Below are 144,179 nucleotides of genomic sequence, written 5' to 3' on the forward strand. Positions count from 1 at the left end.
CTTGCATATGTTTGGTGTCGTAACCTTATTTTAGATCATCGGTATGCATTTTCTGATGTTATTAATGTTTTTTAAGAAACCTTTATATTTTGCTCCGGAAAGGTAATGGGCCTTTAACTTCATCAGGTTATGAAATAAATTTCGTTTGCAAACTTTTGTGAGAATCAGCTACGCGGATTCATACAGTTTGCAATCAAAATTTTAAAAGAAAATATTAAAATGCTTTAATACATTTAAATATGTCTAAGTTACATAAGTATGCCCCAACTTGTAATATGGCCAATTAAAAGGCAATGCTTTTGTGTCGATATATTCAAACAGATTATTATCGGGTAACGACATGAAAAATCCTGAATTTGAATGTTATATATTTAAATGTCGTATTATTAAGAACACTAGTTGTGAAATTAAAAGACGATTTTTTCAAGATGAGAATGAACATGACTGTGTAGAATGTTGTTTTTCCCAAATCTATAACCATCCCTTTGTAATTACAATGATAGTCTTACTCCTTGCACAGAGTGATTCACTAGCCTTAATTATGTAATATACTTTTCAAATAACTTTTTCAACCCACAATTATATGTGGAAATATATATGAAAAAAACATAGAAAGAAAACTAAGTTAATCCAGACAAACTTGACCATCATATCTTCACAAAATAATACCATTGACAATGACAGTCTTACATATAACGCACCGAATATTTTAGCATATTATATAATTCATTTGCAAAATATTTTAATATTTACTCGACTTGCGTGAAAGTTATACGCATATTGAACATTAAAGACAGTTTAACCTACATGCGTCAACATGTAAAAACTTGTGTGTTTTAGAAATAATATCAATTCAGTTCTTCCAAATTCAAAAAATGTACTGCTACTTATAACAGTAAAATATCAAGATCATATTAATACAAGATAAACACATTATTAGAATTAAGAACAGTAGGTTAAAAATAATACTAAAATTAGGGCAAGTGGGATAGATACATAAGTAACGTAACAACTGGTAATGAGTGATAGTGATAGAATGGGAATTAATCTAGATTTGGCAAAAATTTAGATAAATTAATTCCATAAGATACAAAAATATTAGTTAACTTTACATTGGTAGCATGTACAAATGATATAGATAAGCGCATTAAAGACAAAGAACATGAAGCATATATATCCAAAAAAAATTTTGTTGATAAACGAGCAAACGAATTTAAAGACAGACAAAGGAAACTTTTTATTCACACTCGAGATCGCCTTATTTGTGTTTGACCTGCTTGTTCATAGTAATATTTTTTTTATTTTTGCTTCTAGTTTCTTGTGTTTGTCTTTAAGTTCATTTGATCGCTTATCAATAAAACCCTTTTTAGAATAAATGTTATACTTCTTATTGCATGTAGAAAGCTGTTCCACTCAAGTGATGCCTTCAAGCCAGACGGATGGTGTCCCTATGTTTCATTGTTGATCTGCTGACCTCTGTTTCCCCCTCTTTTCTGAAATTGTATAAAGAATACTGTTTTATTTTTTTTCAAATCCTGTGTCATAGAGAATCTCTCTACTATAGTCTCCTGATACGTACAAGTCATCCCAATGGCGGTTACGATTGCAAGTAAAAGATGGGGCGCAATCTTTGTAATTAAATAAATTCTACGACATCATCCATAGTGTGCAGCTTATGGATAATTTTAATATCCAATGATGGTCAGTGAATAGTTCAAATATGTATCATTTGTGAGCATTGGGATCAATAAAAGACTATCAGATTTCAAACTTCATTTTACTGGTAGACATAAATATACAATACTTGCATGTTTTTATATAATATGTCAAGAAAAAGAGAACCGCAAAAATAACGTTTGTAAAAAAATAATGCCAAAACATGTATGGTAACCCGAGAACAATTTATTTTCATACTGAACATACATGTGTACAAGAACGTACTAAATTGATGCTATATTAACTTAATAAAATAGTAAATGTCCCTCGGTCTCGCATACGTATTCTTAATGACCGTGGCACAATTAACACTTAGTACAATTCCGAAATATTTATTAGTTTGTGTTTATGAATCATCAACGATTTCAATATGAACTGGATTGTCAAGGTGTCGAATTATATATCCCATTTATTATCTTTTTGTTATCTTTTGCAAATCTTTCTAAAGGTGTGTTTTGTTCCACATCTTGAATTTGATTCCAAGATCACTTTTGGTCCTTTCGAATTTATTATTCCCTCATCGGCAATATCACTGAACATTGAGCATTTCAAGATTAACCTTCATTTGATATCCACAACAAGAAGATTCAGGGAAACTTTTGGGATGTTTGTGTGTAACTTATGAATAATTATCACTATAACTGCAGGTTAAATTCATTTTGATCCGATGTCCATGTAACTTAATATGGCAAACGAAATGCACGTGTACCGATCTACATGTACATATATAGACCTTACCTGTGTTAGTTAGACCATAAAATAAGCGTGATTTACCTGTGTAACAAATGAAGTTCTATTCAACTATCCAACAGTTGGATAATTGAATTGTTGCAATGTTTGATGGGGTTGAAAAGTGGAGGAGTATTTTTAAGTTGAATAAACATTTAGTTGGTGTAGAATAGGCCAGAGAAAACACACTTTATCTCTTACTAACTAGGTGGTTTATCCTATATTTAAAGTTATATGTGCCGTATTTTCCATCCTCACGAATCAAGATGAGCTTTTGATATGTTATTCAGCACCAAAAATTACCAACTTTTTGAAAATCACAGATGCTTTCAAAGCAAAGATTTTAATTTTACATGTACAAATAAGCGCTGAAAATATTTTTTGCAGGACTGCCAAAAATCATTTATTTACATCAATAAAGAAGTGAAATGAGTACATACGGTGAGACTATGAAGCCAAATTGTGGTCTACAATTTAATTACACATTTTTACAATGTTTTTAGTAATTGTAAAGTGACTTCTGCAGGTATGTTTTTATTTAAACATATTTAAGGCATAAAAACAACAATTTTACAGTACAAAATTTCTGTGTTATTACTAACGTTTATAAGTCATCTGAAGCCATTTGAATGATTTTTCCAGTTTTATTCATCAAGCTTTATGGTTTTTAATAAATTAATGATGAAAAAATAGCATGTCAAAAGTATCGCCCAGTTACGGCACATATAACTTTAAGCCTTTGTGTAGGACTCTGTTTAAAGTACAGTGATAGAGATAGTAAAGGAACGGTAACTGACTATACTATCCAGTCTCTCAATGTCAAGAAAATGTCAACGTGTTTCAAAACCAATAACTCCTCCTTCCGATACTACAAAAATATATAACTAAAATTAACTCCTTTAAACATTTCATCAGATTTTATAATCGCATTGCCAATGTAATGTTTTCAGCTCTGTTCTGTTTCTTTAATTCATATTAACGGGTTTTTTGTCATAGATAAAATAAACTTGTGATACCATTTATGTGAATTATAGCCCTTTGTCATCGGTTATTTATTATGTATCTATGAATTATTAAGATGATTGTAGATAGTTCGATAAATTGTGATAAAAAAAGCCATTGTCATCTATATATATGAGCAATGAGTATTCTCAGATCATGTCACATTGACTGATATTTCATTATTTTGCATCATAGAATGTTAGTTATCCTACATTAAAAAACATCAATTTCGAATGCATGTCTTATTCTATTGTTTTTTACATCATTGTTTTTTTTTTTTTTTTTTTTTACATCATCGGGGCCGCGGTGGCCGAGTGGTAAGATGTCCCGACATATTACCACAAGCCCTCCACCTCTGGGAAGCGGGTTCGAATCCCATGTGGGGCAGTTGCCAGGTACTGACCGTTGGCCGGTGGTTTTTCTCCGGGTACTCCGGCTTTCCTCCACTAACAAACCTGGCACGTCCTTACATGACCCTGGCTGTTAATAGGACGTAAAAATAAACAAACCAATTTACATCATCATCAGTAACGTATACACGTGAATTATCGCTATTTTAATTTAAACACATCCCACATTTGGGTGATCTCACTCAAAGAATCACAAAAACAACAAACGTAAACACATGATAGGATTATTCTATTGGATGCACGATTGTATCCATATACAAGCTAATACAATTCATAATTAACCATTAGTATTTATATATATCCGTTTATTAACCTAATTAACGTGTGATCTATTTACTCCGTTTTGCGTCGCAGTAACATGTTATCTTGTAGGATGACAAGTAGGAAACCTAACGCCGATCTGAGTTGTAACATAGGGTATTATGAGGACACAATCCTGCGTATTATAACCGTGTCATCAAGTTACCATATCATCACCCATAGATACCACCTATAAAGGATTCCAACATGATATAGATAGCTAGGGCATATGTACTTATCGATCGTGACTATACTAAGGTCCCCGTATTCCAGCTCCATATCTAGTCGGCTTCAATATGAATGGCGAGAAAGCGCAGTATGACAATCGACAGTTAAATTTATTTATTCAGTTATATTTGCCATAATTGAACGATTATTTTGTCATGCTGTTTTTCTTTACTTATCTATTGAAATCCTTCACATTTGATGATTTAAGATGTGAAAATCATTCGAATGTTGACAGACAAACATTTATGAATGACGCCTTATATGTGTTAAGTTATAAAACATAATTTATGCACCGTAAAATTCTTTTTTAATGCCTTATGTATGTTTAGATGAAAACATAAATGTAGACATCACTTTAAATCAACAATAACACTGTAAAATGTGAAACGATATTGTAAACCACAACTTGACTTCATGGTCTGACCGTATTTACTCAATTAAAACGCAGGCATTGAAGTATTGTAATTTTCAAAATGCTGCTATTTTTTTTACGTTGAATGAAATATCAATTGTTCTTCTTGATTCATGAGTATGAAGATAACGGAAAGATAAGATATTAACAAATCTATCAAATACCATTATAGACTATCGGCTTCAGAGCAGAATGCAGGTGATTGACAGCAGTGAGAGGTGCTCTCGTCACATTCTGTACGAGTTAATTCCCTTGTTTCCATGCACGCAATAGTTTTACACCATGGCTATTGCTTATTTTAAATTTATCAATCTAGATCTCGTTTTGTGAACAAAATCATTAAAGATATATATCAAATTGTTAACTGAAAATGTATCTTTATTATTACTCGTATTTTATATTTGAAAGATATTGAATTTTTTTGTATGAAGAAAAAAGAAAGACAAATAACGGACGAAATATTTGATTACATAATTATCAGATTTAACGTTAGAGATCGTACATAGGAATATGTATGTTGTATGTAAAATTATATAAAACAATGGCGTATGAGGTGATAATGTTAAAAAAAATAAGAGATCGTGTTTAATAATGCAGCGGAAACCTTTGTGTGTCAGCTTACTTTAGAGACAACCATAAAAATATATTTTTATCGTTGAATAATTTGAAGCTCAATATTAATGTGTAGATGACAAACATTTGGAAAATGAAAAAGAAATCTGAGCTAGCAGATAGAAAAGGAATCTGACACAAGCTATAACAATTTATCGATGTCTATTCTAAATACTGGTAATTGGAATAAACATTGTACTAAAACAACAGTATATACATACATTTAACAATTAAAGGATTGTTAGATTGCATTTATTGGAGATGTAAATGCAATCTGGGTGGCAGATAAATAGAATTGCGCCCGTTAAGGTTCAATCTAGCAATCCATTAATAGTCATATTTACATTTTACTTTCTAGTTCAAAGTAAAACATAATTTAGATGCAAGTGAACATTTGAATTTTCCGCTTCAGCCATTAATGTTTTACAAGTCTATTATAGTTTTTCAGTTTACTTTCAATTATCCAGATATTTAAAAGATTTTTATAAGTTTCATAACCAAACTGGTTCATTCAACTTCAATGTCAAATTTTCCGCGCGGACTAACATGGTGTCAGTAAATAAGACTCACATCCATTGATGTAGATATTACTACACCAAGTCTAGGCTGCATTTATTGGCTCATAATGCAGATCACGATTATCTTTAGAGTAATGAGAGTCGCAGTGGCAAAATGTAAATATTTCACAATATAACTTGACCAACAAATTCTAATATTTTACACGAATAAAAAATACTAAAATTAACAACTTTTTTTTATCGTATGCTACCATATAAATGGTTTTTTATATAACATTTTTCATTTGTGTAAAAGTCGACGACAGTGAAGTTTCCTTCCTCTTGAATCATGAAATATAATTCTCACATTGAAATTCGTTATATTAATGATATTTTGACAGTTCAATCTATCCGTAGAATGTATGCCTCACAGATATATCAAAATTACCACACTAATCAAATAAAGGTATTCCTGAATGATGACATTTAAAAAATGAACATTAGATCAATTCAATATATACCGAATTTCTTGCAGTGAAAAAGACGTTGTAGGAGTTGTATCCCCTTAATCTAACATGACCATTCCTTTATAAATACTAAAACATAATTCCTAAAATGTGTGAAACAGCGTATGAAAATATAGATGAAAAACAGTTATCTGTAAGAATAAAAATTGTCAGTGTTATAATTCTCAATAAAACAATGATTATGCTACATACATAACACATACATGCATTCTACTCTGCATTGAAATCTTAACAAAAACAACTGTTTCAACTCTAACAAGACAAATTACAGCGACACATGTTCAACAACTATGACGACAAAAAAAAGTTTAAAAAGAACAATCTTTTTATATGACTTTTTCACATTTTTTTCTCGGATTATGTTCAGCAATATATCATGATTTGATGACTTTTCATTGGCAGCTAAAAAGGCGGTAGTAATACAGAAAAGTAATAGACTGAAAGTTAAACACCACTAATAATACAACCATTCATTAAGCAATGATATAGTCACTATTTTTTAACTTCATCGCGGTATGAAAACAAATGCAAACTATGTGAATCCGCATAGCGGATTCTCACACATGTTTGTAAACAAAATTTATTTCATATCCCGATGAAGTTAAAAATAGTGACATCAATGCTTATAATTAATTTTTAAGACTACTTGATAATATGAATTAATTACGTTGAAACGTACGATTCCATTGATTTTCCGATGGACAACTTTTTCAAATCAATAAAAAATTAAATCAATACGCAACGTCGACGTCTCTATTGTGACGTCATAATTTTCGCGCTATTCTCGGATTTTTAAACTTTTACCATTTTTTACAAATAAAAATTTATTGATATTGGTTTGATTAATATCTTTTTTTTAGCTATTGTATTTTATTATAACTCATTTTTATTTGTTTTCATACTAAATTCGACTTTCTGACTTGGCTGATACGTTTTCTATACTATGAAGAAAAAATCCGAGAATAGCGCGAAAACCCGACGTTATCATGACATGACAATAGAGATGTCGACGTTGCGTATTGATTTAGAAAAAAATAATCCATTGAAAAATCAATGGAATCGTACGTTTAAACAAATTCTATATCATTAAGTAGTCTGCAAAATTAATTACTGTATTATAAGCATAAGTGTCACTGTTTGTAAACTTAATCGGGTTATGGAATAAATTTTGTTGGCAAACTTTTGTGAGAATCCGCTACGCGGATTCACACAGTTTGCCAACAAAATGTCTTTCATACCCCGATGAAGTTCACAAATAGTGACATTAATGCTTAAATAAAGGATAAGAATAAACAAGCCTCGGGTTTTGCAGCAGTGTGTGGATATCTAATCGACCCTATCCGTCATATCCATGAAAGACAAAGACTTATATCAATTTAACATTCTATCGTTTCATTATCATTGTGTTTTCTCGTATATTTTAACCAAAACTATTTTATCTCCAACAATATTTTATCCAATCAAAATGTATAATATGTGTTTTTATTCATATTCGCCCATTTTTAACCTGGTCTTTTAGATGCAATTGCTAGATATCTTTTATTTTGCATGACTTGTAGTTTGGCCCTTAATGAACTCAGTTGTCGATGGATCGTAAAACTGAAACAAACAAACAAACAAACAAAAAGTATAGCATCAATAGTATTACCAATAGTTTGTTATAAGAGAATGGGGTATAATATCATCAGGGTGTTTAGGAAAGGAGTAGAACTATTCACTGCATATACGACTGTTTACAAGGTATAGAGATTTTACCCAGTGTAGTAAAACCCGAGACTTGCCGAGGATATACCACGAAGGTAGAATATCCCTACCCTTCATATTCATACATGAAAGACTATTTTTCTCTCATACCTCGGTGTTTTGTTACAGTTTTACAATTATATGATACCCTGCCATTTGAAGAAATAAGTAACTGCAGGGTAATTCTCCATAGAGTTGTTGGCATTATTCATTGTAAAACCAGTCTAGTGTCTGAAAATGACATTGGAATTGTACCGAGAAATTAGAAAATTTGTTGCAGCGACTCAGGAGTTTGTATTACATGAATATGGGTAACGATGTAATACAATCGGCATAAGCCATTATTACAGCCGTAGGTATGAGAGCTAATATTTTAAAACCAGTACTACACCCGTAGGTATGAGAGATGAACAAGTATTACACCCGGAGTTAATACTTATGAGAGATAAACCAGTATTACACCTGTAGGTATGAGAGATAAACCAGTATTACACTCGTAGGTATGAGAGATAAACCAGTATTACACTCTTAGGTATGAGAGATAAACAAGTATTACACCCGTAGGTATGAGAGATAAACAAGTATTACACCCGGAGTTAATACTTATGAGAGATAAACCAGTATTACACCGATAGGTATGAGAGATAAACCAGTATTACACCGATAGGTATGAGAGATAAACCAGTATTACACCCGTAGGTATGAGAGATAAACCAGTATTACACCTGGAGTTAATACTTATGAGAGATAAACCAGTATTACACTCGTAGGTATGAGAGATAAACCAGTATTACACTCGTAGGTATGAGCGATATTCCAGTATTACACCCGTAATATGAGAGATAAACCAGTATTACACTCGTAGGTATGAGAGATAAACCAGTATTACACCCGTAGGTATGAGAGATAAACCAGTATTACACTCGTAGGTATGAGAGATAAACCAGTATTACACCGATAGGTATGAGAGATAAACCAGTATTACACCGATAGGTATGAGAGATAAACCAGTATTACACCCGTATGTACGAGAGCTAATTCAGTATTACACCCGGAGTTATGAGAGATAAATCAGTATTACACCCGTAGGTATGAGAGATAAACAAGTATTACAACCGGAGTTATGAGAGATAAACCAGTATTACACTCGTAGGTACGAGCGATATTCCAGTATTACACCCGTATGTACGAGAGATAAACCAGTATCATAGCAATAGATATGAGAGATAAATCAGTATTACACCCATAGCTATAAGAGAAAGTTGTATAAAGAATATATGTGGGATCACAGCCTGTATCATCAAAATCATCATTACAGAGATCCCACTCACACTCTGAATCGTAATGGTATTTGTTCTATACATATAAGTTTAAATGTAAAGATACTTATATTCACAGATAAATAATTCAAAATGGTGATGTATGGACACACCAATGAATTACAACCAGCAATACAATTTACATGCTGGTGTCCCATTCTATTATTACAATTTATAACGCGTTCAAATTTTAAAAATTAAAAAAATTATTTCGTACACTTTAACATTGAAAAACACTAGGAAACAAAAAAAGGTCAAACTGTATGACAAAATATTTCATTAGTTTTCTTCTATTTTGACATTTTTTATAGATAGGTGTAAATGTTTTCTCTTTCGTGTCGATCAAACGAAGTAAATCTCCCTGTACAAAAAAACCCACGTAAATCTACATGTACAAAATTGTAAACACTTTTTAACAATGTTTTCTTATAAAATGTTTTTGAATATCTGTAATAAAATTAACGGTTATTGAAGAAAATAACAGAAAACAAAAATACAATCAATCTTTCTCATTAAAAGCTTTGAACTAAAAACATCATTATTTTACATTATTTATGCTAGTATAAAAAATATAACCTTTCTATGTAAAGCCGTACAATAAGGGCGGAGAAGGTAAGCCCGACAATATTCTACAGTACAAATATAATCCTTTTTTACAAAGGCACTTGATTTCCATAAGTTTGAGAGTGGTTTTGTATTACACTTAAATTTTAACCTTTGACAAACTTGATATTTAATTTTCTACCTGAAATGTCGTTATAAAATCCTGCACCTATCGTTCGACATTTATTTTCAGATTTTTGTCAAACGCCCAACCTCTGCTCTATTGAACGGGATATAACGATTTCCATAATTGCTATTGTTATAAACAAGTTATGGCAAGTGTTACCAACTGTTCACAATTCGACTTTGATCAATATGTGGAAAATATGACAAAAGAGTTCTAGTGAACCGTGAAGACAGCTGACAAATGTTTACAGAAACGTGCCATTGACTCTGAACGGCACTGTCCTCAAAGATGGCCATAGTTCAGCCAGGATTAATTTTAAAGTGAAAAAACTCAAACAAATGATCAAAAGTACAGGAGATCGTACATGCGATGTTCTAATATGTACACAAAGTGTGTTAAACAAAATTTGGGGAAATATTTTACAAATCAATAAACAGAGAAATAATCATGACACACCGATGGATTGTCGTTTGTGCTCAAGAGTTTTAGCATATCATGAATGGTAATGGTGATATATATTAATATGTAAAAATAACTATAAATACTGGTATTTAAAATATTATTGTAAGTATTAATATTCATGACAGTTAGTAAACACACTAGGTGTATTCAAATGAGTATATTAGTCTAATGTTAAAAGCTATACATTGTGATGCAATAGTTCACCTATATATTTTTACATTCGCTGCAGTGTTATGTTATGGGCATACATCGTATGTCTCATTGTCCATTTTATTTCCCTTATTTGTTCGTTCTCTTCACATACATGTTTGATATGACAATGGTCATTAAAAGGTGTGCATATCAAAAATTGGTTTGTGCCATGAGATTTTTATTATCAATTATTCAAGCTCTCTCAATTCATCGTTCAGTGATATGCAGTTTCTGTAATTCAATTAACATTACTGATATATATTGAAAAGTAATAAAATGTACTAAATGGACCTTAAAACACAATTCAATATAATATTAAACAGTAACAACAATAAATAATGTATAGATAATTCCACTGGCATAATACGACAACATTGTTATAAAAACACATTTCACAAAGTGTGAGGAGACCCCTACCTATGTAACACTGATTGTTGTGTATTCCCTTTACAATACCATCAGTTTTTCATGACATTACACTAAGGGTTGATTGATTAGAATTGAATTATGAATTTCTATGATGATGATATGCCATTGGGTTGGTATTTATGGAATGTTTTTTGGGACTTTATAATCCCATCAGAAAATCATCAGCGATCACAACGAATTTAGAACCTACTACCCTTGAAAATTGTCGTTAATTCAGGTACAAAACGTTAGGTTTACCTTGTACAAAAAAAATAACGAGTTAAGTTCACACAACATAACCATAATCTAAACTCAATAAGAAAATATTTAATAACCTGAGATATATTAGAATATAGAAGATTTTTATTACAAAATGTACAGCCATAGTTCCGGAGGATAATCGTGCTCCACTCCGTCGACGACAAACACATTTCACAAACGTCGTTGTGTTAATGAATGTTCCAAAACCGTCCAGTTGATATCTGGCGTCAAAACCGTCCAGTTTGATCTGGCGTCAAAACCGTCCACTTGATATCTGACGTCGGAACCGTCAGTTGATATCTGGCGTCATGTCTTTGCAAATATACTTTAATCCTGAACTGGCATGATAAAAACGTTTTAAAGCTGCTGAAAATGCATTCATAATACAACAGTTCAAGATCGCCTAGTATGTAATCTAACATTCTTCCACTTTATCCGTGTATATAACTTAAATAACATTGTATTCTATATGTAAAATAATAGTCTGGCTTACCACCGAATAAAACTAACAGTGAAAATATCACCTTCAAAACATGTATGCATTATGATAGAACATGTAAATGGCGTTATTATATGTAAGTCAGAGTGGTTGATCAGGATCCTGAAATCTCTTTGTTTGACTAACAAATTAAAAATTAACAAAGAAGATATGAAGTAATTAATTAAATCAAAATTTAAGATGATTATAGTCTATGACTCTTACATTATCATGCCGGATTCGCCCCACGTTTACGGAGGAAGTGTGTCCGATACAACTGCGGAATTCTCTGGAATGTCTAGTCCTTTTCTTCCTTTTTAATTGTCTTCACGATATTTTTTTCAATGTAATTTTATAACAATCTTACTAAAAAACGTACTCAGCAAGTGTGATATATCAGTTCTTTGATATTCATTACTTCTTACAGCAAACAGGGACACACTAATGTCTATAAAAGGAAGAAAAAGCAAAAATATTAAAATTAAAAAAATTAAAAACAAAGTATACGAAAACATCGGAAAGTGACAGTTGTCAGCGAAACAATTTAATTATAAATGTACTATGATATGACAGAGGAAGCTTTATTTGATAAATAGAGAGATAACAATGACACAGAATACATCATTAATGGTCATCGTACCAGATTATTTCGTCATCATGTCGTGATAGATTTAAAATTAATATTTTAGATTAAGGTTGCCTTATCGTGGCAGTAATATTTACACGCATCACCATAGGAAATAAGATTTTGTCTTATGGATGGGTAGTACGTGATGTCATGTAGCTTAGCTCGCTCTGGTCGATAGTTCGTATTGTTAGCGTAATGGGTACCAATAAAACAGCTTATTCGATACTACTCAGCTACAAATGGTCGGTGGCAGCTTTTACAAATATTTAAGTGATCTGCTCAGTCATGCGTAAGAAACTATTTCTAATTGAACCGAAATTAAGACATATTATATTGCCTGAAGAGAAACAGAGAATAAAGCAGTGAGCGGGTATTATGACCCGGTACCTGTAAATAATGTTTTTCATACACCTGAGGCCTACATTGTTTACTCCTGTTATGCCTTACATTTGCGATAGGTCTTGTTTATTAAAGGTGCGTGTCCCTCTGCAGCATTCAGAGTGCGCGCACTGCCACACCTGGGCGGACATTACCAGACAGAGTTCCAATGGTGAGTAGCGATACACCTTAGGTACCGCTATATTTGTGATCCCGACAAACTTAACAATGAATTTCACTGTGTCAATATTGATAGTTGTTAGCAATTCTATCGAACGCTACATACGGTAAGGTGGACAGTCTGCTTACCCTATAGGGAGCAGTGACGCTCAACACTACTATTGAATTCAAACCGTTTTTGTTATTCTGTCGATGAAGTGGATTTCTCAATTGAGTAACGAAATCCTGCGTGACAATACAAGAGGAACTTATACTAAAGTATCTTTGACACGTGGTAACGATAAGTTGTTATGAGTGCGGTTAGATACATATTCCTTCATCCATGGATTTGGCAAAGCTGGTTATTGGTAACAAAAAGGACGGTATGAAGAACACCGTGATGTTGAATAATTTTATGAAGGAGGGAAACCCTAACGACAATGCTTGCCCTTCCTCCCCACTATCAAAAGGAAATATTGAAGCAAATGGGGAATCGGCAAAAAATCTTACCAATTCATTATTGGATACCTTCAAGTCTGGCTTGTCGGCACCAAACAACAATAAGAAAACGCCGGTACCCACAGAAAATGGAATACTATCTCAACTTAGATCTTCTAGTGCCAAAACGTCGAATGAAACGACAAATGAACACGACAACAGGAAAAAGTCTTTCCCGAAGGAAAATGGAATATTATCACAATTGAAATCTTCTAGTGCCAAAGCATCGAATGATATGACATGTGAACCGACAAATGACAATAAGAAAAACGCAATATCTAAGGAGAATAGAATATTGTCACAGTTGAAATCTTCTTTCGCAAAAACTGCAAGTGAACCGGTAAGTGAAGCGGAAGACAATAGGAAAAAGTCAGTACCTAAGGAAAATAGAATAATGTCTCAATTTAAGTCTCCTCGTGCGAAAACAGCTACGGAACCAACAAGTGATCGAGATGTTCTTTCTTTATCGCAGTCATCGAAAAAGTCGAATTCTAGTAAAGTTAAAGGTTTAGTTGGTAGAGAGAGTGTGAGTTCTAGGGGTAAACCGAGACAAAGTTTGGAGGATTCCATCGACGATGAACTCGAAGATTTGGATTCGGACTCAGAGCCCGGTACCCCTGAACCACCGGCTCCGTCGTTCTGGTCAACGTTCGAGGATTCTATACTGAAAATAAATGACCAGACAGACCATATGTCGTTAAAACCAAGGCCAAATTTCGACGCTAGTGACGATTTCAAGGGCGTGATGACCGCGATGTTCGGTAATACAGAATATGGACGGGCAAAGAGTTATACATTACTTAAAGAGAAAATTAACCGACTTACAAATGTGTCCGGTATGGCCTCGAGGCTGTTCCGTAGTGCGGCGAAGGACGCGAACAAGGAGGAGGAGGAAGAGGATCAAGAGGAGACGGAGGAAGAGAGGGAGGCTGCCAAAGCCAACGAAATGGAGAACATTAGGTCAGAATTAAAGGGAGCTAAACGGGGCTGGAAACTTCTCCGGAGAAACGTTAATGAAACAGCTCTTGCCGAAAATACCAAAGAATCTAAACTGAAATGGACGATGGTCAGTCACCATGTGACCCGACTGACGGACTTAGATAAGGCCCGACAGGACTTATACGAGAGGTATGGGATAGTGCCGGTCACACAGGAGGACGGAACAATGCAGTGTAAAAATGTTATGTGGAGCAAGAGAGCTATCTCGTTAAATATGACACATCCCAGCTTTTACAAAATGCCCTCATCGCCAGACGATAAGAAGAAGAAAAAGAAAAATCGTGCACAGAGCGCGCATGTGCCTTCGAACAATTCTAGACCTCTCACTGCCGGTAGGCGAGTAAACATTAAAACAATACCTAATCGACCCGCTTCGGAAAGTAGGATATTAAGGTGACAAGTTTGTAAAGTCAAATAATTTATTATCGTGTTGGCGACAACCCAAACATCTGGTGGGATTATTGAACTACAACGATGGGGGACAATTGTTAGTCTTAACTGGTAATCTTCCGGAATTTCCATTTAATCTTAACAGAAAAGGTGAGCTAGTCTCTAGACAAACATTAATGTTACTGAATTATTATAGAAAATGCTTCCACGAAACATTAATTAACAAATATCATTGACATGGGTATTTATTTTATATACATGTACATGTAATTAATAACATTTAATTAGGTATTGTCGGTGTTAAGCAAACAGGCGATTTAATTACCTTATTTTATGGTTTATAAATCCCAATATTAACCGACATCATGAGTCAGTAATAGTTTATTACACGAACTATCAATAAATAACGGTATATAATGGCATATTGTGGATACTCCTAGTTTGTTCTTTTTTTATTTCGCGGTTTTATGATAACAGATAGTTTCCTGTGTTTGTTTCTATTTTAGGGAACAAAACAACAGAAATAAACCACAATCCTTACCGCACACGGATTATTGTGTGGTAGATATTGGATCAACCGATCAATACTTATTAATTATGTTAAATATACGACGCTGGAACTTTTCAGCTTAGGGCTATTCCTCTAAATACAAACTGTTAGGTGGTAAATTATATAGCGCTTTAAGTATACCTATCAATATTTCTAATTATTGTCATGCAGTTCTGATACACATCTTTATAAAATATGCATTAAATATAATCCCTGGGCGATTCAACAGATATTGAACACAAAGTTGAATTGTTATAATGGTTTAAATTTCTGTATACATTTCTACTTATAATGGTTATGAGTGTGCACGGCTAACAACCTATGAAAAAAATAACAATGAAGGATAAACACACAGACTACTTCTTAAAGTGAATGGTGTGTGCTCAGCTTAAATGACTTACAATAACACACCACCCAATATGACCTTTGAATATCAATTTGTTATAGATAGTGAATAAGCCAAACTGTCAACATGAACAAGTCACAATACCAAAACACTACCAACTACAAAGAGGAGAGTAAGACTGTGAAATATCGAGGAGATGTTTGAATATTAAAAACAAAACACACTAAAGCACATCAAATGACTGTTTGACACGCTAGAACAATACTTAAATATAATTCATTTTATTCATTGTATATATCGTCCCACGTTAAATAGACAAATACTTACATAAAATTCGCCTTATGCCGTGTGTGTATAAGTCATTGTGAAGTTCTTAATAAAGCCAACAGTTCAGTATGTAACAACTATTGATTTAATAGATCAAACAATGTAATATACCATACACAGTATCTGTTTCATTCTTCTTTCTAGTCAATAAGAACAGACATGAATAATACGGAGGAAATAAATATATATCGTATTGCCCAAGAGGATCATTGTCATTAAGGTGGCCTTGAAGAGAACTACCAATAAAAACAGAAATATTTATCATTCTTCTTCAGAGTTCTAGGAGTCGATATGTTTCACAGATCTTATTGAGCACGAGAATGATTGTCCTTAGTTGTGACCTTGAAGACTAACAACTGTCTTGATTCCATACAAACAAGTCGATAACAACAAGAACCAGACGTGTTTACATCAGTGTTCAGTACAGAGGGGTACGCAAGGCGTAAGAATATTAAGTGTATGGGCATCATAGATGTACATGAAATGCAATATTTGCATTTATTTGTCACTTCAACTATATAAAGTAACCTAGGCAAAGTGAAGTATATGTCGGTATAACTGACCCCCAAAACGTGACCATTATGACGTCACTATTGTTGACGTGGTGACGTCAACTGATCACCGTCAAAATGGCTGTTTCATCTCGTGGATGAAATCGTCGCTGACAAACGGTTTTCCTGGTCTAGGTTAAACAATATTAATGCAGAAACCCTAATATAAGTTGATAATGCAAATATAAACATTAAACTATCTTCCTATGGCATCTATATAGACCATAGATGTCATAGGAAGATAGTTTAATGCTTAAATAAACAACTCTAAATAGTTATTTGAGGGAACAGAAAAAACGATAACTATTGTCAATGTACCAACATATTCTTCTTTTCAGATCTAAGATATTTTCAGTACTGGAGACAATAAAATCTTATTGTCCATGAGAGTAATTATCATTACATATGACCTGGAAAAAAAGACCAAATCCATATAAATATCACTAGAAACGTACTAAAACGTTTGTCCTCATATCAAACATGTTGACATCTCGGGTCAGACACACTTTCAAGTTTATCATGTCCCAGGAATACTGAGACATTATGATTGTGCATATGAAACTAAAATGGATGAAAACAACCTGAAATAATTTGTGACGAAACAAACTTTAACTAGGGTTTATGTTTCTCTATATATGTATCATTGTATTCTGGGGTTCTGTGAGTCGATATAGTCAACAGAGGAACCGAGGACATTTCATTTCTCATTATGGGAGTCAACGTGTGGCCTTGAAGAGACGAACTGTCAATAAAAATAGAATCAACCTCTTGATTTGATACAAATATGTTGAACACAGCATGGGTCATAGTCTTCCATGTACAAATTGTGTTTTAAGCATTGGGATACCTAATGCAGGGACATCATGGTTGTACATAAGCCATAATAAATAAACACAAATCTAAATGACTATTTGATGCAATTGTTAGAACAAACTTTCAGAGGTTGCCTTAGTTAACAGAAGTATCGTTTTTTTCTCTGTTTTGCCAGTCGATATTATCAGTAGAGAAAATTATAAAACTAAAAATAAAATTATGATTTAGAAATTAAATTTATAATTTTGTTTATTAATTTATAAATTAAATTATATGTTCTATTGCTCATTATGGTTATCAAAATGTGACCTTGAAGAGATCAATTGTCGATATAAATAGAAACATACCACAGCAAGTGTCTCGATTGCATACATATAGGAGGAGCATCGACCATAGTGTCTGAGTACAGCAGTACAAGGAAGCGTTGGAATATAATATACGGGAATATCATGGTTGTACAACATAAATTATACTAAACAAAAACAACTCGGAATGACGATACGATGCAACATAACAAAATTCAATTATCAGTGTTTACCTCAGTCAGTATATTTATTATTCGTCATTTGAGATATTCCGTCTTTGCATATTATAGAGTTAGCTTATCGATTGTTACGTCATGCAAACGTATGACGTCACAATCAATACCTACCCGCAAGAGTGGATAATTCTGTAATATGCAAATACGGAATAACATCAACAGAGGAACCAATTTAAGGCCCAATATCCGTATCTTTCTTATTTTTTTCATGATTTAAAAGAATGTTGAAAAAAAATCCTGTTGTAAGTCATGCAGAGATAGGACTAAATCGAAGTCAAGATGAGCGATTATGATTCGGAATATTTTGATAAATATCAAATAAATATTAATCATCGCTAGGTGGGTCTCACTTATAGTCAAACAAGTTAGCCGACATTGCAACGTCGTTGCCGAGAACGTATTGTGACAACTGTAACTACGTAACGTCTGTCCGAACTCTTCCGAAAACGGGTCATGAACTTTCCGACTTCCGTTCGGCAATAATCGTAACTTCTATGGCGACCAGTTTAAAATGAAGGCATGTTTACATATATCGACTTTCAACAACTGCTGTACCAAAGTTATTAAAAAACATTATAAATATTCTTTAATATATCTTAATTTCAACTACATCTCCAAATACTAACAACATCGGAGTCGAATTTAACTTGAATTTTTATTGATAGTTACGTATAGTGTGGCTTTAAATATTGCCTATGAAAATAATTGTCTTTAAAGTTGACCTTGAAGATAGACAATATCAAATAAAACTAGAAACACACCAAATCAACTGCCTTACATTCATACAAATATATTGAATACAGCATGGACCAGACGCACTTCCAATATTCTCTCAAGTACATACGGGTACTCAATTTGTTCCTAACTGAAGAATATTTTACACTCAACACGTTTTAAATATTTACGTTAAATATCAAAGGTTGTAAGCTATGGTTATTTTGCATTGACAAATGAAAGACAATTGTTCTTACCTTTTCTGTCGATGGACTGTAAAACTAACACACGGCAGTGTAATATCAACTGTAGGGACACCATGTGGTTGTACATAACGAAACGAAAGGAAAACAATTCTATCTAGAACAAATGTTAATGAGTGTGTACGTGGACAATGTACGATTATTCTTCCTTTGATGTTTAAGATATTTTCAGTATAGAAGTCAATTGTGTATCGCTTTGTATGAGAATAATTGCCTAAAAGTTGGTCTTGAAGAGATTAGTTATTCATTAAAATTAGAAACGTACCTAAACAGCACTGTCTTCATTTCATACAAATATGTTAACTACATGTACTTGGCGAGCTTATATATTATCGGCATTCCATGGGTTACTATCACTGTCGTAATATCAAATCCTGGACTATGTCATAGGAACATTGAAGGCTCTGTGAGCACAACAGTTATGGCTTTGAAGTTGACTGTCGCTATCGACAAAATCTCTTTGTAGGCATGTGATTGGTCAATTTTGCTTTCTCCTGAGACGCCTTTATGTAAGTTAAACATAATCCAGGGGTGGATATAACGACAGTGGTAGTAACCCTCACAATATCGAGGGTGAAGTGCTGCAGATACATTTACAAAAGTCTTCAAGATGCTACACCGCTGGCAAATGGTATTTTTTCTCTATCAAAAACAGGAGCAGACGAATTATATGACTCTTTCATATGTACATATGTAGGATAGAACTATTCCACCCTCGGGTACAGAATTTTGGGTCAGAACCGAGGCTTGCCGAGGTTTCTGACCCAAAATTCTGTACCCGAGGGTGGAATAGTTCTATCCTACATAATATACATATGAAAGGGTTATTTTCTCACATTGCTTGTCGAGTTACTTGCACGAAAGGCGAGGCAGCCATTTTGTGACAAAATCTTAACTTTTCAAATAATTGATCGATTTTAAAAATAAGAACGCCATTCGAAAGAGCTCATCAAAGTTTGGTTTATATTGATAAATATAAACAAGAAATCTTAGGTAAAACGGTTTGAAATGCAAATTAAACAAATGAAATGGTAAATAAATCCGGCAAATCAATCGAAATAGAAGAAAAATGACGTCAACTGTGGCTGATATGACGTCATCTGATTGTTCGGCAATTGTGACGTCACAGCTATGTAAGATAGATTTATCTTACATAGCTGTCTTTCATGGGACAACTCTATCTTACATGGCTAGCAATGTGAGAAAAGTATTTCTCTTCGGTTGCAAAAGATACTTACTTTACACCATTACCACCATCGAAAAGTTTGAGCTTCTTATTTTATTTCACGATGAAAATATTAAAAATAATCAATTGTGTCCCAAAAAACTATGCCCTAAAAGAAAATAGGTACTTATTGTGCATGCACCAAAACCAATATAATTGATTTTATATGCATTTTTGTGTTAGTTAGACTCATAGACACGATTATAGATAAGTTATTGTTCAAATGATGGGTATCGTTTATATATAAATGCTATATCAGCGGTGGAGCATCTTCAGTACGGTGGACATTTTGGCTGTATCTAACCTGTTATAAAAGAAAATACCTCTATCTATCAAGCTGATGCAATGAAATACAAAAAACAATGATCAGGGTTTACCCATAATCAGTATATTTATCGTGTGTTTGCATGAGTTCTAAGAGTCGATTAGATCAACAGAGGAACAACCAATTACTTATAGGGTAACCTTGGAAAGATCGATTATCAATAAAACTCGAAAGATACCAAAACAACTGTCTTTATTTCATACAAATATTTTAATGTAATATTCGCATGCATTAAAGGAATCAACAATTGATCAAAACAACTGTCTTTATTTCATACAAATATTTTAATATAATATTCGCATGCATTAAAGGAATCAACAACTGATCAAAACAACGGTCTTTATTTCATACAGACATTAAAACTACGGCATTTACCTGTGTTGCAGGAAGGAATGTCTCCATTTCAAACATTCATTGTACGTATTGTAATTAAATTATTTACATGCCTTATAAAGAATATGAGCTTACAGTGTTGTACTTTAAGGAAATGCAACACAATCAAGGACACATACAGAGCTATTTCGAAGAGTTATAAGTTACATATTAAAGACAAATACCACTGAGTCTATGTTAAAGAGCTAATTAACAGTTTGAAGACAATTACCAGTCTATGAAGAGTTATTTACGTTTATGCTTCTTTGTTTTTATAACGGGTAAAATTTTATGTATTTACGTCAACAATGTTCAGGTCGGATTCTCCTATACAGTAACGTTTGTTCTGTTCAACCTCGATGGTATAAGCTTTCCAGGCCATGTCTGAAGGCACGGTTTTATCCACACGCCATTGTGTAGCGGATTACGTTACGATGAGGTGGGACCGTGGACAGCCAGTTTGTTAGCGGTTTATGGGACTTAGTGTGTTCACTATATACTATGGGTAAGTTTCTATTTACCGCTCGTAAACTGGATCAAACTGACTTTAAAAGGGACCAATCATAGTTACATCATCGGCCTAAAACCTAAACACACGGAATATAACCTGGCTCGTTGATCTTTGATCTTATCGTCGATGGTCGTTTATTTAATTCTCGACATGGTCTCGTCACTTTTATTTGATAGAGATTGTACATGTTTAAGGAGTGATTCCAGACCACAATGGACAACACACAGACTTAGATTTCAATAACATGACCGCTATACGCAATGCTTTAGAAATAACAAACTAGAATTCTCTGTGCCACATAATCAACACGAACAATGATTTCTAAAATAAAATGAAAGTTGCAAAATGCGTATGATGAGCTCTTTTGTCAGTGATGATTACAGTTTACATTATATGTATGTAGGTGCGTCATCAAGGGTGCATTATTGTGATTCATGTCACGACATTGATGCTATATACCACACAATATGTGATTATAACTTTTTATCAGATCGATACACGTGTTTAACATGATAAAACCGTCGACCTTGATCACATTAGTCATATAAACAATTCTATCTTAATGTATTCCTTTCGAACCAGCGATAGTACACACCGGCAAATTCATTATGTATTATGTATGTGATATTGCATATTTCTACATTGATAGAGTCTCTCAAGGACAACACAACTGTTTATCGTCTCCAGGAAGCAGTGTCACAAACATCACCGACGAGTCCTGTGAGGACAGAATATTGCATGGTGTCACTAACATCACCGACGAGTCCTGTGAGGACAGAATATTGCATGGTGTCCCTAACATCACTGAATTTACATTATTAAACAGATATTGAAAAGTAATCAAGTTTTGATTCCTTTTATCAATATGTCCTAGCAAGACCTTATGTCATGAATGGTATCATGTGCATGTCTACTTTGGTTTTGTGCACAATGTATAATGTTTCGTTCAATTCCTTATTTCTTTAAAGCGTATGGCTCATCAGCATCAACATACAAGTTTAACATACAAAATACTTTAAATATATAATTCAAACAATTAAAGACGCACGCACCTATCCATCCGCTACCTGACTTTAGGAAATCGTAACCTTAACCATTTACAAATAATGAGCCCAGTTTCATCAATATTCCTTGATTTTAAGTAATTTCATAACTTAAATTCTCCATAGAAAAGCATTATCATTTACAGATGTACATGTAAAAGAAACAGGGAATTTTCTTTAACCTCTGCAATGCTTTCCTATGGAAAAGTTTAACTTGAAGAATTCTTTAAAATTAAGGAAACTTACTCTGTTGCTTGTGTTGAGTGTGTGTTTTGGGAGACTGCGGTATGCTCATGTTGTGTCTTCTTGTACCAGACTAATGCGGATTTCATCGTGTCATCTTACCGAAGTATACCGCCAATGACATCAATCAACACATCATGCCGCCTACATTTTAGTAACAATGGCGAACGATCTCAAGGGAGAGGGACATGGATGATGATAAATTTTGTGTCTCAGTCAGCGGTTTATTTAGAGTACACTCAGATTTTTGTGTTATATCTCCATAACATAAAAAATCTATTCAAGTTAATCCTTAAATACTGTAGAAATGCAACTTTATTTTGAGTTCCTTTTGCCCTTTGTCAGCTAGAAAATATGAACCCTAAAAACATACGTTAGTTGAGATAACGCGCCATTAGAGAGGTTCACTGAGATCCTGCCTCTCTGCTGCTGTACTCTTACGAGGGGATACCATTATAGCCGTGACCTTCATATGAACCCTGCTTTATGATACGGTTATTGAATGATTTCTGATGATGCTTTTTTTCATCGATCGAAGAGTTGCTCTTGTCGATTGTGACAGAGGCGAAATTACGGTCGTCGTATGGCTTCAAAGTTACTATTGTATTCCACGGGCAGTCGAACGCGATCGACTTTGTAATAAAAGTGAAGGAGAGATAGTTGTTTACTTCGTATAGTCCCGCTCTTTGTGAGCTATGTAAGTGACAAATTGATTTAATTTGGAGAAGCCATGCGATGCCCGAGATGTCCTCCCGAATCAGGACATTGAACTGTGGAGGGAAAACAAGGCGTTCGTTTAAAATTAGGTCATCATAATTTAAATTATAATGGTCATCGACTTTGACATTCGGAACAATATTGCATATGTGTTGACTGGGTAGAAGGCCGACTATAGGTTTTGAAATACGACAGACTCTAAATTGTAATTTCTACGCATTTAAGATTTTCATCAAATAAACACAAAATTAAAAACTCAAATTAAGAAAAGTATTATCAAGGATTATATTCATATATAAATAATTATATTGAAAGTTGTTGAAAGAGAGAGGAAAAATTAGAGAAATATGGAAATCTGTATGAAAGGTCTTCTGTTGAAGGGACACTATTATATTCAACATACAATATTGAATAGAAAAAAAAAAGATTTTATTACAAGAGCCTTTGTTTCTTCTAGCACAGTCTGGCGCGCAAACAAGCAAATACGTGTATTTAAACTTTGATACGAGTTTTAATTTCAATTGATATGACAACCTCGAGATATTTTACTTTTAAGTAGTTTATTTACTTACAACTGAATAAACGAACAGACTTTTCGACTCGTTGTTTTCTACTTTCGAAATCACGTCATACTCGATATTACATGTATGACATCACAAAGGAAACGCATATAGGGTCACAAAAAACTATATGATCGCTTTCAGATTTACTGTATAACATGCAGCTTATCTGATAATACAGGTAGTGGGTTTTAAATACTAGCTCCAAATCTGATCTTTGATTTGTTATTCTATCGGCTTAAGAATATACAACAGACCGAGTGAAAGAAAAAGCAGGTCCCAGAGGAAAACATTACGTGTATTGCCAGTGGACCTCACCTAATTAGATCCTGTTGGTATCCGCTTAGCCGCGCCTCTAATCCATCGGAAATAGGATTTAAACAGATTTAAACACACCTAAAGGCCTTTGTAAGGCACAGGCATTATAAGCATATATCAATGTATTGTTTAAAAGTTAAGTCTCTTTAATCATTACGTAACGTTTATTCATTCTCTCTGACCTTGCAATCTTAGGGAACCTAATCTTCTCTAGGTCAATTGCTATAAATCTTTCTATCCCCCAAAACCGTTAATCTAGTCAATGACGTTCCCTTTAACACGTTGTTTATAACGAAAACATGTTTTGATTAAAACATTCGTTCACGTAAATAAGTTATTTGTACCTGTATAAGGTTTAAGGTATCGCCGAGGATAACTTTTATATAGATTGGTTTGTACCATCGGGAAGGAGCGGGTTAATATGAAAACATGCATAGCAAGCGTTAATTTAAGAAACTAATTGTTTACTGTGCCTTATTATATAATAACATGCTGGAAATGTTTGGCAAATTGATGCTTGTTTTTCATTAAATATACCCTGCAAGCACACTTTGTTGGCGCCCATGCAGACTACATCGTTCTCAATTACCACGCGCGACAAATGCTCCACCGCTGACAAATGGTATTTTTTCACTATCAAAAACATGGGCAAACGATTTAGTATTTTTCTTCAGTTAGAAAAGTTACTTACTTTACATCATTACCACCAAAGAAAAGTTTGAGCTTCTAATTTTAAGTTAAAAATACAAAGATATAGTTAATTGCATCCCGAAAAAAATCCGTGTCACTATATCCTATATAGAATGAAATTTTGTCGTGAGATGGCTAAGTGTTCCAGATAAAGGAGATCATCCATTCCCCAGTAAACTAAACATAATACATGGTGTACAGTGACGCAAAAGAAAATCATATAGAAGCTTGATTACATAACTTCTATCTACTTTTAGTTAAGATACATTAGCCCCAAAAAATAATATGTCTGTTTAAGGTTAAAGACCGACCCTAATTTTTTTCCCACTTTTCTACGAAAAAAAAAAAAAAATTAAAAGTCGGGATTTCGATCTCAGACTCCGGTTCCGGCCATTATTTTAGAGTGAAAGAAAAAAAATTCCTCCCGATGAACCGACCCTATTTTTTGCTAATAGAACCCTAAACAGACATTTTTTGGCCTTATAAGTATTTTTTTAATGGTCATGACACGATGAGACCGAAGGACCTATTGATAAAAGTGATAAAAAGCCAAAAGTTTGAAATACTATATTGATAACAACAGACCGAGAGAAACAGGAGACACAAGGCCTATACCATGTTTGTGTTTTAAAACTCTAATGGCTGTGTTGGCTGGTTTCATTTTCTATTTTTCTTATCGAGTGGTACATCGTTGATACACTTTAGAATTTGGAAGTTCTACAATAATCAAAATAATTTTATATACATGTAATTGCATGCCATGTAATAAGAAACATGCCATGTGTTTATACTTACCCGTGATAGCTAGGCAAACTCCAATTAGAATATCTGTCTACTAAAACTTTTGGACATGGCATTCCTACTGTATTATTATGATTATCAAACTTGGATTTTATGAAACATAATTAATACATGTATGTGACTGTCTTTGTGTCCCCCAGAAAACTGTTCACCTTCAATAGTTCTAGTCCTTAGTTTCTCTCCTTATGCATTGCCTTCTCTGGATTTGTTCTGATATATCAGAGTTACTCCCCTTTGTTTCACTTGTTGGTACGTTAATTATGCGACTTACATGTACAAGCTGTCATAAATTCATAATACAACCACATGTTAATGAATAAGAATTCTGACATTACCCTTTGACCTTTTAGAAGAATTCTGACCTTGCCCTTTGACCTTTAAGAGTCAAAAAAATATCTAGCAATTCTTTACATCTTTCAGATCTTTGGATATCTGTACAATTCTATTGCCAATGGAGTTTCAAAACAAAGTCTTGTGGTTTAAATTGAGCAAAAGGCAGTTTTTTACCAATGAATAAACTAACATCTCCTTGGGTATAAGACACAAGTGGCACAAATCATGACAACACATCACAACTATTAGTACTGGTGTAATCATTTATTTATGACACTCCAGGTAAATATAAAATTTACCCTATAACAAAGGTCCAGAGATCAAATTCAAACACTAAATAGAACTTCATTCATATTTAAATGAACTAATTTATTCATTCATAGCAGTTCATAATATAATATGCACTAACCCTAAATCACTAGCCAGTACATGTATTGAGATATTATCTAAAATTCAAAAGTCCAAACCATCAGTTGTAATGTTAGGATTTTTTGCGTGTACAATACACTGTTTGTAACTGCTTTCAGCAAGTTTCTTTTGAAACATAAACATGATCTTGATCTAGGAATAATACCCTATAAGTCAAAATCTGTTAATTATTCATGTTTGTAGATATTTGAAAGGTAATAGCTTGGTGAACTAATTCACCCATAAAGACACATTTAGACTCTTCTAAATCAAAGACTAGATCAGATCATTGTGAGATTACAGGGGTGAATTAGTTATTAATATGATCAATTTTGTTTCCTTCTGTTCAGATTGTTATCTTCACAAGATTAACTTGTTGTCAGTGGAGATTTGAGTTGTTTTTTATTAGCACTTTCCTGACATTTTACTGAGTTTTCCTGAGTTACTAAATAAAATCTGGGTGATGTTAACTGAACAGATGTGAGACAACCTGTAGCACTTTCTGGAATTTAAAGATTGGATTATTTTTTGATCATGTCGTTGACATCATATTTAGGAATTCCTGTAGCATTATTTTGAAGTTCTTTGATTGTTCAGATCAACTTGTTGTCTGTACCGACTTGAGAAGTCCTTTAGCACTATCTTGAAGTTCTGGGTTGGATTCTCCTGCCGCCATGACAGTTAGACATTCTGTCAACTGATGCTGAGTCGTGTTTGATAATATCGCTAATTGATTGCATTCTGAAAAAAAAGGATCACCTAAAATTGAAGCTTTGCTTTATAAGCTCATTTGTAATCATAATAGCACAATTTCTGAGATAATTTTTTTAAAGATGTTAAATTAGTGAACTTTGACATCAAATTATCTAGTAATAGGAATTACCCTTAGGTGATTAAAATATTTGCAACAATTTTGGCTCATTTGACCTCGAAGAACTCTTATCAGAATTATGCATGAAATGTTACACCTCTGCTTTGAACTACGTTTACTAAACACAAAAAGTGAACGGGAATTTACCCCTTGTCAAGTTATGACATGTAAACTGTTACTTGTGGTCCCTGTGTGTTACCTTGGAGTCTCGTCACAGTAAGTTTGATCACATTTAGAGCTTCAGTTCGTATCACAGTGTATTTCAAATTTTCTGAAAAAGAAAAAAAAGTCATATCAATATTGTATCTTGTGTTTAATTGTATTATTTCACAGTTTAAGTTGGCTTTTAATACAAATATATCCTCCTTATTTGAGAAAAACAGGTAAGAAGAACAGACCAAGAAAATGTTTGTGCTAACTTTACATGTTTACAGCTAAAACAATCTTTAATCTGGATTTATCAGGTATTTATGTTGATAGATGTTTTTGTCAATGGCCAGACAGACAGACAGAGAGACGAAAAGACAAGCTGATTGAAGTATAGACAGCCTCTCCTAGACTCAATATTCAGAATAATCCTTCTTACCCATACAGGGAATGACCACCTCCAGAGTTTTCTCCACCAGGGCTCGGCTATGTGTAGGATTCTCTGATATAGACTTCACACAGAAACAACAGTGTCTGCAAAATCAAGTAACACTGGCCGTCATTAAAATGTAGGTGCCTTCTCAAAAACATTGTTTTAATCACTGGTACTGTACTGTAATTATTTTAAATCTTAAAAGATAAATAAAGCAAATACAGAGAATTCACATAACTGTTACTCAAATGATTTGGCTATTTGCATAAAGTTCTGCCATCCTGATTTTTCCTTCTTTGTCTTTGTATTTCAATTCCATGTATTTGCATCAATTTTTACATAACCTCTGCTTACTTGAATAAAAAATCTCGAATTTCCTGAAAAAAATCTCTGGTATTTTACAGTTTTGCAAGGTATTTACATGCTTAAAGGGATTTACATAAATTAGAAGCTATAATAACAGCAATTTTGGATTCTGCACCGGGAAATAACACGAATCAGATGCATTATGAGTGTGGGGAGATTTGAATATGTAGTGTTCCTCGCTTAGCAACCAAAATGAGTTTAACTCTACTCCTCAAGGAATAGGATTGAAACCTTCCTCTCTTATTACAAAGTAAGCCACAAATACGAAAAAAGATTGTAAAATAAGCTGTCACTGGTCTTATAAGATAGGCAGAAAATGGAAGGTTCTTTTTTATGTATTCGTTACAAGTAAAATAATTTATTTACCTGTCTAAAAACTTGTGTGTAGTTTTTAATAAACTAGTCTGGATCTTCCATGTGTTTCTGGGAAGTGATGAACATAGCAGTTCATGGAATCTTTGTGAGTATTCATCTGAAACAGGCAAAAGCTTATTAGTAACTTATAATTATAATAAACGGCATAATTAAGATTCGAGACTTCAACTTATTTAAAAGTAAAAAGAGAATACACCTGGTTCACCAAAACAGACAAACTACTCTTGATACTGTATATAAAAACACTTTAATTTATAACTATCTCTCACCTTCACTTCTGTAATCATCATACACATCATGCATACACATAAACTCAGATACCAATTCACATACTTGATAAAAAGTCCAAGAAATATAATTAAATAATAAATAAATTATTTAAAAAGAATTTCATATTATTCATTTAAATAACTCAACAAGAATACATACTGAGAGTCTAAATCCTAGACAGCAAGCCTTTTTGTCTATAACTTTATTCCTTATGTGAGTTGAGAGTCTATAACTGTAGAAGTTAAACCTTGTGTGAGTTGAGAGTCTATAACTGTAGAAGTTATACCTTGTGTGAGTTGAGAGCATTTGTCTATAACTGAAGAAGTTATACCTTGTGTGAGTTGAGGGATTTTTGTCTCTAACTGTAGAAGTTATACCTTGTGTGAGTTGAGAGCTTTTTGTCTATAACTGTAGAAGTTATACCTTGTGTGGGTTGAGAGCTTTTTGTCTATAACTGTAGAAGTTATACCTTGTGTGGGTTGAGAGCTTTTTGTCTATAACTGTAGAAGTTATACCTTGTGTGAGTTGAGAGCATTTGTCTATAACTGAAGAAGTTATACCTTGTGTGAGTTGAGAGCTTTTTGTCTATAACTGTAGAAGTTATACCTTGTGTGGGTTGAGAGCTTTTTGTCTATAACTGTAGAAGTTATACCTTGTGTGGGTTGAGAGCTTTTTGTCTATAACTGTAGAAGTTATACCTTGTGTGGGTTGAGAGCTTTTTGTCTATAACTGTAGAAGTTATACCTTGTGTGGATTGAAAGCTTTTTGTCTATAACTGTAGAAGTTTATACCTTGTGTGGGTTGAGAGCTTTTTGTCTATAACTGTAGAAGTTATACCTTGTGTGGGTTGAGAGCTTTTTGTCTATAACTGTAGAAGTTATACCTTGTGTGGGTTGAGAGCTTTTTGTCTATAACTGTAGAAGTTATACCTTGTGTGGATTGAAAGCTTTTTGTCTATAACTGTAGAAGTTATACCTTGTGTGGGTCGTGAGCAGGGCCAGGCCTGTCCCAGTACATCGTAGTAACATAACAACTGATTCTGTTTCTGTTCTGGTTTTATATCATCGTCCTCGTCTTCCTTATCATCTTTGTCCTTCTGCAGACAAATAGTTAAAATGAAAATACTGATGGGAAGCTAGCAATCTGATTAAAACCATCATTTTTCGAATTCAAATTCAATATGCCACATTGTTATTTGACTGAAGCAAAGACTATTATTAAGTAAAGTGGAATCAAAATGTTAAAAACAAACTGTGGTATCTAGTATAGAGAAAGGTTAAGCCTCATATCTACTTCATAACGATTTTCACTAAATTAAATGTAACATATATACTGTACTTTGCAGTTCTAGTGCTGAGGATCATCACTTTATTTGTTATCAATTTGATTCTCCTTGAAAACCAAATGAAGATATTAGTCCATTATGCCAATATGAATGTTTATGATGCTTACTTTGAGCAGGGTAGGCGTAAGGATGTCCCACATTTCTCTGAAGTGGTCTAGCTTGTACTCCTCTAGTATGCTCCCCATACATTGTAAGGCTTCAAGTTTATAGGCCAGTCTCTCCTTCCTACATTCCTTCATCACAGCCTCGACAACCTAACATAGGACAAAATTGGATCACAAAAAAGTTCATTATGGTTCTAAATAACTATATCATGATATTAAGTTTTTACTTACCTGTGATATAGAAGGTTGAAAGAATGTTAATTATGTTTCTGAATATCATTTATCACATAACAGGCTCGTCCAGCCATGTCAGATTTCTAATGTTTTATAAAGAGACGAGAAGCCAAATGGCTCATGGCATATCAAATAATTGTACTCGTTTGATAAATTTCATATCACATAGCCACTCTAACATTTACAAGTCTCTTCTTACCTGTGAGATAGACGGTTGTCCTTCTGTTTCCTCTTTCTCTATAGATTTTCTGACAAAAAAGAAATTATTTTTCATACAGGATAAGTCCTCTCTTGATCAAAACATTCTTTCTGTAAGCAATCATTGCTATTGAACCATATTCATAATTACATTCATGATTATTTAGTAATTAATATTTCATTTTCACTTCTGTTTCAATATTATATAGTAATTAATATTTCATTTCAACATCGGTTTCAATATTCATTTGGATAAGTGGTACCAATTCCACGAGAAAGTACTTCCCAGTCACATAACAATTAAGTGAACAGTCGGGCAAGGATGGCTAAAGTCGGTAAAAATGGTGTGAATGTATCCAGTATAATTTCTTATGAAATAGAAAAATAAAAATCTCTCGCCAAAATCTTTCTGCGTACGAAGAAATTAATTTAAAGTATAGTAATCCTAAAATGTCCTCCCGGCTGACTATGTCCGTGGTTACATTTCCACGCAGCCTCGCTTTCAATGCTTTCAACTTTCCTTTACTTTAATGGTCAGAACTGGGAAACGTAAGCAGAACTTGGCCGTCGTATTAAAATGTGAGAACGTTTGGAAGGCCAATGAACGCATTTAGACTTGTTTTCTTTGCCCGACTATTCACTTTAAGATTTTGGGTCACCTGCTGAACATTGATGAATTTCTCCATTTCTTCAATAGTTAGGCATTCCAAAATTTCCATAACGGACAACCAATGATATAATAATTACTGTAATACTGACATGACCAATTTCAACTGCTTAACAAATATTAGTCAATCAAATCATATTATCAGTATAACATACCTGCAAGATGTACAAACAGTCTGTACAGCTTGTAGCAGCGCCTCCTGAAATAAATAATTTTAAAAGTGTGAAGTGAATTCCTGATCCCCTGAATATTAAGTACTGCAAAAACTAAGTAGTCAATTAATAAAATGTAAATTCTTTTGATGTTTTCAATCTCTGATACCATTTTCAAAAAACAAGTGTCTTTACCATCTACAACAACCATCAATAACGTACAAACAAAAATCGATTGGGGGGAAAATATGTTTAAAATTTTAATTAGAGAAAGCTAGTTAACAGGCTGTCACCAAAAGTATGTTTAACTGTAAATCATAGAGTAAATCCGAGACGTTAAGCATACTGTCTTACCTATATCTATCATGTACATGAACATTTGATAAGGACCAACAAAATATTTCAAATTTCACAAGATGTAACACGATATAAACAATTTAATAACTTGAAGGTGAAACATTAAATAGTAATGACTACAATTTAACTTGAACCTACCTTCCCTGTCCATGTTTTGCCCTGTAGACCGACCAGGAGAGCAGATAACAGGTTACCTAGATGAGGTGGCCCTAACTGGGCCTGGAGTTTAGAGGCCACTGTAGCCATGGCCAGAGCTGCCTGTGCTTTGGTTTTCCAGGACTGTGACTCTATGCTCTCACGGAGAATCTGGACAATTTCCTGGATGTACAGTCGAATTCCAGCTTCAGTACCTGTCATACAATCATGATAACTGGTTATTACTACTATTTTGTAAATACCTTGTAGATGCTTTCAGACAAAACTAAAACTATATATTTAGCAAAAAGTAATTTGTACTACTTTATTGACTTATTTAAAGATGAATCAAACAGAATACATAGAGAAATTTGTATGTTGTTCTATGATATGCAGTACTGTCCCTATACCAGATCCCACATCTGACGATAATCTCCAGTCACTAGTTATAACAATATCTATTATGGCCTAGTTGAGAGGACACTATTGCCTCATAGTATTATCGAGGGAGAGAATAGTGTCCGAGCCGAAGGCCATATCCTATCACGAGACAATACTATGAGGCAATAGTGCCCTCTCAAACAGTCCATAATGGGTTTAGTACATCACCCTTACATGAGACCCTTTTTCATGTCATCATAACAGAAGCATGTCAAGTGACACCTCGCAACGATATCTTTATTTCCACACCACGTTGTTACATTAAAAGTACAGCATAAGAATTTTCACAGAAATCTGTGTTTTTATAAAATCGGATTTAGCTTCATGAAGATTTAAGCTGATCAATATAGAACATGAGTGAACTGTCTTCTGTAACAAGAGATCCCAGAGGGATCTTGGCGCCCACCAAAGAATGATCTATGTCTGATAACAGAAAGAGGGATCTTTTCCCTGCTTTTCAAGCTTTTACTACATGCTATATATGAAACTTGAGAAAGATCCTTTCAGTACTTTCTGAGATATGTAACAGTAATAAACTTCAATTATTAAAATCAAAGATGGCTACTAGTCGATCATCTTGCTGACCGATAAGTCCGAAAATGCACTAGACCCCTTCAGGAACCTGCACATGAAATTTGAGAAAGATCCCTTCAGTACTTTCTGAGAAATAGCGGTAACAAACTTTAACTATCAAAATCCAAGATGGCCGCCGGTCGGCTATCTTGTTGACCGATCGCTCCCAAAATGCAATATGCACAACTAGGGTTCAAGGGGGAACATGCATATGAAATTTGAGAGAGATCCCTTCAGTACTTTCTGAGAAATAGCGGTAACAAACTTTAACTATCAAAATCCAAGATGGCCGTCGGTCAGCTATCTTGTTGACCGATCGCTCCCAAAATGCAATATGCACAACTAGGGTTCAAGAGGAACATGCATATGAAATTTGAGAGAGATCCCTTCAGTACTTTCTGAGAAATAGCGGTAACAAACTTTAAATATCAAAATCCAAGATGGCCGTCAGTCAGTCGGCCATCTTGTTGACTGATTGGTCCCAAAATGCAATATGCACAACTAGGGCCCTAGGGGAACCTACATATGAAATTTGAGAAAGATCCCTTCAGTGCTTTCTGGGAAATAGCGGTAACAAACTTTAACTATCAAAATCCAAGATGGCCGCCGGTCGGCCATCTTGTTGACCGATTGGTCCCAAAATGCAATATGCACAACTAGGGCCCTAGGGAAACCTACATATGAAATTTGAGAAAGATCCCTTCAGTACTTTCTGAGAAATAGCGGTAACAAACTTTAACTATCAAAATCCAAGATGGCCGTCGGTCGGCTATCTTGTTGACCGATCGCTCCCAAAATGCAATATGCACAACTAGGGTTCAAGGGGAACATGCATATGAAATTTGAGAGAGATCCCTTCAGTACTTTCTGAGAAATAGCGGTAACAAACTTTAACTATCAAAATCCAAGATGGCCGTCGGTCAGCTATCTTGTTGACCGATCGCTCCCAAAATGCAATATGCACAACTAGGGTTCAAGGGGAACATGCATATGAAATTTGAGAGAGATCCCTTCAGTACTTTCTGAGAAATAGCGGTAACAAACTTTAACTATCAAAATCCAAGATGGCCGTCAGTCAGTCGGCCATCTTGTTGACTGATTGGTCCCAAAATGCAATATGCACAACTAGGGCCCTAGGGGAACCTACATATGAAATTTGAGAAAGATCCCTTCAGTGCTTTCTGGGAAATAGTGGTAACAAACTTTAACTATCAAAATCCAAGATGGCCGCCGGTCGGCCATCTTGTTGACCGATTGGTCCCAAAATGCAATATGCACAACTAGGGCCCTAGGGAAACCTACATATGAAATTTGAGAAAGATCCCTTCAGTACTTTCTGAGAAATAGCGGTAACTAACTTTAACTATAAAAATCCAAGATGGCCGTCAGTCGGCCATCTTGTTGTTCGATTGGTCCCAAAATACAATATGCACAACTAGGGCCCTAGGAGAACCTACAGATGAAATTTGAGAAAGATCCATTCAGTACTTTCTGAGAAATAGCGGTAACAAACTTTAACTATCAAAATCCAAGATGGCCGCCAGTTGGCCATCTTGTTGACCGATTGGTCCCAAAATGCAATATGCACAACAAGGGCCCTAGGGGAACCTACATATGAAATTTGAGAAAGATCCCTTCAGTACTTTCTGAGAAATAGCGGTAACAAACTTTAACTATCAAAATCCAAGATGGCCGTCAGTCAGTCTGCCATCTTGTTGACTGATTGGTCCCAAAATGCAATATGCTCAACTAGGGCCCTAGGGGAACCTACATATGAAATTTGAGAAAGATCCCTTCAGTACTTTCTGGGAAATAGCGGTAACAAACTTTAACTATCAAAATCCAAGATGGCCGCCGGTCGGCCATCTTGTTGACCGATTGGTCCCAAAATGCAATATGCACAACTAGGGCCCTAGGGAAACCTACATATGAAATTTGAGAAAGATCCCTTCAGTACTTTCTGAGAAATAGCGGTAACAAACTTTAACTATCAAAATCCAAGATGGCAGTCAGTCGGCCATCTTGTTGACCGATTGGTCCCAAAATGCAATATGCACAACTAGGGCCCTAGGGAAACCTACATATGAAATTTGAGAAAGATCCCTTCAGTACTTTCTGAGAAATAGCGGTAACAAACTTTAACTATCAAAATCCAAGATGGCCGCCGGTCGGCCATCTTGTTGACCGATTGGTCCCAAAATGCAATATGCACAACTAGGGCCCTAGGGGAACCTACATATGAAATTTGAGAAAGATCCCTTCAGTACTTTCTGAGAAATAGCGGTAACAAACTTTAACTATCAAAATCCAAGATGGCCGTCAGTCGGCCATCTTGTTGATCGATTGGTCCCAAAATGCAATATGCACAACTAGGGCTCTAGGAGAACCTACATATGAAATTTGAGAAAGATCCCTTCATTACTTTCTGAGAAATAGTGGTAACACACTTTAACTATCAAAATCCAAGATGTCCGCCAGTTGGCCATCTTGTTGACCGATTGGTCCCAAAATGCAATATGCACAACTAGGGCCCTAGGGGAACCTACATATGAAATTTGAGAAAGATCCCTTCAGTACTTTCTGGGAAATAGCAGTAACAAACTTTAACTATCAAAATCCAAGATGGCCGCCAGTCGGCCATCTTGTTGACCGTTTGGTCCCAAAATGCAATATGCACAACTAGGGCCCTAGGGGAACCTACATGTGAAATTTGAGAAAGATCCCTTCAGTACTTTCTGAGAAATAGCGGTAACAAGAATTGTTAACGGACGGACGGACGGAAGGACGGACGGACAGACGACGGACCACGGACGAAAGGCGATTTGAATAGCCCACCATCTGATGATGGTGGGCTAAAAAAGCAACATTTACTTCCATCCCAGCACATAACAGTCTGTCCGCCATCGTGATGTCTTGGTCGAAGCGCAATGTTATAATGACGTCATGTAATGGTGAAGTCACAATACATTCAATTTCAATTTCGCGCCACTTCAATAGTGCCCGCTTGCCCGGGCACTATTGTAAATAGTACCCATGTGTGTAGCCAATCATAATCCAGTATTCTGTCACGTGATGCATGTACTATCCACCTTTATTACACATTTTTCCTACCTGGTGTCACCTCCAGCCAGACCTCGTCCCATATAGACAGGCTGTCCTCTGGACTCTTAGACTTTTCTTCTTCTGTAACATACACAACTCTCAGCTATCATTGACCTAATAAACAGCTAATAATAATAATTCATATTGTAGAAAATGAAATGCAAACTATAAAGATGCCGTCAACCATATTTTTCTCAATGTCAGCATAAAAGAAATTATTCGGATCTTAGAAAAGCTGCTGCATGTTCATTTTTGTCCATTATCATAAGGAAGACTTGCCTGGTACTTGTTCATGCATGGCGAAGAAGGCGAGAGGCATGGCCTGGGTGGCATGTCGCTTTAGGATGTCAGGGCTGTGTAGACTCATGGAATGGAGAGTTAATCCACACGCCAACCTCGCCGTTTCCTCTGGAATACAAATGTTTGTCTTTTTTAGTTTTTAACTTGTTTGTTAATAGTTGATGCTAGGCCACTGACATAGTAGGCCCTATCAAGTAATTATTTAAAGATATGTTTCACCAAACATGATGATTTTTTTGTAAAACCCAACAAACAGAAGGAAAGATGAAAAAAACATATTAAAAAAACCTCAATTTAATTTCCTAATGCGTATGAGATTGCATGCAAAATTGCAAAGGAAGCTGCGATGGTTTGGATTGTTGAAGTTTCTTACATGCGTACTTAAGTAAACAAAACGAAATGACTGAACAAAAGCATGTGAAAGAAAAAATTATGCACCATTGTAACTATGTACTCACCTTCTTTGTCTACCATCGTAACTATGCACTCACCTTCTTTGTCTAAGTACCAGGAGCGTAGTCTAGAAATTAGCTTCTCTACACTGCTGTCTTTGGCTACCTACAGAACATGTATAAACAGAATTATAGTGTAATGAACACATACAGTAGAGAAAAAGTGTGAACATGACTTTTAATATAAATACTTATAGAGAAGTGAAGAATTCCGATACATCCTCAATTAAAATGGCAGTTATCTCGAAATGATGCATTCTGAAGAATTTAAATGTTTGACATTTATAATGTCTGAGGTCCTTACAAAGTTTTTTTAAGATTTAACAACAGCAGTTGGAATTGATGATATGCTCTTATTAAATTATGTATTTTTCCCTTATACATTAATAAATTATAACTAGAACTAGAGCCAGAGTGGCCGAATAATACCCTGCTGCATAAATTTTGTAATAACTCTATTAATAGGGGACAAAATTTACTCAACTCCCCTTTACGTCAGGATTCTGTGTACCAAATTTTACAAAAATCTGTCAAGTAGTTTAGGAGGAGTTCACCGGACAAAGTTGTGTCTGCAGACAGACAGACGTACAGACAGACAACCCAATTCCAGTATACCCCCTCCCTCCGTTAACATCGTTGTGGGGAGTAGAATTAAGTTTTTCTGTGTTTTCATTTTAAATCCAACTTCTTAATTGGCCAATTTTTTATATCCCTATCTCGACAAATAATAATTTTTAATTAATTAGATTAATTACAAACATCAATATTTTAGCATAGTGCCATACTTTATGCTATGAAATTGCTAGTACACCTTTATAGACAATAATTTTCAATTAATTAGATTAATTACAAACGTCAATGTTTTAGTATAGTGCCATACTTTATGCTATGACAATGCTAGTACACCTTTATAGACAATAATTTTCAATTAATTAGATTAATTACATACATCAACGTTTTAGTATAGTGCCATACCTTATGCTATGCTATGCTACACCTTTATAGACAATGTGTTTACCTTGACCAGGTATCCTAATGCTGATGCGTAGGCTTTCTTCACAGATAAATTACGGTCATTTATTCCCGTCAAAAAAGCACCCATTAGTTTGCCTGTAAAAGTCATGTACAGTGTTGATGTCAATTTTGTCACAATAATGATAAATCGCACGATAAAAATTATATCAAAGATCACAATAAGTTTGAAAAATGTCCGTTAAACTTATATTACATGTCAATGATCATACTGAATATGAATTATTTACCTGCATGTGGAGCAAGGTCTTTAGGACAGTGATGAACCAGTGAAACAACAAAACTCGAACAGCCTGCCTGGAAAATAGTATTTGGTTTTATTAGTTTAACATCTTGTTAACAAGCCAGGGACATTGAAGAATGTGCCATTTTGTTGGTGAAGGAATGCCGGAGTACCCGGAGAAAAACTACCGACCAGAGGACAGTTGCTGGCAGCTGCCCTACATGGAATTCAAACTCGCCACCCAGAGGTGGAGGGCTTGTGGTAATATGTCAGGACATCTTAACCACTAGGCCACCACGGCACCAATGGAAAATGGTAAGACAATGCAAGAAAATATATATATTGTCTGTGATCAGAGCGACATATTTGAGCATTCATTCTAAGATAATAATACCAGCTATAATATACACCTTCAAAGCAAATTGTATATAGAAGGTTAATGAAACTTCATGATTAACATCCTAATTAGTGTCACTGGCCTTTCAGAACATTGATTGTACCTTTGTTCCAATTCCGATACCACTTTTAATGAGATCTGTGATACGGGGAACTAACTCTGTCAGAACTTCTTCATCTACGTACTGGACACACTGAAATACATACACACAAGTCAGATGATAAAACGTAACTTCATAGTACATGATGCAGAATTATAAGAATTATACTAAGAAATACAGACTATATAGGTGCATTCCAATAAGTATAACCTTCGTAATATTAAGAAATACAGAACAGTGTATCTAAAAATTATTCAATACATCTATAAATGTACATATTTTAACACTAATTCATATTTTTGAGTTTTTCTTGCAAGAATCAATCACTGCACTAAACTCTTTGATTATGATAATTCAAATTATCACAAGAAATAACTTAAGCACTATCCTTTATCTATACATATTTTCCCTTGTTAATTATAATTACTGTTAACTTAAAAATTGACAGACAAACAGACACACAAAAGAATCAAGACAAACTATTGGTAAAATCTTTTTTTGTCAAAATTATTTCTCTTTAGTATTGACTTTTAGTTAAATCTGTAGATATATTTAAAAGGGATCCGTTGAGATTTCCTTCATTGTCCCCTAAACATATTGTATGTATTCTGTATGCTAACCAAATTCACTGTTTCCATCATAGGGGACATCTTAGAAGCAGCAATCCTTGCACTATCCAGCTGGAATGTAAATACATATTATCATCTCATTTGTTGAGAATAAGGTAACAGGTATTTGCTTATTTATAGCTTTTGTTTTTAAATTGATATACAAGGGCCCAGTTGTTCAAAATTTGATTAGGCTAATCAAAGTTTAACCACAATTTCTAAATCAAGGAGAAATAATTTCTGATAAAGCTAATTTGCTAACTTGACAAAAATTCTGTTTTATCTGCAGTATTCCATTCTTTACTTACTTGCTGACTTTTGAGAAGATAAAGTCACAGTTTTTGCAGCAAATTAGAAATGCAAATTTCACTATAATCATGTAAATTAAGCTAGTCACCTTTTGAACAACCCGGTCCTGGACATTGTCGAGTGTACTCCAACAATGTTAGAGGTATAGCATGACAAGACACTTTTGAAACATTACTTCTTGTCTAACCTCTAACTTCTGATAGGCCATTTACCCAATGCTGAGGGTTACATTTTCAAAGTTAGGATTGTGACAATATAAAACGCTTAAATTACATTTAAATAGTCATCAATTTCAAATGCCTACCTCTTTTTTATAAGTAAACAAACATTTTGACAAAATCAGCCGTTAAATTCATCTAAAACAAATATTTACATCTCCTAACGTAAACTATTATGACCCAGACAAAACTTCATGGTGATAGTCGGTTAGTAGAAAAACGAAATGTAAAGTCACCAAAACGCTTGATCTGCCTTAATTTTTACTTGCATTCTGCCCGCTTGAATTTGCATTTCGCTTTTTAAAGTAACTAAGCCACCATATTCAAAACTAGGTTAAAAATGTTATTGAATGAATGCATCATTCTTAATCCTTAATCCACTAAAATACCTTTTTATGAGGCCTCCGTCCGGGTTATGGTTTTACTAGATAAATGGGATTATTAATACCTAAACTGTAAGTACACATCAATCTTATCTCTGTTAGAGCTATAAATATTGATATTATTGTATTTTCCCATCTGCCTTCATTTGACATCTGAAAGCGCATCAGAGAAATACGACTTTCGAAATGAGAGTCGACAGACAGCAAAATAATGTCCGATAAAAAAAACTGCTGACCAGTCTACTCTCATGTTATGGGAGTATGGCGAGTGCAACTTATATTGTCAAGGGAGACTACTATGATGATATTAAAAATATGGCTCAACTGGTTATACACATAAATACAGAAATTAATCTCATGACTCATTGACTATTTGTCTACTTAGATCCTGAATACTATAGCCATCAGAAGACTATTCAGTGAATTAGAATCATCCCCATTAAGCACGGAGAAGGTATCCACATCATCTAGCTAGTTTTATTGCCACCTACGTAGGAGAGAGGCCAGACACATTTTGTCTGGAATGTAGGTCAAAGGTATATATAGGTCTCAATGACCTGGTACCCCCTTATTTAGTAAAGATGGACTCATATAACAAGTGTCAAAGTACAGTGCCACATGGTAAAGGAGACAAGAAAAGGAGTGGAAAGACCGAAGGACAGAGAGACAGATTGAAAGAAAGCGAATCGGGAATCAACTGGCCGGGAGTCTTATACCTGATCTTGGGCTGTCTGACTGTCAGCCACACGGAGACTGTAATAGTTGAGGACTTGAGGCTCAAGGCCACTCACGGCCTCTAACAGTGCCCTCACCAGGATAGGAATATGTGGTTTTAATAAGGATCCAGCATTCTTACTGATCTTCAGCAAAGTCGACAACCTGCAAAGATGTGAAACAAGCAGAGATGTTTCAACATAGGTTGAAAGGACCTACGTTCTTAATGATATGTAGCAGATCAACCAGTGCTACAGAATTACACAGATATATTTACAAAATGTACAAGGGGCCTAGCTCTAATTGTTAACATGGGAAAAATGTAAAAAAAAATATTTAATAATTCTTAATTTCATAAAGATTTGACAAAAAATAGTTTTGAACGAACAGAAAACTACCAGTAACCTTAATTTCACAAAGATTCAGGCCTAAAAGGTCAACATTCAGTTTCAATAATCAAAGTCAGTTTGTTAATAATAGAGCCTGACAGTTTACTATTTTAAGTGGATTTGTAGCTCACCCTATGGCTCTGACGGCGGATACAGAACTCTGGATACTGTTTTTTAGTAGACAAGGAAGGACAGCTTTGGTTGCCTCCTCCCCTATCTTGCCGTAGTTGACGTCACATATCTTGACTGACGCCTGAAATAATTACATCAGCCAATAATCAGAAGTTACATGTTTTTCATTTCATAATAAGCACAGATGTATAGATATTAAACATATAAATATAAAACAAGAATTCCATGGAAGTGGACGTGTCGCCTGCACAGCATCACAAAAATAGTTATTTACAGTTGAAATATTGTTGATAATTAGGTGAAATAATCAAGTCCCCTAACTCTTGCAAATATTGACGGATTTTGACCAGTATCGAACCCATCTAAGGAGATCTCATTGATATAAAGCAATATTTCAAATTTGGTTGAAATCGGACAATAAATACTAAAGTTATTGAGGGAAAACCATGGATGTATCTGTTTTAACGATTTTAAAGTCCCATTACTCTTGCAAATATTGACCGATTTTGAGCATTATTAAACTCATATGAGATCTCATTGATATAAAGCAATATCCCAAATTTGGTTGAAATCGGAAAATAAATACTAAAGTTATCGCACGGAAACCGTTTCCCTGACGCCTCCGACACCAACCCCGCCGACAACAACGCCAAAACCGATGCCTACATAATGATACCTATGTGTTGCCCTTGCATTGCAGGCGACACAATTATTATATCTAAAATATTGACTTTGAATTTTTGACACCCTGGGATTTATGTTTGGAGTCGATGCATTTATACTGGGTGATGTCAAATTCAACATTCAGAGAATACAAATTATATTTTCTTTGGACGAGACCAAGAGACAACAATGTTATACTCACTCGACTCAGGGCTCTACATGCCACATCAGCTGCATTCCGGACCGACTCCTACAAAATACATTTAGGACTTAAAAAATGAGCTTAATTAGGAAAAGTACTGCCTAATTGCAAATAATTCAGCATAATATAATTACACTCCAGACACTTTTTAATTAAACATTAATGAAGTCTTCCATCCAGAGGACAGATAAGAGAAATAAGTTGTAAATATATAACAGAAATGGAAAATACAGCACTCATTAGGACTATTAAGCTAATATAAGGTTCAATTCCAGGAAAGTTTTTACTCAAGGAGCATATTTAGGATCTAATTGATACAGAAAACTCTACAATATTATATAATATATATCAATACAACTACATCATAGAGGTTAAACACTAGTCAAAGAGCATAAATCTTATAAATAGCATCTAAACCATACAGGAAACTCTACCTTGATATCGTCTCTGACTCTAAGACAAGACTCCCACAAGTCTGGTAGGATGTGTACAATATCGTCTATAGGGCGTCCTCGTAAGAGGTCGTTCACAGCCAGACAGCTGTATAAAGGAAACACAACCGGATCATTAGGACTGGATAGTTTTCTTGGAGATATCATATTGGTAACAGTTTGTTTCATTAGTTACTGATCAAGATCAAAATAATTATCACGTTTTTTGGTCTTTGTTTATGGCAAAGAATTTGTTTAACGGTTTCTGTATGAATTCTACACATATTCCCCATTCACAGTACAATCGGGAACTAGGAAGGGAGACTGAAATCTACCAACTTCTTATATTGAACCAAAAAAGCTGGAAAATAAAAAAATAAAAAATAGATAATGAGGGATCAATTTGATTTTATCAGAATGTACAGGATATCTAACTGGATAAAATAATCCATAAATAAATAATTTTTTTAAATTAATAAAAGGTTGGGGTATTACTCACCTTGATTCTCTCACTCTCCACTGATTATTGGTGAGGTTTTTAACTAAATCTGTTGCTATCTCCTTCATGTATTTATCAACCTATTAAGAGAAATAAATGTTAAAATTAACATTCCTTGCTGAACACATTCTGTTGATTGTTTTTTATATTCATACCTGTATTCAGTTATGTAATCTATATGAAAGCCGTAATTAAGCTTTAATGATTATGAATTACTTGGTTGTTGATGAACATAAACACAATGTAAAATCACCAAACATAGAATTTGAATTTTTAAAAAATATTAAAGGAATGAATATTTTTATTTTAGCATTCTGAGAATACTTTGGTATCACTGACAGTAAGTTTCACAAATGTGCTGAAATCGATATAACTTTCTGACTTACAGTGTTGGTATTGTCGTGGACCACTGCTTGCCAGATACTCGTCATGGCCTGCTGGATTTTGGGGTTAGGATCAAACTGGTACCTGTAAAGTCTAGGTACCAGCTTATATAGATATGGAGCTAACTGCTCACCAGCCTGGGCTGCTATAGTGCTGAATCCAAACGCTGCTCCCTAAAAATATCATATAACATCTTGAAACATTTATACTTATTAAAATATAACCTTACAAATCATCACATTATTTACTGTTACTAAATGCAGTTACTTAAAAATAATATCATGACTTTTGTGCAAATTAATGCTACTATCTAAACTGTAGGAAATGTTTCTTATATCATTATCCATCCTCAGTAACCTAGGCGATATATACACTAACGTTAATATCGTAGTGTAGTGTGATCACTAGTGGGTCTCCTACGATGATCATTATCATATTCATCAATTACTTTTACATTAATTCATTAAGTATATATTTTATATACCAACTTCTTTAAGGTGAATGGTCGGACAAAGAAAACCTGTGAGTCTAAATGCATTCACTGGCCTTCCAAAAGTCCTTACACATCAAAACGACGATTAAATTTGGCTTATGTTGTCCAGTTTTAACCAATCAAATTATGGAAAAGTCCCATGTAAATTTAGCACAGTTCCAAAAATAACTCTTTGTAATTGACATAGCCAGTCCGGAGGATGTTTTAGGATATTATATTATAAATTAATTTCTTCAAATGCAGAGCGATTTTGAAAGGAATTTTATTTTTCTATTTCATAAGAAATTATACTGAATATATTAAAACCATTTTACCGACTTCAGCCTTTCTTTGCCAGACTATTCACTTTAAAAAAGGCCTTTTATTTTAATATTTGTAAAACTTAAGATTTCAAAATTAAAAACAAAATTGAATAACAATTCATTTTTTAAAATCTATATCATAAGATTCCTAGATATTCTGTGTCATCAGTTTTGATTGGCTACCAAGATTCCTAGATATTCTGTGTCATCAGTTTTGATTGGCTACCATTTTGGCGAACCTTTTTGGAGTTCCACATGGCGTTGTGGTTGGCTAGGTGCATGAACTTGTAGATGAGATCAGGCTGGTTGAGGTCGTTAGCCATTGAACAAAGCTCCTTGTATGTCGACAGACCTCCACTGTAAGGACAACAAGAGGTAAGTATGGTCATGAAATTAATTATGAACACCTGTCAAAATTTTCGAAATTTTACCTTAACATGAGAAAACTAAATTTGAGCAGTTTTAAATTTTCACAATCTGGCTTTCAAATTATATATGACTCATTTATTTCTCCATATTTCACAGAAAACTTTTCGCAATCAAAGCAATGTCCAGAACAATTGCAAAAAAAAAGCAAAAAAAAAAGATCATCCCTATGGAAAAATATTAGAACCAGCTATACAGCCTCAGTACTGTAAAGGAGAACACATTTACCCATCTGGAGTCTTCCCGATAGATCCCTGCTCAAAGATCTTACTGTCACCAGTTACCTCTTGCTTTGCTCTGAAAAAGGTTGTTTTTAGTACATTACAATAGGTGTACAATCAGTCTGTATTCTCTACTTAGAATAACAAACCTTCTCAACGATATGCAACATTTTTTTTGTAATTTTCTTATTTTTAAATCTCCAATATTAATCTTAAATTGAACTAATAGCATAATGTTGCAGAATATTGTGCAATTATATGTTACAAATCAATAAAGTGATTTTTTTTCTATTAGCTAAAATAGAAAATAAAATCCAAGAGCTTGGCATAATATCTCACTACATACTGATGTATTGGTATTCATTTCTGATCAACAAATTTTATTGACACATCATATAGTCAAAATGATTGTATAACAGGGAACCCTTCATATTTTTTTTTTCAATATAAAAATATCATTACATTACTACACATTTGTATTACCTACATTGGTGCCTTAGTTATTGGTATATTTTGGAGTTTTACGTGACAGATAACTCACCTTTTACCCGTCATAAGTGTGTCCACTAACTCGGCTACCAGTTCATCCTTCTGTTTGGAGCTACACACCTCGTACACCAGACCCAGACCTTTAGATGCAATGTCCTGGGTAATGTCTGACGGAAATAATATAACAGTGTAGGTTTTTTACAACAACATAACATCTTATACTTCCCTGGACACTTCACATTACAGAACTAGTTGTTAACATCAAGAAATCATCTATTGTATTTGTGTTCTAATTTTCAATTTACATCTAAGTCTTTGAAGCTCAAGTAACATAATATATATTTTTAAATGGATTAATGTTAAGCATTTCATTAACAAAAAATAATAAATAATCAAAATACAAAATAGAAATGCTTATTCAATCACTACCTTAATTGGTACTTTCAAATTGACAGTCTGTTTCACCTCATAAAGATGAATGCACTGAATGCTTCATATCCAAAATATGATATATCTATTTATCAATTAATCCTACCATCATTTTCTGACAACATCTTCATAAATGCTCTCTGAATCTCGAGTAGATTGGACTGCAGGGCTTCATGAGTATTACAGTTCTTCACTAGAGCTAACAGCCATATACAGGCAGCCTGGAAAAAATAAAGCATGAATTTTTTTAATCACCTAAAGTCGTTTTGGGATGATTTGATAATTCATCATAACTCCAACCAGTGTTAATTTCTGCAAGTAGAAGTTCCGTTCAACAAAATCTTCACAACACTTACCTGTCGTAGATGTGGGTTGACGTTTACAATGTACTGTTTGAGCAGCAAGTCGAGGTACCAAGCTACTTCATTTACACCTTTACTGGTCCGGCTCTGAGGAAAGAAATATATGCTCCTATTCTTTACATTTTCTAATATCATTAAACTTTGATGTAGTAAGACACCAGAGTTCAGATGTGTGGTATCAGACAGACTAAATGTAATTACAACCCTTAAATGTTAACAGAACTAAGGGCTCAGCAAAGTAACAGAAATCAACATCTAAATGACATGGGAAACCCATATTATACTAAAACATGTCAAAGAACTTAACTGCAAGATATACATAAAAAATATGTTACTTCTGATCGCTAACTGTAATATTGATAATTTTTTATGAAATATTTCCTTTAGCTCCTGGAATATCTAATGATTCATTATTTAAACAATGTTTTCCTACATGCAGATATAGGTCTGGAGTAAACACTATTTGACATACATTAAATTCCTCCACAGTCTCTGTCCATATGTCTCTGGCCGCAGCTGCTGTGATTCCCTGGGCACTGTACACCAAGGCATCCCCCATTGTCATATTTAACTCTATCTGCTTAGCCTGTAGGGAAAAGTCAAAACTAAATAACCCATAGCTTGTACAGGATATTAATTATAATTACACAGGCAGTTCATGTCAGAACAATTCTTATAATCGTTCACAGCACAGAATGCTAAGAAATACGTCTCCAATAAATTTTTCAACATTTTATTGCTTGAATATAATTTTAAGTGTGATAATCTAATCTGCGAAATAATCAAATGTTACTGTATTTCTAATTAATATGTAATCAAGTTCTATAATTTTCTATAATTTTTCTCCACATTTTCTGATAGTCGTTTGGTATATAAAATTAGATGTGGTATTCGTACCTGTGCTGCCTCCATCATCTCCTTGATCACTTTCCTACGATATGGAAACTCCTCCTCTCCCACACAGATGTAGCCCAGACACAGGGAGGCTTTCTCTTTTGTCTAAAACATTAACCAGTATAACAATTAAAATGGTGAGAAATAGACAAATCTTTTAACAACTTAGCATTCAAATTAATTACCTGATCAGATTTTGCACCCTAAGACATTACTTCCAGTTAGAATACTAATCGATGCTGATGTTTAATAAGTCAGGAATCTTCAGAAGTCGGATGAGTTGTCATGTTGTGATGAGAGTTACCATGTGTGACAAGTGGTAAACTGCCAAGATGGCATCCATACGTGAAGGAGAATGTAACTCTGGGAAAATTTCAACAGATAAAGAGGGAAAAGGTCACATGGATCAATAGCACCAAGGGTTAATGATTACAAGCTACAGTATTCTACCTTGTTGGTTTCCTTCCCTGATGTGACCATTTTTAATAGAACTTTGACCAAAGACAGCTTAGTTATCTTCTCCTGTTCATCCCCTTCAGCACCAGATGGCAGCAGCAGTGCCGAGTTCCTGCCTATCTCCCCAATGGCCAGACAGATAGACGGCAGTAATGGGTCTGGTACCTCGTCTGTAGGCTTCAGCAGTTTCACTACAAAACAAACACAAAAATTATCTTAAATGTTTATGATGCATGTTATCTGCTAAATCTATCTTCTTCCTTTACAAACTGTACAACGGAATTTTTCTAAAGCACCATACTGACCTATATCGTGAACCGCTGTTGCCATGGCAGCTGAGAGTTTGGCATCCACATCACTATCTGTCTCCATGCCGTTAGAATTTATCCTTAAGTATCGACCTATTAGGTATCCCAAGGCAATAATAGAGCCCTGCTGGACCTCAAAATTCTGAGAAAATAAAACACAAATCTTTATTGTTTCTGATCAATATACGATAAAATCTAATTTTAGTGACAATGTACATGTATGTGTCAATATATCATAATATGGCGATGTATTGTTTAGGTCAGAATAAACATAATCATCTTCAAGGTATGCGATGCTGCAGAAAAAGGCTTGATGAATCTTATGATTTATTTCATGGTTCTGGCCCCAATTTTTCGTAACAAAAGAGCAGACTTAAGTCAAAACTTAAGTTTTTGTCCTTATGTAACTTATATGAATTTATGACTTAAGTCAGTTTTTGACTTAAGGTTGTTTCGAGAAATCCGGGCCTGGTTAATTTGACAAACACCAATCACCTTGACAATTATTTGATAATTAATTTCTAAGTACTCACTTTACTAGAGACTTTGTCACATAATTCTGTGATAGCGTCGTTTATCTTGGTCTTGTCAGGCTGGTGACACAGGACTGTAGCGTGTAGCTGGCTAGCATATGTTTTTAAATCATCCTTACTGGAGAAAATGTAGCGCTGAAAAAAATACATGATTTAAAAAATACGGAAAACATTGCAGAAAGTGAAATAAAGTTTGACATTCCTTGGCTTTTTCCAAACAATATAAGTTATTTACAACACTTGCCTATGGTTTAAAATAAAATTTAACATCCAATAATGAGTCCTCATTGATATGTATAATATAAACACTTCATATATTAAGATTATATCTTTGGTTTTTTCAAATATATAAAACCATCCATATTTACCAGCTGATGGAATAATCTTATACGAAAATCTCACCTTTATCCAGTCCAAGTTCTGCATGAACTGTGAGGATAATTTTGTGGGTGCCATAGACACTAATTCTAACAGACAGTACATACTGCATGCTCCTGAAGTCATAAAGGATTTCAAATATGCAGAATCTTTATCTGGTGACAATTACTTTGTTCATGATTCTATTCCCAAATTTTACTTCAGTATGTATCTGTTATCAAACTATAATTATTTATAATACCATTTTCATAGTTACATTGACTTTCCGTCATTTAATTTACTGTAAAAACTTCTCACAATCATGGAAACTGTTAAACATTAAAAAAGTTTTAAAGTGTTCATATCCAATTTTTCAGACTAGCATATGCCTGTGTATTTAATGAATATAAGTGCTAAATATACAAATTTTGGCCATGAAAATTGGGGAAATTTCTTTGCAATATTTGGCAATAATAGCGTGCTGATTTCAACTGCACCTTATTATTTATTTAGGTGTGATCATTAGTTGATAAGATTTTATTCCCAAAATTAATAACTGTATAGAAATAAGGTTAATGTATATAAACGTTAATGATTAATCTGACCTCCGACGACAGTGAGGAGATGTTTGATGAAGTCGAGGTACGACTGTAGAGAGTCAGACTGCAGCATCCCTAACAGGTACTTAGATACAGCTGGGGCCTGGTCCTGCATGTCACTCAGTGAGTCTGTGTTTGGGATAACTCCGGCCTCACAAGCCAGGCACGACCTCAGGTACAGCACCATCTAGGCCAGAAATAGGTCACATAAAATACTTCATAACTATCAACCTTAGAATGGCCACTTAATTGTGAGTTTAGCTGGTACAGAATTAATAGGTTATTGTCAGAAGGAGCAGCAATAGAACAAATATTTACAACACCCAAGGCTAATGAGTCTAACAAAAAAAACTGAATTAATAAAATATTATTCAATTTCAATCACCTCAGAAAATGTTGACTTGAAGGAATAAAATGAAATTTAAGAATATCTTTTCATTATCATAAGTCATTTAATGATTTCCTAAAATCAGTTTTAAACTTTTCAGACAATTAAGATGGAGTTAAATTTTTCCGACAATTGAGATGAAGTTATGTGCATGGATGATTTAATGAAGAGAGAAGTAGAGATACCTGCTCATAAGCGATAGAGTTGAAGGCCATCACATGGTTTCCTGCTGTCACCTTATACTGGGTTTTAACTCTTTGATCTGCCTGTGAATATAACCAGGTCTCAGAATCATGAAACAATCTCCAAAACTGTCTTAATTTTAGACTTAGCCAATCATAAATGATATAACATAAAGGTACACCATTACTGATTGGCTAAGTCTAATTATCATTATGTCAAAAAATTAGTCTGTTTAGGGTTACATGGGCAAAAAAATAGGGTCGGTAGGTCCGGATTCTTTTTTTTTTTATGTGTGTCTTTCACTCTAAAATCATGTCCAGAACCCAAATCTGAGGTGGAAATCCCGACTTCAAAAATAAAATTCCATGTAAAATGGAGAAAAAATTAGGGTCAATTGGGTAACCCTAAACAGACATTTTTTTTTGGCCTTATAATGAACAGCTAATTATAATGGTATTAAGGTGGTAGTCTCACATCCCCCAAAATTTTCCTGTCGTTCAATATTTTTCATATTTGATTTATGAAGTAAATATGTTGTTATGCATCTTCTGTCAAAGTTTCGAAGAAATTGAACCATCTATTTTTTCTAAATAAATATTCAAATTTGCCATTTTTGAGTAGATTCTGCACATGAAAAAACAGCATTAGTCTGTACTAAATCCGCCCAGTAAATGAAATTAATTAACAAAATGTTCCACGATATATATATTGTTTAATTGACGTGATATATATCAGTCCTTTTTTTAAAAAAAAATGCTTTACTTCTCGTCATAATTAATTTCTAGTGATCATTTTTGGAGGAAATAAGGTAAAAAAGACGCAAGTAAATCACCTAAAACATTCTCACCAAAATGAAAATAAATCAAAATTGTGAAGTTCAATTTTTATAGAAAAATAACAGACTAAAAAGTGACAAAGTTGCTTTTAATCAGTCAATTTTCAAGAAAATTGAACCACAATTTGTCAAGATAGAGCATTTTTAGAACCAAAAAACCTTCATTTTTCATTGAAAAAGATGGGATTCACAATAGAGTTATCTCCCCTATAATATATACTTTTTATACATTCACTACAGAATTTTCTTTTCGCAGGTAATTCGCAGGTTTTCGGCCTCATTGGAAGTCAGGAGACTTATGGAGAGGCATTGATGGGCTCCGTGATTGCGGTGACTGATAGGGGTTTTTTAACCCCTCCCTACACCGACTAGAAATTGAGTTCCGGTTGCGCGCGCAATTAAAACGTAGTATTTACAGTTCATATAATACAAGTTAAAAATGCTAGTATAGCATATTGAGTGGAGCCGAAGGATATAGATTTGATTTCTCATGAGGTATAATGTCATAATTAATATTTTAAAATATAGTATTTGGCATTAATCAATAAATTCAAATAACAGTTATAACAGTGGCGGGGCTTTCCCCAGACATCTATTGACACCAGTTGGTATAGTAAAGTTTGGTAGTGGACACACTTTAACTTAAATTCTAGATTAGTTGGGTAGATACTTAAAATTTTAGGCCAGTATTAGATTGTCACTAAAATGATTTGGCCTTATACTTAATTATTTGGAAAACGATCCTTGGTTAACACACAGAATCAGTCGGAGGCGAACTTGCTTGGATGATGTTTCCAATGGTTGTTCAGTCTGCTTTTGAAGATATTGACATTAGGTGCACTCGATACGTCGGTAGGAAGACCATTCCATAGGTTTACCACACGGTTCGAAAAGAAGTTTCTGCTTGAGTTTAGTCTGAAGGACTTCTTAAAGATTTTATTGGCATTTCCTCTAGTAGCTGTGTATGTTGGTTTTTGAAACATCCTTCTTGAGTCTATAGAATCTATTTTATTGATAATTTTGTAGGTTTGAATCAAGTCGGATCTTTTTCTCCTATACTCCAGCGTTGGGAGGCCAAGTTTTCTTAGTCTCTCACCATATGGGATGTCCTTTAGGGAGGGTATCCTTTTAGTTGCTCTTCTCTGGACGTTTTCAATAGCTCTTTTGTCTTTCTGGTACATTGGTGACCATATAGTTGAACCATACTCTAGGTGAGGTCTTACAAGTGTCTTGAACAATATATTGAATACATTTGGGTCCATGTAGGTGAATGTTCTGAAGATTACCCCCATGATTTTGTTTGCTTTCGCTGTTGCGTTGTTTACATGTTCAGTAAAAGTTAATTTGTGGTCTATAGTCACCCCGAGGTCTTTTTCAGATGTAGTTTTCTTGATTGTTATCTTCGAGTTGCTATCTCCAATAGTGAATTTTGAATTTTTGATTCCATTTCCGATTTCCATATGTTTGCACTTGTCTAGATTGAGTTCCATAAGCCAGGTATTTGTCCACTTAGTTATGTTGTTTATGCTGCTTTGGAGCTCTTGAATATGTGTTATAGTACTTGATGCTGAGTATAATTTGGTATCGTCTGCGAAAAGCTTTGTGATACAGGTTGCAGCTTCTGGTATGTCGTTAACATATATTAAAAATAGTACTGGTCCAAGTACGCTGCCCTGTGGGACTCCACTGCTTACTGTTTGCACATCAGATTTTTGGCCATTAATAATAACTCTCTGTTCCATTCCAGATAGAAAGTCTTTTATCCAAGATAGTAGCTTCCCTTTAATTCCGTAGCTTTCAACTTTATGGAGAAGCAGACGGTGAGACACTTTGTCAAATGCCTTTTTGAAGTCAAGGTAAATGACGTCGATGTTATAACCGTTATCTAAAGCAGTTATCCAGTCTTCTAGTGTCTCTAGTAGTTGAGTTGTACAAGATCGCCCATGTCTGAATCCGTGTTGTTCTTTAGTGAAAAAATTGTTGGTATCCATATGTTTGATTATTGCGTCACGAATTATACGTTGTAAAATTTTAGAGGGAACAGACGTCAGGCTAATGGGTCTGTAGTTTCCTGGATCTTTCCGTGACCCCTTTTTGTATATAGGGCTAACGTTGGCCTTTTTCCATTGGTTGGGGAGGGTTCCTTCTTGTAGAGATTTCCTGTAAATCAAGGTGAGAGGCCGTTTTAGTTCCTTGATGGTTTTAACGATGAGGTTGGGGTGAATGTTATCGGGTCCTGGTGACTTGTTGCTATTGATTTGTAGTACAGCTTGTTCAACTATTTGTTCCGTTATTGGGACATTTTCCAAGGGAGACTGGTATGTTCTTGATGGTAGATGGGGAAGTGGTTTTGAAGGATCATCTTTAGTGAAAACACTAGCAAAATAATTGTTCATTATATTTGCTACCTCTAAAGGGTCTTGGGTGATGATCCCATCTGTAGATTTGACACTGAACATTGTCGGCGCTGTTTTGGTTTTGGATCTCACATATTTCCAGAAGAGCTTGGGGTTGGTTTTGATCTTTGAGGCAATGTCCCTGCTCGTACGAATATTTAGAAAGTCGTAGTGCTTTAGTTGCTTCGTTTCTGGCTTTTTTGTAATTATCAAAGTTTGTAGTTGTCTTACAGTGTAAGTACTTTGTCCAGAGTCTGCTTTTCTTTCTTATTTTATCTTGAGCCTCGCGGTTTATATATGGTTTCCTTCGGCTTTGATTTCCAAGCTTATAGGTTGGGACATTGTCCGCTATTTGTTTCTTCAGGTAGTCTTCAAAGGTATTCCAAGTTTCTTCGATGGTTGAACAGGCTTCTAGCGGTGTCAGATCAAGTTTGTGTAGATTGTCATTTATTCGGTTGTAGTTTCCCTTGAGGAAGTTATATCGTCTCACATCACATGTTTTGTTGTGGGTTTCTGTGTATGTCAGTAGATTGAATGACAGAAGGAGGTGGTCGCTTAAGCCTAATCCGGGGTTGAGAGTTAGGTTATCTATCATTCCCTCTTCATTTGTAAATATCAAATCGAGTATATTGCTTTGTTGACCTTCTCTAAAGCGGGTCGGTTGGTTGACGTGTTGATACAGATAGCAGTCCTTGACCTTGGATATAAATAGGGAGGATGGATGTTGAACTCCAGAGTTTGATGTATATGATGTCCAATCAATTTGCTTGAAGTTGAAATCTCCCACGATTAACTTGTGTGAGCTGTTGTTTAAATATATTTGGTCCAGCAGGTTTAATAGTTTGAGATTTCCTGTAGCTGTAGAATTTGGGCTTCTATAGATGGTACATAGGAGCAGACGATCATTTCCCAGCAGATTGATGATACAGCATAGTTGATCATCCATGTCATCGACTAATTCAATAATGTCCACACTAATGTGACATTTGACATAGACTCCTACTCCTCGCTTGCATGTTTTGGGCTGCAACAGGTTATAGTCATCCAATAGCTTAGAACGGTCGTCACTCTCATAAAGGGGATTCTTGTAATTTGTTTCTGTCAAACAGATGATATCTGGATGATGGTGTTGTATATAGTCCTCCAGCTCGGTTTTCTTTGTAGTAGTTAGCGTGTCGCAGTTGGTGTATATTATCGACAGGGAGCTTTTCACGGTGGAAAATATTTCAGTTTTTGGTTTTAAAATATTAAAACATTCATCCTATCTGGATTTATTTTGTTGATCGGTCTGGTTGGATTCTGTTGAGATTTCTTCGTCAGAGTCTAACTCGTAGATGAGTTTTTGTGAATGATCACATATTGCAACATTCGGAGACTGGAGAGCGGTGCTATTATGTACATCCACTGTAGTTAGTATTTTGTTGTTGTTCGATGTTCTCATATGAATTGGGCTTATGGAATGTCCATTTATGGTTGTAGCTGTTGTTTGTATATTTTTTGCCATACTTTTGGTCTGGGCTGTTGGGATACCTATGGCGGGGCTATCCCCAGACATTAGGTTATCCGGTAGTGTTGTTATTTCTGTCAAGGCTGGTTTCGCGACAGGGCAATTCCCAAACACTATGCCTTTCTGTTTTTCGTTAGTCTGCCCCTTGTTTTTAGATGGATCGTTGTCTCTCATATGTTTGGTTGTTTCAGATTGGGCATGTTGTTTTTCAAGGTATTTGTTCTTCCTATCGTCTCTCTGTTGTTTCGTCAGGTCCCTTGTTAAGATTACTCTCTTCATAGTGGGAGGAGCGTACTGCTTGATATGTCGAGCATTCTCTAGTAGTTTCTTCCTCTCGTTTGGGTTTTTCATAATGGCTATTCTGTTACAATATAGCCTAGATGTCAATAGTTTTAGTTTTAAAATAATTAACAATGTTTAATCAATATATATTTACCATAAAATTGCAATTTAAGACTGATAGGATTATTTGTGTTGTTATTTTTAAAAATAATAAAATAATTTATTCATAAATTCAAACTTCAGAAAAGGGGGTTTTAATCAAATCGCGGTCATTCAAATGCTTGAAGAGCTTGGGGCACTGTCATAACTCAAGCGTCTGTATGAAAAAATCATGATCTGTCTCCCTTACCATGAGACTACATTCTTAAGGGGTCTTAATCATCAAATTAGCGGTTTTTGAAAGCAAATATTGTAAATTAATCAGCAGAACCTTATCTTTGATGTAGGTCATGGCCGTGGTAAACTTTGGCATCTTTGGTAGCTCCTCTTTAATGGCTGACTTAGGATCTGTGTTTGGTTTGGACTTCACTGACTTCATGGCTTCTGTACGGACATCTTCTTTACTAAAAAAAAATATAGGGAAGTAAACGTCAGTTCATGAGTTACATGAGAAGAATGATCTAAATGAAAATGCAATTACTCATAATTAATTTTTCTTTGTTTTCATAATAAATCTCGCATTCTGATTGGCCGATTTTTCTTTTTTCTTTTCATACCGCTATGAAAAAACATCTGGGAATTGCCACAAAATCCTGACATTATTTTGACGTCACAATAGAAACATTGACATTGCGTATTGATTTGGAAAAATTATCTCTTGGAAAATCAATGGAATTGTACATGTAAATGCATTTTATTTTATCAAGTAGTCTGGAAAATTAATTATATGCATTGATATCACTATTTTTTAATTTCATTGGGGTGTGAAAACAATTTTGTTTGCAATCATCTAAGGGTGTGTGCTCAAGGCTAAGTGCAATATGTTTTGGAGATTCTTGAATAATAGTTGACACCCATCCAGCAACTTGATGTCAGTACTATTAAGGAAAGTTCTTATTCAGGTAACATTTAAACTAACCATTAAAGGCCTACTACCTTTCCGAAACAGCTTTTAATTTTCAAAAGGGGAATGTAAAACGAGATCGATAATTTTGTAGCATCGCAAAAGTTATAAACTTTCCTTTAATACTACACTCATCATCATATTCTGAAAAATTTGATTAAAATAAATGAAATGTTAATTTTCATAACTCGGGTCGTCTTATGTTCCTGCCGTCGTCCTAAATGACTTTACCTGCACCAGACATCAAAACAGCGAAATGATTCTCCACAGTTATCACATAATACGTAGGAAAACTTGCATCTGTTTGGTGTTGTAACCTCATCTTAGGCACTCGATATGTATTTTCTTGTGATATTTATGTTTTTAAGAAACCTTTAAATTTTGCTCCGGAAAGGTAGTGGGCCTTTAAATGTAAAAACGTATTTCAAGTTTAACCAAGAAAATCTATAATACTAATTAACACTGGCTTATTTCTATCACTTAACTAATCGGATAGTATAAACCTGTGGTCAGCCATGTAATACTAGTGGACACCTACCTGTCGCCTGTGGCCAGTAGCAGGATGTATCTAGATGGCATGTGGTCAGTGGGGAACACAGCTTTGGCGTACTGAACAGCCATTAGACGTGCCTGAGGCTGCTCCTACCAAAATCACAAATAAGGTGACAATTTACAGAAGTGCCAAAATTAGAAAACTGTAAGTTATGATTCACAAACACTGTATAGTTAACCAGCAGAATGATAGAAAATCTTATTTGATTTGATTTAAACATATTTCATTGGCACAATTATATATGGGATTAGACTCAAGTTCTAAACTTAGAATCCGTCTTCTCATTTAAAAAAAATATTAATGATATAATACAAATATTAATCAAAATTATGATTGGATAACCTTTCAAACTAGCTTTAAGATAAAATTTACAATTTTTTTCAAGCATGATGACCAACAAATAAGACAAAAGAGTGGTCGGTGGTTGACACAGATGGCCACAGTCTACATAACACTTTCTGAAGCACTCAATACAGAAAAGCACCATAAAATGTCTTTTATTCTCATATTGTATGCACCACACTGCAGCTCCATACTATACTAAATCCGAGCTAAGGGCTACCTGCTGAATGCGGACGCGTTCTACTGTAAAATAATCTGAGATAATGAAAGATTCTGGTCTGTCACGACTTGACACTGACCCATCACTTTAATCTAAAGCTCTACAGATCCCCGGTAATATAGACTTTAATATCAAGTTTCAAAGTCAGCTACGGCATACTATAACAAATTCCATAACCTAATCAAGCTGAACTCTTATCTAGTTACCTTGTCGATGTTCTGCATTATCAGAGCCTCCATCAGAGTGGCGTTGGTACCGGTGATGTTCTGGAAGGCCTCCGACATCAGAGATAGGGCTTCCTGTACTGAGATTCGTGTTTCTGTATCCTCCTATAACAGTACATAATGTAACAATCATGATCACTGATTAATGTAAATTTGAACACTATAATGAACACAATCTTGTATGTTTATAGGTTTATGTAAATAACACATAGCACATTAAACCAACATAATCTGGAAAATATCTTAATGGAAACAGTTATTTCAATATGTTCAATATCCTCTCTCTATCCAATCCTAAAATTAAAATTGTTCACATATTTACAAAGATTACATGCATTACACAATTCGATTTCAAAATAAATAATTTCCTGTGGTAAACTGATTTCTAGAATTCTTTAAACTATTTGTTCTGAGGTACATTAATGAATTTCTGAATATTTTGCTGGTGATTAGAATTCCTTGCTCTCTGTGAACTTACAGATAAAGGGAAAATAAATATCCAGCAAAATTTACCAATACCATATACTTCATAATTGCAAATTTTGTATTATGTCCCTTCAAGGTGTGGAAATGGAAAATAAGATGGTCAAATATATATAGCTACAATTAAATAGAGACTTTCTTTTCCATATCAAGGCAGGACAAAACAGAATTAATCTATTCTAAATCAACTTACCTGACACATGGCATCAAAAAATTTCTGGACAATGCTAATGTCCTTACTGACAAGTTGTGGGACCCGTCGGACAATCTTGCCAGCTGCCACATAGGCCAAACCTCGTAATTTAGCATCCTTTATAAAAAAAAACAGATAAACAGTTGTAGGATTTGTGTTAGCTAGAGTCAGGCTACTGTTAACTTTTCTTCATTGTCAATTCAAATATTTTTCTATCAACAATATAATAACCCTGTCAAGTATGAGAGAAAAAGAATGTGAAACCTGACAATGATAACTTAATATGTCTTTAGCCTCCCCAACCCTGATAATGATAACTTACCTCTTTAGCCTTCCCCAACCCTGATAATGATAACTTAATATGTCTTTAGCCTCCCCAACCCTGATAATGATAACTTACCTCTTTAGTCTCCCCAACCCTGATAATGATAACTTACCTCTTTAGTCTCCCCAACCCTGATAATGATAACTTACCTCTTTAGTCTCCCCAACCCTGATAATGATAACTTACCTTTTTAGCCTCCCCAACCCTGATAATGATAACTTACCTTTTAGCCCCCAACTCCCACTGATAATGATAACTTACCTCTTTAGTCTCCCCAACCCTGATAATGATAACTTAACTCTTTAGCCTCCCCAACCTGGATAATGATAACTTACCTCTTTAGCCTCCCAAACCCTGATAATGCTAACTTACCTTTTTAGCCTCCCAAACCATGATAATGACAACTTACCTCTTTAGCCTCCCCAACCCGGATAATACTAACGCACCTTTTAAGCCTCTCCAACCCTGATAATGACAACTTACCTCTTTAGCCTCCCCAACAAGTTTGACCATGCCTGATAGTAGCACCGGGCCGATTGGTGTGAACTTGCCGTCAGTACAGCTGCCAAATAAATATTACAAAATGGTGTTAATATTATATCACTTGTCAGGTATAATTAACAAAAGTAATAGAAATTACTAGTAGTAAATATCTGATGAAAATTGTGACTTATAATTCCTATCAGTTACTACCAGTAAAATAAATAATATAATATTGATAATCTTTAGTCTTGTATAATTACAGGTGTGATTTAATTTAAAACACAATTAGTCTCCCTTTAAAACATTAAAACAATCATTATAATACACTGTGGTAATCTAATAAGGAAATCTACCACTCACTGTAGACAAAGGTGGTGTACAAATTGTGTTGCCATCATCTTGAGTTTTCCATTAGTTGTCTGTCCATACAAACAGTCAAAGATCACCTAAAACCAAAAACAAATTTTAATCCAATATTATTTGAAATAGATTCCACTGACAAAAGAAAACAAATACAAAAAAAATCTTAAAATCATGATTATTTTTAGTAACAATGAAATACTTCAGAGGGGATATTAGTGATGACTACAACATTTAATTAAGAGATATTCTAATTAAATTTTCATGCCTAACATCATTGCATTTAATTCAGGTACAGCACATGGGGGCCGCAGTGGTCAAGTGGTTAAGATGTCCCAACATATTATTATTGCACAAATATATGTACATACAGTAATTAGTTATAGAGACCTTTTGGCTGTTTTTGATATTGGTGACTCATTAACATGGCCTTGTTACTATATATCATGACCTTTTCACTGTATTACCATTACATAACAATTTGGACCTTTGCTGAGGTCAATATAGTGTTGTAACGCCCTGGTAGAATCAAAGAATGATTCATTTCTTTATGAGAATTATTATAAAATGTTTGCTTCGTGTTAATTAATATAGAAATGCATGGAGAATAGCTCGACCACATCTTCCCGAAGAACTTAACTTTGGGGTATGGTGATGTCACAATCACAAATATTGACTTGGGAGTGATGTCACAATAGGAATATCAACTCGGTGTTTCTAAAAACGAAACATCGAGTCAATATACTAAATATCGCCGTCCATGTGATAGTGTAGCAGCCAATGAGAATTGTGGAAAATCGGAGCATGTCTAATATATAATAATAAGTCCTTATAATGTTTTCATACACACCTGTACACATGAAGGAAACGTATTACAGGCTTCTCGCGATTTCAAAAAGTAGGGGAAAATTTTCAGTCGTATTCGTGTGCACGCGGGTTTTCTTTTTAATTCTGCTTTTGTCTCCACCTTTTGAAGAGAAAATAAAAAATTATTACCAGATGTTATATTGTTTATATATACATACACCTGGTAATTTATTTATTTTAAATCGAAGGGTTACAAGTGAAAATGACATTGGAAACACTAAAATGCCTGAAATACCAATGACCAACTACAGTAGCTAAGTGATCTACTATGATCACCAACTACAGTAGCTAAGTGATCTGCTTATACTATGATGATAACTTGAAATATAGGTCGATAAGCTGCAGCAAATAGTCTACATGACTGCATAACATCTCACATCATAACTGATGAATCTGATTTTTGAACAATATATACAAATCATGAGGGAACAACACAAAAGGATCAATATTGCTATTGAAAATCTATGACTTAAGGTTTTTAAGTCCATACCAGAGATCAAAGTTAGAACTGACCTTGCCCTTGATGTCGACTGTGCCTTGGAACACACTGAACAGTTTCTTTACAATGGCCTGGTTATTCCAGTCTATACTCCTAAATCAATAAAACAGCTGTGTAAGAAGCATAGGTGTCTTACACTAGAAATGTGACAAGCGTAATTATCAGTTAATGTAAACAGGGAAATTTACATTACAAGGATGATTTATTACTGCATAACTTTCCTCCGCGCATTTGTATGTACATAAAATATGTACAAGTTTAGGGTACATGTATATACATGAAAACTATATTTATACATGTAATAACAAAGTCACAAATCAGTAATATGCACCAATTGCAAATTACCGTATTCGACCCAATAAGCGCCCAGGGCGCTCAAAAAATTGATAAAAATGAAAAAGTGCTAATAAGTCGAAATTATTGCAAATCTATACCGTTTTATGTAATTTTGGTCCTTATTTATGCATGGGTAATTGAAATTGAGGCCTCAAAAAGGGGGAGGGGCGCTTATAGGGACATGGGCGCATATTTGGTCGAATACGGTAAATTAAACACTTGACAGTGAATATTTCCATATTTACAATATAATATAAAATGTATATGTTATTTACTTTACAAACACCATGAGTGCAGTTCATTTTCTGACTAAAGATCAACAGACTAAATGTTCAGAGGAAGTGCAATACAGCTGTATAACCTGCTCTATATATCAATCTGATTTACTACGAACATTTAAAGCCTATTCTAAAGATTTTTGAGGTATTGTCTGACTAGGTATGTTAAATTCTTCCATGAAATTTCTTACCCTAATATCCTTTTTAATTCCAAGTCAGCAGCTGTTGCTACACTGAAACAACACCAAAATAAGCATTTTAAAGTCAGATTCATAGATTTGATAATTAAGAAAAATAAGAGGTTATTAACAAGCAACTAAAATCAACATGGCAGCTTTTTTAAAAACTGATATAAACCTTCTTATCTATCTCCTTCTCCTCACTTAACTCCTGAAACTTTAATCTGCACAGACATAAAAGTTTACATCAGCCATGCAATCAAGACATGTAAAAAGTGATTTTAATAGAAATTGATTTGACTGATTTATAATTAAGTCTGTGTGTACATTACTATAACAACAGTCATAACTCCAAACCTGTGTCTGGTATCTGCGGCTGCTATGACATAGTGACAGATGACATCTTCCTCGGCCAGTATCCCTGCCCCTAGGAACTTCAGTACTCCAATCTTTGCCTTTTCTAGTCCCTCAGGTGTAAGAGCATTGTCTCCCGTCACCCGTTTGAAGGACTGCTCACTGAGACCGGGCGGAGTCACCGGGGCTGGAGCTGGAGGGGTCGAATCAGGTTGAGCAGACGACGGTCTGCTCTGAACGGCGGCCACATGGGCACTACAAAGGGAGATAATTCAGGGTTTCAAAAAAATAAAAGGACTGAACTTATATATGTTGCAATCCATCAGCTTAGTATAAATGACTGCTTCATGGACACAACCACAAAGGGAGGTAATCTAGAGTGAACTAAGCAGAGGATATAGCCTCCTCAGAATGGCTGACACATTTTCACTATAACAGATCCTCTGTGGACAACTACAAACTTACATACTGAACAGCGGTTAGTTTTTAAAGAGATGTTATTCCTTCATTTGAAATGCTTAAATGTTCCAAAGGGCTAAAGGAATAATCTTGACGTAAATAGAGCAGATATTATTTTTTATCCAAGTCAATGAGAAGATCTCAAATCAAAGTCTTCAAAATGAAAATATAATAATTACTAGAAGTATTAACTAGAACTGTTGACAGAGTGGACGACTAATATCGCCCGCTGCACAAATTTAATAATAACTCCATTAGTAGGGGACAATGCAGAACCCAATAAAGTTTACTCAATTCCCCTTCATGTCAGAGTTCTGTGAACCAAATTTTATCAAAATCTGTCTGGTTGCTTAGGAGTTTACAGACAAAGTTGTGTCTACAGACAGACAGACGGACAATGTGATTCCAGTGTACCTCCCCTTAACTTTGTTGCAGTGTGTATGATAATTACTAGAAATAGTAATAAATAACTTTTGTATTATTGTACCTCTGGTTGTGTCCGGTAATACTGACCTGTACGGCAGTAGAAGCAGGTCCATCATATAGTCCAGTAACACACCCGATGTCTGGTGTTGGTCCGTCAGACCGTACATTGATTGTCGTTGTTTAGGATCACTTGGGAACTGAATGTACTGCATAGCTGGTATCAACAGCTGTAACAAACTACACAAACACATACTTATAGCAATGAATTTTCAAATTAATTCTGATTGCAAATAAACTACATGCATTCTGTTGTGAGGTTAATAGGAACTTGTATGTCCACTCCAACATACAACTTACATTTTCATAATAACACACATACTTATGTTGCATAAATAAACAATGATAGCCTTCCAATGAGGTTAACACAGAATCTTATTAACCAGATAATAAATCAACTATAGACTTACTTATCTCTCTGAGTTTGTGGCTTTCCCTTTAAACAGTTGATAAGGACTGGCACAAGTGTTGCTTGTTTCTCTTTGTCTAAACGAGGAAACCCCATCTTAATGTAGATGATGGAAAAGTTCTGAAATAAAAAAAAAAAACATTAAGATCACATACCAATTGATTGTAATACACAGAAGTTTCCATGCAGAAATTTACTGAAAATCCCTTCAGATCATATCAGCTGCTTCAGATCCTACCAGTTTTTAACCTCAGCATTGACATCTCTCAATACCTGTTGGAAGTTGTAACTGGTTGCCTCTCATATTTCACATCTGCCAAAAGGGCTAAATGAACCTGCAGTCCTCAATAACTACATACCTACCTAGTAATCACATTCATTTTTCTGCATCTGTATTATAGTGCATGCATATTGGGGTATGTAAATATTATAGGTATATATTATCTTTTTTTTATACAACTAAACAAATCCTGATTTTTTTTGCAACAAAGTTAAATATTATTTTATTAATCGTTTTTAGAAATGTTGATTCAAAATATACACTGTACCACTGATACATAAAAAATCACATTTTGTAACATAGACGTTTCATCTTTTGACATTTTTCCCTCAATGATTTAACTACAAGGTAGCTGTCAGATATACTAAATTTGTACCGTTATGATTGATGACGCAGTCGGGTCCTGGAACTGTGTAATTAGTGTGTCGACAGGAAGCTGCACATTCGGGCGACTTTTCAGACGCTTATTGATATGTACCAATAGCTCCATCACCTTCAAATCAATTTCAAGAAATAATATAAATTTACTTTTATACGATGCAGTTTGTGAATTTCTGTTTTTTTTTCAATGTGCAACAGTAAAATTGTTGAACTCAAAAAATTATTAAACAATTATAATTTTTTTTTAAGTATTTCAAACTGATTTTGGTGTTAATCACAGATTTTACACCACTTTAAGAATTCAAGTTGTTTGAAAAGGAACTATTTGTTGATGACACCATCTAACTTGGTCATGATGTCATGATGGTTTTTCACATTTACTTAAGTAGCAATTAAGGTCCTAATTGAATTTTAATTTTTACCATATCTTCTAATATTCATTTCTACAGGGAGAAACAATTTACCTTCTTTCTGACTGACTCATCTGAGCTGTTCAGTTTCAGTATAACTGGTGACAGAAATTTCCCAAGTGCTGTCTGAAACTGTTCATCTGTTTCAGCAGATCCTATACGTAGGAACACCCTCTCAATTAGGGCTGAAAATAAATATCTCAAAATCATATATGGGAAAATACACGGAAAATTTAACATCTAATATGACAATAATTATATAATGTGTCAATAACGATCAAAATACTTTAAATAGTTAGCAAATATAAAGTAAAACTAAAAGGCAACAAATCCATGGTAGATATACTTTTTTCCATCTTTTTATCTAATAGGAGTGAAGCTCTTTTGATGCGCGAAGCGTGTCAAAAATCGAAGCTCTGTTCTGGTAACATGTATGTGAGCACAAGTACATATTGAGATCGATGACCTGCATGCATGGCAAAAATTTTTCCCTATCTGCGGTTTAACTTGTTCCAGTTAATGAGTTGCTCAGGTGATGCTCTTAGCAGAAACAAGAAGCACTAATATATTTAACTAATGCAAATAAATTTACAGGAGTACTTAAAATTTGTTTGATTTCTTAAAAATAACACTTCTAAATCTTTTGAAAATTAAGCGCTATGGAATGCAGTCAAAATATCTACCAAGCAAAGGAATCATGACATCACATTTACGTTAAAAAATGGCGCAAAATCATAAGATTTGCATACTCAGTACCCCTGGAGGCCTATGGTCCTTCATGGACACAGAAAATCATCGCTCAAATCCGAATTTTTGAGTTGTGTTTAAATTGAAAGTTTTATTATGCTAGACAATTATCAGATCAAAGCATCTTATAGTTATTTTTTCCAGTGAATGTCTAGTTTGTCAGACCAGCTCATGCATTATGCTGTAAGTACAAGTGTTTGTTTAATTCAATGAGGAGTTAAGGTCTACTTTAAAGTATGTCCTTTTGTTTTTAAATTATGTCTTGTTCTTGAAATAGAAAAGAAAATGAACAAGTAAGAGCTTTAATCTTCCCATGCAGTGCATGATTCACATTATCACGTCGGAGGGGAAAACCACCAACTTGCATATGGAAGGGGTTCTATATGAAAGAGCAGACTGCAGTATTCCAGTTTTGGCTAGTATAAGTGCCTTGTATGCGTGTTCTTTGATGTGTGACAAGTTTACTTTTACATTGCGTTTAAGGAAACCTAGTGATTTGTTTGCGTTTGATGTGATGCTGTTTATGTATTTGTCTCAGCAAAGGTTGTGTTGTAGTGTTATGCCTATATAAGTATTTGCTGAACTGTACACGTTCTAGTGTATCGACTAGCAGGTTGGTGTATTTCATTTCATCTAAGTGTGATGCTGATAATGTTGCATTTGTCGGGATGGAAAGACAAGAGCCAATCCTGTGCTGCTGCGTGTACATGTAGGCCTTCTTGTAAATGTAGTGGGTTTTGCGGGTTGTGTATTTGTTTGTATATTTGTTTATATTGGCAATTCCAGAAAGAGAATAAACTGATTTTGACTAATGTCGTTTTTATATTGGTCCAACCTTGGATCAACTAATCGTGTTTCAATGTCATGGAGAAACGATCAGTCAGTGTACCAATGGCATGGAGAAACGATCAGTCAGTGTACCAATGGCAATAGAATAAGTCCATCGTCTGATTCAGATTGTGGGACCGAAACGACCACCCAAAACATTTTCAGCGATGAAGAATTTGAACTACTTATCTATTGTTACTTTTCCTTCATTAGAAATAAGTTAACTTACCACTTTCATCCTGACCCGACATTTTGTTTATTTAACGATATATAACAGGTTATCTTTCTTTCGGTCTCCGCTACAAAATTAATTTTTCACCGTCACTTCTGACCGGAAGTACATGCGTTTGTTTACGATAACATTTTACGACAATTGGTCGCCTACAGCATAAAATCGAGTAAATCTTTCTACACATGCTAATAAGTAGCTAAACATAATAATCATCTTAAGGCTTATTGAATATTTTATTGATATTTGGAGTTTATTTTTTCTATGAAAAAATTTCACGACACTCTCCCATAATGTAAACTTCCGGTGAAAGATCATCAGCTGACTGTAGTTTTGGAAGTGGGAGTAAACAGCTTAGAGAATGAGACTCAGTTTAAGAGTTCAGTTTTTTCCCCATAAATATTATTTCACGCGAAAAAACATACTGAAGAAATATTGATCATGTCTTAATTGTAGATTTAAGAGTGAAATTAAGAGCAGACGTGTACGAACTTTCTTTAGGCGCGCACGTGATATGTCGGAAAACCAGGATCTTTTGAAGACGGAAGGAATTGGACGAGATATATCAACAGATACCTCAGACAGTGACGAAGAACTACCAAGAAAGCCTACTCTGCAGCGTCGTACAGGTACAGTATCAGAAACTAAGATATTACGTAGGCATTCAAAATTATCTTTAACACAGATAAATAAATGGTATTTTTTTTATTTACAAAACACATTAAGCTGACTAATCATGTACTCTAAGGTTTTTATCGCAAGCACTTTGCCTAAATATAGTGGTTCTGAATCGGGGCAATATTGTTGCCGACCAGGCAGTTGTATTGGTAGAGCATCCTGCATATATTGATTAACTAATGTAGGTAGTTATAACCAAGTCGGCAATTTCATTCAAATATCTATAGCTGTAAGAATTCTAAATAATGCTTTAATTTTGGTTCATTGATGCCTAGTGGGGAAGATTTAATTGTCGGTAGGGATCGCCCCAACCACTCATTGTAGTTTTCCCTCATAGACATTGTTTGAACTGCATATTTAATAATATTTTAATAATATTATAACAGTTGTGTATATATCTGAACTGAATTTAATTTAGTAGTTTATTGTGTCTAATAAGCCAATTGTGGCTGGATGCATTTTATTGTGTTATATGTCAAACTGCGGAGTTATCTTCATCTCCTTGAAAACACTTACCATCTTTTCCAACTGATCATTCTCCATAGTGAAAATAGAAAATGACAAAATCCAAAATGAAAATTCAACACAGCTGAAAAACAAAAGCAATCAATATGGGAAAAAAAAAAAAAAAAACAAGTATCAATTTTAGGAGTAACTAATAAACAAAATAAGGTTGAAATGCAAACAAAAATAAAGAAGTATAGTTCTTAAGTAAACAAAGAGAAAAACATGTAAAAGTATCCGCAGCAATCCAATGGTAATATTTATAAACACTACAGACCGACAGAAACAGTTCACCTGCAAAGTAACACAACACTTGATAGGTAATGAAACTCTCAATGTAATTACAAGTGCAAGTACATGTCCATCTGTTGTATATAATATATCACAAAGCAACAGATATGAAGATCAGGTTTCAACTCAGTATATAGAGTATAAGCAGACAAGAATAAACTACAAACAATAAATGATATGAATTAAAGACTCATTATCTACCCAGTACTAAGTGTGCGACCTACAATGTAAATAAATACCCGGTTAGTAAACATGTAAACACACAACTCAACCAACACTAAACACAAGACACAAAGAAATATTCAAAATATACATGCAACACACAACGACGAGTAACACCCAATGTCTACCCCCATAGGTCAGTGTCACATGTCTTCAAATAGTAAATATTTCTGTAACCAATATAATCTAAATTTACAAGTCTTTTTCTAACTATCTTGATCTATTGTAATAGATATGTACTAATATTTTATAGTTACAGATATTTTAGATGAAATAATAATGTAATTATCAAAGTAAATTCCTATATGGAGATAGTATATAGCAATAAATGATAAATTGTCTTACTAAAATACAACAAAACAGCAGAATTTAATGAGAAGTCACTTTTTCATAAAATGTCACAAAATCCACGGATCTGGAAGTGCAAAAATCCAAACCGGAAGTCGTTGTAGTTGTAGAAAATGGGAAATCGGCAAAGTCCAATCTGATTAACAAGTCTATCTTGCATCATCGTGAACATCTAAGCCTAGCGTTGGAAATACAGTTGTACATGTACTGTACTCGCGAACAAAAAATGTCACTGCTGTGTATCACAGTATAAAGTTATTTTGTCAAATTTCAGCACCTCAAACGTTCAAGGATTACAGTATCAAGCGAATGTCAGGAAAGGATAGAACAACTTAGTAAAATATTCCACGCGACACATCTCTAGTCTGTCTATGGAACGAAATCAGCAATCACATTCACTGTCTATCAAGTGTACTGGACCGTAACACAGTCGGTGGTACACATATGGAAATATACGGCAGTTCTCATAATAACAATAGATTCACAGGTTTGAGTTACCTGATTATGTCACACTGTCACCGCTCGCACTGAATTATCATTCAGGAGTTGGTTGTTCTTGTTTACATCCCTGCCACTGTCAACCACGTGAATGTAGAGCGGAAGTGTGTAGACCAGAAACATAGGGGTCGTAGTAATGTCTGGACAAAACGTCAGAACGTACCGGATTATCCGGAACAGCGGGTATACACTGTCGGCATTCAAGTACTATCTTCTGATCTCCAGAAATGAACATGTACATGGGCGCCATTGTAAAATTGAGGGAAATAACAGACTCTGTCTTGGTTCCTTCTGGTCTTTATTGGTAGCGGATCGCACCAGAATATGGTATAAAGACCCTATAAACAGATCAATAAAAACTATTGTATAAACTGTAGACTCTTTGATCGTATAATCTATATATCGAAACTACTCTGCAACCAGAATAAATAATTATAGATAATTCACACATGTATCATTCAATTAATAAGAGTATCTGAATCAATTCATCTTAAAATATACTATAAATAAAACACCTACCTTGACAATGGGTCAAGGGTCTAATGAAAATACGTAGTAATCTAAATCACGTCCGTCTGGTCGTAAGTCAAATCCCCTTTTTTCTTTCCCCGCCAAAACAGGACAAAGACAATGACAATGACCACAAAACAGAAACGAGACAATACAAGGACACAACAATTGACTACGTCACACAGGTAAACTGGACACACGTACACAGGTATACACAACTAGTGACCAACGAAACGAATTAGTGAAAACCACCCTGTTACATATGTACTGTGGTTTTTAATGTTTTATCATGCGTTTAACACAGAAATAAAATAATATGATTGATTGGTAAAACTGCAGCCTGTTAAAGCCCAATTGGTGTATGGATCCAATACTGAAAAAAAAAGTAAATCGTTGAAAACTTTTGCTATACCTTTCAAAAAATTGTGTTGATATAGATATCAGATTTAGAAACCATTTATACACCTCCATGCTAAATATATGACTAAGTTTTTAAAAAGATAATCCAATAATATTTCAAAGTCTCTATATATGGAAGGAAAATGAAAGTAAAGTTCTCTTAATCTCTCATAATAATATCTGATAAATGAATGTACAATTCTCTAAAACAAACTGGTCAGTACCACTTAGACTTAATTTTCAAAGACAACTCATAAACTTTTACAATACCTTTATGTACATTGGCTGTTTGATCATTTTACTGATTTTCCTTGCAGCCTCAGTTTTCATTTGCATATTTGTATTAAAATATTCAAAATGTTTCAATTCAGAAATGAGAATAATGGCCGAGAATAATGAACAGCCAGAGAACAATGAGGACGCTGAAGAGAGACCAACTCCCCCTTTGTTACGGAGAGTCTCCTCCTACTATACCCCATACCTGGAGGACAGGCTCCGCAGGAAACTCAAGTTTTACTTCATGGGGCCTCATGAAAAGTATAAAGCCAAAAAGAAATGTCCATGGAAACTGTTACTACAGATTCTGAAGATTATCATTGTCACAATACAGGTAATTTCAGCTTAATAGATTTCCAGGTGATTCATTTTATCATAAATCAGAAACAATGGCCTGGTAGGTGAAATGTTTAATCTAAGTTCAGAGGTAACAGACTATTACTGTTGTGTATTTCAAATAAATGTCGATCAATGCTAATTCTCCTATCATAATAATATTATATTATGGGAATAGATTTAAAGTGAATAGTCGGGCAAAGAAAACCAAACTAAATGCATTCATTGTCCTTCCAAAAGTCCTTACATAAAATTCTGCTTATATTGTCCCGTTTTGACTATCGAAATTAGTGGAAAAACCCCATGTCAATTTAACACAGTTTTAAAAAGAACTTTTTGAAAGCAAGGCTGTGTGGGAATGTCATCATGGACATAGCCAGTCGGGAGCTGGATGTATCAGGATTCCTATAATACAAATTAATTTCTTTGCATGCAGAACGATTTTGACGAGAAATTTTAGATTTCTATTTAATAAGAAAATTCACACCATTTTTACTGACTTTAGTTTTCTTTTGCCCGACTATTCACTTTAATGGATACTATTGTTGATAATACAGTCATGTATTAAAAATAGATGCACATCATTACTTCCCCCCGCAACAAAGTTAAGGGGGGGATACTGGAATCGGATTGTCCGTTTTTCTGTCTGTAGACACAACTTTGTCCGGCAAACTTCTCCTAAACTACCTGACAAATTTTGATAAAATTTGGTACACAGAACCCCGACATAAAGGGGAGTTGAGTAAACTATAAAGGGTTCTACAATGCCCCTTATTAATTGAAGCAGCAAGGGTATTAGTCATACATTCTGGTGACAGTTCTAATTTAAAGCAAGTAAACATGACCTGAGGACAATTTGCATTCAAAGTTAATTAAGTGTTCAGTGCCATCAACTTATAGCGCTCTCAATGGTCCAGAAAAACATGAAATTAGAAAGTACCTATTTAGGAAGTATTTATTCGATGTAATGTTCAATAAACAAAGCCACATGACAGTGAGTTTAAACTTGGTAAACCATTTTTATGAGAGATCTTGGTAAACCATTTTTATGAGAGATCTGGATTTGTTGACTATAGTATTTTGTTTTCAGCTTGTTATATTTGGATATGAGAGATCTGAATTTGTTGGCTACGTTGAGAAAAACAACTTAGCTCTGAAACACTTGTACCTGAAAAATTGGGACCCAAGCTTTGAGACTATGCCCTATCCTCCAGCCACAGGCAAATACGCTATCTATGACATTCCAAAACTGGTGGACTATATCAACTTTGCAGTGATGCGGGTATGAGAACATTTTCCATGTTTTTCCTCCTGTAGTTTTTGATTCAGAGTACATTTAGTTGTGTATTTTTCCTTACAGTATCATATTTGTATGCCCAATACATTGCTATTTAGTATAAGCTTGATATCTGTTTTTGCATCTAAAATAATAAACAAGGCTTTCAGTGTATTTCTTGTAACTCGGGTCTTGTAGCTCAGGCAAAACTCTTGGTGTGTACACATTAAACACATTATCATTTTAAAACTCTCACAGGTGTGTGTCATTACACATTATCTTAAAACTCTCACAGTGTGTCATTACACATTATCTTAAAACTCTCACAGTGTGTCATTACACATTATCTTAAAACTCTCACAGTGTGTCATTACACATTATCTTAAAACTCTCACAGTGTGTCATTACACATTATCTTAAAACTCTCACAGTGTGTCATTACACATTATCTAAAACTCTCACAGTGTGTCATTACACATTATCTTAAAACTCTCACAATGTGTCATTACACATTATCTTAAAACTCTCACAGTGTGTCATTACACATTATCTAAAAAAGTCACATGTGTGTCATTGCATATTATCTAAAAACTCTCATGGCGTGTTGTTGCACATTATCTTAAAACTCTCACGGCATGTCATTACACATTATCTAAAAACTCTCACGGTGTGTTATTAGCTCACCTGGCCCGAAGGGCCGGTGAGCTTATGTCATGGCGCGGCGTCCGTCGTCCGTCCGTCCGTCAACATTTCCTATAAATCGCTACTTGTCCTAGAGTTCTGCATGGATTGTAACCAAATTTGGCCACAAACATCCTTGGGGGAGGGGGAACAGAACTGTATAAATTTTGGCTCTGACCCCCCAGGGGCAGGAGGGGCGGGGCTCAATAGGGGAAATAGAGGTAAATCCTTTAAATCGCTACTTGTCCTAGAGTTTGGCATGGATTGTAACCAAAATTAGCCACAAACATTCTTGGGGGAAGGGGAACAGAACTTGTATACATTTTGGCTCTGATCCCCCAGGGGCAGGAGGGGCGGGGCCCAATAGGGGAAATAGAGGTAAATCCTTTAAATCGCTACTAGTCATAGAGTTCTGCATGAATTGGAACCAAATTTGGCCACAAACATCCTTGGGGGAGGGGAACAGAACTTGTATAAATTTTGGCTCTGACCCCCCAGGGGCAGGAGGGGCGGGGCCCAATAGGGGAAATAGAGGTAAATCCTTTAAATCGCTACTTGTCCTAGAGTTTGGCATGGATTGTAACCAAAATCAGCCACAAACATCCTTGGGGGAAGGGGAACAGTACTTGTATAAATTTTGGCTCTGATCACCCAGGGGCAGGAGGGGCTGGGCCCAATAGGGGAAATAGAGGTAAATCCTTTAAATCGCTACTAGTCATAGAGTTCTGCATGGATTGGAACCAAATTTGGCCACAAACATCCTTGGGGGAAGGGGAACAGAACTTGTATAAATTTTGGCTCTGCCCCCCCCCCCCCCCCCCCCCCCCCCCCCCACGGGGGCAGGAGGGGCGGGGCCCAATAGGGGAAATAGAGGTAAATCCTTTAAATCGCTACTAGTCATAGAGTTCTGAATGAAATGTAACCAAATTTGGCCACAAACATCCTTGGGGGAAGGGGAACAGAACTTGTATAAATTTTGGCTCTGACCCCCCGGGGGCAGGAGGGGCGGGGCCCAATAGGGGAAATAGAGGTAAATCCTTTAAATCGCTACTAGTCATAGAGTTCTGCAGGGATTGGAACCAAATTTGGCCACAAACATCCTTGGGGGAAGGGGAACAGAACTTGTATAAATTTTGGCTCTGGCCCCCCAGGGGCTGGAGGGGCGGGGCCCAATAGGGGAAATAGAGGTAAATCCTTTAAATCGCTACTAGTCACAGAGTTCCGCATGGAATGTAACCAAATTTGGCCAGAAATATCCTTAGGAGAATAAGAACTGAGTTTGTATAAATTTTGGCTCTGGTCCTGGGGGGCAGGAGGGGCGGGGCCCAATAGGGGAAATAGAGGTAAATTCTTTAAATCGCTACTAGTCATAGAGTTCTGTATGGATTGTAACCAAATTTGGCCACAAACATCCTTGGGGGAAGGGGAACAGAACTTGTATAAGTTTTGGCTCTGGCCCCCCAGGGGCAGGACGGGTGGGGCCCAATAGGGGAAATAGAGGTAAATCCTATAAATTGCTACTTGTCCTAGAGTTTTGCTTGGATTGTGACCAAATTTGGCCATAAACATCCTTGGGGGAAGGGGAACAGAACTTGTATAAATTTTGGCTCTGACCCCCTGGGGGCAGGAGGGGTGGGGCCCAATAGGGGATTTAGAGGTTAGTATTAAAATTCCTTCAGAAAAGAAACAATGAACCTGTATTCAGAACATTACTTGGCATTACAAACCAGGTGAGCGATACAGGCCCTCTGGGCCTCTTGTTCTAAAAATTATTGAATCTCTCACAGCATGTCATTACACATTATCTAAAAACTCTCATGGCGTGTTGTTGCACATTATCTTAAAACTCTCACGACATGTCATTACACATTATCTAAAAACTCTCATGGCGTGTCATTTCACATTATCTAAATTTAAAGGTCTCATGGAGTGTCGTTACATATTATCTAAAAACTCTCATCGTGTTTCGTTACACATTATCTAAAAACTCTCATGGCGTGTTGTTACACATTATCTAAAAACTCTCATGGCGTGTTGTTACACATTATCTAAAAACTCTCATGGCGTGTTGTTACACATTATCTAAAAACTCTCATGGCGTGTTGTTACACATTATCTAAAAACTCTCATGGCGTGTTGTTACACATTATCTAAAAACTCTCATGGCGTGTTGTTACACAGTACACATTATCTAAAAGTCTCATGGTGTGTTGTTACTCATTATCTTAAAACCCTCATGGTGTGTTTTTACACATTATCTAAAAACTCTCATGGCATGTCATTACCACATTATCTAAAAGTCTTCCTTCAACATCAAGGACCAAGAACTGTATGGTATCACTTCTGTTGTTTAAAAAGAATTGACTTTTGCCCCATGGGTGTGTATCTTTCTAAGAATAAAAAGGTTTCCTTAAGTGGCAGCATTTCGAGTGGGGCTATATTATCAGATGTGTGATATGTAGAGATAATTAATAACTGTTAAATTTTGTTATCTTGTTTTTTCAGTACAATCAGACAGAGGAGCTTGCTTTAGGGTCAGTGAGATTCGTTCATAAGGATGGCCAGGTCAGACCAATGTCGTTTTGTAGTATACACTACCTTAAGGGACAAATCTTTGAAAACAACGACACCTACTCCTTAGATGCAAAAACTGTTACAAGTAAGTAGGGTTGATTGTAGACTGAGAACTTTAGTTTCATCATCAGTCAGAAGTCATTCCAAAATCTTCATCCAAGGCATGGCTTAGTTAGATTTTATTGTCACCCAAGGCATGGATTAGTTAGATTTTATTGTCACCTAAGGCATGGATTAGTTAGATTTTATTGTCACCCAAGGCATGGCTTAGTTAGATTTTATTGTCACCCAAGGCATGGATTAGTTAGATTTTATTATCACCCAAGGCATGGCTTAGTTAGATTTTCTTGTCACCCAAGGCATGGATTAGTTAGATTTTCTTGTCACCCAAGGCATGGATTAGTTAGATTTTATTGTCACCCAAGGCATGGACTAGTTAGATTTTATTGTCACCCAAGGCATGGTTTAGTTAGATTTTATTGTCACCCAATTGCAAGGCATGGATAAGTTAAATTTAATGTCACCCAAGGTATGGACAAGTTAGATTTTATTGTCACCCAAGGCATGGACTAGTTAGATTTTATTGTCACCCAAGGCATGGATTAGTTAGATTTTATTGTCACCCAAGGCATGGATTAGTTAGATTTTATTGTCACCCAAGGCATGGATTAGTTAGATTTTATTGTCACCCAAGGCATGGACTAGTTAGATTTTATTGTCACCCAAGGCATGGATTAGTTAGATTTTATTGTCACCCAAGGCATGGATTAGTTAGATTTTATTGTCACCCAAGGCATGGACAAGTTAGATTTTATTGTCACCCAAGGCATGGACTAGTTAGATTTTATTGTCACCCAAGGCATGGATTAGTTAGATTTTATTGTCACCCAAGGCATGGACTAGTTAGATTTTATTGTCACTCAAGGCATGGACTAGTTAGATTTTATTGTCACCCAAGGTATGGACAAGTTAAATTTTATTGACTTATAAGTACACAATGTGCTCACAAATATATAAAATCGGTCACACGATGTGCATGTATTTATGATATTGATTACAAATGCTCAAAATCAGTATACTCAGACTGAAGACAGACCATAAAAATTGTTTAAAGAATAAAGATTTAAAGCAGGTGAAATCTACCAGATAAATGAAATAAAACAATGCAGTTTTTTATTATGGTTGTATAATAATTAGTAGAGTAAATATTAGATATTGTCTGTTAATTGAGCAAAATAATATTACATCTCAAATCTCCACCTTGTCTCTTTCATTTCAGATTGTACTGACCTGATTCTGGACAGTGAAAATTTTGATATATTGCAATATCTGGGGGAGAGAAATAAGTCTCTTAAATTTGATAGGTAATTAAGTGGTTTTAAAATATTGAGATGTTTAAAATACTGTAAATTAACTTTCTTTCGCGGCTGCTAAACTTCTTAAATTATATAATTTGGAGGTCATTATAAAATACCAGCCAAATTCATGTTATATTGAATACACTTTCTACTCTGTTATAGTATACAAATAATTTGTTCTTGTTCAACTTTCTTGGTTAAGATTTTCCAAAATTTCTGATCTGTTCTTAAAATTTTATAATTATGTCTGAAAAAAATAAATTTTGCTGAATAACTATGTAGCTTATTTGTTTGATAGAGTTTTTAAATGTATACATATTTAATTTTATGCCTTTTTATCTGATTCATTACCATGTTTCTTTGGTAGGATTTTGAAAATTGAGCTGCGGTTTCACCTGAAGTCTTACCATTTAGATATTGACAATGGTCTGATTGCTCCGGAATGCTTCAAAGTGATGGGAAAGGTAAAACATTCACTGGTCATTTCCAAGTTGAAGTTAGGATTGAAGGTGGTCATTACTGGTCATCTCCTATTTAGAACTGAAGGTGGTCATTACTGGTCATCTCCAGTTAACTTTAGGACTGAAGGTGGTCATTACTGGTCATCTCCTAGTTAGGACTGAAGGTGGTCATTACTGGTCATCTCCAGGTTATAGTTAGGACAGAAAGAGGTCATCACTGTCATCTCCAGGTTAGGATTGAAGGTGGTCATCACTGGTCATCTCCAGGTTAGGATTGAAGGTGGTCATCAGTGGTCATTTCCTGGAAAAAGTCAGGATTGAAGGTGGTGATTACTGGTCATCTCCAGGTTAGGACTGAAGGTGGTCATCAGTGGTAATCTCCTGGAAAAAGTCAGGATTGAAGTTGGTCATTACTGGTCATCTCCAGGTTATAGTTAGGACTAAAGGTGCTCATTACTGGTCACCTTCAGGTTATAGTTAGGACTAAAGGTGGTCATTACTGGTCATCTCTAGGTTATAGTTAGGACTGAAGGTGGTCATTACTGGTCATCTCCAGGTTAAAGTTAGGACTGAAGGTGGTCATCACTGGTCATCTCCCAGTTAGTACTGAAGGTGGTAATCACTGGTCATCTTCTGGTCAAAGTTAGGACTGAAGGTCATTACCACTGGCAGTTGCAGCCCTGCCAAGGTCTAAAAAGAAAAGGAATTAAGCTATCAGTGTCCTTACTTAAGCTGTAAACAATGAATTATTGTGGCGTGAATACTGTTGCTAGTAATCTACATGTATATGATAAAATATATTACACCAGAAATATTTAGTAATAACATTTTCAGTTCTGTTAATTGTCTAATATGCAACTATTACCAGGAATTTAACACCTTACAAATGTACCACTCTCCACAATGTAGGGGGGGTGGGGTGGGGTGGGGGAGGGGGTCGTCGTCACCTGTGTACCTGTTCATTGTGGATTTATTTCAGGTAGTGTTTGACGACAGTACCCGGAATGGTCAAATGTTGATAGATCTGGTTACCACTCTACAGGAATTTGACTGTAAGGGAGACTTCTCCTTCCAAGGTAAAAACTCTCACTTCTCAGGTCGTATCTTACTAGTCATTTATAAAGATATTTAAGAACTTTTCTCAAAAAGCCCACAAAAGATTTAAAAATCTACTTACATGTATTTATGACTTCCACCAGCCCCTAGAATGTCACCTAGATTCCTCTTGCTCAACGGGGTAGTTTTAAGCATAGAGAATTATTTATTTTATTAAATTCCTTTAACTTGTTTTCCTGTTGGGTCCATTGGTCATTGAGTTAGCTATCAGTTACTATATGGAGTCCATACTCCTGAATTTCCAGAAGTTTTTCAAAATGATAATTAAACAGGCATCCTTTGCTTTTTAGTTCACTATAATTTTTGTTTTACAGAGGCTGAGTCCCGCCAGAGGTTGGGAAATACCATTTTTGATATCTTTGTGATACTGGTCAGTGTGTTGTCCAGTGTTTTGTGTACACGGTCAGTAATACGGGGACTACAATTACAGAAGGTTAGAACTCAAGCAATATAGACAATTTTAGAATGTTCAAGACATTTAGCATTGTCAATTGGCAATATTTTACAAGACATCAATTTTCACCAGACTCTTATCATATATCAACCAATCAGATGTAATGTATAAATCATCCAATCATTTGCCTCCTTTGTCATACTCCCAATAACCACATCTTTATTATCATTCAACTTAATAAGTGTTAAATATTATCTTTATCACACAAAATGTTTAATAATATTCTATAAGTTACATTTAGTCTTCAAATGTATTTTTTTTTCGATATTCAGATAGTTTGAATTAATTATGTTTTAAAAAAGTGATGATTCATTTCTGACAAAATTTGTCAATAACAGCCTACAAATGTTTAATGTTGTTTTGAAAAGTTATGTGAGGTGTATTTTGATTTTTACAGGAGACTGTGAAGTTTTTCAAGAAACGTTTCAGAAAAGATATGCCTACCTCAGATAAACTGGAGTTTGTCAACTTCTGGTACATAATGATTGTTCTTAATGACATTTTATCTGTGGTCGGCTCATCACTGAAGATCACCATCGATAACAGGGTAGGTAACTCTGTACTCTAGGTAACACACCACTAATATATCACTATAGAGAACAGGGTAGGTAACTCTGTACTCTAGGTAACACACCACTAATAAATCACCATAGAGAACAAGGTAGGTAACTCTGTACCCTAAATAACACACCACTAATATATCAGTATAGAGAACACACCACATTAATATATCACTATAGAGAACAAGGTAGGTAACTCTGTACTCTAGGTAACACACCACTAATATATCACTATGGAGAACAGGATAGGTAACTCTGTACTCTAGGTAACACACCACTAATAGATCACCATAGAGAACAGGGTAGGTAACTCTGTACCCTAAATAACACACCACTAATATATCATCATATTGGTCAGGGTCGGTAATTTTGTACTCTGGGTAACACACCACTAATATATCTCCATGGAGAACAAGGTAGGTAACTCTGCACCCTATAGCTAGGTAACACACCACTAATATATCACTATAGAGAACAGGGTAGTTAACTCTGTACCCTAAATAACACACCACTAATATATTATCATATTGGTCAGGGTCGGTTAATTTTGTACTCTGGGTAACACACCACTAATATATCTCCATAGAGAACAAGGTAGGTAACTCTAAACTTTAGGTAACACACTACTTATATATCACCATATAGAACAGTGTAGGTAGTTCTGTACCCTAGGTAACACACTACTAATAAATAACCATTGAAAACAGGGTAGGTACTCTGTACCCTAGGTAACAACTCGTTGTATACACCGCTAATAGTATAACACCACCATTGACCAAACAGAGTAAATAACTCTGTACTCTAGGTAACACACCGCTAATAGATCACCATTGAAAACAGGGTAGGTAACTCTGTACTCTAGGTAACACACCACTTATAGATCACCATTGAAAACAGAGTAAATAACTCTGTACTCTAGGTAACACACCGCTAATAGATCACCATTGAAAACAGGGTAGGTAACTCTGTACTCTAGGTAACACACCGCTAATAGATCACCATTGAAAACAGGGTAGGTAACTCTGTACCCTAGGAACATGTTACACACCACTAATTGTTTATTTTTATTAGGCCTTCTAACACTGATACCTGTAGAATTTAGAAATTGTAGAATTTAGAAATTAGAATTTAATTTATACAATCATATCACTGTGTCACATACATAAATATAAAAACCATCAAATAAAAATTTGATCAGAAGAACACGTCTAGTACTATTGAATATGATATTATTTTTGTATTTGGTATTTTGTATGAGGGTTGGACAGATATACACAACACTGTGAATCTCCTATCCTAAAATATGCACGAACTAAACACACAGATAGAGAGAAATTATTTTTTACAGGCTGAGGGTACACTCTTTTTCCTGGTCGTGTAACCAAAAAAAATCTATCAAAATCTGAGACACGACCTGTTGTGAATGTTTATGTTACCTTAACCTTATGCTTGTTAAATCTATCAGTAAACACATTGTTATCCTCCTCCTCCTGTATAATGTAGACATAGACTTATATTGTCTTTATTCTGATCTCCGTTTTAGACAGCCAGGACCGCCACTTGTCAGGTTTGAATCATGTAGTACAGGGAAACCTGATTTTGCTGACAATGAATATAATAATAACGCTGGATAAACAAATACACAGCCATGTTAAACTCATTGATTTGATCTGATATGTTGTCTGTAAATTCCGGTTTCGCTGTATTTCATTTTCATAAATATCCTGGTTTTATGTATGATGCCCTTTGGAATGCGATAAAATTGTGTATATAGCATGTTTTACACAAGCTAGATGATTCAGGATGCTTTATTTTTAAAAATTATCTATAAGTCCATGGATATGTACCACTTACATATTATATATGCATTGGTATGGTATTTACAGGGAGTGATGTAGATCATGAAGCTGCCACAATCATCATGATTATTCATTACTAAATAAATATTATATATATATACAGCCTTCCGCTGCCACTTGCCGAATGGTAAATTGTGCTCCATTTTGCTGTATAGTTTAATATTTGTCTATTTTGTCTCGCATTACCGTTCGTATCCTATTATGTAATTGTGTTCGTTTTGTTTGTCTTGATAAAGGGGCAGATCGCCTCAAAAATTTGACAATTTTGTTTTGTCCACATGGTTGGAATTACTTCCTTGTCCCATATATATATACATACACTAGATATGGTTTTATAGGCAGGCAAGAAGTTAATTGTGTAGACAAAATATATTGTCAAAATGTCAAGGCATCTGCCCCTTTATCAAGACATACATAATATACAGTGACATAATATAGAATTAACAATTAAAAAGCACAAGACTTTGAAGAAAACACATATCATCAAATAATAAGTTGAACACAATAAACTCCTCAGTGAGGCCAAAGAGGGGAATCTAGTGAAATGTAGTCATGATGTTTGATTTTAATGCAATACATATCTTTTTATTGGTAACGGACGTAGTATAGGTTTTGGTAAGATGGAATTTGATGAATTAACTGTTTGATCCCGTACTAAAACTAATACATGCTTAGTAGAAAATGTCAAGAGAACTATATTGCTCCATGGTTTATTGACTGCTGTGATAGTGGACATTGTCACAATTTTATCTGCTTTCTGTTGTACAAGTTTATCATAAACATTTGTTAATTTTGATTTATTTATTTTTTATTGATAATGCATTTTTGTTCTAAGGACTTTTCTGCAATGGTAATTCCTTATATCATGTTTTATAGATTACCGTAGAACTCAGAAACCTACACATTTTCATCTGCATTATGTTGAATGGCAACACAATTTTAGCCCAGTCTGATACCCATGTTTACATACCAACCCACTCATTACCATAAATCATTTGCAAACCCTTCACCATCCATATATCCACACAAAACTACCCAATATTAAACCCTTAATACCCCATCCATTCCTGAATTATCACCTAATAATCTGAACCCCTAATACCATTTGATTAAAAGAATAACTATTATATACTATATATAGTTACCGTATTCGACCCAATAAGCGCCCATGTCCCTATAAGTGCCCATCCCCCTTTTTGAGGCCCAAATTGTCCAGGCATAAATAAAGTAAACTTACACTCAACTGTAAGATTTGCAATAAGTAGACCTTTTCATTTTTTTTCTTTTAAGCGCCCTGGGCGCTTATTGGGTCGAATACGGTAATATACTTACAAAGTAAGTTTAGTAGATTCTTTCCAGAGATTTTTACTTAAGATTTACCTCCCCTTCCCACCATAGCTCTCTCACACACACTTTTCAAAACTCCACACAAGTAAGAGAAGAAAACAAATTAGCTTCAATATATTATAATACATATTGGATCCGCCATCATCAATATCAGATAAAATAAAATAGAAACTGTCGTTGTGTTTTATTACAAAGATTTTGGTAGATTTTCTATTGCTTTAGTGTGCAGTATTTTGATATCAGTACTAAATGATGCATGTCATTTTGCAGGGATAGATTGATAATAAAATATATTTAGATAATAGATGCACAAATATTACCAGGGTATATACATTTTGTGTATATTTTAATTAAAAACTACATTATCATGTTTCACATCATTCTTAGAATTAAGTATGCATGGATCTATGTTAAAACAGCTAAAGCTCGCCTCAGTGAGATACTAATTAAACAACTGTATCAGTATCATTTGAAATTACTTATATTTCCCAAATATTAATTAATATATTTATGTGGGTCAATAAGATTTAGCTGCACAAATGATATCAATAGATAATGCAAAAAAAAACCTCCTACTGATGCACAAACTCCCACTGCATACAACTGCAATGTAACTTTATAATATTATACAGAAAATACATGCACATTCTACTAAAGAAATCTTAAATATATTTTCCTCTGTTACTGGGTATATATTAATAGTGACATTATCATAAAGTATTTTCAAATAGCATCTTTGAATAATTTTTCTGATTACCAATGCTCATTGATGATCCCTTGAAGGTTAAACATTAAAACCAACCAACTGATAAGATCTAGTTATAAATAATTACTCTTACACATAGTAAAAGAATTTTTGCTAGATATTATTCAGTTTTTCAACTTAGTAGAAGTTGAAGAAGATATCTTTTTTTCCTACCATATATTTGTCATATTTGATATTGAAAGAAGTCCAGAAAATTGAATTTCAATGTGTATTTTTGAATTGCAGCATGCCTCCAGCTCGTCTGATAACTACGACCTCTGTGGACTTATGTTGGGCACAGGAAACCTCCTTGTATGGTTGGGGGTCCTACGGTACATCGGTTTCTTTAAAACATTCAATGTAAGTTCTTGACTCAAATATTCCCTGAGTATCTTTGCATCCCACAGCATTTGTTTGTTGGTTTGGTTCTAATAAGTCAGGACTGGTGCTTTGACTGTACTGTAAAACCATTTTATTTTTGCATATACGTATTCCGGATTTGGGCCGCGGGTACTCCGGCTTTCCTCCACCAACAAACCTGGCACGTCCTTACATGACCCTGGCTGTTAATAGGACGTAAAACTAAACAAACCAAACCAACAAGTATTCCGGATTTGAATATTACAGAGTTATCTGCCCATGCAGAAAGGTATTGATTGTGACGTCATGTGTTTAGGAGCATAACGTCATACGTTTCAGAGAAAACGATGTGAATTTTGCTCACAAAATAATGACGTAACAATCAATACCTACCCGCAAGGGAGCTAACTCTTTAACATGCAAAGACAGAATAGACATGTACAATATTTTCTGTCTATGTTATTTTCAACATATCTGCGATTCAAACAAATAGTTTCTTATTACCATTATCTGTGAATTCATATATATATTATATAACGTTAAATATAAAATAACATATAAATAGAGGTTACACAACAAGTGGTTGTTGAATATGGAATTTATTGCACACGAGTGAGTTATTTTTTAAAATTTACAAAAGACGCAAGCTTTAGCGAGTGTCTTTTGTAACTTTTAAAAAATAACTAACGAGTGTGGAATCAATTCCATATCCAATAACCACAAGTCGTGTGACCTGTTTCTACCAAAATTATGTCCATTTGTAGCAGATTTAAATATGACGAGGATAAGGTAACGTGTGTTTTTAAAGATATGCAAATATGATGTAGTGATATTTTCATCCGCAAAAAGGCGCTAATTAATCTTCACAAGTCATATTTTGATAAAGAATCCATTTATATAAAAGTCTTCGAATTGGGAACAACTTTATGATGAAATATTTCTCATTTAACGTATTATTCAAGCTACTTTTTTAAGGTAACTTAAAATATAACACTCTGTCGGACTATAAAAAAAATCATGCGCACGGCAATGCCGTGCCATTTACTTCCCGCCAAATAATTATCAAGCCATTGTAATCAAGATCAAGTTCATTTCAGAGAAATTTACTCTATGAAATTCACCAGTATTAAAGGGACAATTCACTCAGGCTAATTCTTTTACATAAGCAAAAAGCAAAATATGGCATAAATGTATTGTTCAACATTTCGTATGAAACATATAATATAAAATATTGACAAATTCCACGTCATTGTTTAGTATTATAATTAATATCATTGAAATATCAAATCGTTGATCAATACGATTAAGTAGGTACAATATGGACGTTGTACCCATACCCGAGCCAATGTTAAAAAAATAAACTACATAACCACTGAGAAGGTGATAAAATGATTTTTAGGCAAGACAATTCGCCTAATAAGGTAAACACACTACTCTCATGGCGATTTCAGCAGTTCTAGACAAAAGTTGCATTACTGTACGAGCAAGGGACAGGGTTCGGCATACAAGAAGTTCGACCATAATGTGTAATGGTGGACAGCGAGCGAGTTTGAACATCTACACATGTCACAAACATGGGCTTTTCAGGCATATTACAGAAAAACCGACTGATCTAATTTCCATTAGAACTTGATTTTTACCGATATATGTACAAATTTTAATGTTCTCTTAGACTGAATTGTCTCTTTAAGATCCTTTTCCGTCAAATGAGTTACACAGATTATTATACTTCACATAAAAACATCAAGTTTATGAGACATGCAACGATCTCGACACATACTGTACACTTTTCAACAGCAGTTTTGACAACATACATTGTAGGGTGACGTCACTCGATTATTAATGACATTGACAAATGACAACATTGCACTGAGAAAGAAGTATTTTGGTCAAAGTTCACTGTGTCAGCCAATCAGAATGCGTACAGAGTTTATACCATGTGTGGTATAAACAAACACGTGGTATACACAAATTGTTAATCAACAGCTGCATCGTATATCTGATACCCCGAGAGTTGAATAACAGCACCTTTTGGGGTAGAATATTAAATATAAAATAACATAAATTAGCTAAACATTTGAATTAGCAGTTAAGCTCTCTCACAAAATTAGACAAAAATTTGTATTTCGCAAAAATGAAATAAAAATGAAGAGTATTGACTGCATGATAAGAGACTTATATTGACATGATCTAAAATTTCTGATTGGTTAATTACAGATTCTGGTGATTGTACTTAAGAAGGCCTTCCCTGACATTATACGCTTCCTGGTGTGTGCTCTCATTATCTACTTTGGCTTCATGTTTGCGGGGTGGGTAGTGCTCGGCCCCTACCACATAAAGGTAAGTTATACAGACTCGGATAGAAATAACCTGGTGCACCCTATTGTTGATAAATTCAGGTATTAATCTCACATAAATATTGTAATTGTATATACATGTATTATTAGTGAATATGAATTTATACCAGGTATTTATATCTTTATTTCTCCACAGTTCCGACAGGTGAGTAAATTTAGTGAATATGAATTGTTGTATTTTTTTTTCAAAATTCATCATTTTCTTCACAAGTCATTTTCAACATACATGTATAATTATTTAGTGAATATAAGTTATTTGTTTTTAATTACTTATTTCTTTGCAATTCTGACATGTAAATAAACTTTGCAAATTATTTATTTATTTCTTCACAGTTCCGACATATAAGTACAGCGTCTGAGTGTTTATTTTCCCTCCTAAACGGCGACGACATGTTTGTCACCTTCTCGGCGACAGTGACCGACAACAGTCTAGTATGGTACTACAGTAGGATTTACCTGTATCTGTTCATCTTACTCTTTATCTGTGCTGTCCTCAATCTCTTCACCGGTGTCATCCTCGATACCTACGAAATCATCAAGGTAAGAAAAAAAAAATACCTACGAAATCATCAAGGTAAGAAAAAATACCTATGAAATCATTCAGGTCAGATAAAATACCTATGAAATCATCAAGATAAGAAAATTATCAAAGAAATCAACCAGGTAAGAAAAAATACCTATGAAATCATCCAGGTAAGAAAATTATCAAAGAAAAAATCCAGTTCAGAAAAATATACCTTTGACTTTTATTCATTGAGATTGAAATCATTTACACAGATAGCTATAACCTTCACTGGTGTCTTATTTGGGAACTTCAGAATCATTTGTAAAGAATAGATTGGTATGAAATCATTAATCAGAATTTCAGTTGAATTCGTTGGTTGGTAGTTTAAGCCTAATATCCTATCAACCATTAGGGTTTTCTGGGAAAAATATGAGTTTTGGGAGACCGTAGTATGTTAATGTTGTGTCGCTTTAACTGGATGAGAATTATTGTCTCATTATCAATTTTCTCATTTAGGAATACGCTAAAGAGGATTCCTTCCCAAAAAGTGCCTTGGACTTGTTTATAGAGGAATGCAATGATCCACCATCGTCACATGCATATAGACGAGAGGATGGCAGCTGTAATCCATTCTCTGGTTGTCACTGCTGTTGTATGAGGTAGGTAACAATGATCCACTATCGTCACATGTTTACAGACGAGTGGATGGCAGCTGTGATCCATTCTCTGGTTGTCTCTGCTGTTGTGTGAGGTAGGTAACAATGATCCACTATCGTCACATGTTTACAGACGAGTGGATGGCAGCTGTGATCCATTCTCTGGTTGTCTCTGCTGTTGTGTAAGGTAGGTAACAATGATCCACCATCGTCACATGTTTACAGACGAGTGGATGGCAGCTGTGATCCATTCTCTGGTTGTCTCTGCTGTTGTTTAAGGTAGGTAACAATGATCCACCATCGTCACATGTTTACAGACGAGTGGATGGCAGCTGTGATCCATTCTCTGGTTGTCTCTGCTGTTGTGTAAGGTAGGTAACAATGATCCACCATCCTCACATGTTTACAGACGAGTGGATGGCAGCTGTGATCCATTCTCTGGTTGTCTCTGCTGTTGTGTGAGGTAGGTAACAATGATCCACCATCCTCACATGTTTACAAACGAGAGGATGGCAGCTGTGATCCATTCTCTGGTTATCACTGCTGTTGTGTAAGGTAGGTAACAATGATCCACCATCGTCACATGTTTACAGACGAGTGGATGGCAGCTGTGATCCATTCTCTGGTTGTCTCTGCTGTTGTGTAAGGTAGGTAACAATGATCCACCATCGTCACATGTTTACAGACGAGTGGATGGCAGCTGTGATCCATTCTCTGGTTGTCTCTGCTGTTGTGTAAGGTAGGTAACAATGATCCACCATCGTCACATGTTTACAGACGAGTGGATGGCAGCTGTGATCCATTCTCTGGTTGTCTCTGCTGTTGTGTAAGGTAGGTAACAATGATCCACCATCGTCACATGTTTACAGACGAGTGGATGGCAGCTGTAATCCATTCTCTGGTTGTCTCTGCTGTTGTTTAAGGTAGGTAACAATGATCCACCATCCTCACATGTTTACAAACGAGAAGATGGCAGCTGTAATCCTTCTCTGGTTGTCTCTGCTGTTGTGTAAGGTAGGTAACAATGATCCACCATCGTCACATGTTTACAGAGGAGTGGATGGCAGCTGTAATCCATTCTCTGGTTATCTCTGCTGTTGTGTAAGGTAGGTAACAATGATCCACCATCGTCACATGTTTACATATGAGTGGATGGCAGCTGTGATCCATTCTCTGGTTGTCACTGCTGTTGTATGTATAGGTAGGTAACAATGATCCACCATCGTCACATGTTTACATACGAGTGGATGGCAGCTGTGATCCATTCTCTGGTTATCTCTGCTGTTGTGTGAGGTAGGTAATAATGATCCACCATCGTCACACATGTTTACAGACGAGTGGATGGCAGCTGTGATCCATTCTCTGGTTGTCACTGCTGTTGTTTAAGGTAGGTAACAATGATCCACCATCGTCACATGTTTACAGACGAGTGGATGGCAGCTGTGATCCATTCTCTGGTTGTCTCTGCTGTTGTGTAAGGTAGGTAACAATGATCCACCATCGTCACATGTTTTACATACGAGTGGATGGCAGCTGTGATCCATTCTCTGGCTGTCTCTGCTGTTGTTTAAGGTAGGTAACAATGATCCACCATCGTCACATGTTTACAGACGAGTGGATGGCAGCTGTGATCCATTCTCTGGTTGTCTTTGCTGTTGTGTAAGGTAGGTAACAATGATCCACCATCGTCACATGTTTACATACGAGTGGATGGCAGCTGTGATCCATTCTCTGGTTGTCTTTGCTTTTGTGTAAGGTAGGTAACAATGATCCACCATCGTCACATGTTTACATACGAGTGGATGGCAGCTGTGATCCATTCTCTGGTTGTCACTGCTGTTGTATGAGGTAGGTAACAATGATCCCTCATCGTCACATGTTTACATACGAGTGGATGGCAACTGTGATCCATTCTCTGGTTGTCTTTGCTGTTGTGTAAGGTAGGTAACACAGAATGATCCACCATCGGTATCACATGTTTACTAAAGGTTGTTTTTGGATTAATTCTTCAATTTATGATAGAACATGTTTTTGGTATGCGGATGATTGATAAGTTCATTTTGCAGACATGTTGTCACTATTATCACCCTAACCTGTGGATGGCAGCTGTGATCCATTCTCTGGGTTGTCTGTAACTGTAGCTTTTGGATTGACCCAGTGAACCAGTTTGGTATAATGTCTGATTTTACTGTAGGGGGATGACCCAGTAAACCAGTTTGGTATAATGTCTGATTTTACTGTAGGGGGATTACCCAGTGAACCAGTTTGGTATAATGTCTGATTGTACTGTAGGGGGATGACCCAGTGAACCAGTTTGGTATAATGTCTGATTGTACTGTAGGGGGATGACCCAGTGAACCAGTTTGGTATAATGTCTGATTGTTTTGTAGGGGTGACCCAGTGAACCAGTTTGGTATAATGTCTGATTGTTTTGTAGGGGGATGACCCAGTGAACCAGTTTGGTATAATGTCTGATTGTACTGTAGGGGGATGACCCAGTAAACCAGTTTGGTATAATGTCTGATTGTTTTGTAGGGGTGACCCAGTAAACCAGTTTGGTATAATGTCTGATTGTTACTGTAGGGGGATTACCCAGTAAACCAGTTTGGTATAATGTCTGATTGTACTTTGGGGGATGACCCAGTAAAACCAGTTTGGTATAATGTCTGATTGTTTTGTAGGGGTGACCCAGTGAACCAGTTTGGTATAATGTCTGATTGTTTTGTAGGGGTGACCCAGTGAACCAGTTTGGTATAATGTCTGATTGTTTTGTAGGGGTGACCCAGTGAACCAGTTTGGTATAATGTCTGATTGTTTTGTAGGGGGATGACCCAGTAAACCAGTTTGGTATAATGTCTGATTGTACTGTAGGGGGATGACCCAGTGAACCAGTTTGGTATAATGTCTGATTGTACTGTAGGGGGATGACCCAGTGAACCAGTTTGGTATAATGTCTGATTGTACTGTAGGGGGATGACCCAGTGAACCAGTTTGGTATAATGTCTGATTGTTTTGTAGGGGGATGACCCAGTGAACCAGTTTGGTATAATGTCTGATTGTTTACTGTAGGGGGATTGACCCAGTGAACCAGTTTGGTATAATGTCTGATTGTTTTGTAGGGGTACCCAGTAAACCAGTTTGGTATAATGTCTGATTGTTTTTTGTAGGGGGATGACCCAGTAAACCAGTTTGGTATAATGTCTGATTGTTTTGTGTGACCCAGTAAAAACCAGTTTGGTATAATGTCTGATTTTACTGTAGGGGGATGACCCAGTAAACCAGTTTGGTATAATGTCTGATTTGACTGTAGGGGGATTACCCAGTGAACCAGTTTGGGTATAATGTCTAATTTGTACTGTAGCGGGGGATGACCCAGTGAACCAGTTTGGTATAATGTCTGATTGTTTTGTAGGGGTGACCCCAGTAAACCAGTTTTGGTATAATGTCTGATTGTTTTGTAGGGGTGACCCAGACCAGCCTAATGAATACACAAGTCTTCTGAATTAAACATCTGGATTGACCAAACCTGTAAATGGACTATACACGCCACTACAAGTGGACCAACCAAATTAGTACAGAAATCTTCTGTGTTTTCTCACCTTACATTTCCATAAACCTCATATCAGGTTCAGGAGAAACACTGTTTTAAGTGTTGTCCAAATCAAGAGTTTTGTTGTAGGAATGTGAAACCAAAATGGACATTAAGAAATACACACCAACCATTCCGACTGTACAACGTAACCAAATACCCGGTTGAGTATCTCTCCACATACAAGTTGTACCCTAGACATTCTATGATTGGGACCATATTTATGTTTCTGCTCCCTGTATACTTACTATGCATTGTATTATTGAATGTATTTATAAAGTCCTATTTATGTGTGAATGTATGTCTTATTATAATAGTTGGTAATACTGTATAGTTGTTTAATTTTGCAGGTGTAAAATTTTGCGATTTACTAATTGGAACTTTTTACGCAGTGGCTTATTTATGCGAATTATCTTTGTGGTATTTGAAAGTGTCATTCATATAAACGACTGGCTGAAATAGGTAAACCATTAAATTTGTAAATCTCACAAGGTTTTAAATTTCACTATTTTAGATGGATCCACAAATTTAGTGAAATTAAAACTCCTGCGAATATTACCAACTATACAGTATCCAAGTCTCATTGCAGTTGAACAGTCCATCAAATGGAAGTTAAGAATCAGTTATAATTTTTGTGCTTATTACAACTGGTAAAATGCTGTTGTTTATGGTGCTAATATATAAGAAGCTGTGGTCACTGTACGTATACATTTAAATATAGACCAGACTTTACTGTACTTTGTAAGTGCTATTATTACACATATGTCATAGGTATCATCAATGTAGTTTGGTAATATACAGAGCAGAAAACTGACTACCGGGTAACCTTTGCAATATATAAGTATGTCTAATGGATGTGTCTTCCTTTGGTTTTTTGATATTTCTATATACTTAGTCAGAGGGACCTAGCACGAATCTTTTTTAACCAACAGTTTACATATATATATTATAGTATCAAGGGTATGAACTCGGCGGCCGAGAAAAACAGACCTATTTTTTTAAAACTGTGATGTTTTTAATAAACAGGCTCTATAAACCATTGACGCATATCTTACCTTGAAGAAAAATAATTTATCTTTCCAATGAGTGCTTGATGAACAAAATTGGCCAAGTATTTACCAAGTTATGGCCTGATGAATCGGGAAATATACTAAAAATAATAATGGGCTAGGTAGACATTTTCCTATCTGCTCGAAATGTTGTCTCGCCTCTAATGGGTACCTAAAACACCAAGCTGAAATCACAAAATCTAAGCTTGTCACAACTGTGTTCATGTCCCGTACTTTGTAGGATGTCATGGTGCTCACTTTCTTTAACCATCACTGCCATGTTCTTTTGTTCTTCAGAACGCTTCTCGATTTTACATATTTTGACTGCTTTATGCAAATTATGTAGTGTTGCGCTTGTCAATGTGTTCTCCTCTGTTTTATTGATTTTTCTATATACCTAGTTTATGACTAATATTTTTACCATAACATGTAGGTTAAACTGTTATTTGGACTAATTTAGTATTACCTGACCCTTTCTCTTCAGTATCAATTAAATTGAAAATGGCTTACACAGCACATTGCATCATGACCCATTACAGATACACAGCACAAACATACAGTGTGTTGCAGATACAACTGGTACAAACCCGCTGTATCTGTAATGGAACGCGCTGTACCAGCCGAACCGACCGGTATAAGTGGTTCGTTTTCAGATGGCAGACCCGAGATTCTTCATTTGTCTCCGGAATGTTTTCTTTGTTGAAAACAAGGCAGAGCGTATTTATATCCGATAAAATTACATGGATCGTTTATTTCAATGTGTGCTTAAACTATTTAGGTACCATTTTTATATCCATTTCATTGTTAGCACCGAAGATACATATTTTTTATATTCAAAGCTTATCTTTCATATGGGTGCCGTCATCATGGAAAAATCCAAACGTGTTCCATTTGGGGGTGCCGTATCACTTTAGTGTAACTGTTACAAATCCGCAGATGGAACGCACAGATACTGCAGTCTCTCAAAATATGCATGCAATAGATACACGCAAATCACACCGCTCACACGCGATATGGTCCTTTAATGACCCTAGCTAGCATCCAACACTACAAACTGGTAACTAGTCCCCTTAATACTAGACATTAAGGAGTTATCTCCCCTTCATACCTGCCACTGAACCATTTCCCCACAGTACATGTATGTTAAGAGTAATCTGGGAAATGTAATTTTTTGTATATTTTTACTTTCAAGGTTGTTTAGAAAAGAGGTTGTATGAAATCCATGTCCATTACCATTATACTGAATACCTTGACTAGAAATGTAATGTAATTAAAGCCTTTTAGAAACAAAATAATTTACACTTTGTACAAGCCATTTCTTGTCATAGCAGAACCTATACAATATATGATATTGTGTATTAGAATTGCAGTATTCTGTATCTATCTTCATTTTACATAATACATCTGCACTGTGGGTACTAGTATTGATTGTTCTATCATGATTTTTGTGACCTGAACATCTTTTTTTCAGAGGAAATAATATAATTTGTAAAGAGCAGACAACTCTGTATTATATTTAATACTGCATTTAAACAAGAAATATTCTAACAGTGGACTAGTATTCTGACGTAGACTAGGCAGACCCCACAATGTTAATACAGGATGATTTTTTTTTTTTTTTTTTTTAACTTATTATTTTTTTTTTTTTTGTTTTTTTTTTTGTTTTTTGTTTTTTTTTTTTGTTTTTTTTTTTTTTTTTTTTTTTTTCTTTTTAAAGTTTTTTTTTTTTTTTTTTTTTTTTTTTTTTTTTTTTGTGTTTTTTTTTTTTTCTAGTATTTACGGGGATTAAGAGTATTAAGTTGTGCCTCTTATTGTTACTGCCCAAGGAATTGATTCAGTGGGAAAGATTCTTCATTGTCTCTTTACGCTACTAAAATACCACGCAAGACGCCCTATGAAACCGAGAATTAAAAACCATTTTTTTTCTCAACAAATACTTGTCTCATCGAGTCAAACGAAACACTAATGTAAAGTCTATTAAATTTCACAATGTTTAGTACTTGCTTGAAGGATAGAAGATTTAGAATAAATGCCTTAAATTTTTGTTAAAAAAAACACGACAGCTCATGAAAGTAAGAGAGTAAGCCTTGCATCCGCAAGCTACATCAAATGTTACACCGGCAGATATCAAAGGAAAATCAGTCGTTGCCCAGAACACACAAAAGCTCTTGCGACGTATTCGATCAAAAAACACCAAGTGAAAGTGACAAATCCTTCTCATTTATATAAATCCTTGTACTGACTGTTACCAGTCTCCAGAAAAAATATAACAAAAGTAGGATATACATGTGAAGTATATAGTTGCTTTTTAACTTTTGTGGTTTTATCATTATGTTCATGAATGAAAGTTGATGTACATGTAAATGATTGTATGATGGTTTGTGTAATATTTGAATGTGATAGACGATGCTCTAGTGTAATAACTAATAACCACGCTGTATAAATATACTACCATATAGGCCCGAGAAGATAAAGTAAAATGCTAAATAAAGAGAAAAGTGCTAATATAATCCTTTTTTTCTTGTTTTTTATAGCCCAGCCCACCATCATCAGATGTTGGTCTGTTCAATTCGCTTTTCGTACCATGGGTCAGGTCATCTGTCCCTCCTACTACCGTCCGTCTCAATTCTTGTTACTATTACTACTGTTATTGTCTCAAGAAAACTTACTGATGGGATTTGTCTTATTATTTCATATGCAGTTTCCCTTTGGGTACTAGTTGTGCATATTGCATTTTCTGGATCAATTGTGTCGACAAGATGGCCCAGAACAGAACATCCATCTTGATTTTGATAATTACCGCTATTTCTCGCTATGCAGGTTCAAACTGTTCTATGCAGGCTCTTAGTTGTTCATATTTCATTATGGGGACTGATACGTAACAAGATGAACAAGGATGGCCAAACAGGTCCGCCATCTTTGATTTTGTATAATTCAGGTTTGTTATCACTATTTCTCAGAAAGGACTGAAGGGACCGTTATTAAAGTTAAACATCGTTAGTTATAAACGGAACCTCAGGGGACCAACAGAATCACTTTGTTATAACATACAGTAAAAACAGTTATAACGAACCTCGGGGGGGGCCAACGGAGGAAATCACTTTGTTATAAACATACAGTAAAACATAGTTATAACGGAGCCTCGGGGACCAACAGAATCACTTTGTTTATAACATTCAGTAAAAACACAGTTTATAACGAACCTCGGGGGGAGTCAACGGAATCACCTTGGTTATAACATACAGATTAAAACACAGTTATAACGAACCTCGGGGGAGGGACCAACAGAATCATTTCTTATAACATTACAGTAAAACACAGTTTATAACGAACCTCGGGGGTCCAACGGAATCACCTTGTTATAACATACAGTTAAACACAGTTATAACGAACCTCGGGGGACCAAACAGAATCACTTTTCTTATAACTTACTGTAAAAACACAGTTATAACAAACCTCGGGGGGACCAACAGAATTCACTTTGTTATAACATACAGTAAAACATAGTTATAACGAACATCGGGGGACCAACGGAATCACTCTGTTATAACATACAGTAAAACACAGTTATAACAAACTCGGGGGGACCAAACAGAATCACTTTCTTATAACATACAGTTAAACATAGTTTATAACGAACCTCGGGGACCAACAGAATCACTTTCTTGTAACATACAGTAAAACACAGTTATAACAAACCTCGGAGGGCCAACGGAATCACACATTGTTATAACATACAGTAAAACACAGTTATAAACGAACCTCGGGGGACCAAACGGAATCACCTTGTTATAACATACAGTTTTAACACAGTTTTATAACGAACGCTCGGGGGACCAACGGAATCACTTTGTTATAACATACAGTTAAACACAGTTATAACGAACCTCGGGGGACCAACGGAATCACTTTGTTATAACATACAGTTAAACACAGTTATAACGAACCTCGGGGGACCAACGGAATCACCTTGTTATAACATACAGTAAAACACAGTTATAACGAACCTCGGGGGACCAACAGAATCACTTTCTTATAACATACAGTAAAACACAGTTATAACGAACCTCGGGGGACCAACGGAATCACCTTGTTATAACATACAGTTAAACACAGTTATAACGAACCTCGGGGGACCAACAGAATCACTTTGTTATAACATACAGTAAAACACAGTTATAACGAACCTCGGGGGACCAACGGAATCACTTTGTTATAACATACAGTAAAACACAGTTATAACGAACCTCGGGGGACCAACAGAATCACTTTGTTATAACATACAGTTAAACATAGTTATAACGAACCTCGGGGGACCAACGGAATCACTTTGTTATAACATACAGTAAAACACAGTTATAACAAACCTCAGGGGACCAACGGAATCACTGTGTTATAACATACAGTAAAACACAGTTATAACGAACCTCGGGGGACCAACGGAATCACTTTGTTATAACATACAGTTAAACACAGTTATAACGAACCTCGGGGGACCAACGGAATCACTTTGTTATAACATACAGTAAAACACAGTTATAACGAACCTCGGGGGACCAACGGAATCACTTTGTTATAACATACAGTAAAACACAGTTATAACGAACCTCGGGGGGACCAACAGAATCACTTTCTTATAACATACAGTTAAAACATAGTTATAACGAACCTCGGGGGACCAACAGAATCACTTTGTTATAACATACAGTAAAACACAGTTATAACGAACCTCGGGGGACCAACAGGAATCACTTTGTTATAACATACAGTAAAACACAGTTATAACGAACCTCGGGGGACCAACGGAATCACTTTGTTATAACATACAGTAAAACACAGTTATAACGAACCTCGGGGGACCAACAGAATCACTTTGTTATAACATACAGTTAAACACAGTTATAACGAACCTCGGGGGACCAACGGAATCACTTTTCTTGTAACATACAGTTAAACACAGTTATAACGAACCTCGGGGGACCAACGGGAATCACTTTGTTATGTAACATACAGTTAAAAACACAGTTATAACGAACCTCGGGGGACCAACGGAATCACTTTATGTTATAACATACAGTTAAAACACACAGTTATAACGAACCTCGGGGGACCAACGGAATCACTTTGTTGTAACATACAGTTAAAACACAGTTATTACGAACCTCGGGGGACCAACGGAATCACTTTGTTGTAACATACAGTTAAAACACAGTTATAACGAACCTCGGGGGACCAACGGAATCACTTTGTTATAAACATACAGTAAACACAGTTTATAACAAACCTCGGGGGACCAACGGAATCACTTTGTTATAACATACAGTTAAACACAGTTATAACGACCTCGGGGGATCAACGGAATCACTTTGTTATTACATACAGTTATACACAGTTTATAACGAACCTCGGGGGACCAACAGAATCACTTTGTTATAACATACAGTAAAACACAGTTATAACAAACCTCGGGGGACCAACAGAATCACTTTGTTATAACATACAGTTAAACACAGTTATAACAAACCTCGGGGGACCAACAGAATCACTTTGTTATAACATACAGTAAAACACAGTTATAACAAACCTCGGGGGACCAACGGAATCACTTTGTTATAACATACAGTAAAACACAGTTATAACAAACCTCGGGGGACCAACGGAATCACTTTGTTATAACATACAGTTAAACACAGTTATAACAAACCTCAGGGGACCAACAGAATCACTTTGTTATAACATACAGTAAAACACAGTTATAACAAACCTCGGGGGACCAACGGAATCACTTTGTTATAACATACAGTAAAACACAGTTATAACAAACCTCGGGGGACCAACGGAATCACTTTGTTATAACATACAGTAAAACACAGATATAACAAACCTCGGGGGACCAACAGAATCACTTTGTTATAACATACAGTAAAACACAGTTATAACAAACCTCGGGGGACCAACAGAATCACTTTGTTATAACATACAGTAAAACACAGTTATAACAAACCTCGGGGGACCAACAGAATCACTTTGTTATAACATACAGTAAAACACAGTTATAACAAACCTCGGGGGACCAACGGAATCACTTTGTTATAACATACAGTTAAACACAGTTATAACAAACCTCGGGGGACCAACGGAATCACTTTGTTATAACATACAGTAAAACACAGTTATAACAAACCTCAGGGGACCAACGGAATCACTTTGTTATAACATACAGTTAAACACAGTTATAACAAACCTCGGGGGACCAACGGAATCACTTTGTTATAACATACAGTTAAACACAGTTATAACAAACCTCGGGGGACCAACGGAATCACTTTGTTATAACATACAGTAAAACACAGTTATAACGAACCTCGGGGGACCAACGGAATCACTTTGTTATAACATACAGTAAAACACAGTTATAACGAACCTCGGGGGACCAACGGAATCACTTTGTTATAACATACAGTTAAACACAGTTATAACGAACCTCGGGGGACCAACAGAATCACTTTCTTATAACATACAGTAAAACACAGTTATAACAAACCTCGGGGGACCAACGGAATCACTTTGTTATAACATACAGTAAACACAGTTATAACAACCTCGGGGGACCAACGGAATCACTTTGTACATACAGTTAAACACAGTTATAACAACCTCGGGGGACCAACGGAATCACTTTGTTATAACATACAGTTAAAACACAGTTATAACAAACCTCGGGGGACCAACGGAATCACTTTGTTATAACATACAGTTAAACACAGTTATAACGAACCTCGGGGGACCAACGGAATCACTTTGTTATAACATACAGTTAAACACAGTTATAACAAACCTCGGGGGACCAACGGAATCACTTTGTTATAACATACAGTTAAACACAGTTATAACGAACCTCGGGGGACCAACGGAATCACTTTGTTATAACATATAGTTAAACACAGTTATAACAAACCTCGGGGGACCAACGGAATCACTTTGTTATAACATACAGTAAAAAACACAGTTATAACGAACCTCGGGGGACCAACGGAATCACTTTGTTATAACATACAGTTAAAACACAGTTATAACGAAACTCGGGGGACCAACAGAATCAACTTTGTTATAACATATGTTAAACACAGTTATAACGAACCTCGGGGGACCAACGGAATCACTTTGTTATAACATACAGTAAAACACAGTTATAACGCACCTCGGGGGACCAACGGAATCACTTTGTTATAACATACAGTAAAACACAGTTATAACGAACCTCGGGGGACCAACGGAATCACTTTGTTATAACATACAGTAAAACACAGTTATAACGAACCTCGGGGGACCAACGGAATCACTTTGTTATAACATACAGTTAAACACAGTTATAACGAACCTCGGGGGACCAACGGAATCACTTTGTTATAACATACAGTTAAACACAGTTATAACAAACCTCGGGGGACCAACGGAATCACTTTGTTATAACATACAGTAAAACACAGTTATAACGAACCTCGGGGGACCAACGGAATCACTTTGTTATAACATACAGTTAAACACAGTTATAACGAACCTCGGGGGACCAACGGAATCACTTTGTTATAACATACAGTTAAAACACAGTTATAACGAACCTCGGGGGACCAACGGAATCACTCTGTTATAACATACTGTTAAACACAGTTATAACGAACCTCGGGGGACCAACGGAATCACTTTGTTATAACATACAGTAAAACACAGTTATAACAACCTTCAATACATACAGTTATAACAAACCTCGGGGGATCAACGGAATCACTTTGTTATAACATACAGTAAAACACAGTTATAACAAACCTCGGGGGACCAACGGAATCACTTTGTTATATACATACAGTTAAACACAGTTATAACGAACCTCGGGGGACCAACAGAATCACTTTCTTATAACATACAGTTAAACACAGTTATAACGAACCTCGGGGGACCAACGGAATCACTTTGTTATAACATACAGTAAAACACAGTTATAACAAACCTCGGGGAACAACGGAATCACTTTGTTATTACATACAGTTAAACACAGTTATAACGAACCTCGGGGGACCAACGGAATCACTCTGTTATAACATACAGTAAAACAGTTATAACGAACCTCGGGGGACCAACGGAATCACTTTGTTATAACATACAGTAAAACACAGTTATAACGAACCTCGGGGGACCAACGGAATCACTTTGTAATAACATACAGTTAAACATAGTTATAACGAACCTCGGGGGACCAACGGAATCACTTTGTTATAACATACAGTAAAACACAGTTATAACGAACCTCGGGGGACAAACAGAATCACTCTGTTATAACATACAGTAAAACACAGTTATAACGAACATCGGGGGACCAACGGAATCACCTTGTTATAACATATAGTTAAATACAGTTATAACAAAGCTCGGGGAATCACTTTGTGGAACATCATAATGGAATAAGAAATGGCAAAATTTACGCACATAAAGCCATTCTCCAGAATCAGCTATACTTGACAGGAACACGGGAAAGGCGGCAGACATCAAAGGAATAACAACAGAACACCTAAAATATGCAGGGGAAGCAAGTCAACAAGTTACTGATACATCTGGACATCACTCAGACAATGAAAGAAGGTGTGCTATCGTCAGTCTTAAAAAGGGAAAAGACGAGACGCTAACATCCAGCTACAGAGGAATAATTGTCACTGATACCTTCTCCAAAATATTCAAAGCCATCATCAAATCGAGACGGGGAAAAGGGTATTGAACCCAAAGCAGAGCCCCCTCCAAAGAGCATTCACAGGCGGTGTCTCGCCCCTCGATGCTGCTCTCATGTATCGGATGCCATCATCGATGCTAAAGAGAACACAAAGGAACTGCTCCTCGTCACCCATGATGCCCAAAAAGCGTTTGATATCGTGTACCACGAAATTCTCTTCAACAAACTATACCACGCGGGAATAAATGGACAAATGTGGATCCTTCTGCGAAGCTTTTAATACGATTTAATACGACATATAATGGATGCAGGCTTTTAGCCTCTATATCCACATCAATATTACATGAATTAAATGATACAATTACTACTTCTAGTGTAGTTATAAATGTTCTTTGTATCCATATTCTCCTACTCGCTATATGTAGAGTATACAGTACATATAATACTTACATGCAATTTAATGTTCATTTAAGTTAATAAGCATATATTAAAGTTAAAATGTTTGTTGACAGTTTCTCCAATGATTATCTAAAAGATTTTCAAATTTCCTGCCATTTGTTGCATCTATAACATGCTGGGGTAAATTGTTCCAGGTATCTGCAAATCTGAAACCGAAGAAATGTTTTCGAATAGCCGTGTTACATCGTTTTTTTTTTTGTTTTTTTTTAATATTTTTAAGGAGTGTCCTCTTGTCCTGCTGTTGGTATCCATTTTGAAAATAGACGATGTGACGCGCTCATCATAAATATTTTTCAGGATTTTGAAAACGTTTATCAGGTCCCCTCTTTTCCTTCGATGTTCTAGGGTACGCAGATTTAGTCTCTGTAGACGCTCTGGGTATGGCAAATCTTTAAAGCCTGGTATGAGCTTTGTATCTCTTCGTTGGACGTTCTCTATAAGTTCTATGTCCTTTAACATAATTATAAGGAGTGCACACACTTGAGGCATATTCCAGTTGGGGTCTCACGAGAGCCTTAAACAGTAGTTTAAATATTTTTTTTTTCATCCAGTAAGGTAAAGGTTCTTCTTATCAGTCCTAAAATGTTGTTTGCTTTATTTACTCCTAATTGGATCTGTGTTCTAAAATTTAACTCTTCATCCATTGTTGCTCCTTTTCTGATGTGATACTATCAAGATCTAATTGCTCGCCTGTTGTTCCAGACATTCTATATGCTCTTTTTTCTTTGGATTTAATCGGAAGGACTTTACATTTATTTGGATGAAATTTAAGTAACCACTTTTCAGACCATTTTTCAAGATTGATCAAGTCGTTTTGCAAAATGTTTTTATCTTCTATGCTTCTCTAGATTTCTCTGTATAATTTTGTATCGTCTGCATAAAGTGGCGACTGGGATTCTGTATTTTTTCGGTAAATCATTAATGTAGAGTAAAAATGAAATTGGTCCAAGGACGCTTCCCTGGGGTATGCCGCTTAATACAGGATATATCTTTGATGTTTCTCCATCTACAATGACTTTTTGGCAAATATTGCTAAGAAAATTTGCTATCCAGTTAATAGTTCTATCACTCACTCCATATCCTTTAAGTTTCTGTATTAGACGACGGAGTGGAACTTTATCAAACGCTTTCATGAAGTCCATGTAAATTACATCCAATTGCCCACCATTATCAATTATTTTTGTCCATTCTTCCAAAACCATTAGTAGTTGAAGTTGCGTAGATCTCCCATTTATAAAACCAAATTATTTATTACTCAAAAGATTAAGTTTGTCCATGTGATTTACAATGCTATTTCTTACTAATTTTTTCAGTGTTTTCCCAATAATACTTGTAAGACTGACTGGTCTGTAGTTTCCTGCCTCAGATTTTGAGCCCTTTTTGAAAATTGCTGTTATATTCGCCTCTTTCCAAACTTCTGGTAGTTTGCCTTCCTGGAGTGATCTGTTAAAAAATTCTGCTAGAGGGTTACTTATTTGCTTGCGTAGTTCATGGAGGGTTTTAGAATGCACCATATCCGGTCCTTGGGATTTATTTTCATTTAAATCATATAGCATCTTTTCAATTGCTTCTGGCGTGCAGTTAATTTCCTCAAATTGATAACTAATGTCTCTTTCTTGGAAGTCTGGTAAGCCTCCTGGTGGTTCTTGGGTAAAAACACTCCTAAAAATTAAAATATGTACCAAAAACTCTAGCATCTGAATCAAATGGAAAGAAAAACTATCGAAAAAAGTGGGTCTCAACCAAGGAACAAATCAATGTGCAGACAACAACGTTGTACAAGACATACAACAATGCCATCATAGACAGCATTTCAAACTCGACCATGGGAACACATATTGGCGACATCAGCATTGCAAGCCCAACATGTGCGGACGATATAGCGCTACTTGCTAACAAACAGCTATTTTGGACCTTGTTTGCCTGGGGCTTTCATTATGCCAGACATTTTAGACATACCGTCCTTACTTCTTAACCTTTGTTAATAAATCTTGCATTTGTTTATATACACATAATGATAAATTCTAAGATGATTTTACTGTTGAAAATGTAAACTAATTAATATGTTAAAATGCAAGAGTCAAGACTCTTGATTGAATTACCTGCCAAGTGCCTAATCAATTTACATTACACAAATGACCTAACGTCAACATCAATAACATTTAGAGTTTTTTTTCTACATATTTGCCAAAAATGGAGTATATCAGATATAAAATGTGTACACTGTACATGTACAAATTAAAAACAATGTACATGTACAAGTCGTACTTTTTTTACCAAAAAAATAATCGTGACGGCTGATCGGCCATCGTACTTGCATAATTACATAATATTTGCAGCTACTAATAACCTATACGCGCCTGGCCGCTGAGCTACGGGCGGTATATAGACTAAAGGGAGGTAATCCCGACAAACAGGTGCGCTGGCGCCAAAGATAAAGGGAATTTCCCGGAAGCCAACGTAAACAACAATCAGCTGGTCGTCGTTCTGACGTGATATATACCATGGCGTGAGTGATGTAAGTAAGTCTACAGTGTTGGTGTAGTGATCATGGAGGTTGTCATATAACTGAATAGTTGTAACACAGACTAGTATTTTACATTGTACATTAGAAACAACATCACATACATGTAAAGTATGAAAGTTGACTAGGTACAGTAGCTGTATTATTTAGTCAGCCGATTTGTAACCAGACAGTGTTTTTGGATACGGCAAACGAGTTTTCTAGCCCTGCTGAACATATCAAAAACCATACAGAATGTGTTTATAGACAAGGATGTAGGCGACACGTATAAATCCTTGCTATACAAATGTCGAGTACTCATGGTAATAATTTAACTCCATTTGTATGTCAACTGTTTCTTTGCTTTAGACAGGGTTATATACTAGTTGGGGCAGATATTGGTTCTCAAAATATTAGAAAACAACTAAATTCTCTTTACACATTCACCTTTGATCGTGATACAAGAATCAACATCTGCTTCCAAGGGGAGACAACTGCGTGTACTATAGTCAGTACAAGATTCAGAACATTAAAATTTGCACATACATCAGAAACAAACTGGTCAGTTCTAATAGAAATTTGATTAGTTAGGGAAACCTGGTGATCTCTCAACCTCAACTTTGAGGCGAGATAGCGAAATTGCCAGCCTCGCAATTTTGCTGCCTCACTTCGCAGCCTCACCTCGCAATCTGGCAACCTTAAGCTTGCTACCTCATATTGCGATCTTGCAACCTTGTGCAGGGAGTAATTTGTAAATATGTATTGACTAATAAGCGTCTAATTGATAGAGTTATAACTATTATAGCCTTTCCTTCCGATAATAACTCTTAGAACTAGTACTGTATAATTAAATTGAAGTTTAAATAGAGAAAAAAACTATCAAATACACGCTTATTTGTCAATACACTTGTGCATAATTTCTGCCTCCTTGCACGAGGTTGCGAGATCGAAAGATCATGAAGATGCGAGACATGGCCGCGAGGTTGAAAGGCTGGAAATCTCGCGATCTCAACTCGCATCCTTACTATCTATTATCCAGAAAAGCACAGTGGTGAAATGTTCAAACTCGCTTGTTGCCTAACATTATACACATTGTGGTTGGATGTCTTGTATGCAATTACCAAACCCTTGACTGCGCTAGTGGAGTAAAACAATTTTTTGTCTAGAACTACTCCAATTGCTCTTAAAGTAGTGTGTTTACCTTATTAGGGTTATAAGGTTCTTGTCTAAAAAATGTTTTATCAACTCCTCGGCGGTGATAATTATTTATTGCATTTGTTTAATGTACATGACATTGACTTGGGTCATAGATACAGTGGACTTATTGTACCCACTTAATCGTGTTTCTATACGATTAGGAATTTCAATGGTTTCAATTAAAATATTTCACAATGTCCTGGAATTTTTCAATATATTATGTTTACATGTATATGTTTCATTAGGAATGTAAAACAATAGATTTATGTCCGATTTTAGCCTCACGGTTTTGTACTTTTCAGGATGTGTGAATGACATTATACTGTTGCACCTAAGCCCAAATTCTGTGTTCTGTGGAGTCACAAAATTAATTGACCTGCACCTTTGGGTCACTTAAAATACTTAAATAAATGGTACTGATGACATAGTCCGACCCCCTCCTGTGTTAGATGGCAAAGACGTTCAGGTGACTCTCTAACAAATCCTCCACCTCTTGGTTGGGGATGACTAGTGGTCAAGGTGTCCAACATTCTACAAATTAAATAGCCCTTTACCTCTTGGTTGGGGATGACTAGTGGTCAAGGTGTCCAACATTCTACAAATTAAATAGCCCTTTACCTCTTGGTTGGAGTTGTCTAGTGGTCAAGGTGTCCAACATTCTACAAATTAAATAGCCCTTTACCTCTTGGTTGGAGTTGTCTAGTGGTCAAGGTGTCCAACATTCTACAAATTAAATAGCCCTTTACCTCTTGGTTGGGGATGACTAGTGTCAAGGTGTCCAACATTCTACAAATTAAATAGCCCTTTACCTCTGGGTTGGGGATGACTAGTGGGGATCAGTGGTCAAGGTGTCTACACATTAAATTCTTGGTTGGATTGTCTACAAATTAAATATAGCCCTTTACCTCTTGGTTGGGGATGACTAGTGGTCAAGGTGTCCAACATTCTCGACAAATTAAATAGCCCTTTACCTCAAACTTTAAATAGCCCTTTACCCTTGGTTGGGGATCTAGGGTCAAAGGTGTCCAACATTCTACAAATTAAATATCCCTTTACCTCTTGGTTGGGGAATGACTAGTGGTCAAGGTGTCCGACATTCTACAAATTAAATAGCCCTTTACCTCTTGGTTGGGGAATGACTAGTGGTCAAGGTGTCCAACATTCTACAAATTAAATAGCCCCTTTACCTCTTGGTTGATGACTCAGGGTCAAGGTGTCTAGTGGTCAAAGTACAACATCAACTCTTGACAAATATGGACCTGACTTTTGACAAATATTAGCCCCCATGCACCTTTTGGCTGAAGCTGTCTTAAGTGGTCAATTTGTTGGACTTTCTACAATTGGCTGTCCACTTTTAATTTTGTCAGAGTGACCTGATGGTTTAAGTTGTCAAGGTGACTTAATACATTCTACAACTGCCCTCCCCCCCTCATCTCTGGATCAAGGTGGTAGAATAGCCAAGGTGTCAAGTTGAACAATACAGGCCCCATGGACCAACTGGTATTAGAATTAATTGTGTGCCCTGTAGGAGAGTTTTTGTTTTCATTCTATAATACCCGTAGGATGTTCCTGTACTTTCTGTAACATCAAAGCAGAGGCAATGACTCATTAAAATTTACTACTGTACTGTAACTATAAAACAGATTTAACATATTTAATCCAGTAAGCACCCAGGCCACCTGAAATGGAGAAAATTAAGGTCACTTAAAGATGCTCCAAGCAGTGTTCTCCCGTAGGATTTTTTGCTGCTGACCCTAAGGACCGACTGACCCTAAAAGTTACCTGTCCTGAGGGAAAGTTACTGGTAAAATTCATTACTTGTAGTTAAAATTACATTCAAAGTAAAAGTTTTACTAACAAAATATATCTGGTATCCTCTATCCCAACCAAGGCTCTCATTCCGGAAAGCTGACTAAAAGGACCAGAATACTGGTAAAAATTGTTTTGTACAGTTTGATCTTAAAGTTGCCAGTCTACGGGCAGATTTTTGTTAGGTGTTAATATTCTATATGCTATGGCGACCAAAAGATCCTGGACAAAACCAGCTTCATTAAAAATTGTCTGCCAAACTATGAAAAATGCCAGGAACGGGCAGACAAATTAGTTATTTCGAACGCTCTTCAGCTGACAAAAAATTATTTTTTTAAACCATTACCAGAAGTTACTTACTTTACACCATTACTAGAAGTTACTTACTTAACACCATTACCAGATGTTACTTACTTTACACCATTACCACCATTGAAAAGTTTAAGCTTCTCATTTTACTTCAAGATAAAAATATTAAAAAAGTAATTAATTACATCCTGAAAAAATTCCATGCTGCTTTATCCTATATAGAATGAAGCACTCATTGCGAATGCACCAAAAGCAAAATAAATTATCTTATATTAATTTTTGTGTTAATTAGACATTTATATACACAATTAAACACCAATTATTGTTCATTTTTGCTTTGTCAATAATCACAATTTAAAGCCAAGATTCACACTTGAGAAGATATAAGAAAGTATCGGTATCTAGTGATGATATTACGGAGGTCTCAAAAACATGGCGATGGTGCTTATTGAGTTTGAATACAGGATCTTGCTCTGCCATAAGCATTGAATTAGTTGTTGATTGAGAATTTGAAATAAAGTTTTTTAATTATATAATAAAATATTTTTTGTTAAAGATGCTCCACCGCTGACGATCGAAAAGTATTTTTTTCCCTATCAAAAACAGGAGCAAACAAATAGGTATTTTTTATCAGTTACAAAAGTAACTTACTTTTCACCAAAATACCACCATTGAAAAGTTTGAGCTCCTTATTTTGATTAAAGATAAAAATACTAGAAAATAACTTATTGCATCCCGCATAAATTCTGTGGCACTATGTCCTATATGGAATTAAGTACTGATTGTGCATGCAACAAAAGCAAATAAAAATTATTTTATACGATTTTGTGTTATGGGGGTATTAGACATGCACATATAAACACAATTATACAACAGTTATTGTTCAAATGATGGGTATCGTTTATGCTCTGTCGGCAGTGGAGCATCTTTAACTGAAATGCATGTGTGACTATAGTTCATTTCATTCTTAGCTATAGGAAGTGAAATAAAGGGAAGTAACTCTGATAGATCAGAGTCCTTATAGTGTTCTGACTTCTAACCACTATAGTCGTAAAGTTAAACATTAAGTTCAAATCTCATGTGGAGTAGGTTGGTGGTTTTTTTCGAAGTACCTCAACTTTCCTCCACTTCCTAAATCGAAATGTCCTTGAATGACCCTGGTAGTTGTTTATAGAATGTTAAATTTAATACACCTATAAAACCAAACCCGTGGACCTCGGGCTGGATCAAAGATACTCAGATATCACTGTGTACCTGGTAGATAATCTGTACTGTAGTGATACACTAGTTAGAAGTAGAAAACTGATAAATGTGTCAAGATTTTTTTTAAAATGATTGTAGAGTATATTGCCTTTCAACTTTTCCAGTATAAGCATCTTTTAATCTAAATTAAACATGAAGGTACAATATATCTAGAGGCAATCCTGTCACTACCAACATAAGATTTAATGGTCTCTGCTGATGTGGCCATTTAAGGACAAAGAGTCAGATCTGTGTTTCATTTTAAGTTTCTCCATTTTGATAGTAGGCTGTATGTTAAGGTACAGAAGGTTTGTATTAATACATATAATAATCATGCTTATTTGAATTCGCATTAGATGAAATTTACAAAGTTTTATAAATGCTGTTTTCTTTTCTGTATTTATTAGATTTAGATTTTCTTATAATTGAGTTTGCACTAAGTGTTACACATATGGACTCTCAAATCTTCGCTTGCCAAGGGTTTCAAAACAATGCTCTTCTTTTCTTGATTCTCTTTGATATTCAACATACCACACTCTGTGTGTTTTTGCAAAAGAAAAGTACAGACATAAGTTGAAACTTGATTTTTCCTCTTTATGTAATAACTTATAAATGTGAATAAAATTGACTTAATTTTGTTCTGAGAAATTGGGGCCAGGTAAATGTTTTAGCTGTATTGGCTTATAATCTTAATATTTATTGGAATGAATATTAAACAGCAACTGTTGTAAAATATATTGATTTTTTTTTTCATTTTGATAATTGACTAAATATGTTAATTTAACATGATCATCATGGTATATGATAAGAAAAACATGTAAATGTTTTTTGAAAGACAGAAATGAATTAAGATAGCTTAAGAAATGTACCTGCTTGTATGATCTGTGCATTCATTTATAGAAACAAGAAGTTAAAGAGGAATTTGATGTGTGAAAATACAGAATTAGCATCCGTCGCCTTTGACAGTTTATACTTACCAGTAGGAATAACAGCTATACTTACTTTTTTGGGCAGATGGACAAATCTTGTATTACTTTACATTGATCTTTCTCATATTCCATACATGACTTTTATTAATGACTATTTTAGACTTATATTGTGGTTATATTGCTTATTTTGTGCACATGAATAGATCAGGTAAAGAAATGGTCCTTCATACAATATTGAAGGACTTAAAATATCACCATATTCTAAATACGAAATTTTGGCTGTTATTTTCTTTGAAGGTCATGCAGAGAATCTGTTTGTAAAAAAATTATAGTTAGTAATAAATGGGCAATCAATCATATTTTTCATCTTCAGAACTATCTGTAGATTACATTGAAACTTCAATTTACCCTTCCTGATGTTGTTCAGCGCCTTAAACGATCAACTAACACAAAATTTTGGCCTTTGACATTTTAACTTTGCTACTATAAAGGTGAACACTATATTTAGAAAAATAAAATTTAGGTGATACTATTTAATGTTGTATAACACTTAATGGTTCTATGCAGCTAAAATGTGGAAATTTAGATATACAAAAAATTGATAATTTCAATTATTTAGCACATCAAAACACATGAACAGAAAGGTGTAAATGAAACTTCCCTGCCAACTTTTTAACAACTTTGATGCACTTGCTTTCACGCTAATTGGAAAGACTAGCCCATCTGACACTTTAATTATATATAGCTGTAACTATATTATCTCATGTTATTTGTTTTACTGACAGGTAACTTCCAAGTGAAGAGATGTTGATTTTTGTCTACCTCGGTGTAATTTTAGTGCAGTTACTTCCCCTGCTTCCATCTGTAGTGTCAACTGATGACCTTTCACCTGGTCATGGTTCAGAGGTCACATCAAATGACCCTGAATGGGATGAAAGAGGCTACATTTTGTTTTGTCTTTGTATGGGTAAGTTAAAGGATCTATGATTATAAGTTTTGGTAGTTAAAGGACCTATGATGATAGCTTTTGGTTGTAAAGGATCTATGATTATAAACTTTTGGTAGTTAATGAATCTATGATTATAACTTTTGGTAGTTAATGAATCTATGATTATAACTTTTGGTAGTTAATGAATCTATGATTATAACTTTTGGTAGTTGAAGGATCTATGTTTATAACTTTTGGTAGTTGAAGGATCTATGATTATAACTTCTGGTTGCAAAGGAAGGATTATAACTGTGATTATAACTTTTGGTAGTTAAAGGATCTATAACTTTTGGTAGTTATGATCTATGATTATAACTTTGGTAGAAATCTAGGGATCTTATGGTAAGGTAAAGGTCTATGATTTATAAACTTTGGTAGTAAAGGATCTATGATTATACTTTGGTAGTTAATGGATCTATGATTATTAACTTTTGGTAGTTAAAGGATCTATGTTTATAACTTTTGGTAGTTAAAGGATCTATTGATTATTAACTTTTGGTAGTAAAGGATCTATGATTATAACTTTTGGTAATTAAAGGATTATGTTATGATTATAAACTTTTGGTAGTTAATGGATCTATGTTATTAAACTTTTGGTGATACTTTTGGTAAGGAATGGTAAAGATCTATGATTATAACTTTTGTATTTAAGGATCTATGATTATAACTTTTGGTAGTTAAGGATCTATGATTATAACTTTTGGTAGGTAAAGGAATCTGATTTATAACTTTTGAGTTACAATATAACTTTTTTGGTATGTTAAGGGATCTATGATTATAACTTTTGGTAGGTAAAGGATCTATGATTATAACTTTTGGTAGTTAAGGGATCTATGATTATAACTTTTGGTAGTAAAGGGATCTATGATTATAACTTTTGGTAGTTAAAGGATCTATGATTATAACTTTTGGTAGTTAAAGGATCTATGATTATAACTTTTGGTAGTTAAAGGATCTATGATTATAACTTTTGGTAGTTAAAGGATCTATGATTATAACTTTTGGTAGTAAAGGATCTATGATTATAACTTTTGGTAGTTAAAGGATCTATGATTATAACTTTTGGTAGTAAAGGATCTATGATTATAACTTTTGGTAGTTAAGGGATCTATGATTATACTTTTGTAGGTAAAGGATCTATGATTATAACTTTTGGTAGTTAAGGGATCTATGATTATAACTTTTGATCTAGGTAAAAGTAAGGGATCTATGATTATAACTTTTTTGGTAGTTAATGGATTCTATGATTATATCTTCTGGTAGTTAAGGGATCTATGATTATAACTTTTGGTAGTTAATGGATCTATGATTATTACTTTTGGTAGTAAACGATATATGATTATAACTTTTGGTAGTAAAGGATCTTTGATTATACCTTTTGGTAGTTAAAGGATCTATGACTATAACTTCCTGATATTTTATAAAAAAAAAACTGGATTCTTGTGTTCTGCAGGGAGGTTTGGAAACCAAGCTGAACATTTTTTAGGTGGTCTAGCATTTGCCAAAGCCGTGGACAGAACCTTGATTCTCCCTCCATGGCGAACTTATGTAAGTAAACTCTCCTGACCTTGTGTATCACTTACAGATATTTATACTGGTTTATCAGTCACCAGACAGACGAGTAATCCTACAAGCCCCCTATAGATTAAATTTAGAGGATGTTTATCTTGCTGTCAGGACCACAGTGGGTTAGTGGTTAAACTGTCTTGATTTATCATCACAAGCCCTCCACTGGTTTGAATCCCATGTGGGGCAGTTGCCAGGTACTGACCGCTGGTTGATGGTTTTTCTCTGGGTACTCCGGCTTTCCTCTACTAACATAACCCTGGGTGTTATTAGGGCTTTAAATCATTGATAAAACCCAACCCCTAAGGACTAATTCGTGCTCATCAATGTCCATCTAGAGGTGTAATCCTGTTTCAGTGTTTTCCCTTAAACAATAGATCCCAGAGGGATCTTTCCTCTGCTTTCCAAACTTAATCTTCTTTTTTCTGCTTTTCAAACTTAACTTCTTTTTTCTGCTTTTCAAACGTAAAACTTCTTTTCTTTGCTTTTCAAACTTTTAAACTATCAAAATCCAAGATGGTGGTCGGCCATCTTGATGAAACATAACTAGGGCCATAGGGGAACCTGCATATGAAATTTGAGACAGATCCCTTCAGTACTTTCTGAGAAATAGTGATAACAAGCATTGTTTATGGACGGATGACGGACCACAGACCACGGACGAAAGGCAATTTGAATAGCCCACCATCTGATGATGATGGGCTAAAATAACAGCATCAAGATATGATAGCGGTGATGGTATTTCTGAATATTGTTTATATAATTTGTTGCTATTATTTTGTGAATTAATCATTGCGCTAACCTGTTTCAGATCAAATTTACACCCAAATTTGACTGCTTTAAAATAAGTTCATTTACCGTATTCAATTGTTGAAGAAGTTATAAGTGAATTTATATTTATTTAGAAAAATGTGCCGTTCGGTGAATGGTTTGATGTGGCTAAAGTAGGAGAGTACCATAGAGTGATCACAGCTGAGGACTTCATGGAGAGGCTGGCCCCTAAATACTGGCCCAAAGGTAACAGAACGGGCTACTGCTTTGGATACCAGGGGTCAAACAATCCCTGTAAGATGAAGGAAGGTATGTATAACACAAACATAGTAGGGCACTGCGTTGGTTACTAGGGTTTGGCTTTAGTTGCTAAGGTATCGTATAGCCAGTTATTTTGGTAAGCCAAACTTTCAGGGATTTGGACCTAAAATTAAAAATTTCATTTTAGCAAATCAAAATATGATTATTTGACTGGAAGTGTAAAATAGGAACACATAGCTATTTATAATAGTGTATGGCTTTTGTTACCAAAGAAACTTAAAAGACAATTCAATTTTTGTGAGCCATAAAAATAGTTAAAAATACTGTGAGCCTTGACCAGGAATCCTGACCAATGTCAGATTAAATATATAGAATATGTTTGATATGGCAGGAAACCCGTTTGGACCCTTCTGGGATGGCCTTGGAGTAGATTTTGACCAGACTGTCTCTTACCATGTGATGTATACTGACCATGCTGGCTGGAGGAAACGGTACATAGCAAGCTTAATTACATTAATTAAGTGGTGAAATAACAGAAAGGTTATATTACTGAGATTACTACTGCCACATCAGTGAGCCAATCACATTTCATTGATTTTAATTCAAACATACATGTATATGTGGTGCAGAGGGATAATTTTCTTCTTATGTATTTTATCTTGTCTATGTGTGGATTACATGTATATCACTAACTATAGCAAATTCTGTATTTACTGTATTTCCCATAATTAGCGCCCAGGGGGCTTAAAAATTATAACAAAAGGGGTGCTTATTAGGTAACAGAAATATAATTTGTGGACTGAAAACCTCTAAAAAATGTCAAGCTTATTTTAACTCTTTTGGTACTCATGGCACATTAATCTGTCTCAGTAAACATGGATATGCCTTCATTCCTTTGAAATACATTATTACATCATGATTCACATATGAAAGACTCGCAAGTTCTTGTAATGGGATGCTGATGCCATAAACCCTGTCAAGTCCATGGGAGTGGGAAGATGTTTAGATAACTTTTTAGATGAGGCAGGGGCGCAAACAGGGGGAGGGTACAAACGGGGAAGGGGCACTAACAGGTGGAGGGGCACTAACTGGGGGAAGGGCAGTAACATGGGGAGGAGCAGTAACAAGTGTAGGGGCGCTAACAGGGGGAAAGGAGCTAACAGGGGAAGACTAACGGGGAGAGGCGCCAACAGGGTAACTGGCAATTAACAGGGGGAGGGGCACAAACAGGGAGATGGTCGCTAACAGAAGGAGGGGTGTTAATAGGGGGAGGGGCACTAATAAGGGAAGTGGCACTAACAGGGGAGGAGCACTAACGAGAGGAGGGGTGCTAACAGGGAACGAGCAATTACAGGGGGAGGGGCACCTACAGAGGGAGGGGTGCTAACAGGCAATTAGTCGCTAACAGGGGGAGGGCACTATAAGGGGAAGTGGCTTTAACAGGGGGAGGGGCACCAACAGTGGGAGTGGCACTAACAGGGGGATGACACTAACAGGGTGCTAACAGAGGGAGGAGCGCTTACATAGGGAGGGAAATAACAAGGGAAGGGGCACTAACAGGGGGAGGGGCACTAACAGGGGGAGGGGTATTAAAAGGAGGAGGGGCACCAATAGGGGGAGGGCATCAGTAGGAGGAGGGGCACCAATAGGGGGAGGGCAACAACAGGCGGAGGGGAACAATTAGGGGTTGGAGCGCCACTCGGGGGAGGGGCACCAACAGGGGGAGAGGCACTAATTACTGCTGATATGGTTTGTCTTATGTTGATGATTGCACTTTGTGTAAATTAATTTGCAGATTATGTACAATTTTTGCCCATTTTTAGGTTTCCAGCTGACAAAGAACCAGTTGTAGCCCTTAAAGGGGCCCCAGCCCCTTACCCTATGGCCAAGGACACTGTCCCTCTTCAGAAATATCTTCAATGGTCCTCTGTAATCGAGGGCGAGGCTCAAAGTCATATCACAAAACTGTTTGGCGACGATCCTTTTATAGGGATCCATCTCCGGAATGGAGTAGATTGGGTAAGCTTCGCACAATGTATGGATTTATAAAATCAAAGTTTTACACTATGTGATATGGGTGTTACTTATAAATTAAAATTAAATTAAAACAAGAGCCGGTGACCTGACATCGGAAGTAGGATCTGAACAAGCATTATTCTAATATCTTTTGTTTTCTGTTACATTTTATTCAGAGTAATGCTTGTAAGAATGTAGAAGGAGAGAGTAAGTTCATGGCGTCTCCCCAGTGTCTGGGATATGAAGGGAAAAATCAAATTTCTGCCGAGATGTGTTTTCCTTCTGATAACGAGATTCTCAGGTAAACACTTAGTTCATTATCAAAGATTTTATTAACTTTTAATTAATTTTTCAATTTTTTCACATAGGTGGCCCATCCAGCCATGTCATACGGCCATGTCATAATTATCGTAAGATACATGTGTAATAACACTATTATGACCTCACAGATAGATTTGATGTCATAATATCTGTATGACATCACATGATTGTTTCAGTTGACGGAAACGTCACAACGAGCCGGAATTCTACTGTTTTATATAGAGGCGAAATTTAATGCTTTGCCTATATTTCTATTAACAAAAGTCATGTGATAAATAGAATCATACACGCGTGACAATGTCATATGAAATTAATCAAACTTGTTAAATAATTTGATATGCCGCTCGACGAAAGGCTCATATAAAATACTCTATTTATAGCTTTCATTAGGTAATTCATCCTATAAACTACTGGTCTGCAATATGGTCCTTATAGGTAGATGGTCATAGCTTATCTAAAACTGAGATGACCACATACAGTGTTGACTGGTACCAACACACACATTTCAAACTTCTACTCTGATCTCACCAAAATGATTTAATACATGTTACCTCAAAGTTGCCTGAAATGGACTTGAGATTGTTCAGCTGTTTAGATTGAGACAAAAACTTGATTAACTAAAAACATATTTGTTTTGTCAATTCTGAACAAGTAATAAATTCTTGTTAACACATATTTATGAAACTTAGTAATGCATTAAATGTCTTAGGTTAAAATAAAGCAGACAAACATATTTGTCACAGTTATGACTACTTGTTTAAGTTTGTTTTCAACAACCCCATACAATAAATGTTCAACACAAGAAATGGATATAACCTAAATAATGTTTACTTTAGTAACAATAGTTCCTTTAGGAAGGGGTGTAAATTGAACTGATAAATTGGTAAACATATGAATATTTCTTTTGCAGGATACTTAAACATGTTGTTCAACTCTCAGACATTCATCATATATATGTTGCGACAGACAAAAACCCTATGAAAAAGGAAATTGAAACGCATTTATCACAATACCAGGTAAAAAGTGTCTTCATTGATGTTATTAATGTAATACATTTTTACAGTGTCATTATTACATCAATATTATACATTGTTACAATGTCATCATTAAATCAATGTTATACATTAAGGTTACAATGTTATCATTACATCAATGTTATACATTCAGATTATTACAATGTCATCATTACATCAATATAATACATTGTTACAATGTCATCATTACATCAATGTTATACATTCAGATTGTTACAATGTCATCATTACATCAATATAATACATGAAGGTTACAATGTTATCATTACATCAATGTTATACATTCAGATTGTTACAATGTCATCATTACATCAATATAATACATGAAGGTTACAATGTTATCATTACATCAATGTTATACATTCAGATTGTTACAATGTCATCATTACATCAATATAATACATGAAGGTTACAATGTCATCATTACATCAATGTTATACATTCAGATTGTTACAATGTCATCATTACATCAATATAATACATGAAGGTTACAATGTTATCATTACATCAATATAATACATGAAGGTTACAATGTTATCATTACATATCCAATATAATACATGAAGGTTACAATGTTATCATTACATCAAAATTATACATTCAGATTGTAACAATGTCATCATTACATCAGTTTTATACATTGTTACAATGTCATCATTAAATCAATGTTATACATTATGTTTACAATGTTAACATTACATCAATATTATACAATTTTACAATGTCATCATTACATCAATGTAATACATTAAGTTACGATGTCATAATTATATCAATGTCATACTTTGTATGGCTTGAGTCATAGGCACTACTTCCAGTAACCTTTCAACTCAGTAATTTAAATGCCGTTGACCTATGACACACTAATTTAAATGCCGTTGACCAGCTAATTTAAATGCTGTTGACCTATACTGTGTACTACATCTCACCCCTCTCTCCTCTAATTTAAATGCTGTTGACCTATACTGTGTACTACATCTCAATCCTCCCCCTCCCTCCTACTCCCCCTGTGCCTGCATGTGTATAATGGCACCTAATACACAGCTAGGCTAGTACCTTACCTTCCAGCTGACTGCTGTCCACACAATCTATATACACACTGGTGACTCCCCCATCTAACCTTAAACACATAATCTCTGTTACTGATCTTGCTATCTAAGTCTTATAGACCTAAAAGTTATAATTTAAAAAAGTAAATTAATCAAACTTTCTTTCCGTGTACATTAAATAATGCTTTTGAAAACAGACCTGAGGTTCAAGACAATATAAGGCTGCCATTATGTGTGCATGGTTTTACTTGCATACAGAAGTGAGCAACACAAGAGTGTAGTACAAAAAACTTTTTTTAATGAATATAAGACTTTTGCTTTCTTTATTTTAAAATCTTTTCTTTTATTTATAAGAATTTTGATAAAGAAAAATGTCAAATAAACATATATATGGTTTTTCTGTGATCAGTTGAATATTGTTGAAATAATCTATATCAAAGTCGGTCACAAGACATTTGACTGCTGATATAGATACACAAAGCTTTGAAATAAACTTAATTTTCATATAACACACAGTATCTGTTTTCTGGGGAATAGAAATCTGCCTAACAGCTTAATGTTTTTATTATGAATTAGTCATATATTTATCATTAGATTTTTTTTTTTTTTTTACTATAATGATAATTGTAAAAACAGAATGGTGTATCTTACACCATTTTAATGTCATATAATCGACATTAATTAAAACTAAAAATAATTTTGAATTATGTTAGCATTTGTGGCAGTATTGCAAAAAATATTGCATTTACATCTATGGTTATAAGTGAAACAAGTACATACATTCAGACCATGAAGTCAAATTATGGTCTACAATTTCATTTCTTACATTTATGTAAACTAATGTTCAAAATGAAATATGTTGTTTGCATCTCGCTAGCTTAACAAAGATTCAACTTTGGAGGTGTCACTAAAATCATGAAATCTATATATACTTGAGCGACATGATCATTTCTATGATTAATGTAATGGCCTTGAAATCATCTTTTTTGCCTTTTCCTCAAATACATATGAAAATCATATATGCATAAAAAAACCACTGAAACTGTATTTTCAGTACATCAGAATGAAATCACTGAATTTAATGAGACACTGTTTCATGGTTGATACCTAATTATTATTCAAATATGATTGCAGAATTTACTCTTTGTGTTTATTCCCCATAATTATGCATGCTTCTTAGATTAAAACCATGATCTAATTTTCATAAAACAGACTGAATTCCATCATTATGATAAAAACGGACATAAACAGTGTTAAATTAACATACTTATGTTGAAATAAAAATACCTAAAAAAAGCTTCTATTACCTAATGATGGCTTGAAAAGTATACATGCAAATTAAAATGCATTTTGATATTTTCGAACATTTACAAAATAATTTGAAATATAGGTGGCTTATGATATTGTGTAAAATACAGATAACCTTGAGTGAGTTCAGGTTGTAAATATTAATATAAGCATTGGTTTTCAGTTGGCATTTATAGTCAATATGAATACCAACTGGAGGGAGGCAAATTTCAAAATGCGCTCTAGCTTTATTGACATTGCTAATGATACAAAAAAAAAGCCTTTCAATCAATATCGATTAAATATGCAGGAATGAAAGAAATAATATGCATATGCACGTATAAGTTATATATAGGATACTATCCAATTGATGTTGTCAGAGTAAATTGAAGATTGCCGTAAAGGGATTTAAAGGATATGATAAATACAAGGTACACATAATAACAAAATCTTGGAGTGACAAATGACATTTTTTGCCATTTTCTCAAAAGAAAGAGAGAAGGAAATATTTATAAATCATTGACTCATGGTCGACCCTACTTTGTGATTTGCTATTTGTTTATCTATAATGAAATAAATTGTCATCTTATGATAGAGTGCTTGCATTTATAATACAACACTTTTACCTGGAATTTATAGTTGTCCAACTGGGAATTTACATGATGTGTATGATATGATGTACACCAATATCAAATTCATTTATCTAAGGAATTGCAATGTTTTTGGATTATTGTATTGCATAACGCATGTTTTTTTGTTTTGAGTAGAAGGAAATAGAAAATTAACTCTAAAAAAGTATATAAAAAAATTCTTTACCATTGCAATTTGACAACAATTGATGGCCATGCTGTTGTACATTGAGATTTATCATTTATGTTATCAATGCAAATCAGAATAACATTGTTACAATGTCATCATTACATCAATGTTATACCTCAAGGTTACAATGTCATAATTAGATCAATGTAATACATTTTTACAATGTCATCATTACATCAATGTAATACATTACGTTACAATGTCATAATTACAGTATATCAATGCTATACCTTGCAATGTCATCATAACATCAATGTTATACATTAATTTACAATGTCATCATTACATCAATGTTATACCTCAAGGTTACAATGTCATCATTACATCAATGTAATGCATTAAATTACGATGTCATAATTATATCAATGTTATACATTGCAATGTCATAATTACATCAATGTTATACATTTTTTCAATGTCATCATTACATCAATGTTATACAAGGTTACAATGTCATAATTACATCAATGTAATACATTAAGTTACAATGTCATCATTACATCAATGTTATACATTTTTACAATGTCATCATTACATCAATGTAATACATTAAGTTACAATGTCATCATTACATCAATGTTATACATTTTTACTATGTCATCATTACATCAATGTAATACATTAAGTTACAATGTCATAATTACATCAATGTAATACATTAAGGTTACAATGTCATAATTACATCAATGTTATACATTGTTACAATGTCATCATTACATCAATGTTATACATTAATTTACAATGTCATAATTATATCAATGTTATACATTTTAATGTCATCATTATATCAATGGTTTTTACATATTGGAACTTCAATACTAAAATTGAAGTTTACATTGATTAAAATAGTGATATACAAGCACATCTTTGTAATTATATTATCCTTGACAGTTTATCTATGTGTTTCACTCCTGAGTCTCTCTGTGTTGACATGTTAGTGCATGTACCTAAGTCTGTTGTTTTCTGGCGTATAATTATCACCAATACAGAACTGAGAGGGGTTATTACCACCTCTCCATCAGTGTGAATTATTATCACCGGGGTATAGATACTGTCAGAACTGAGATTGTCACCCCTCCTAACAGCTATAGCTGTAACCGCTTGGTTTGTTGGACTTAGTATTCCCTGGTCAGCAATAACAACAAACGTATATAGTAGCCACTGGTCAGTGATTCTAAAAACCATGCATTGATTAGGTCTTTTAGTTTTGTGTTCCTGATATTTACATTGTGTGCTTTATAATTCATTTCATCTCATAATAACATTTTTTTTTCTGTTTATATTTTAGGTCAAAGTTCATCACCTAGATCCTTGGTTACCACAAATAGACCTTGCCATATTAGGAAAATCAGATTACTTCATCGGCAATTGCATATCATCCTTCACTGCGTTTGTTGCTAGGGAGAGACTTGTCACAGGAAAGCCAACATTTTATTGGGGATACAGCAGTTAACACAAGTCAAAATAGTGGTGGAACACATCATACAATGTCTGTCTCTACAAAAAGGCCCCCCGGGAGGGGAGGGCACAGACACAATAAAAGGCCTAGGGAGGGGGAGGGCACAGACACAATAAAAGGTCTAGGGAGGGGGAGGGTACAGTGACAATAAAAAGTCCTGGGAGGGAAGGGGAGGGCACAGAGACAATAAAGGGCCTGGGGGGGGGGTGGGGGAGGGCACAGAGACAACAAAAGGCCAGGGGGAGGATAGGCCACAGAGACAATAAAAGGCCCGAGGTAGGGGAGGCTACAGAGACAATAAAAGGCCTGGGGAAGGCACAGAGACAATAAAGGGCCTGGGGAGGGCACAGAGACAACAAAAGGCCCGAGCGAGGGGAGGGCACAGAGACAATAAAAGGCCCCAGGGAGCGGAGGGCATAGAGACAACAAAAGGCCCAAGGGAGGGGAGGGCACAGAGACAACAAAAGGCCCGAGGGAGGGGAGGGTACAGAGACAATAAAAGGCCTGGGGAAGGGGAGGGCACAGAGACAATAACAGACCTGGGGAGTGGGGGGGCACAGGATTAAAAACACAAGAGGGTGTGTGTTACTCTTCTATTATATGTACCTCTGACCTGAGTGTCAACATCAACTGATAACTGTGTTTGGACACACAAATTCATACTTTGCAGTCTTGGAGAGTTCCCAGGTCCTGTTTACAAATCCTCATCTGGCATGCTAATTGTGACATATTCTAAGATTTAACAATGACTTATCATTCTTGTTCTCTACAATTGTTAGTTCTTATCTACATAACAACAGATTAAAGTTTTTTTTCTTTGAAAAATCTGTTTATGTTTTTGTAATGCAAACAAGATGTTATTACTGCTGATCATCTCAAAATGTTATAAAGGTTTACTTGATGCGTAAGGGGAGTCATTTCTCTATGAAAAATACATGAAATATCAGTACATATTCAAACGGCACACCAGGACCAATGCCTGGGATAACTAGTGCACCACAAGCTATAACTATCCGCCATGCTTTGACTAGTTGGTACTGAGATAAGGTTTTCTGGTACTCCTTAACTTCTCTTCACCAGAACAAACACTCAAAAACCATTAGTTTATCTAAATATATACCTAAATCTTCAAAGCCAAAACATTGGATGGAGCCAAACTTTGAGTTTAATTGTCTGAGAAAAAAACTGTCACATGATTGTATAATTATGGTGTTATTGTGTGTTCTGAATTCTAGTACTATTCTATCATTGCACATTAAAGATTGACATAAGGCCCCCCAAAAAATGTCTTTTTAGGGTTACCCGACTGATCCTAATTTTTTGCTCCAGACCCAATTTTTTCTGTACCCAAAAGGATACTCCTATTAATAGTTTTACCCAAGGCCAATCTGAGCTGTTAATACCTTCTTTTTCAGTCAAATCTCTATTTATTTAGAGTCAAGAATAAAAGACACTAATGTAGTAATGTTTAATCATTTTATTAATGAATAGGAGCCATATATCTGTTAAGTAAACAGCTCGCTATTGCATTTGAACTTGACTAAAAATATAAAAAAAAAATATCCCTACCTAATGACCCAATTTTTTTTTTGCCAATGTAGCCTTGAACAGAAATATTTTTGGTATTAACCTGCAAGCTAGCACATAATTTACTTTTGTATTATGTAAAATAGAGAATATATCCTTTAATAACATATACAACATTTACATGTTATGAATATTGCATTGAGTTTTCAAAAAAAAAACCATCAAAGCATTATATTTTTACTTTAATTAATGACTTAAAAATTAAATTCAGCTTAAAATATATAACTTTACTTTAATAAATAGTTATACAGTTTTCCTATGATAATTATATAAAAAGATAATTGATTCAAGGACTAACTTAAAGTTTCAGAAGATTTGTCATAATGAGGGAAAAACGGTATAAAAACTAGTAGAATCCATGTTAATAATCTGAAATAGAAGATTTGTATAGGCCTATTTGAAAATAAAAAAAGAATCAGCCAATCAGAAAGACAGATTTAAATTGGTATGAATACAATTATTACTCACAGGTATCTATGTTAAATTTTGTTTCAAACCAGCATGTTTTTTTTCACTTTAGTTATAAAATATAATTTCATAGCTAACTTATTTTTTTTAAGATGCTCCACTGCCGACAGCGTTATAAACAATATCCATAAATTTGAACAATAACTTATGTATATTATTATCCTGTTTATATGTGTCCTAAAAACAAAAATACATACAAATAGGCCTACATGTACATGGGTTTTTTTTCAGGACGCAATTAATTAATTTTTAATAATTTAACTTGAAACAAAATAAAAAGCTCACATTTTTCAATTGTGGTATTTTGTGTTTAGAACGAGTAGACGTACCCGAGTTTGCACAATCATTTCTTTGCTCCATTAGCAGTAATAGGCACCAATATTGTAGCTCTCAAGTCTTTTGAGCTGTACAATAGGCCCTTGCAGCTATTTGGTGTTAAGTAACTTTTGTAACTGAAGCAAAATACTAATTCCGTCTGTTGCTGTTTTTGATAGAGAAAAAAAAATTCGTCGGTACTGAAGCATCTTTAAAAAAAACTCCAGGCGATCTCTAAAATTTGCTGAACGCGCCGCCTTAATACTTTCCTGCTAGAGTTATCTCCCTGTCCAGTGTAGACATGTTGCTAATGGTGACGTCAAGCTCATATTATCTGTCAGTCACGAAGTGAAAATAGCCTGCTGTTCACTAGTCCAGGAACTATGTGTGGTGATCTGTGGAATATATCAGTGATCAATGCAGATTAGGTAAATATGACATTTTATTGTTAAGATAGAGCGAAAAGACGACAGACATGTTCTAATTCTCGTCTTCATCAGAGATCATCGGTTCACTTCTCGATGTACAGGAAGGACATGCTGTGCAGCTGTGGTAGTCACATTTGGCGGTAAACAGATGTATGTATACTGATAAGGTCGTGGCTAATATTGGACATACAGCATGATGGGTATCTGAAATGTTTTTGATGATAAATTGTAGAATATGTGTCCTGTCCATCATTGGGTATGGAACTGTACACGTTAGATGGAATAAGCTTCTAGGGTCACGTTTTCTTTTTGTGTGTTGTTTTGATAAAGTAAACTTACCGTAGGCCTACTGCAGTTCGTTAGCAGGAACCTAAAAGTTTCGGTCTGTTGACCAAACATTTTTGGAAGTATGGTCTCAAATAACTAGTTTTAACACAAGTCCTAGATCTACATATACATGTATATAGCAGGTTTTTTGTAAATAGTGATACGTACGGTCGCCTTCTAGCGTCGCACTTGGAGGAATTGCCTTTAAGTAAGCTCAGTCAGTAGAGTGGCAGACCAATAAGTCCATGGTCAAGGGTTCGAGCCCGGCAAGCGACACCTACTCTCGCCTTGTACATTTGGTGCAGTAGACCACTCCAAGTCGAAGTATCATGGTAGGCTTCCTTGGAGAGAGAACCTAGCCGGGTTGGATTGTGTTTGGGGACAAACACATTCAAAAGGGGCGAGTAGATCTAGTAGGTTTTAATTGTAAATAGTGATACGGTCACCTAGCTTTGAGCTAGGGGGAATTTCCCTTTAGCTTAGTCGATAGAGCGGCGGACCCGTAAGTCTGGGGTCGCGGGTTCGAGCCCAGCTGTCGGCACACTGCTCTCGCTCTCTTACAATACTCATGGTATATTAATCTTCTGCAGTAAAAATATACATATGTACTACATCATTTTTTTTTAATTGTATGTCTTTTATCCTTTGAGACACATTAATTATCATGTTGTGATTCACATGTAAAATACTTGCAAGTTCATGAAATATGGGATACAAAACTGATGTTAGTGGCGTCACCTGTTGTAAAACATTGTCAACCTATAGGATGGGGGCATTTATACAAGTTCTCCAGAAAAGGGGAGGGTGCTTGTAAGGGGAGTGGTGTTAATTATGACGAATACAGTAGGCCTGTGGTTTTAAGTCTAATAGTTTAGATTTAATCAAGAAGTCAATTTTTTTTTTTTATAAATCTTTTTTTTTTTTTTTCAGTGTGAAGTAGTTTTAAAAAAATGCCTCTGTCACTCAAAATTGATCAGCTGATGGATAATCGGAAGCTTCTTTGACTTGGTTGCTTAATGTTTACACATGTCTGAGTCAATTGACAGGATTCTGTGTATTTTTTCCAGTCCTTAAATATCAACATAAATATGAGTCTCGGATAGGAATTCCAATAGAATTAAAGATGTATTCTTCTGAGGTTTCAGTCCCGTTGAAGTCTCGTTTCGACAAAGATCAAAGAAGTTAATAGATTTTCAAACACAATTCAATATAAGTAGCAAGTTGTCATTTTTCTACCTGATTTAGGAAGAACAACCGTTTCCCTATTGATATGCAAAATATTAACAAAATTTTTATACCAGAACTTTTTTCTATAAAGGGTTATATTTGTTAAAATTGACTGAAAATGGAGCATTTTGTAGCTCAAAATCAAGGGGTAGGGGTAGCATATGTTGTTATTCTGAGAAAAAATATGAGTCTTATTGATCAAAACTGGTGTATTTTTAAAGAAGACCACTGGGAAGTAATTTCTACAAACATTCATACATATCAAACTCCTCATTAGGAAATTATAGCTTTAATATCTTGTATGTATGGTCAAAACGGCAAAATTCACATAAAATCCAATATTTTGTCAACTAGGTATCTTTGAGTGACAATAGCTCAAAAACGAGCACACAGACTTATGTTTTTTCTTCTATATACTTTATGGTATGAACTCCTATTACCAAAAATGTTTAATACAAGAAAATTTTTACTTTTTAGAGAGAGGAGTACATCCTTAAGTAACCCCTTCCATGAAATGTGCCTCCTGCTTCATTTTACTGTGTTTATATGATCAACTCACTTGTAGTACTCATCACTCTACTGTAGGTATATCTACTTACCGTAAATCTGTGTGGTCTTTATACCTGAAAATTACTGACAATTACCACGGTCACTCTTCTCCTAAGCTTCTCCACAGTTGTGATTTAGCATTAATAACTACTAATACCCAGGTCAGTACTCTCTCACTAATTGACTTTTCCTGTACATGCTGTAAACAGCAGTACATTGTGTACTGCTTTTAAAATATTACTTAAAGTCACACTATACGTAACTATCAACAAAATGTCAAGTTAGATTTGACCCTGATGATTGTTAGCATTTGTAGATCTAGTTGAAATTAAGTTATATCAAAGAATATATATGTCCTCCTATTATGTGAAAGTAATAATAATTATAGCATGTCTTATTGTTTGGTGCTCAAGGTTCATATGATCTGGTATGAACATTTACAGAACTTGGCTGCATATAGCTTATGGACACTTGGCTCAATTGATCTTTGATTCAGAGGAATATTATATCTCTAATTTAAATTTTGTTTGGCCACATGAAAAAAGAAAAATGAAAAAATTCTGATCCCGACCAGGCTATATGGCATGTGCATTCTTTATTTCATTAACAAGTCTACCATCCCACATTTCAGACCAGCTGCTCTAATTTACACTTCATAGTGTTAGACTATACTCACTACTGTTGGTGAATGGCAGATCATTGATTCATGCTAATCGTACTGATTATGTGACACACCTGTAACCTGCTGCTACAAACTATCAATAATACCATATAATGTCCATATTGCATAATAACTTGAGATTTATACTTTCTGTATGGGAGAACTATTAAAAAAAAAATTGGATCATAACTTTGAAACCTCACTGGGTAAGGAACTATAAAATCTGTGTTATTCAGACACTTAAACGGCCAGTATTGTGGTACTGTGAATTATCTCCAGGTAAATCGATGCCAAGGTTTACCTGTGTAGATATATGTATAGATACCTTAATATGGCTATTGATTTTGATCAACAGGTAAGGATATATATGGCACACAAGGAAGTAATACAGACATGTTCAGGCTGTAAATTTTCAGAAATGTTGCCATTTTGAGGTGATGGAAGCATGCTAGTATGATTAATCTTTTAAAGTTCCTTTGAAGTCTGTGCTTAATTGTCCATTTAATCTTCTGTATGTATACTTCTTATACATGTATATTTCAGAATTCTGAACAAATGTTTGTGCAGCAGTTGTGATAACTATTTTAGTAATAAATATAAAAATAAAATGTAAAATTATTCCATGTAAAATTTATATTTCTTAATATTAAATTCATATTTTATAACGCTTTGACAAGAAAACCAATTTATGTTCATGATTATTAAGAGTCACTTTCTCATCCTTAAATTATGATGAGGAACTGTTTATGTATGTAAATGACCAAATCTGAAATGAGATTTCATAAACAAAAGCACATATTTTATATATCACTTCTTGCTCCAATTTTGAGCACAAGATTTAAAAGATTATTATATAACAAGTAAGGTATATATATATATATAGATTAAGTGTTTAAGCCTGCAGTCTAGTTCTGCGTTGTCGCCTATAAAATATTCCTATATATCCATGCAGAAAGGCACCCAAGGTATGGACTTCCTGGGGCAACCTTTACAACTGTGATATCTTATATGACAACTAGTGTATTATGTATAATGTATAGATTTTATTTAAGATAAATTACGTATGAAGGATATATCCTAAAGTCAACACCTGTCTTGTAATCTTGGTATCGTTGCATGATTTATTACATATCATCAGCCTGATATCTAGTGATTTTGCCTATATATGTAATATTTTTGCATACCGCATAGCTCCTTTAAAGTTTGATTACAGTTGTTATTGAACATATAGGCCGTTACAATGCACGAGCACATGTTAGTATATATGTGAATACTAACCTGTTTTGAGCACATGCACAAGTTAGTATTTGGTTATCAACCTCATCAGTGCACAGCTGTAGGAATATGGAACATGGGTAAGATCACAGGGGTTAATTGTTACATCGGAATTAAGGCTGCATGGGGCCTGGATCACAGAGGGCACATGAAATCAATATTGGAGAAATGGTGGTTCCTTGCATCACTATTAAAAAATCGTAAGAGTATAAGGTTGGTGCCTTTGTATATAATATATAATACACATATGGTATACAAAGATATCATAATATTCTGAAAATATTATACATATTATAATGTACATAAAATTGACGGAAAAATAAGGTTAGCAATCAATACACTGTCAGTTTTTATAAAGTTTAATTATAATAAATCTAATAAAAGACAAAAAAAATACAAGCAATTTCTTTAATGATTTGCACTCATTGAAAACAATGCCATTAGAATACCTGTATTTTATAAAGCAGCAACATATGCGTAGTCTAGCCCATATTATTCGTTGTTTATTTTTTCTACAAAAAGAAAAAAATCTTCATTTAAATTTTCACTGGAAGTAGTATCCTCCTGCATTTGCTAGTCTTGTCATACATGTAGATGAATGTGTATCGAGGAAAGGGTTACAATTAGTTAAACAATCAAATTTGATGTTTGGAAACTAAATTTTTACTGAAAAGAAAAATCATTGTTTCAAGGGTTCAAACTCAACCTGTACTTTTCTGGTTCATCAGAAATACTGACTCGCTAACCTTTCAACTGTTTTGTCACATATACTTTCCGGCTCTGCATTGGTATGCATCATTATACCAACCTGGGCACGTTTAGTGTGAATCCCTTACCACTCTGCGGCTCAGGATTCACATTCTCCACGTGCCCAGATTGGTATACCGATGCATACCTCCTTTCTGATATAAATTACATTTGTTATGATTGTAATATGACATCGAGCAATTTTCATTGGCTGGAAATTCATTGTGACGTCATGACAAAAACAATAAAACAGGATTTTCAGGATGACAGGACAAAATGGCGGTCTCTGCTGGATCTTTCCAATGCATTTTGATGTGAGATTCTTTGAATGTTGGTTGTTGTAGTAAGCTAGGTGACAAAAAGTATCTAAATTTGTGTTCAGTTCATATGAGATTTTATAAAACTCATCTCTTGAAAGTTTTTATGTTTCTCTGGACACCAGACCTTATGATAACTCTGACTGTTGGTGTCTCTCTGGACACCAGACCTTATGGTAACCCTGACTGTTGGTGTCTCCCTGGACACCAGACCTTATGATAACCCTGACTGTTGGTGTCTCCCTGGACACCAGACCTTATGATAACCCTGACTGTTGGTGTCTCCCTGGACACCAGACCTCATGATAACCCTGACTGTTGGTGTCTCCCTGGACACTAGACCTTATGATAACCTTGACTGTTGGTGTCTCCCTGGACACTAGACCTTATGATAACCCTGACAGTTGGTGTCTCCCTGGACACCAGACCTTATGATAACCCTGACTGTTGGTGTCTCTCTGGACACCAGACCTTATGATAACCCTGACAGTTGGTGTCTCCCTGGACACCAGACCTTATGATAACCCTGACTGTTGGTGTCTCTCTGGACACCAGACCTTATGATAACCCTGACTGTTGGTGTCTCCCTGGACACCAGACCTTATGATAACCCTGACTGTTGGTGTCTCCCTGGACACCACATGACCTTATATGATAACCCTGACTGTTGGTGTCTTTCTAGTCACCAGACCTTATGATAACCCTGACTGTTGGTGTCTCCCTGGACACCAGACCTTATGATAACCCTGACTGTTGGTGTCTCCCTGGACACCAGACCTTATGGTAACCCTGACTGTTGGTGTTTCCCTGGACACCAGACCTTATGATAATTCTGACTTGATATTTTAAGCAGCTCACAATATAAAGTTACTTAATACATACATGAACACGTATTTTGTAGTGACAGTATCAAATATCTTATCACCAGTTGGTATCTTTATTTAATATTTAGCAGTCTGTCCAAACACACATACATGGTAGTTGTCAGAACAAATAGTTAACATGAACTATATACAATAATTGTTACCTTAAAAAACCTGGATTGTATGATTGTCAGCTAATATATCTTATAACATATAAATATATTTATTATGCATGGCACTGTGGTAGTTAGATTTGGAATCATGAAGTTAGCCTATATAGTTATGTTATTGTAGTAGTCTGTCAGTTGTAATATAACTATTGTTCTTTATTTACTATAATAGATCTAGCTGTGCTAATATAATTCATTATTCATGAACAGATTCATAAAAAAATAACAATATTTTTTTCAGTGTTTCAGCAAAATAAAATTTTATGAATATAAATATTCATTCTTATTAATACATTGTTTACATGAAAATACTATTGTTGAGCTCAGTCCTGTTATTAATATCATAATTCAGTCAATTTAAATACATGTGAGTCTATTGTGTTTTCATTCCCTATGCGACTATTGATCTTTGTCAAGTTTCATTTAAATATTCCATTATATATCAATTTGATTTACAATGAAGATTGATCTAGCGTTTTACTTTAGAATTTGTTTTTTAAATGTGATAAAACAAGAATAGATCTATGTGACTTTGTTTTTTAAATGTGATAAAACAAGAATAGATCTATGTGATAATTTTTCAGGAAGAACATGTCCTATATATATATATGAATCAACATATATGGAGAATTTTATGTAATAAGACCAAAGGGTACAATCCTGTGAAATCTCTATATATGACCATGTGTGTATGCTCCACAGGTGAAACTGTGAAGACTCCATTCCTGGAAATGTGGAGGATTGGTATTGTCTGAGGAATGTCTGTGTGCAGACGGTAAGCAGCAAAGATGGACTAGTTTTCTGAAGGGAATCCCTGAAAACACACGATGAAGGAGGTCTCGGACCTCCCCAATGGGGAGGGCAGGATTCCACGGGAATCTACAGTTAGTGAGCCAACAGAGGAAAGACATGAACGCTTGACACCGTTTCAAAAACTGTCGCTGGATCTAAGCAACGATCAGAAGTGCTTAAAGGAAATAACTTTAGGTAAACGGATTGGATTTTACAGAATACGAGGAGAGCTTGGCAGTGGTAACTTCTCGCAGGTCAAAATGGGAATACATGCTTTAACAAAAGGTGAGTTTGAGATTTTATTTTAAATATTATGTTTTTATGTCCTCATCATGGTTTGGGGGACCACATTTGTCCTGTAACACCTTGTCCTTTTCTGCTTTGATTTGTATGGAAGCAGTGTCATTTTTCATTGTATTACAGACATTTCACTTTCAGTAAAAGCATTAAATACGCAGAATGAAATACTTTTTTCAAGGTTAAGAATTTAAAACACTATAAGGTGTTATTTCCAGTGTACTCTTTATATAACATTGAATGACATCTTTGTGTGTGATACAGACTATCATTCCACTAAGTGCATGTGTGTTATATTTAATGTCATTCCACTAAGTGCATGTGTGTGATATTTAATGTCATTCCACTAAGTGTATGTGTGTGATACAGACTGTCATTCCACATGCATAGTTTTCATATGAATGAATTTCAAGGTGGAAGAATTGGTACATTTTAAATCTAGTTTATTCAAAATAGAATTTGAGTAAAATTTATGTATGCATATTATATACAAGTTATATAGCATTCTTGTTACTGTTTGTATGGTACCAACATATGGCCTTTCATGCTCCCTCCAGCTGTCTAAATACCTCCAATGAAGTGTTCCTGGTACAATACACATTTTACCTTTTGTTAAGATTGACCCTAAAAACATGTTCTATTTGAAGTCATAATTTGGTTTTGATAGACATATTGTGCTGTAAATAAATTCACATAAATTTCATAATAATGTTTTTACTTGTTAAATGAAAACATTTTAAGTGAGTGGATATATACTGGGTCTTTGTTGAATACTGCTACACATGGAAGGCCCTGGGAACTCAGGAGCCCAGGGACTAACAGGGCCAAATTCGGGTAACTGTACCTTCCTGTTTCATTCTTTCCCTATAATTATAAGTCCCATCATAGCCTGACAAAGGGGAAGGTTAATTTGACATCTGCACTTATTTGAACTTTGACCTTTAGATCTTGTGCTCAGAGCAACCTTTAAGAAAAAAAGCATTTCAATTAAATAAGTTTGCAGGGACAGCTGGATATTTTGATGGGATTAACATTATAATGCAGTAAATTTGTCACTTTGAATCACAATTTACCTGTAAGCTACTAACACCAAATTAAACCTTAACATTTTGTAATCTGAATGCCTTGGGTACTTGTTTTGTGGATACATTATGTTACATAGGTGTTGTACATTTGATTGTCAGGTCATGCCTTATATAAATACCTATAGATCAGGATACATTTGTTGGTGTGTTGTCTAGCGCATTGATTTGTATTGACATGGAATGGAGGTTAATCTCTAAAAATGATCTTGTGTCATCATTATTTGTGTATGAATCTCTGAACAAAAGCAGATTTGGATTGATGGGTATTGAGGCAGTGTGTGTGAGATGATGAATAACTTTTAATTTTAAATGAATCCAAACAGATAATTTTGACTCCTTTGGACTAAACCTAATTCATCCCTGAAATGTCCAACTACAGTGATAATTAAGAGATTGCATGACTCCAGTTATCCTTAACTGAACTTAAACTTCAGTAGAATTCTAAACGAACCCTATAAACTACAGTACTTGTCTACCTGAAAACCAGAACTGTCTAGTAATATTTACCAGTGACTGACACATTAGGCTTTATGAATTAAATATTGACATGAGGAATAAGCTAAAGTATACCTACGTGCGTGTGTATAAACTCTTTATACTAAAAGGCCTATTCCTCCTTAACCTGGAGTGATATTGAATCCTTATCTTGGTGTGAAAAACCAGACAACTGAGGTCCGACCCCTCAGAGGTAAAATATAATTTGAGCTTTATATACTATACCTTAGTTGTGATTTCATCCTTGTGTAAAAATATTCTACTTATTTTGAGCCTGGTTGACCCCTTGGGCAAACCTATAACCATCCTCGTTATCCTTGGCATCCTATATGGAACAATGACAATCATATTTTAGATTGAGTCACAACATGGGAGCTTTTAAATCCTACTCCTCCTTTATCCTGTATCATGAGGTGAAACATCATTGGGGAAGGACAATCATATTTTTTATTAATGAGCATGGTCCGACCCATAGGGGCTGAGGCCCAAATGGGGAAATTTGCTGAATTTTAGCTGTAAAATCCTAATCCTCCTTCAATCCTTGGATGAATTCTCTTCCATTTTTGGTATGATACATAATTGGGATGACATATCTTTTTTATATTAAATGTGTATGGTACTGACCCACTAGGGGCAGAGGGGTGGGCCCCAAAAGGGCTAATTTTATGAATTTAAGCTTTTTAAATTCCTTCTCCTCCTTTATACTTGAATGGATTTCTCTCCATTTTTGGTGTGAATCATTATTGGGGAAGGACCAATCATATTTTTATATTAATTGATTCAACAAAGGAGTTCCTTGTAATTGTTTATATTAATCGTGAACAATACTTTATACGGTGACTTGTTGTTTTGTGGCAGGAGTCAGTTGACAGTTAAAGCCATGGGGCCGCTTGTATTTGTGATCACATAACTTTGAGAGTTAATTTGAATGTAAGCCGAGGAGAAATGGTCGTACATAACCATTAGAAAACAAGAAAAACGTAGGATGGAAATTCTGATGTCTCTACATGTAACATATGTGAGAAATAATTTGGAAAATTTCTTGGTGCTGTAATAAGCACTAAAAATGTCTTCTGGTAAATTGTAGAAATTTCTATGGATTGAATACAACATACTTGTCCAGGTAATTATATAAGGTTCTATCCTCTATTAAACCGTGTTAGACTCACCTTGTATAGTATTGTGATTTGGTTCCCGACCAAACCAATAGATCAAATAGTGGTCCAGTTCACAATCCGGTTTTAGACAAGTTATACTGTATATTATAAAAATCAAAATCTTTTAACATTTTTGTTCATATATAAAATGTATACAGTGTTCATAAGAAAATATTTTTTCGTAATGCTAGAGAGTTTAATGCTGAAATGATCAAGTTTAAGTTCATAAAATTTTGCTTTCATTTTGGACTGTGACTCACTTATTGCTTAAAATCTACTAGATATCTGCTATCATTAGCTTTGAAGTCCTGTCAAGATTTTCAACTGTTTCATAATCTCTGAATTTTAAATGACAATGTTCTGAATTTGGATCAATTAAGATAATGAACGCCTCAAGTAACTGCAGAGTTTGAAGGTCTACATTTCTAGCACTTACCATGGTGTACAGGTCTACATATACGTCAGCCATTCATCTTATGTTTGATGAGATATTGTCATCCTTGGGTATGTCTCAATGTTTACAATATAACTACACTATGCTTGAATAAACAATAAAATGTATATCTTAAAATCTCTTCTTAAAATGCCTCATTTTATAATCAGGAATCAATAAAATGCATTAGCTCTATGGGGTGGCCAATATACGGGACAACTTAGGTATATAATGGTGGCTGTTTTGTTTAATAGGAGGAATAGTAATTTGCTAAAGCATCACAGTAATAATGAAAATGATCAAAAAATTCGAAGAGTGAGATCAGGTGTGTAAGGGAGGAGCATATATATATACAGGGTAACTTCTTGGCACTGATATACATAAATGGAGTATTTAAAATCCAGGAGTAGATTTCCCCAGCTTACTATATAAATCCACAGTGTATGTGGATGGTTGCTTGGAAACCGGATGAATCATCAATTGTCACTTGACGTTTCCTTTTCTGGCCATTACATGACAGTTAAGTCACATTAGGAAATTGCCCTTTTAATCCAGCTTCCTGTCCCTTCAAAAGAACACACTGCCCAGGTACTGTAGTGTTTATGCCCAGGTACTGCTTGAAGGTCGAGAACACTTGTTCCATAAAAATGTGTCTGTTGCTGCTCAAAGGTCAAAGAACACTTTTTGTTCCATAAAAATGTGTCTGTTGCTGCTCAAAGGTCAAGAACACTTTTGTTCCATAAAAAATGTGTCTGTTGCTGCTCAAAGGTCAAGAAACACTTTTGTTTCCATAAAAATGTGTTTGTTGCTGCTTGAAGGTCAAGAACACTTTTGTTCCCATAAAAATGTGTCTGTTGCTGCTCAAAGGTCAAGAACACTTTTTGTTCCATAAAAATGTGTCGGTTGCTGCTCAAAAGGTCAAGAACGAACTTTTGTTCCATAAAAATGTGTCTGTTGCTGCTCAAAGGCAGGTCAAGAACACTTTTGTTCCATAAAAAATTGTGTCTGTTGCTGCTCAAAGGTCAAGAACACTTTTGTTCCATAAAAATGTGTCTGTTGCTGCTCAAAGGTCAAGAACACTTTTGTTCCATAAAAATGTGTCTGTTGCTGCTCAAAGGTCAAGAACACTTTTGTTCCATAAAAATGTGTCTGTTGCTGCTCTAAGGTCAAGAACACTTTTGTTCCATAAAAAAGTGTCTGTTGCTGCTCAAAGGTCAAGAGCATTTTTATTCCGTAAAAATGTGTTTGTTGCTGCTTGAAGGTCAAGAACACTTTCGTCCCATAAAAATGTGTCCGTTGCTGCGCTATGGTCAAGAACACTTTTGTTCCATAAAAATGTGTCTGTTGCTGCTTGAAGGTCAAGAACACTTTTGTCCCATAAAAATGTGTCTGTTGCTGCGCTATGGTCAAGAACACTTTTGTTCCATAAAAATGTGTCTGCTGCTGTTCGAAGCCAATAACCAATTTGCCAGAACTTGGTAGCTGTGTGTTGGTAGATAATCATTTTTGTTTCAAAACCGCTGTTAAGTGTTTATATGTTAAAGTTGGCACATTAGGCAAGCACGTAGCACCGTAAGACTTCTGTGCTCCCACATCATTTTCTTGTTCATTTTAGAATTGATACCTGTTACACTTGTATTCAAAATATATGAAGAACTGATCTTTTTTTCCCCAATCACAGATAGTATTAGTGAGAATACTTAAACATATTAAATAATATAAAAATATATCAAAATTAATATAATTAAATTGTCGCCATGAAAAATGAAATGCTTTTTTTTTTTTTTTTTTTGCCTTTGATGAAATTACTTTGGGAAATACAAAAATAGTTAACTTCACTCTCAGAATACTGGGAAATTGCTCAGGGAAGGGGGTCTGTTAATTTAATGTGTTTTCATAATATTCTGGGGTTCAGCAGGGAATATGATTTGCATCCACATTGTTCTAACCTGGCTACGCCCCTGTTTGGTGACTGAGGCTTTTCAGAGGGAGTTTTCTGTAAAGATGGTAGATACAGCTGCAGGTGTTATATTGTTATACTGTGAATGTGTAAATGGACATAATGAGCATTGATAATTAAGCTCGTTTAGTGATGTAAGGTTGATAAAATTGGTTTATAATTATTGTGACTCACCCAGGCATAAATGGTACCCAGTTCATGTATATGTGACTTTAGACCAAGCTGAAAGAGAAGATCAAATTACTACCATACTAGGTCGTCCATCAGACGACATTGCTCTATGACAATATAATTATGTCTTTCATATGTCCTGTCTATTTTTTGCTGACAAAATCTCAGCTTAAACGTGTAGCTGTCTATTTTTGATATTATGTTATAGTATTCTAGCGTAGCAGTCTCTTTTGAAACCTTTGATCAATTTTCTATAAGGTTTACGTAATATTTTATTTTATCACGTAAACTTTTAAAGTTTTGTTCATTATTAATTCAACATATTGTTACGCTTACAGGGTTATATCCATTCCACTTTTTGTGAATGTGAACTAATGCTTATACATGTATATCCCTTACAACATATACCTTCGTGTTGCAGAAATTTAATTATATATATATTGCTTCTATTGTGTTTTATTTAGGGCTATTATCATTAAAAAAGATGACTAACTTTCTTTAAAATGAAAGAAACTATATTTTTGTAAGGACAGCTACATTATTTAGATAGAAAATATATAGATTTGATTTAATAAAGCTTTTGTGTACAGTATTTACAGTGTACATTATGTACTTATCATTAGTTAATCAGTATACTTAAGTTTGTATTGTTAAATCATATTGGCACTGGGTCAATGGTTTTAAATATAACAGGCATTTATATGGAACTAGTCTGACAGCTCCTTTAGAAATCACCTAGTTTATTTTGTGTGTATACATGGTCGTGTAGTACTTAGCTTCTACGGAGTTTGGTAGGACTATAAATATATCATGTTCTCATTAATGACCTTTAAAGATTTCTAGTATATATTATACATGGATATTATATTTATATATTGTTAATACATTATTAATATAAAAATCAATTTTGATAACATTTTATTTCAAACATATTGTGATGCATATTTTGTACATTAGTGTAATGAATAAGATTTTATGTAGTTTGCTACAGTGCCAGTGAGCTTTTATGGTTTTGTTCCTTGATGACTCGGGGAACAATTGATAAATGTAATAATGTCGTTGCTTGGCTGCGAGGTAGAAAACAGACCATCTTCTTTTCATAACTTTCTTTATTCTCCTCTTTTTGGAGAGCTCCGCACAAGGGGAGAGAACACATAACACACAGTGAGACAACACATCACAATACAAAAATAATATTACACACATGGACGTTAGATAATATACAATTATGGCCCTCTGTGGAGGGATACATCTAGAATTGTCTCCCTGGAAAGAGTTATTTTCTCGAGGGCGAAGGCAACGGGTTATTTCCCTGGGGTTATTCCCTTCGTTGGTTATTTCCCTGTGGTTATTTCCCCCGCCTTTCAATTCCGGGAAACATCTAACTTATTCAATGTCATGTGATCAAGTTTAATCCAATCAGAACATTCTAAATGAAAGTGAGGTATAATAATAAATTATATATTACATATATTGCAGAGCTATTCATTTTACAGTCTTGTGATGGCCAACTCTGAGATTTTGCCATGACCTGTTATTTTTTAGCCTAAAAAATTGAGACAATAAATATAGGTGCCATTTGGTGATCAGTGTCATTTGATTATATATTTGCTTTGTTTAATTTCCCCTTTTTTATTTAGGTGAATCTTAAAATAACACATCTTCAAACTTAAGTTATCATTTCATCTTCAAACTTAAGTTATCATTTCAGTTTTACACTCGTGTATACCGGTTCACTTACCAACTTGTTTAAAATGCCATGGGGGTAATTTCACGTATTTAAACTTTTTAACCCCAAGAAAGTCTACTTAGTAACCTTCTAATGAAGAAATTATGTAAGGTTGATTTTTGCATAATTTGAGCTGGCTGTTCTTTCTGATGGTATATAACCAGATTTTTAGCTCGCCTATTCGAAGAATAGGGGAGCTAATGTTGTCACCCCCGGCGTCGGGGTCGGCGTCGGCGTCAGCGTTGGCGTCCCATTTCACGTTAAAGTTTTTGAGCAAGAGCTGTTGGAGAACAGCAAAGCTCGCCTATTCAGGAGAAGTTAATGTTCAAGCATTTACTATTTAAACATGGAAATATGACAAATTAACAGACTCAAAAACCCCTAAAGGGCCCCAAATTGGTTGTATTATCATGGGTTCAGCATCCATACACACTAGGTGTTATGATCAAATTGGTTGTATTATCACGTTCAGCATCCATACAATCTAAGTGTTAGCTGTGCCCATTAGGTGCCTTGTGGTCACATCTAAGTGTTAGCTGTGCATTGTATATATATATGTATTTCCATTATAAATGAACTAAGTAAATTTGGTTGGTATTTTGTTATAATTATTAAAGCAAAAAAACACATTCCATGTATACATTCTGCTACAATGTATTGTGTACCTATTTTAGCCAACCTAGCTGAAGTGGACAAGCTATTGTTATACATGTAATTTTTATTTATTAAAATAAAATGTTACATTTTCTTTCCACAGAAAAAGTGGCAATAAAGATCCTGGATAAGACGAAACTGGATCAGAAGACCCAGCGGCTTTTATCGCGAGAGATCTCTAGCATGGAAAAGCTTCACCATCCCAACATAATCCGTCTCTATGAGGTGCTTGAAACACTTGCCAAACTACACATAGTAATGGAATATGCAGGAGGCGGGGAACTTTTCACCAAAATTTCAAATGAAGGGAAAATGCCAGAACAGGAGGCTAAACATATATTTGCTCAAGTAATTGCGGGTGTGGACCACATGGTATGTTTATAGCTTTAATATAAATAGTTATCAAAATGACATAATTTTCTCTAGTTAACTAATTGAACAAATTTCCTGTTCACAAGCTTACACATAATATTCCAATCAACTACTGATGTAATGCCCCCATATATAGTGTTTATCATTATGATGAGATCAAGTTACCTTATACATGTACTCTAATATGTTGCTATATGCATGCTGTAATATTTATTTGGACCTCATAGCTGTAGGTCTTCCTAAAATATTGGTTTAAAGGACAATGAAAATGGATTGCCAGGTACTATATGTAAGCCCCGCCTCGTGATTGCAAACACAGAATTTTGTACCTATTCAATGTTGTAGCACATGTCGTGGTAAACATATTACAAAATATCACGTATGTACCTAGTGGTTTGATTGACAGCTGGCGATCCGTCAATTTTGCATAAGTTGTCTCTATTAGTGTTTAATTATATTTCTGTATCCCTATCTGACAGTTAATGTATAGTGTGGTTCTGTGATAGTCATGTGGTTCTGTGATAGTCATGTCATACAAGTAAGTCATAAATATTGTTATTTCAGATTTATAAGAAACATTCTTACATACACCTTCTATGTGTAAATATGATAATTACCCCCTAAGCCTTGCTTATGTCATTATTTTGCAAAATAAATAATAATGATAAAAAAAAAACAAAGATATTTCCACCCTTGTTCTACCTTTGACCACCATAGTCTAACATTTATAGTCAGTCTTTGATATTTCCAGACATTTTACTGACTTAATTCATTATCATATAGAGAGTCTAATTTGAACACCAACAGAAGATGAGTAATGTTTGTGACAGGTTATCATTAACATCACTCTCAGTCACCTGCTAATTGTCTGCTGGGGATCTCGCATATCGTTAATTAACTTGCTAAAAAGAAAATAATGTGTTAAAGTTAAAAAAAAATATGCTCAGGTGAATGATATGGTATAATTTAGGTCTAGGGGATGCCTCAGTGTTCTTGGTGAATATATATTTTCCAAAGTATCAGTCGCAACTTTTTTACGGAAAATCAAAAGGGCAACCTGTTCACCAATGCAACTTATACATGAACAAAAACTAAAATCAGACAATGTTTTAAAGGGAATTACAAAATAATGTAAAAAAAAACAAGCATCATAAAATGCAACAAATTAATAAAAAAAAAAAAAAGACTCGCAATATTCAAATATATGAAATTCAATTAATGAAAAGATCTGTTTCTGCAATTAATTATTACATGGAATATATATATATGTTACATGAAATATGTAGTCAGAAAATGCATCTGCTGAGATTTTCATTGAAACCGCAATACAGGATTGTATACAGAGGTGGAATCTCAAAATAAATTTGATGCAACTTTTTCAAATCTGATATTTCTTAGGTCTGTAACTTGTGTCACCCATCCCATCTCTGACTATGCATTTCATCCTATTCCATTCCATCGTAGTTTGATATGCAAATGAGGAGTGGGAGTGAGGGACCTATATTTTGTCAATTGATTGATATTCAATGAAAGTAAGAACAACTTTGAGAAAAAAAATCAATAAAAACCTGTGTTCAAAATTCAGTTTTATATTGCTAATTATAGATTATAACAGATTAATATGAATTATGAATGAATTTTGCCTGTATTCACACATACCATTGTGAACAGATCATTATAAAGAATGTGTACCAAAGTTTTCTCAGAGACAACAATCCAATTACAGTTCATGGCCGTCTGCACTTATACATTGATTATATGTATGTTTGAACATAGTTTCCATTTCTAATTAAGTCTGGATTCTTTGCCTATTATTCTGATTGGGTTCCAAGTGTTGATCTGTCAGTAGTTGTAGCTTACAGGTAGAAAGTCTGTTCATTTCTCACAGGCATCCAATTCTTTCTCACACACAAAAACTACAGTCTTATCAAAAACAAAGATATACAGGAGAGAGGGGGGAGGGGGTAACTGCGGAAAGGTTACGGACAATGGGGAATGAAATATACCTGGGCCCAGTTTCATGAACATCCCTTAAGGAATCCCTTAACTTAAAATTCTCCATGGGAAAGCATTACCGATTTTAAGGAGGGCTCCTTCAGTTAAGTTGTTTTCCTTTTTTGTCTGTAATGCTTTCTTATGGGGAATTTTAAGTTAAGGAATTCCTTAAAGTTACCAGGTAAATAATGTTCATGAAACTGGGCCCTGATGTTAGTATATTTCTGTAGCCTTCACAACGATTTATCTTTCTCTCCTGTTATTATTATGGGTTCATAACACTTTGATGTCCTATTTTAAATTAAGGTCTAAGAAAAATGTCAAGAGTACTCAAAGAAAAACCTCTAACCTATGGTCAGGATCTAGTAGTTGTTATCTTACATGAGTTTCTGATCCACATCCCAGTGGCAGATTAGGCTCAATGGCAGAATGTGGAACATATTCAGGTTTAAAATCCTGTTTGAACTAGTGAATTTTTGTGATAAAAGTTAAGAATTCTGATAATTTTCCAGTATTTTGCAGTGGTGCTTAATTGATCAAAGCATGCATGAATAATCATGAATGATCCATTGTATACATGTAGTACGGTATTGAAGCCAATAAGTGCCCAGGGCACTTAAAAATAGAAAAATAAGGGGGTACTTTTTAGGACCAAAGTTGTACTAGCCTTTCATATTTTCAGTCTGCATTTAATTTGTGGTAAGTAAATATATTCAATTAAGTCTGAAAGGTGGGAAATGGCATTTATTAGGGATGGAGTCACTAATTAAAAATTAATTATTGGGTCAAATACATACAGTATGTTATTTTAGTCTGTGATGTTAATTTTTTTCACACTGTTAGTCATTTGGACAAGTAAACCCCAAAATGTTACTAGTCCTACTATTTAATCACTAGTCTAAATTAAATATACATGTACAATATTTGCAAATATAGTATTGACTCATTCTGATTTTAATCGGGTGGGATCGAACCACTTGTCCATTCGGACTAGTTCATTACAATTGGCACTAGTCCGGCCGTAAAATTACAAGTCGTGGGCGTTGGACTAGTGCTTAAAGTCACAGACTGTTATTTTCATGGACATTTTGATGAAGTTATTTTTAATTTTTTTTTTTTTTTTTCAGCACAAGCATAATATCATTCACCGAGATCTGAAAGCAGAGAATATATTCTACCATGGACCAAAAACTGTGAAAATTGGTGATTTTGGTTTTAGTACTATAAGTAAGATTGATCAGACGTTGAATACTTTTTGTGGATCACCACCTTACGCCGCACCTGAACTCTTTAAGGACGAGAGCTACTGTGGTGTATACGTAGATATATGGGCCCTCGGAATCATGCTTTATTTCATGGTGACAGGAGTCATGCCTTTCAGAGCCGACACCGTCGCTAAATTGAAAAAATGTATTCTGGAAGGAAACTATATAATCCCATCCTATATATCAGATAGCGGTCAGTTCCTTATAAGGAGTATTATGAAGCCTGTGCCGCATGACCGATTTTCTATACGAGAAATCCGCAATAGTGATTGGTTGGATGGGCAAGACTTTCCTGAAGCTTTACAGCCTTATAATCTGTTACCAGGATCAGACACGTCCACAATTTCCTCGGACGAAAGGGAAGCTCGTGTCATGTTAAAAGATCTTGGTATAGGTGAGGAACACTTCAAAGGTTCAGGACACAGGGATTCTCGGAGTACCATCACAGGCACTTACAGAATATTGTTACATCGTGTGCAGAAGAAAAATTCTGGAGATGACGATGTAGGCAGTCAACAGTTCGGAACAACAGATGATGGTAAGAATAGTAAGAGAGATCGGAATCAGGCTAAACCCCAGCAGGAGTCCAAATTCTGTGTGATTCTATAAATAACATGTTACCGTAGTTATTCTAAGATAATTTTACAAAAGAAGATGGTCATTTTTGATGGATGACCCCAAACAACCTTGATTAATAGAAATATATTATTTCATTAAAGTAAAATTAATTACTGTGATATTAAATAAGTGAAAATTCTTTAAACACTATTTCTTTGTTGTTTTTTTTCATTTCAAACATAATTGACAAATCAATTAAGCATGGAAAAAAACTAATTATGTCTATCAAATATGAAATAGAATCCACCTTAGAAATTGAACATGATAATTGATGATGAAAAATTCAAAAGGTATGATATGATTTAACTTGAATAAACAGAATAAACACTGAACGTTCATTGATCTGATTTTCAAATTTTCAGTCCTAGAGAATGGTGATCACATTCTTTGATAGTAGGCTCATGTTTTGGCTTCAATCATCATTGCACTTAAAATTCTTGTTAATCATTAGAAATTAGCTTAATTTGAGTGTCAAAAAATGTCTGTCTTATGGTCATTTGAAAGTTCAAATAATGTCATATTTCTAAGCTTGGAAAAATATTTAGATGTTTTGATAGGACATAGATAAAAAAAAAAAAGGTTTATAAATAAGATTTACGATGTTGAGAAGTACATATTACAATGAAGTGATCAGAACACATTCAGGTGCAGCTTATTTACCAGCACTCAAACCCACAAGGGACAGGAAACATTAGGATTAACTTTGCTAAGCAGACTTTTATTGACTGCTCATAACAGCACCAATTTGTAAATTTTTGTGAAAAATCTTGAGCTGTGAGATTCAGTGATTAAAACTATATCAAGGAAACGACGGGTGTGAATGCTACGCTACATTTTGATTTCAGCACATTTTTCGGTGTGATAATTATGTTCAATTACTTTATCATGTATGGAAGTTGAGATTTCAAATCAGTTCAGTGGAATTTTTTTTTTTTTTCATCAATGTCAAATAAATATTCTGTATTTGCATATTACAGAGTTATCTGCCCTTGCGGGTAGGTATTGATTGTGACCTCATGCGTTTGCGAGGGTAACGTCATACTTTTCGGGGAAAACAAAGTATATTGCGCCCATAAAATAATGACATCACAATGAAAACCTACCCGCAAGGGGGCTAACTCTGTAAGTTGCAAAGACAGAATAGCACACATTCTTTCAGAAAATATTAATAGTGCAATTTACCAATATTTTGTGTTCACTAAGATATGTTTCTGCTTCATTTCCACTAAATATTTGAAAACAAATTTCTTTTTGATTGGAAAACTTGAAGGATGAGATAACCGAAATTCTTCCTTTATCATGATTGTCTGCGAGTTGATGTTCTGTAATTTTAACAAATGTAAGTTTTCACCGGATCTCAATTTTGTACAGATGATAATTTTGTTGATTATAGTCTCTCTAACTGACCCCAATGTGTGGCTTCATTTATTGATTATCCATTCATGTTTTATCAAACCAAATGAAAAGATGTTAAAAGCATCATAAAAATCATGTTTATATAATTAAGTAAAAAATTTGATATAAATGTTTTATTGTCAGTTGAAACTATTTTTTAGAATAACTACTGTAACAGTATGGCCTTGTCCAAAGGTGGGCGGGCAACCTGGAGCCATGATGGAATGTCTTTTGTCTGTCAAAACATTCCTTGTATCATATATATTAAGCCGTAAAATACTTGTTGGATATATATTAGGTCAATTTTGTCTAGAGTTTTAAAAATTTACATGAAAAAGTCATTCTTTTAAACAAAAAGCAGAATTTCACAGGCCAAAAAAAATATATATGTCTGTTTAGGGTTACATTGGCCAAAAAAAATAGGGTCGGTCGGGATTTTCTAAAAAAAAAATTGCGTCTTTCACTCTAAAATAATGGCCAAAACCAGAGTCTGAGATCGAAATCCCAACTTTTGATATATATTTTTCGTAGAAAAGTGGGAGAAAAATATTGGTTTGGTGGTAAAAAAATTAGTCAGTTGGGTAACCCTAAACAGGTTTTTTTTTTTTTTTTTTTTTGCCTAAGAGGAACTTTTAAATGGACAAAAATGTGTGTACCAGTAATGGTAATGAAAAAGAGCTAAAGGTCACTGAAATGT

At 34.9% G+C, this 144,179-nt stretch overlaps 5 protein-coding genes across 10 annotated transcripts; 4 read left to right on the forward strand and 1 right to left on the reverse strand.

Moving 5' to 3' along the window:
• Nucleotides 1-13,117: 13,117 nt before the first annotated feature.
• On the forward strand, nt 13,118-15,509 carry LOC138325018 (micronuclear linker histone polyprotein-like). Its single transcript, XM_069270356.1, has one exon. The coding sequence runs from the start codon at nt 13,535-13,537 to the stop codon at nt 15,083-15,085; it is 1,551 nt and encodes a 516-aa protein (XP_069126457.1). The 5' UTR covers nt 13,118-13,534; the 3' UTR covers nt 15,086-15,509.
• Nucleotides 15,510-26,566: 11,057 nt separating this feature from the next.
• On the reverse strand, nt 26,567-66,502 carry LOC138325019 (proteasome adapter and scaffold protein ECM29-like). Of its 2 annotated transcripts, none has more exons than XM_069270357.1 (50): nt 66,381-66,502; nt 64,631-64,761; nt 64,162-64,278; nt 63,507-63,625; nt 63,127-63,276; nt 62,158-62,409; nt 61,813-61,854; nt 61,022-61,100; nt 60,492-60,608; nt 59,642-59,727; nt 59,282-59,360; nt 58,474-58,590; nt 57,780-57,902; nt 56,997-57,100; nt 55,826-55,958; nt 50,378-50,458; nt 49,811-49,991; nt 49,251-49,342; nt 48,849-48,983; nt 48,313-48,457; nt 48,002-48,198; nt 47,555-47,656; nt 47,130-47,243; nt 46,652-46,744; nt 46,402-46,516; nt 45,919-46,033; nt 45,385-45,453; nt 44,970-45,087; nt 43,938-44,108; nt 43,552-43,631; nt 43,056-43,161; nt 42,622-42,669; nt 41,756-41,877; nt 41,238-41,400; nt 39,624-39,683; nt 39,007-39,096; nt 38,514-38,580; nt 38,270-38,361; nt 37,291-37,357; nt 36,779-36,907; nt 36,509-36,580; nt 32,387-32,598; nt 31,895-31,938; nt 31,074-31,122; nt 30,644-30,790; nt 30,167-30,287; nt 28,913-29,018; nt 28,187-28,281; nt 27,800-27,871; nt 26,567-27,470 (listed from the first exon to the last, which is right to left on the reverse strand). In XM_069270357.1, the coding sequence occupies exons 1-50, from the start codon at nt 66,400-66,402 to the stop codon at nt 27,328-27,330; spliced, it is 5,484 nt and encodes a 1,827-aa protein (XP_069126458.1). In that variant the 5' UTR covers nt 66,403-66,502; the 3' UTR covers nt 26,567-27,327. The 2 variants fall into 2 exon arrangements, with proteins under 2 accessions (XP_069126458.1, XP_069126460.1); XM_069270359.1 differs by having other exon boundaries at nt 27,337-27,470; nt 27,748-27,871.
• A 185-nt stretch (nt 66,503-66,687) lies between these two features.
• LOC138325020 (mucolipin-3-like) lies at nt 66,688-92,037 on the forward strand. 2 transcript variants are annotated; one of them, XM_069270360.1, is made up of 15 exons: nt 66,688-67,009; nt 70,202-70,440; nt 71,533-71,724; nt 74,905-75,058; nt 76,253-76,337; nt 76,699-76,795; nt 77,772-77,868; nt 78,223-78,341; nt 78,760-78,909; nt 80,466-80,489; nt 83,120-83,233; nt 85,451-85,573; nt 85,924-86,130; nt 86,612-86,754; nt 90,213-92,037. In XM_069270360.1, the coding sequence occupies exons 1-15, from the start codon at nt 66,895-66,897 to the stop codon at nt 90,256-90,258; spliced, it is 1,905 nt and encodes a 634-aa protein (XP_069126461.1). In that variant the 5' UTR covers nt 66,688-66,894; the 3' UTR covers nt 90,259-92,037. The 2 variants fall into 2 exon arrangements, with proteins under 2 accessions (XP_069126461.1, XP_069126462.1); XM_069270361.1 differs by lacking the exon at nt 80,466-80,489.
• Nucleotides 92,038-102,984: 10,947 nt separating this feature from the next.
• Nucleotides 102,985-120,251, forward strand: LOC138325021 (GDP-fucose protein O-fucosyltransferase 1-like). Of its 2 annotated transcripts, none has more exons than XM_069270362.1 (9): nt 102,985-103,088; nt 109,345-109,526; nt 111,001-111,095; nt 112,019-112,193; nt 112,537-112,636; nt 113,969-114,164; nt 114,338-114,462; nt 115,393-115,498; nt 119,960-120,251. In XM_069270362.1, exons 2-9 carry the CDS (start codon nt 109,364-109,366, stop codon nt 120,122-120,124), a joined length of 1,125 nt encoding a protein of 374 aa, XP_069126463.1. In that variant the 5' UTR covers nt 102,985-103,088; nt 109,345-109,363; the 3' UTR covers nt 120,125-120,251. The 2 variants fall into 2 exon arrangements, with proteins under 2 accessions (XP_069126463.1, XP_069126464.1); XM_069270363.1 differs by having other exon boundaries at nt 103,028-103,092.
• A 2,520-nt stretch (nt 120,252-122,771) lies between these two features.
• On the forward strand, nt 122,772-143,890 carry LOC138325022 (serine/threonine-protein kinase NIM1-like). Of its 3 annotated transcripts, none has more exons than XM_069270364.1 (4): nt 122,772-122,928; nt 129,767-130,141; nt 137,941-138,209; nt 141,332-143,890. In XM_069270364.1, the coding sequence occupies exons 2-4, from the start codon at nt 129,892-129,894 to the stop codon at nt 142,076-142,078; spliced, it is 1,266 nt and encodes a 421-aa protein (XP_069126465.1). In that variant the 5' UTR covers nt 122,772-122,928; nt 129,767-129,891; the 3' UTR covers nt 142,079-143,890. The 3 variants fall into 3 exon arrangements, with proteins under 3 accessions (XP_069126465.1, XP_069126467.1, XP_069126466.1); XM_069270366.1 differs by lacking the exon at nt 122,772-122,928 and adding an exon at nt 122,948-123,078; XM_069270365.1 differs by lacking the exon at nt 122,772-122,928 and adding an exon at nt 127,907-128,028.
• The last annotated feature ends 289 nt before the right edge of the window (nt 143,891-144,179 follow it).

This window comes from Argopecten irradians, chromosome 6 (assembly GCF_041381155.1).
Source record: "Argopecten irradians isolate NY chromosome 6, Ai_NY, whole genome shotgun sequence".
In the NCBI taxonomy this organism is placed as follows: Eukaryota; Metazoa; Mollusca; class Bivalvia; order Pectinida; family Pectinidae; genus Argopecten; species Argopecten irradians.

What these genes read in the sequence shown, in the direction of transcription:
- LOC138325022 (XM_069270364.1), top strand. Translation starts at nt 129,892, where the DNA reads ATGAAGGAGGTCTCGGACCTCCCCAATGGGGAGGGCAGGATTCCACGG. An exon ending in AATACATGCTTTAACAAAAG is followed by an intron (nt 130,142 to 137,940) that starts GTGAGTTTGAGA and finishes TTCTTTCCACAG; the next exon opens with AAAAAGTGGCAATAAAGATC. An exon ending in TTGCGGGTGTGGACCACATG is followed by an intron (nt 138,210 to 141,331) that starts GTATGTTTATAG and finishes TTTTTTTTTCAG; the next exon opens with CACAAGCATAATATCATTCA.
- LOC138325021 (XM_069270362.1), top strand. Translation starts at nt 109,364, where the DNA reads ATGTTGATTTTTGTCTACCTCGGTGTAATTTTAGTGCAGTTACTTCCC. An exon ending in TTTGTTTTGTCTTTGTATGG is followed by an intron (nt 109,527 to 111,000) that starts GTAAGTTAAAGG and finishes TGTGTTCTGCAG; the next exon opens with GGAGGTTTGGAAACCAAGCT. An exon ending in TCTGATAACGAGATTCTCAG is followed by an intron (nt 114,463 to 115,392) that starts GTAAACACTTAG and finishes TTTCTTTTGCAG; the next exon opens with GATACTTAAACATGTTGTTC.
- LOC138325020 (XM_069270360.1), top strand. Translation starts at nt 66,895, where the DNA reads ATGTCGGAAAACCAGGATCTTTTGAAGACGGAAGGAATTGGACGAGAT. An exon ending in AGATGCAAAAACTGTTACAA is followed by an intron (nt 75,059 to 76,252) that starts GTAAGTAGGGTT and finishes CTTTCATTTCAG; the next exon opens with ATTGTACTGACCTGATTCTG. An exon ending in AGATCACCATCGATAACAGG is followed by an intron (nt 78,910 to 80,465) that starts GTAGGTAACTCT and finishes TCTCCGTTTTAG; the next exon opens with ACAGCCAGGACCGCCACTTG.
- LOC138325018 (XM_069270356.1), top strand. Translation starts at nt 13,535, where the DNA reads ATGGATTTGGCAAAGCTGGTTATTGGTAACAAAAAGGACGGTATGAAG.
- LOC138325019 (XM_069270357.1), bottom strand. Translation starts at nt 66,402, where the DNA reads ATGTCGGGTCAGGATGAAAGTG. An exon ending in TCTCCTCACTGTCGTCGGAG is followed by an intron (nt 49,343 to 49,810) that starts GTCAGATTAATC and finishes TTATGACTTCAG; the next exon opens with GAGCATGCAGTATGTACTGT. An exon ending in TCCGCCGTCAGAGCCATAGG is followed by an intron (nt 41,401 to 41,755) that starts GTGAGCTACAAA and finishes ACATCTTTGCAG; the next exon opens with GTTGTCGACTTTGCTGAAGA.